The 144,179-nt window shown below is 38.3% G+C and overlaps 1 protein-coding gene, 2 non-coding genes and 1 pseudogene across 3 annotated transcripts; 2 read left to right on the forward strand and 2 right to left on the reverse strand.

Moving 5' to 3' along the window:
- The first annotated feature begins 12,664 nt into the window (after positions 1–12,664).
- LOC127218135 (melanoma inhibitory activity protein 2-like) lies at positions 12,665–103,300 on the forward strand. Its single transcript, XM_051179144.1, is given in 17 exon segments — positions 12,665–12,712; positions 21,415–21,586; positions 50,275–50,472; positions 50,553–50,674; positions 55,100–55,231; positions 56,537–56,562; positions 56,658–56,742; positions 59,526–59,636; positions 60,847–60,918; positions 62,116–62,220; positions 66,383–66,506; positions 69,480–69,589; positions 75,240–75,358; positions 87,373–87,474; positions 88,869–88,929; positions 89,403–89,438; positions 103,232–103,300. Coding segments are annotated over 17 exon segments (1,692 nt in total).
- Positions 53,734–53,855, forward strand: LOC127218139 (small nucleolar RNA SNORA26). Its single transcript, XR_007834155.1, has one exon. It is a non-coding gene; the product is annotated as a small nucleolar RNA SNORA26 (small nucleolar RNA).
- On the reverse strand, positions 72,471–72,599 carry LOC127218138 (small nucleolar RNA SNORA61). Its single transcript, XR_007834154.1, has one exon. It is a non-coding gene; the product is annotated as a small nucleolar RNA SNORA61 (small nucleolar RNA).
- A 4,973-nt stretch (positions 103,301–108,273) lies between the features above and the next one.
- On the reverse strand, positions 108,274–108,607 carry LOC127218136 (60S ribosomal protein L37a-like; annotated as a pseudogene).
- Positions 108,608–144,179: the final 35,572 nt, after the last annotated feature.

The following is a 144,179-nucleotide window of genomic DNA, read 5'->3' on the forward strand; positions in this document are numbered from 1 at the left end:
TCTGTGAGAAAATGGAATAAACTGCTTTTGAGGCACTTACTTTTGTTCTTCAGCAAATAAGTACATTTTGACACCTAGGCACTCCTTCTCCCAGAATCAGCTGGTGACATGGAACTTGGGCTGAAAAATCTGGAGTGTTTCCTGAGTCTCCTATCCATAGCTGTCGTTAGGAACTCAGCACTGCAATTAGAAAACAAAGGGATTCTGTCCCTGGGACGTGCAGTTGGGCTAAGGAGCATGAAGAGAAATCACCATGGGATGCAATGCAGATATACACAATGCAAGCAACACTGTGTTTCATTCAATTGGTTATACCAAAGGGCATAATCTGCTTTATGCAAAATGGGTTCAGAGTATTGAGTTTGTCATTCCATATGCTCTGAAGCCACAGTAGTCAGAATTCAGTGGATGATAGGGTCACACCAATGTGTGATTATAATATGTGTGTGACTAAGGACTGTTTGTCAAATCTAAGACATATTCTCAGTTGTCACAGTGTGTGTGTGTGTGTGTGTGTGTGTGTGTGTGTGTGTGTGTGTTTGTCTGTTTGTGTGTATGTGTGTGTTACAGGGAGCTATGTGGCGAGACCAGGGTCCAGAAGCCTCAGAAAGAACATCTTGCAGGATAAATAATTTCCAATCCCAAACTATAAATAGTGTTAAGACTTAGGTACATTGTTTGTGTCTTCATTTGATAATGGCAGGAGTATCAAGCACTTGGACACAGCAGAAATTTTATATGCTCAGAGGTAAGGAAAGACGTTGAAGGGGGTAAGGACGCAAGAATCCTGTCTGCAGCACCCAATGAAGCCAAAAGAGCTTTTTTTTTTTCCTGGCCACTAGAAGGGATCTAAGGTTTGGTAAAGCATGGCAGTCCACTGCCTGCTTCAGGGAATGCAGGTCTTGGCTGCAGACAATGATCTATGCCTTCACTGGCTCTTTACCAGAAAGGCGGGGTGCACATTTCTGCTTGAGCCCAGTATGTTTCAGCAGGTAAATGTCACACCAAACTCCATTACTCATTAAAACAAGGTATGTGACCCATGGGACTGAGAAGCTCCCACAACACTCTTACCCTAGTGCTGGTTGTGAGTACCAGATTTTAGCCATCCTAGGTCATGAGCACAAAACATTTTTTCTGCATGAAAAGTAGCAGGTAGATTTCTCTGCCTGGGCCCAGCTACAGGAGGTGCCACAGAAAACCTCACTATTCTTGTGTGTGCAAGTGCATACATGTATGATTTCAACAGGATTCCTCCTATTTCTGTTTCCTTAGTTCTGATTTATAAGGTGTGACACTATACTCTGTTTATTAAGCTGTTTTTTACATGAATTATGCATTATACTAATTGAAGTCAGGTTCTCAAGACAAGCAATATATTGATTACCCCTACCTCCGTGTCTACCTCATCCATTCCTATGTGGAACTGTGTCTCTGTCTATTCTGTATTCACCAATATTTCAGAGGCAACAAAATGCATAAAGAATGAGCACATTTGTTGGTATTTGGCAGTACATAAGTCATTTATACTACTAAATACCTGTGAGTAAAAACTTGAAAAAATATTATCTTTGTTCGTATGAAACGTTTTCCTTCTCAATTTCTCTCATTTATCTCCCAGTGTATACACCAGCTTATACTTGAACTCTCAGCCAGGGAGTGAGATTTGTTCACTCTCTACATATGTCCACACCCTGTCAATGCAGCTGTCATCAATCTCCTGCCAAGGATGTGAGACATCTACAGAGGGGGCTTCCACCAAGGCATTTCAGTACCTTTTCTTAGGGAACCATGTAAAACAAAATAATAAGTGTAGAAAAAATGGTCAAAATCTGTTCTTCCTTGATTTATCTACTGTAACATCTGCCTTAGGAACCCATCCCTTCATGGGATGGCCCAAAACCTGTGGCAGCACCCCAAGGTCTACAGTTGTCATTTGTTGCAAGTTGATCAGTAACAAAACTAGAATTCTGGACAGAACTGAGCAAAGACCATCACATTTAGCTTCTTGCTCCTCCCTGTCACATACTTTATAGCTTGGGGAAACTGCTTTTGAAATCAGTTCTATACCCCATAAAATTTTAGTCAAAGTTTCTAAACACAAGGGCAATTTTATCTACACCACTCTATTTCTAAGCATGCTTCTCTCACCCTCCTTTCTAATTTGTTACTCACTGTGTACACAGGTATACTTAAGGGGAACCTTTGTGGTCCTTATTCACCACCATAACTTGTAAACCATAGTGCTTTCAAAGATTCTCAGAGTAGAGCAGAGGTTTACTTCTTAAAATGCACACACATCGACTATATACTTTCTGAAAGCCAGAAAAATCTTGACTAGATCTGGGCGAAAGTTTTCAGTTTCTTTTTCTGTCTCCTCAACCAGAAAGAGAAAAATATACAGTACCAAATTGATAAAAGACTGCATGTCTTTATTTTCAGAGAGTGCACTGGAGATTAGAAGCAGGCAGGAATTTACTTTGGATAACAGTCTTTTCCATGGGCCACAGAAACCTGTTTATCATTCACACAACAGAAAAAAAAAATCTGTTTCTTGTCACTTTCTCCTTAATCGTTTGGATTCTTGATAATGGGAAATGCCATCTACTCCCTTCTTGGCACTATGGATCATGATAGACCCAGACCAAGCTCAGTTTCAGGTCATGCTCTTTCTGTGAAGCCACCTCAGTTGCCCAATTACTGGAGTCAGCCTATCAGTGTTTCCAGTTACATTAGTTACTAACCTCTCAAAGAACTGCTGTTCCAAATATGAATTCCCAGAGATCAACATGCGCTTAGCAAATCCTTATCATCTGGTTGTTTGATTACTCTGCATGGACAGGAAATACCCCCCATATCAGTTGAGAATTCAGAGATGCTTAATTGAAGTTAGCAACAGGTATTTGGAAGCCATTATGCTTTTCTGGATATTCTCAGGACTGTCTACTCACTTTGAGTTTGGAAATAATCCTACAAAAACACACACCCATACATGCATTCACACACACACACACACACACACACACACAATTTATTCAACCTGAACTCCAAAATTATAAACTGGAAAGCTAAAGGGTGCAAGAAAAGCTAGTGAGAGGAGATGAAAGCTAACAAATACAGACTATTACTGATAATTGTTGCATCCTAAATAAGTAAGGTCATCACACTAAACCTAAATATGGGATGTATATAGTTGTCTCTCAGAGCTGTACTCTCAATTCTTTGAGGATAAGACTGAAAACAAAGGTACAAATACACATGCACACACAAACGGTAGTAGCTAATGCAGGGCTGACGCTCTTTGAATGCACAATAGGTAGAGAAACAAATTTTTAGTGACCTTCCAAGTAAGCACTTTCACATCTCTCATAAAGTACCTCAAACATAACATAAGCAAACAGCATGCCTGATGATGTATGCAGACCCCAAGAATTTCAGGGCATTTTTCTATCCTAAGTTTTACCAGCAATCTCAGAATGGTATCAGCCTTGTTGCACCAGACCATACCCTATAGTGTGCATGTTAACAAGCAGTGAAGCACTCCGATGGGAAGAACCACAGCTTCTCTCCTATTTACCTATGTGTTCTGTCCTATGTACAGAGCAAGTGCCAGGAGAGGCTCCATAGCTACACATGAACCCAGTCTCAAAAAACTAAACTAAAAAAAAAAAAACATACTGGTGGTTCATTTTCCTACGTTGGAGTCAGGTCAGGGGGTACTAACAATATGGTTTGTCTAGAATTTAATGAGGCTTTTATGTGTAAATTTTCTATGAATATTTAAATATCCATTTTTCCTCTTCATGGTAGATAGGGAAATTGGTAGCTATGGAGCCTGATTACATCTTCTAAACTCTCTTTGGTCTGAGGTGACCACTGCCACACATCCTGTGCTTCTCTGAGTATATGCTTTATCAAGAAGCTTTCTACTTGATAGAAAAGGTAAGGTTTAAAATACAGGAGCAAGATTATGCTGGAGAACATGTGGAGAAAGGGAAACACTTCTCCAGTGCTGGTGGGAGTGTAAACTTCTATAGCCATTTTGGATATCAGTATGGCAGTTCCTCAGGAAAATAGGAATCAGTTTACCACAGGACCTGGCAATCCCCTTGTTAGGCATACACTCACATCCATGCAACAAAGATAATGTGCTCAACTGTGTTCATGGCAGCATTATTTGTATTAGCAAGAATTTCCTATTATCTTAGCTAAACATTTTTTTATTTGTAACAATAATGTGAAATAGCTCATTCCTAATTAACTTCATTCCATCACTGAATGCACTGGGACTTTGCAGAACATTGAGTTACTCCCACAAGACATTAATATTTTGGAGCTTTTATGATCAATCCATATCCCACATAGTGTTTAATGTCTGTGATCAGATGTTTGAAGTTCTTATTTGCTGATATTTATACTCAGGTCTGCATTTAGTTTAAGGCAACTATTCTTGAAGTCATTCTATATACACCCTTGCACAGTACACACTGCCTGCTCCTTGAAAACAAGGCCTTGCTTTCCTTTTACTAACTGTTTACAACTATCTATATTTAAATGTTGTGTGTGGGCCTGAGTGAGTGTACATATGTGTAATGTGCATAAACTTATTCACACATCTTACACATGCCACGGTGTACAAGTAGAATACAGAGGACAATTTCTTGGAGTTGTTTCTCTCCTTCCATTACGGAGGTCCAGAGGATTGAAAGTGGGCTTCAGTTTGGACAGCCAGTACCTTTACAATCTACTTAATTTACCTGGATCCTAAGAGATTTTGGTTCTTAAATACCCATGGAGATGAATGTGGACATATTTTATTATCATCTATCCTGGCAATATATAGGTATTATCACTGGACTCTTGTTAGTTTGCTTAAAACTGTGAAGAGATATTATTTTTAAAGTTTTTATCATAAATAAGAAAGAAGACTACATTAAACTTGTTTATGCATTGTATATAAGTCACATGTAACCTCATTCGTTTTTATCAATTAAACACAAATTTAATGCAAATAATGTGAGTCACATAAACAGTACTTTCAGGTATATAAAAATATACAAGGAGCCTGTCATGATGATTCTGGTTTTAATATCAGCATTTATGTGGAAGAAGCAAACAAATCTCTTAGTTTAAGGCCAGTCAAGGATACGTAGTGAGTCCCTGTCCTTGTATTTATTTTGTTTTTAATTTCTTTATTATTTTACATATTGATCCCATTTCCCACTCCCTTCTTCCCTTCTTCTCCCTGCCTCCCTCTCTCTCTCCCTCCAACCTCACATGCCATTTGAACCCCTAACTCCACAGGTTGGTGATGCCTTCCAGGAGGAATACATCCTGGTTCCAATGTCAGAGATCCTCAAGACTTCCCAGGCCTACTAACTGAGACACATGTTCAGGGGTTCTAAGTCAGTCAAATGCTGGTTTCCCAGGTGTAGGTCTGGGGGATCCATTAGATCCCCCTTGGTCAGGTCAGCTGTCTCTGTGAAATTCTGTAGACTGTTCTTGTCCTCCCTCTCTGTTTCTGGATTCCAATCTGGCTTAGTGCTTATCTATGGGTGTCTGCTTCTATTTCCATCAGTTACTAGATGAGGGCTCTATGATGGTGAATAATTTACTCATCAGTCTCATTAACAGGGAAGAGATTTAAAGTAGCCTGTTCATTGTTGCTAAAAATGTTAGTTGGGGTCCGGCATGTAGGTTTCTGGACATTTCTGTAGAGTCAGTTTTGTCTTTGATCCTGTAATTCTTTTATGATCTCTCTCTCCCTCTCTCTCCATCTCCCTCCCCCCTCTCTCTCTCTATGTCTTATTTCATCTATTCCTCCCCCAACTCAATATACTTAGTGCCAAGTGCTTTCCTGTCCTCCTTTTCTCTTTCTCCTAGCTCCCACTCCACTCACTGACCCTCCCACTTCCAATATTCTTAGGAGATCATGTTCCTTTCTCCTTTTGTGAGGGACCCTGCATGCATCTCTAAAACTCTGCCTTGTATCCTAGATACTCTGATGGTGTTAATTATAGCCTGATTATCCTTTGATTTATGTCTAAAATCCCTATGTGAGTGAGCACATACCATATTTCACTTTTTGTGACTGGGTTACCTCATTCAGGATTGTTTCTACAAGTTCCATCCATTTGTCTGCGAATTTCAAGATGGTATTTTTTTTTCTGCAGAGGACTATTTCATTGTGTAAATGAGCCACATCTTCTTTATCCATTCTTTACTTGAGGAACATCTAGGTTGCTTCCAGGTTTTTGCTATAACAACTAATGTTGCTATGAACATAGTTGAGCACATGTCTTTTTTGCATGGATGTGGATCATTTGATTATATGCCTAAGAGGGGGATTTCCTGGTCCTGTGGTAAACTGATTCCCATTTTCCTGAGGAACTGCCATACTGATATCCAAATTGGCTATAGAATTTTGCACTCCCACCAGCAGTGGGGGAGTGTTCTCCTTTCTCCACATGCTGTCCAGCATAAACTGTCACTGGTGTTTCTAATTTTAGCCATTCTGGCAGGAGTAAGATGGTATCTCAAAGTTGTTTTGATTTGCATTTCCCTGATAGCTAAGAATGTTGAGCACTTTCTTAAGTTTCTTTCAGCCTTTTTGATTTCCTTTATTGAGAATTCTCTCCTCAATTATGTATCCCATTTTTAATAGAGTTATTTGGAGTTTTGTTGACTATTTCTTTGAGTTCTTTCTATATTTCTGAGGTAAGCCTTCTGTCAGATGTAGGGTTGGTGAATATCCTTTGCCAGTATGTGGGCTTCCATTTGGTCTTGTCAAATGTGTCCTTTGTCTTACAGGATCTTCTTAGTTTGAGGAGGTGCCATTTACTAATTGTCAGTCTGTGCTACTGGTGTTATGTTCAGTAAGCATTCCCCTGTACAATTAGATTCAAGGGTACCTCACACTTTGTCATCTAAGAGCTTCACTGTGATTGGATTAATGTTGAGGTCTTTGATCCATTTAGACTTGTGTTTTGTACATGACACACCATTATCCATTTGAGCCAGCACCATTTGTTGATGTTGCTTTCCACCTTTCATTGTATACTTTTAGTTGGTTTATCAAAAATCAGGTGTTTGTAGGTATGTGAGTTAATATCGGTATTTTTTGTTTGATTCCATTGGTTTACCTGTCTATTTTTTGTGCTAATATTAGGCTGTTTTCAGGAGTATACCTCTGTAGTAGAGCTTAAAGTCGGGGTGTTGATTCCTCCTGAAGTCCCTTTATTGTACAGGGTTATTTTGGCTATCCCGGGTATTTTTTTTCTCCATAAAAAATTGATTATTATCTTTTCATGGTCAGTGAAGAATTGTACTGGCATTTTAATGGGTATTGTATTGAATCTATAGATTGCTTTTGGCACCATTTCCAATTTTACTATGTTTATCCTACCTATGCAAGAACATGGGAGATCTTTCCACTTTCTGGTATCTTCTTTAAATTCTTTCTTTAAAGACACAAAGTTCTTATTATATAGGTCTTTCATTTGTTTGGTAAGCGTTCCCAAGATACTTACTGTTGATTCTGGCTATTGTAAAGGGTAATGTTTTTCTGATTCCTTTCTCAGCCCCTTTATCATCTGAATAAAGTAGGGCTACTGAATTTTCTGAGTTTATCTTGTATCCTGCTAGTTTGCTGAATGTGTTTATCAGCTGTAGGAGTTCCCTGGTGGAGTTTTTTGGGTGGCTTATGCAAACTATCATGTCATCTGCAACTATAGACAGTTTGCCTCTTCCTTTCTAATTTGTGTCCCTTTGATCTCCTTTTGTTGTCTTATTGCTCTACCTAGAACCTCTAGTACAATATTGAAGAAATATGGAGAGAGAGGACAGCCTTGTCTTGTTCCTGATTTTAGAAGACTCACATTAATCTTTTCTCCATTCAGTTTGATGTTGGTTGTTGGTTTATTGTATGTTGCTTTTATTATGTTTAGATATGTTCCTGTTGTCCTTGATCTCTCCAGGATATTTATCATGAATTGGTGTTGAATATTCTCAAAGGCTTTTTTAGCATCTAGGGAGAGGATCATTTAGTTTTTCTTTTTCAGTTTGTTTATATGATGCATCACATTGATAGATTTTCATATATTAATCCATTCCTGCACTTCAGGCATGAAGCCTTCTTGGTCATGCTGGATGATTTCTCTGATGTATTTTTGGATTCAGTTTGCCAGTATATAATTGAGGATTTTTGCATCAATGTTCATGATGGATATTCTTCTCTAGTTTTCTTTCTTAGTTGTGGTTTTGTGTGTTTTGGGTAGCACGGTCATTGCAGCCTTATAAAAAGAGTTTGGTAATGAACTTTCTGCTTCTATTGTGTGGAACAATTTGAGTAGTATTGGTGGTATTGAATTTTTGGTAGACTTCTGCATTGGAGCCATCTGGCCCTTGTTTTTTTTTTTTTTTTTTTTTTTTTTTTTTGGTGGAAAGATTTTGATGACTGCTTCTATTTTGTTAGGTGTTGTAGGTCTCTTTAGGTTTTTTTCTCTGTTCTTGATTTAATTTTGGTGATAGTTATCTAGAAATTTCTCCATTTCCTTTGAATTTTCAAATTTTGGTGGGTACAGGTTTTCAATATATGACCTGAAATTTGTCTGGACTTTTTCTGGGTCCACTGGTATGCCCCCCCCCTGTTTCCTTTCTGATTTTGTTAATTTGCATGTTCTCTCTCTGCATTTTCATTAGTTTGGATAAAGTTTTGTCTATCTTGTTAATTTTCTCAAAAAAAAACAACTCAATGTTGTATTGATTTTTATATTGATTTCCTGGTTTCTACTTTATTTATTTCTGCCCTCAAATTGATTATTGTGTGACATCTGCTCCTTTGGGGTGTGTTTGATTCTTTTGTTTTCTAAAGCTTTTAGATGTGTGGTTAATTTTCTAATGTTACTATTCTCTGTTTTCTTCATATGTGCACTTAGTTCAATGAACTTCTTTCATAGCACTGCTTTCACGGTGTCCCATAGGTAAGGGTATGTTGTGTCATGATTCTCATTTAATTTTATTAAGTCTTTAATTTCTTTCTTTTTTTCTTCTTTTACCCAGGTATGGTGCAATTGCCCATTGTTCAGTTTACATGAGTTTGTGATTTGTGTTGTTGTTGAATTCCAACTTTACTGTAGTATGGTGGTCTGATAAAATACTGGGTAGTATTCACTTTTTTTGCGTGTGTGTGGTATCTGTGGAGGTTTGTTATGTCCCCTAGTATGTGTTCAATTTTAAAGAAAGTTCCATATGGAACAGAGAAGAAAGTATATACATTAGTGTTTGGATGGAATGTTCTATAGATTTCTTTTAAGCCCAATTGAGACATATCTTCTGTAAGTAGTTTTGTTTCCTTGTTAAGTTTCTGTCTTGTGGTGCTGCCTAGTGCTTATGGTGGGGTTTTGAAGTCTCCCTCTATTAGTGTGTGATGTTTCATGTGAGCTTTGCGTTTTGTAGCATTTTCTTTTACGAATGTGGCAGGCTTTGAATTTACGGCATTGGTGTTTAGAATTTAGACTTTTTGGTGATGTAATTCTCCTCTAATGAATATGAAATGACCTTTTTCATCTCTATAGACTGATTTTGTTTTGAGGTCTAACTTGTTAGATATTATGAAAGCTACACCTGCTTGGGTCCATTTGATTGGGGGATCATTTCTCAATCCTTTACCCAGAAGGATGGATTCTGTCTTCATATCCATTCTGTTAACCTGTGTCTTTTTATAGGCAAGTTAAGACCATTAATGTTGAGGGAAAGTATGGACCATTGATTGTTAATTCTTGTTTGATTTAGATTTGTTTTTGACAGTGGTATTTTGAATTTATTTGCCCTGCTTTTCCAATGGTTCTTTTGAAGTGGGATTATATATTGCCTATGTTTTATGTGTGTTGTGTTGAAATTTTCCTTCCAGAACATTATATAAGGCTGGATATCTAGATACATATTGTGAAAACCTGGCTTTTTTACTGAACAATTTGTTTTTTCCATCTATAATTATTGAGGGTTTTTCTGGGTATAGTAGTCTGTGTTGCCATCTGTTATTCTTGAACCAGTAAATACAGGTATATGGCAAAATGCCCAGGTTGGTTTTTCCTCTTTAAAATGTAACTACAGAAAATTTAAAATTCTAGAAATCATGCCCTACTTCATTCCTATCAAACTGTTTTGCCAGTGTTAGACTTTGTGATTTACAACTAATGAGCAGAGTTCCTGGAACAAGGTTCTTTGAGAGCACCGAATTTCCTCACCAGGAAATGGTGAACTCTGCATATCTACCCCATGGTACATTGTGGAACATTGATATACCATATTTGTTAAGCATATCATGTTACCTACAATTCTTCTTCATGGAAATTACCCCTTCAAAGGAGAAATATTGTTTAATTCCTGCTACTGAAATGTGCACTGAATGGTAAGCACTGATATCCTTTGATTCATATACATATGTAGTTTTGATCATATTATCCCAGAAGCGCCATGTCAGACTAATAAGTCCTAGTCATTATTCAAACTAGCAACAACTCTATCCATAGTTCCAAGGCTGAAACATCCACTATCAAATGCAATCCAGCCCTTTTCCCAACAAAACTTGTAGGTAAAATTGTTCCTCCTTCTCATTCTTACTTTGTCTTTTATTTATAACATTGTTTAATCTTCAAAATCAATTATACTAACTTTACAGAAATCCTACAGAAGAAGGTTCTTACTCAAGATGTAGGCAAGTAGTGTATGTGGCCCAGGAGATCTGCTGTGTTTTAAGGTCTACATTTGAACTCTGATCTTTTCCATGTCTGCTTAGAGGTAAGCTCATAATCATTTTGGTCAATGCTCTAACATGATGAAGGAAGTACCTCTCCTATGTAGAATATGGAGTCTTTGAGAGGACATAGGTAAATCACAAACATTTCATTCTTCAAGTGCATTAGGTATAATCAGGATGATCCCAAATAGTCTGAATGAGAACAGGACCAAGGTTAGTTTAAGATACAGGAATATTATTCAATAAGTTTGTTAAGTCTCTGTGCTCTTACCTGTGATCACTACAGCTTTCAAAGCACACATAAGGCTCAGGAAATATTGTGGCATATGTGTCATGAAGATCTGACTGTTTGAGTCAGGGACATTAGACACAGAGAATGGAAGGCAAAAGTCATTTATAAAAACAGAGGTCAAAGACATATTTATGTTGTATGACATCTCTGTACACTAGCCTTTGGATTTTACTTCAAAGCATAAATTGAAAAGGGAGAAGAGACTTGATAAGAATGCCAAATCTTTGAAAATGCAGTATGTTTGGTCAACTCTGAATAACCACAGTGATAGAACTTGTATGGTGACACTTTGGGCCATATTTCATTTGCAAACTAGTCACTATGTCTACAGATGCGAGTGCATGTGTATGAAGGCCATACTTTTTAAAGACAGGTTATCTTACTGAGGACTGTGTGCATCCATTAGGCAAGACCTGCTGGCCAGGGATACCCAGGGATTTCTGACTTCATTTCATCAACACTGAACATGTGTCACCATTCTTGATTTTTTCTTTTTTCATATTGGTGCTGTGGGTTGAACTCAGATCCTCATGCATGTATGACAAGATCTTAACAAATTGAGCTCTCTCATAAGTCCCAAACTGCTGTTGTTAGCAGATTTTTTCGCAGTCAGAAGGAATCTCTTTTTGGGGTGTTGTCTCCCTAAAAGTAGATGTCCTAAGAACAAGGGCTCATTTTTGGAGCAAAGTGCCCTTGCAAATAAGAGAAGGCCTGTCCACATGCCACCTAGACTACCCCCTTGGTAGCTGACTTTGTCCAACTCCTAACAGGGACGATAGAGAAGACTTCATTGGGGGCCCTCTGGCTTGGCGACCTTAGCCAATGGAAAGAGAAAAAGTCAGGAAGTTTCCCATCATGCTGGGGCACTATTATGAGCACATGGCAAAGGCAGACCCATCCCTACAGGGACTCAGGGCATGGCCACGCCCCCTCGCCGCCGGCCACGCCCTCCAGCCTGCTGGCATCCTGCTTCAGATGAGACCAGAGTTGAGGTTTCCTCAGAGGCAGAGCACTTCTACTTCCTGGCCTCATCAGTTGGAGTCAGGGTTCTGAAGCTGTTAAGTGGACCACATGTGCAGTATGGGAGACCAGCGACTGGCAGCGAGCAGGCCTACCTGCCTCAGCTTTTCCTGGTCTCTGCCAACTCTTCCTGCATTGGCTTCCACAGAGGTGCTTGATGGTTTCACCCCCTTCTTCCTTGTCATTGATGCTTTTCTCATCAGTGCCCAGAACCCAAACCGGGGTAGCCCGGGTGGGGGTAGTGCGGTGTCAGAGGCAGAGGCAGCTAGGCTGGATTCCAGGGATGCTGCGGTTCTGCTGCTAGGACTATGCGGACTGGCAGTGTGCCTCTGTGTGCAGGCAGCCTGAGCCTTGTCGCCACCCAGGAATTCACCATGCACATCTTCTCCTTTCTGCTGCTGCCTAATGGGCTGTGGGCCTCAGCCCTGCTGAGAGTGCCTTTTCTACCCCGCTGTGGACCAGCTCCGCATCTGCCTCTGTGTTTTGCCCATGGTGGCTGGAGTTCCTCATGAGCAAGTAGGGTTGGTTCCCTCAGGAGCTGCATGTGGAGTTCGCCTTGGAGAATGACCTGAGCAGAGGCAGCATCTTGGACCATGGCAGTGGTGGAGGAGGCACTGACAATGCCACTGGAGGTGAGGAAGGTGAGGTGATGTATCTTTTTTCTAGCTGGCTGGAAGTGCTGTGCATCTACTTGGAGCTGATCTTATGCTTGCTGCTCATCATCCGGAACCACAGATAGGCTTGCTGGAGACCACGAGGGTGTCTCACTTCCCATGCCTGGGGAAAATTCCATGGGATAAACAAGTAGGTCTCAAAGTGGTTTCTGTAGATGCAGCTGTAGGTTCTGACATGGATATTTCCTGAGACAAGTTATGATTGGGGGACTTGACCTGACATTTATCAGACACCATTCCAGGCTCCTCCCAGGCAGGGTTCATTCATGCATTCTTGGCAGTGAGGTAGAGCAATGCCATAGCTAGGGACCAGCTGATTTATTCTGAAATCAACTAGACCTGCAAAGGTGCTGTATGTGAAGAGCAACTTTGAGTCCAGTAAGAACCATTTCTCACAGTTCTTTTGAGTGGATATATAACATGTATACACAGTAGTAGTATACCACATTTTGTCTCCAATTCTCTTTTTCTCTGTCACCCTTACCATGTAATCTTCTGTGCTATCATACTTGTGAGGCCACATGTGTCTGCCCTTCAGGGTCTGCTAATCACTTATCTGCTCACAACTGTCAGTCATCTGTGATTGTCAGGTTTTCCTTACAGAATAGTGTGTGTGTGTGTGTGTGTGTGTGTGTGTGTGTGTGTGTGTGTGTCTGTCTGTCTGTCTGTCTGTCTGTCTGTCTATCTCATTATAGGGGTGACTGTTTTGTTTGTACTCTAGGGTATTCCTTTTTTACTGGTTAATTTTGGACTGGAGTGTAGTCTTGGTAAGTGTTCATTTCTGGCATACTGGAAGCCCTGATTTAGTCCCCAACAACACTTAAATTGGCAATGGTAGCACACCTGTTCTTTAATACTTGGAAGAGGCAGAAGGATCCAAGTTTAAGGTCACCCTGGCTGTTTATTTAGTCAGACCCTCCAAGGGGAAGACAGCTGGGGAGGTTCTAGATGGTGTGTGTTGATGCCTGGAAAGAGTCAAGCCCATCATTCCTAGGGCTGATTTTGAAAGAGCAGCTTTCTTCATGGGCTCAAACTGCATTATTTTAACACAATATAAAAGACAGGAAAGGTTTAAATTCCAACCCTGTAGCCCTGTCAGTTGTTTTGACCACTCCTCCCCCACAGGACAAGCTGCAGACCTGTGTTTTTCCTTTGCAGGGAAATGTTTCTACAGAACCAGTACAAACAGATAAATCAAGAACTTGAAGTGAGAGTAAAGCACCCAACCCAGATCATTGATATTCTCTTGTAGTTCGATATTTTTTTTTTTTAAGTTTTTGGTAGGGATGGTGTCCTCCACCTAGATCCTAATTGAATACATAGAGATTTATTCTTCTTTATGAACACCTGGACTTAAGTCAGCTTTCATCTAGTCAGCTTTTCTAAATTAATTATCCCATTTCTCTTTAACTACGCTTACCCTCTGGGCCTTTTTCCTTTTCTTATTCTATTGCCTTTCTTTCTTTCTTACTCCTTGGCTGTCCACTGGTATCCTCCTCCTATTCCCTTGTCATATCTTGATCTTCTTTTGGATTCTTCTCCTATTTGTTCTATCTGTATGCCAACTCTGCCTATCCTTTCTACTGCCTAGCTATTGTCCTGTTCAGCTCTTTATTAAACCAATCAGGTGTTTTAGATGGGCAAAGTAACACAGTTTTACAGAGTTAAACAAATGCAACGTAAAAGAGTGAAACACATATAAAATATTCCACACTGTTCTTTTCTAGACACTCTATCCTTATCCTCTAACTCTCCTGGTGTTAAGGTCTGTGGAATCTCCTCATAACTCCTGTTTGAAAACTAATGTTTCACCACACTTAGTCTCTCAGTAAGTACAATTATAAGTTGCCAGAAAACATTTTTGGAAGCATTCTGCTTCATATTTTATGGTAGCCATTTTCCTATGAATAGAGTTGGCCAGAGCCGCCTGTGCATGTTTGTATCAGCCCTGTGGTGGATGCATGCTTATTTGCTTATCTTCTTTGTCTTGAAGTTTGTGACAGCAGTGTCTGAAGATATGACAGCAAGCTTTGATCCTATTGAGCCATCATTATATTCAATGAGATGTGTGTTTGCCCTTGGACTTCTTACCATTTTCTCATTTCTTGGAAAAGTCTACTGATCAGTAAGTAAACACTCATAGTAAATGAATGGTCATTCTAAGTTTTTTGTTTTTGTTTTTTAAATGTATTTCCTTTTATTTGTATGCTGTTTTGCTTGTATGTATGTGTGTTTGTCACGTGTTCCTGGTACACAGATGTGACTACTGGGCCATTGTGGAATGCACTGGTAGGGGAGTTACTGATGATTGTGAGCTATAATGTGGATGATGGAATTTGAATCATGGTCCTCTGCAAGAATAACAAGTGCTCTTAACCACAGAGACACTTCTTTCAAACCATCACTCAGTGTTTATACTGAACAACTCATTGGAGAGAATTGTTGTTTCAGGGAAAGGAGTTAGGTTATAGTGTTCTGGGTTACGCATGGTAATATGTAGTTACTAGAAACTGAATATGGATAGAAATATTGTGTGTAAGAAATTTTTAAAGTATTTCCTTATAGAGATACTATATTTTAGTACTAAAGCCCCACCCTTTCTATTTTCCCTTTTTCTTCTTTCTTTTATTTGTGGGGGATGTCTGTGTTTGTTTTTAACAGTATTAAAAAGCCAGCAGGCATATCACCTCTCAATTCAAAATATATAACACTATAACACTACAACACTCCTTCTACTCTTCTACAGACAAAATTGCTTAATTGCTTATTTCTATGCTTTTTTTTGTGAAGGATTCATAACATGTCCTTTTCTTTCTGAGACTTCAGTTTTTGTTTTTGTTTTAGATGTTTTCCCTTGTACTTCTTACTGACATTTGTTCATGGTTTTCTAGTTCCTTCCAGAATACTTTCTACTGGTGTTGCCCTACCTTATGTTTAATTTATACATATCCCACTGTATCTTGTTTTTTTCATTTTTTCTTCCAATTTTCTGTCTCTGTTTTCTAGGTGGCATGAGTGTTCTTGTTTGCTTCCATTGATTGCTTTACCCTATACCCACAAAGAAGATAAAATAGTCCACTAGCCAGCAGGAGTGAATTTCTTTACAGTTCTGGGAAGGAGTCCATGGAGAATTAGGCAGGCTTAGCTTCTTCTGTGGCCTGTCCCTTGACTTGTTGTTAGTGCTGACTGCTTGTTGTGTCTCACTCAGTCCCAATGCTTTTATTGTAGGGTATCAGTAATGTTAGGTAAGGGCCATCTTAACTACCACATTTATTCTCATTATTTCAAAGGGCTTTGTCTCCAAATAGCACAAATTCTGAGATTTAAGAGACAGGATTTCTCTGTTTAACCCTGGGTGTCCTGGAACTCACACTGTACACCAGGCTGGTCTCAACCTCATATATTTTATCTTCTTTACTTATTTTATTTGTCACAGGATATAAATATCGTATATCCAGTCACCACACATTACTCTCTTGAAAGACTGGGGAAACCATTAATCTTTTCAGCGAATAATAGATGACTCACTTCTTTTGATATGATTTAGTCACTCTTGCTGCTAGAGTTTTCATTCCCAGCAGACTTGGGACAACATTGTTTGTTACAAGGGTAAAGTTGTGCAAAATGTTGCTCAGGCTTGTGGTTGTGGCTTTTTTGTGGAACTGGCTTTGATCAGCATGGTGTTTAGATTGCAAAAGTAAGCTCCAAAAATTCAAGGGAAGTTTACATATGTGGAAATATGTTCTGTTTGTCTTTGTGGTATCTATTTAGATACAATTTGAGATAAAATTTGTATTTTCACTCACAAGTTGCCTTTTTAACTTGACAAGTTGTTAATAGAAGCACAGAGTTTGGAGGTTAAAATAAGTATGATTGAAAAGCTAAGGAGAAGATTGTTATTGAAAATAAGTTTTCTCAAAATTAATTATTTTAGAGAAATATGAAATGGTATATCTGGATCTTAAACCATACAGAAAAAGTCAGAGGAAACAAAAACAGTTACAGTTCATGTTATTAACTTTTTTAGGGATGCAAAATAAGCTTATCAGAATCTATAGATTTATAGAAAGAAATCCTTCATTCTGTAATCCTAAGAATGCATTGAAAAGACCATTCCTTTTTTTGACATAGTTTGCTCCATTAAAGAGACATAGAACACTCACAAATTTGAGCATAGTAGGACACAAGTAAGTTGTGACCATATTTTTTTTTTGTTACCATGGTAGTACGCATTAAATAAAACTACACCTGAGGTTTACATTGTAAATAGTGGCATGGTGTTAAATATTTAATCCCTTTCTATGGACCATTCCCTTTCTACACACTCCACCATGGCTAGTTTTCAGGGAGTAACATGATCTCACTGAATGGAGAGTTTAGGAGAGATGGACATTTAATAATTCTCCTGTTTCAGAGGACAAAATGATTTGTGTTAGCAGATAGATTATGATGTGATGAAGTGCCTCGATACTGTTTCAGATGGAAGGTTTGTAAACATTAAGTTGTGAGCCTGTTTAGTAAGTATAATCAGCATGTTCCTACCGATGATAAAATAGAAAACAAATCATCCCCTTTGATTTATGTTTCAGTACAACGTGGAAGTTCTGTCATCCTCTGTATTCAGTAGCAAGTCTGTGTCTTATGATTTAGTATGCCATTGTAGAATCCAGAAGAAGTTTAGACTCCATATACATTCTTAAATTTTTCTCTATTTGGACATAAAAGTTTTATTGGAATGCAAATATATTAATTCCTTCAGGGGTAGTCTTTGTCATGGTTGCTGATGTGAGACTGAAATATACTTTTTATAGAAGTTGCTGTCAACCGCCAGACCTGCTGTCATTTTAATATTAGAGAAACTAACAAATGTATAAAGTGTTTATGAATTTGTTTAATTATACACAACTGACTTTGACCCAAACTAAAACCTTTTATGTCTGGCTTGTAAAAGTTAGCTTTCTATTTTAGGCAACCTATAAAATATAGAAAGAGATAAATCCAAACTCGAGGATGAAAGATTCCTTATAGAGAAAAAACTAGAAGAAGGGAGAGCTCAGCATTATGAATGTGATGAATTCATGCGTCTTGTGTATTCCCCGAGAATTATGGATCTTACATATTAATATGATATTGATTAAAGTATTACATGTAAGCCAGCCATAGTGGTGCAAACCTGTGTTGATAGCACTTGGGTGGAGGATACAAGAGTTTCAAGCTGTTCTTGTCTGCACAGGGAGGGGACACACTATCTTCAAAAATATAAATAAATGAAATTAATAAATAAAACTAAAAAACAACCAGACAAACAATCAATGTAATCAAAGAAAAATTACACAAAACAAGAAATTAATGTATGTAAAAGTATAATGTAGGCCAGGCGTTGCTTGCAAACACTTTAAATCCCAGCACTAAGGAGGCAGAGGTAGACAGATCTCTGTGAGTTTGAGGCCAGCCTTGTCTATGGAGCAAATTCTAGAACAGGTCCTAAAACAATACATAAACACCCTGTCTTGAACCCTCACCCACAAAAATAATAATGTAAAGTAGAAGACCATGAGAACACAAATTTCTACATCTGATATTATTACCTATGTTTGCTTGTATGTTGCTTTGCTTATTGTTTTCGAGACAAACAGCCCTTGAAACTCACTGTGTAGACCATGTTGGCCTGGAACTCATAGAGGTCCACCCTCCTCTGCCTGGTGTTTGCTGGAATTTAAGGCATGTTCCCCCACTTCTCCTAAAATTTTTACTTTTTAGATATTATGAATATAAGTTGTGTTTGCATATTCCTGTTTTCTTATTATTTCCATTTGTTGAGACAGTCTTAGAATATAGCCCTGTCTCTATAACTGTATAACTGTATAATTGAGTCTCAAACTCCTGACCTTCCTGCCTGTGATTCCTAATCGCTGGGATTACAAGTGTGTTCCCCAATGCTTTTACATGGCAAATTTCCATATTTACTCTACAAATAGCAATATATACATGACTACAATTATCATAGTGAAGGATATATACTTATATATACACATATATAATACACACATATTTATATATTACATACATATATTGATTTAGAATATTTATAAATGTTTTACTCTAAATTCTTGTATAAGAAAACTCTTGATGTGTGTAAGATTATTTAAAATATGAATTAGTAGGTTCATGTTGAACCTGAAAAATGCTATGATAAATTGAATTTGTGTAGAAATACTATTATTACATAATTTGTAAAATCCTTGTAAACATAAGGAAAGAAGTCTGACAAGGCCTCTTTGCTGGCCTCTCACTTTTATTAATAGTACATTAACAATGTACTAACTAATGCATGTTTTCTTGAGCAAAAGGGCCTCATTAAATACTTAATGACTGATACTGTCATTTCAGATGAGTGATATTTCAAAAGCAAAACAATCTCTGGAAAATGAATCAAAAGTCTATCAAATCACAACTAGCTGAAGTAAGTTAAGTTGAATTACTTAAATCTGTCTGTAACTTTTGAAGAACATTTAGGTTTTTATATTATTATTAGGTATATTAGTGAGAGTTTTCTAGAGGAATAGAACTTAGGGGATGGCAGCTATCTATCTATCTATCTATCTATCTAATCTATCTTTCTAAAGGGAATTTATTAGAGTGATTGTCAAGCTGCATTCTGGTTATTCAGGCAATGAAAGTCTAACAACAGAGATTCTAAGAATCCAGTATTTGCTCAGTGTATGAGGCTAGAAGTCTCATCTGATACTCAGTATACACAGCAATCCCAAAGAAGTAGGCTATAATGCCAGTGGGAGTGAGGACAAGCAAGCTTCCTACTTCCATGTCCTTTAGATAATCTGCTGCCATAAGGTGTAGCCCCAAATATAGGCAGATCTCCCCACCTCATAAAGTCCAGATTAAAATTGAGTCTTCCCTTTTGAAATGATTTAATTTAGAAAATTTTCAAACAGCTTCCTTGGGATTTAGTTCATTCAAAATGCCATTAACAACCAAGAATAGCCATCATATTAGGTGAAAAAAATATTACATTTAGATTTGAAATATAGCAGATATTAAATATGCATTTAATTATAACTGAGTAACTTCGAATGAAATTCATTTTCACCTGAATATATTTAAACTAGGACTGTATCTGAGCACTCTTTAAGTTGTGTTAACATGTAATGATAGTAAATATAGTTGCTTCCTGAAGTATGAAGTTTAGCGCAGGAGACAGAGTAAGTAGTGTGGGATCTTTCTGGAAAATCTACTCCTGAACTAGTGAGCATGAAAGAGAGTTGTCACCAGTGTACTGTCTGCATGACAATTCCAGAAAGCCTCAATTCTTGTTCCGGTTTCTTTTCTAAAATCACAAAGTGGGCAGGGAAGCAAGCTAGAGTTTTCTGAAGTGTACATGGCAATAGCAGGTTGCTAAGGGCAACAACCCATTGTTTCAGCTATTTCTCCAGGTTATTCCCTTCCTGGTAGTAAATGAAGCCATGCATAGAAAATAGGCAGTACAGGCAGTGTTTAAGTAAGTCACTAAATAAACCAATATGTCAGTATTTAGTAATTGTTCTTTTCTATTCAGTAGTTAACAAAAATCTCTACATACTACATGGAAGGTTCAATAATTTGCTCAAGTCTTGTTGCAAATGAGTGCTGTATAAAATTAGTGTTGATACTTCCTCTGCTGTTAATAGTGGAATGTTTTGGCCTTAGATTAAATTTCATGTTCTTTATTGGAGACACAAACAGGAGGTTTTCTGTTAACTTGTTATAAACTGTGTATTTCTCTGACTTAAGCCAGTATTTGAAATCATTGAAAAAACAACTTAAGGGAGTAATAAGAGATACCTTGAATGAAAATTCTCAAATTCTGGAAAACCTGCAGCAGTTTTGTAATATACAGATACTCTCTGTTTGATCCGAATATAGCCTCGCAAGATCTGGGCAACACATGACTTTCGTTGTTGTCTTGTAATGTTCTGTGAAATAGTATAAATCACTAGGTGGGTTTGGGTGGTGTACGTAATCCTTGCATTTTGGCAGGCTGAGGCAGTAAAAAGGCAAATTTAAGTCCAGTGTGGGCTATATAAGCAGAACTTTTCTCCAGAAGCACATAGGATGAGTCTATGGCTTACAGGTTAAGAACACAGGCTGCTCTCCTAGAGAACTTGGGTTTGATTCACACAGCACCTGAGTGATGGCTCACAACCATTCTTAACTTCAATTTCAAGGAATCTGAAGCCCAATTCTATCTTTCCAAAGATAGCATTTCATAATAGCAATGGAGCCAGTCCTAGAACTCACTCTATTGACCAGGATGGCCTATAGCTGACAGAGGTCCACCTCTCACTGCCACTGGAGTTCTGGGTTAAAGGCCTGCGGCCCCACCTCCTGTTTTATGTTTATTTTACAAAGTGCCTGTTTTGATATGCCCTAACTGTACTTCTGTTTGAGTATGCAACAGGCAGAGTGTTACTACCATGCTTAAAGATTTCTGTTGAGCTCTATGGAGTACTTAACATGGGGAATAATCAGCTCCTACACTGGTGTGGAAAAATTATCTTATTCCCAGGTTTTCTGGAATGTAATGGACTACTTTCCTCACTGCCTAACACTCCCACAAATAGAACTGTGAATGATGCAGCTTTACTGACTGCTGATTGTCATTTTTTTTTCAGACGGCAACTTTGCCCACCTCTGGTCATTCTGAATGCAAAGCAGCTCACTCTGGCATGACTCCTCCACTGGTTCCAAAGGTTAGAAGCCCTAGAGTCCCTAAAGTACCTGCCGTTCCAGGGAATTCAAGAGGCCAGATCACACCACCTCCTCCTCCAGGAAACATCTGTGGAGGTCCTGGATAGTATGTCCCAACATGGGATTTTGGAGGCCCATAGTTTCCTACAATGTCAGGTAGGCATTGTGTAAAAAGTCCATGTGTGTGTCAATATTTATCTGTGCTTTCCTTCAAGTTTATTTCCTGTTACTGAGATAAACACTTGCAAGTACCATATTGAGAAGGAAAGAGTTGTGCGGGCTAACAGGTTACAGTCCAGCAACAAATGAAGTCAAGGCTTCACCTTGATACACCTTAGAGTATTTTGAAATTGTACTTTGCTGTGATAGGCCAGAAGATCAGTAAATTACCAAGCAGATTTTTTTTGTTGTTGTTGTTGTGGTGGTGGTCTTGTTTTATTCTCCCCAAGGCAGGGTTTCCCTATAGCTTTGAATCCTAGTATGAGTGTTTGGAAAACAGAATTGAGGCCGGAGCTAGTTGGTTAAGATGTGTATGGTACAGGGTTCAACTTCCACTGTCTTCTACCCATATCTTGGAACAGGGGGTAATGTGTACCATCCAATGGACTTTCATTCTGAACTTCCCCCCAGAACCCAGCTTTTCCTGACTCCCATACGCTAAAGTAGAAAAGAGCTCTCTCCAGATGTGATTCCCCCTTTCCAACAACCTGCACCTGAACCTCTAGCCTGCACTGAGACCTCCTGAAACACAAGGAGATTTGGTACTTTCCGCGGCAGTCATTTCTTCTCATTTTCATTTTAGCAGCTGTGGTTCCTTATGTGATTCTGTTATTGTTGAAATAGAATCTTAATTTGATTACTTTTTCAGGATAGTAGTTTGTAAAGACAAATGATTTATATATGGATCTTATGAGTAAATTATTTCTATATATATTATTATGGATAATAGCTTTTTCTTTTATTATCAGCACATCCATAATCTTTGTAGTTTTATTCATGTAATCTTATAATTGTGGATATCTTAAACTGCTGTGTCTATAGACTAGAAATGTGTAAAAAACATCTTGTGGTAGACAAGTGTAAAGTTAACTGTATGTGTAATCAAATACATTTTAATTGAATTAAAGACTTGTTTGCCATTGATTACAATTAAACCTTCCAATGTCCTATAAACTTGGTTCCATAAATTAGTCATTTTACTTTTTGTAAAATAAGGTCTGGAGTTAGTGGTTATCAAGTGTACAGTACAGGATTATCTCCTCCCACTTTACTTCAACTTCTCTTTGAACAGGGAGAAATGTGTATGCACCAAGGGGCTTTCCATCTCATTTTCCTCCAAGAGCTGGGTTCTTTCCCTCACTCTTTAATCCTCAAGAAAATCTATGGGGATATTTTCGAACAAGAGAGTTCATTGGCCCACCATATCCTCCAATGCCAAGTAGGCTATTTTAGAGGTACTTGTATGTGTCAATATTTGCCTGTGCTTTCCATTAGGTTTGGTTCCTGTTCCTGTGCTAAACTCTGGCCACAACTAACTTGAGGGGATGTTTGTATGGCTCAAGTTACAGTTCAGCAACAAAGGAAGTCAAGGATTCTTAAGGAATTTTGAATTTTTACTGCATTTAATAGGTCAGAAAATCAGTGAATTTACCAGAGCATTTTGTTTTTGGTTTTGCTTTTCCCACGTTAGGCTTTCTCTATGGATTTTGAGCCTGTCCTTGAACTCAATCTGTAGACAAGGTCAGTATGCTTACCTGCCAAGTTAGGACAAGCACAGGTGAATCTGATGGTGAAGTTCTCATTGATCCTACGTAGTTAAGACGTGTGCTTTTCAATGTCAAGATTTGTTTTGGAGTCGAAATACTGTGGTGTGAGTGTTTGGATATCAGAATAGAGTCTTGACCTAGAGGATGAAAAAGTGCACAGTATTTGGTTTCAGCATGCACTATCCTTTACCCATGTCTTCAAACAGGGAGAAATGGATATGAAACATGTGGCTTTCTACCTTACCTTCCTCCAAGAGCTGGGTTCTTCCTCCCACCCCCATATCCTCCAGAAAACCTCTACAGAGATCCAAGACATTGTTTTCTACCATGCAATTTAGCTAACCCACCATTTCAACCATTTCCAGGTTGGATATTTTAAAGTTCATGTATGTGTCAACATTTATCTGTGCTTTTCTTCAAGTTTGGTTACTGTTACTGTGAGAATCACTGGCCAGAACCAATGTGAGGAGGAAAGGGTGTATATGGCTCACAAATTACAACATAGCAACAAATGAAGTCAAGCATTCATCTTGACCCAACTTAGGGAAATTTGAATTATAAATATAGTGTGATAGGTCTGAAAATCAGTATATTTTCTACCAGGTTTATTTCTAATTTTTCCCCAATGCTGAGTTTTTCCATATCTTTATAGCTTGTCCTAGAACTCACTCGGTAGACTAGGCTTGTCTGGAATGCATAGAGATCGAATGCATAGCTCTGTTCCAAGTGCTGGGATTAATGGCTTGTGCCACCAATTCCCAGCTTTAATCAGTTTTTAGGTTAAAATTTTGTGTATTTCATTTTGTAGAATTATATAGAGGTCATTATTTAAGGTGGTTACTTATATTTTCGTCTTAAAATTACTGACAAGAGTTTAAGTATGTCTCCTATATAGTAGTTCCCACATGAACATATTTAAAATCTAAGATCATATATAGTTATTTGTTGAATTCCTTGAAATTCCTTCCTATGCTTATATTTTAAAATAAAAGTAATTTATTGATTTTACAGCATACTTTCCCCTTTGCAATCATAAGATTTACACAGTATATCATGTTTGCAATACTGGACAAGAAGCAGCTCGGTTGTCCTAGGTGGAATTACAGGAAATGATTCTTGTAGGATATCAGGTCAGGATCACTGATCTGATCATTAACTTTGAGTATTTTACTACATGGAAGAGCTGTTTTACATTCAGTCTCCAGTGTATTGTTATCTGGGTATCTGCCAAGATAGGACAAACACACCTGAAAGTATTGGTGATGTACTCATATTTCTGTGTAGCTACCATGTCCATTTTTCAATGTCAAGATTTATTTGTGAGATTAAATATTGTGGTGTGATATTTGGATATCAGAATAGATACAGAGCTAGTATTTTATAAAGTGTGCAGTACTGGGGTTCAACTTCCATTTTCCTTTACACATATCTAGGAACATGGGGAAATATGTAGGAACCAAGGGACATTCCATTTTACCCTTCACCAAGAGCAGAGTTTTCAACTCCTCTCACATCCTGAAAATAGAAATGAGTTCCATCTAGACTTGAGTCCCCATGCCAAACAAACTGCACCTGAACATCCATTCTGCCCTGGATCCTCCTGAAACACAAGAAGACCTGGCTGTTTCCTAGGCAGTCATTTCTTCTTATTTTCAGTTTTAGCAACTGCTGTTGCTTATTTGATTCTATTGTTGCTCAAATGGAATCTTAATGGAATTGTAAATTCTGGACAATATTTTGTAAAGAAGCATGATTTAAATATGTATCTTATGAGTAAATTATTTCCATTTTTTTCATTCTGTATGGTATCTTTGCTTTTGATTATAACCTCGTCCATAATTGTTATGCTATTATATGTGTAACCTTATAGTTGTGGATATCTTAAACTCAAAAGGCTATGTCTATAAACCTGTGTTGTGTAGAAACTTCTAGTTGTAGACAAATGTAAAGTTAACTGTAAATTTAATCATATGAATTTTAATTGAATAAATGTTTTCTTTCACATTGAGAGTAATAAAACTAGGCAGTGTCCCATTATCATGGTTGCATAAATTAGGACCTTTTACCAGTACAGATAATTTAGCTGCTACAGAGGGAAGTGTCTGTGGCTGGAGAGATGGTGGCTCAGTTGTTAAGACAGGCTGCTACTCTAGACCAGATTACTTGGGCTTGGTTCCCAGCATCCACATTGCAGTTCACTGCAAGGCATTTCTCTCTCCTGGGAGGCGTGCCTTCCTGTTAACTACTCTCTTTGGGTTGTATCCCATGACTATGTCAATTCTAACATGTTATTTCTGTGTATCACATGCATACATGATGGCTGAGAAGGCCAGTGTATGGCATCAGACCCCCTGGAATTGGTTTTACAGATGGCTGTGAGCTACGGTGTAGTTGATGGAAATTATGCACAGGTCCTATGGAAATAAAGACATAGGAGTTGTGCTTAACCATGGGAACCATCTCTCATATATCAGGCATGTCATATATTGTATGTGCTGATGCTAAATTTTTGTGCCTTAGTAAGGGTTTCTGATATCTGGCTAGAATACAAACTGTACTGTGTTCCATGTCTAAATTCTCATTGCATTTAAGACATTTATTTTTTTTTAAATAACACCAGTCTTTTAATTATGTATATGCTACAATTTTTTTTATTCAAGTTTCTAGTGTCAGTTTTTATTATTATTATTATTTATTTAATTTTATATAACAAAGTCCAATTAAACGAAAACAAACATTTATACACAATATTTGGGAACTTGGGCGTCGTTCTTTCTCAACTACTTCCTGCTGGTAAGGTGCGCTGTCATGGGGGATTTGAAGAAGATTCAAATATCCTGGCTGAAGTCTGTAGTGCTATTTTGTCCAGCTGTTTAGAATGTAGGATCACCTTGTACTCTGTTTCAGGCGGTCTGGCGTGATCAAACCACATTAGTCTGGAAGGGATTACCAACATTTCATTTTCTGTGGAAACAAAAATAGAAATCCTTTTCCCCAGTAACTTGTCCTTCAACTCAAATTTTGGAGTCAAAGCATTTTTTTTTTCATTTAATTTATTATTTTACGTGTCTATCCCAGTTCCCTCTCCCTCCCTCCCGCCCTCCCTCCCCCCATTCTTCCCTCCCTCCTTCCCTCTCTGCCCTCCCTTTTACCCTCTCTGCCCTCTCACATGCACTCTAAACACCCTCCCCTCCCATCCCCCCACCCAATTCCATATGTAGGGGAATGCCATCCAGTTGGGGTCATGTAGATCTGATAGGTCCTGTGAAGTAGGGACTAGGGCTTCTCTCCCGTCTCTAAGGCAATTATCCCTCCATGGGGGATATGTTTATAAGTCCTTTTGTGCACCAGGGATACATCCTGGCTCCACTGTCTGAGGTCTCTTAGACTGCTCAGTCCTTCTGGCTGAGACCTATATTCAGGGGGGCCTGAGTCAGTCCCATGCTGGCTTCCCAGCTATCAGTCTGGTAGCCCATTAGCTCCTCATTGTTCAGGTAAGCTGTCTCTATGTTTCTGCCGCATGGTCTTTTCCTCTCCATCTGCATCTGGGTTCTAGTTAGACTCAGTGTTTATGTATGGGTGTTTGCTCCTATTTTCAACAGGCATTAGTTGAGGGCTCCATGGAGAAGTTAGTTGTTGATCTCACTCTCCTGGAAGGGCATTTATGATAGCCTTGCCATAGAAGCTGAGATTGTTAGTTGGGAGCAGACTTGTAGTTCTCTAGACCTTCCTTTGTATTCAATTTTATCTTCAAACCAATATTGGCTCCCTCTTGTATTTTCTCTCTCTCTGTCTCTGTCTGTCTGTCTCTCTCTCTCTCTTACCTATCTTCTATTCCTAACCAGGCTCAATCTTCCTGGTCGCACATGTTTTCCTTTCCTCCCCCTAATTTTCTCCTACTTCTCTCTCCATTTGCTGCCCCCCCACTTCACCTGAGCTCTGGGGGACTAGTCCTTCCCAGTTCTCTGAGGGACTTTATATGAATCTCTTAGAATACACCTTGTATCCTAGTTTCTCTGGTGATGTGAATTATAGGCTGGAGATCCTTTGCTCTAGGTCAAAAATCCATATATGAGTGAGTACATAATGTGTTTCTCTTTTTGTGACTGGGTTACCTCATTCAGGATGGTTTCTTCAAGTGCCATCCACTTGCCTGCGAATTTCAAGATACCATTATTTTTTTCTGCAGAGTAGTATTCCATTTTGTAGAATACAAACTGTACTCTGTTCCATGTCTAACTTCTCATTGTTTTTAAGACATTTATGTATATCCTCTTTAGCAGTCAAGGATATTAGGCAGGCAAATGTTAATGGATATGTAAAAGTCTACCAGTAAAATAATTTGTGTTCTTGTTCATAATTGTTGCCTCATTTGATCAGTTTTCACTCAGTAGATTCAATCTGTCAGGACCTCTTCAGCTATCACTACCCACCGAAACTGTTAAAGATATATATCTACTGTAGCTATTAAACTGAAATCATGATTTTCACCATGACACAGAGACTCCACAAGAGTTGGTATGGCCATTAACCACTGAACCCATTGCTCCAGCCATATCTTGTGTTATATTTCCAGGTATCCCATCTGACGTGACGTATGTGTTGAAGGTTAGCTTTGGTGGCATAGTAAGGGTTTCTTGTATCTGGCTGTATTACAATCTTTACTCTTCTCCATATTCAACTTCTCATTGCTTTTAGGTCATTTACATAATCTGGTTTAGCAGTGAAGGATATTAGACAGGCAAATGTCCATAGATATGTAATTAGTAGCAATAAAATAATTTGGGTCTTGTTCTTAACTAGTTACTTTATTTACTCCTTTCACATTTATTGATTGAATCTCTCAGGACCTCTTCAACAATCACTCACTATCCATTGAACTGGGAAAGATGTGTATCTACTATAGGTATTAGAGTAAATCATATTAAGAAAGTATAAGTTACAAACATTTAAATTTATTTTTTTCATTCATAGATGTTTTTCGATTTTTTAATTATTTTTATATTACATATCCATCCCAGTTCCCTCTTCCTCCCACCGTCCCATACCCCACGACCATTCTTACCTCCCATCCCCTCCCCAATCTACATGTAGGGTGATGCTTTCCAGGAGGAGTCATCTAAATCATTTTGCATAGAGACTAGGCCTTCTCCCCTCTCTCTACATTAAGGGAATATCCCTCCATGAGGATTGTGCCCCCAAAGTCTTTTGTTCACAAGGGATATATCTTGGTTCCAATGTCCGAGTTCCCTTTGATTGCCCAGGCCTTCTAACTGAGACCCATGTTCAGGGGGTCTGAATCAGTCCAACGCTGGATTTCTAAGTATCAGTGTTGGGGCCCATTAGCTCCTCCTTCTTAGGGTCACCTTTCTCTATGTGTATCCTGGTCCTGTCCTCCCTCTCTGCATCTGGATTGGTGTTTGACTCAGTGTTTAGTTGTGGGCGTTTGACTCTGTTTCCATCAGCTATTATATGAACACTCCATGATGTTGGATAAGTTAGAATTCGATCTCATTATCAGGGAAAGTTATTCATGGTAGCCTTTCCACTGGTGCTCAAATTGTTAGTTGGGGTCATTGTACTACGTCTGGAAATTTCTTTATGTTCAGTTTTCTCTTTGAAACTATAATGGCTCCTGCTTCTCTCTCTCTCTCTCTCTCTCTCTCTCTCTCTCTCTCTCTCTCTCTCCCTGTCACTCTCTCCCTTTCACTCTCTTTTCTCTCATCTATTGCTCTTCAGACTCAATCTTTCTAGTCCCTTTCCCATCTGTGAGGATCCTCATATGAATCTCTTACAATCCTCCTTGTATACTAGTTTCTCTGGCGGTGTGAAGTATAGGCTGATGATCATTTGCTCTATGTCTAAAATCCATGTACGAGCGAGTACATACCATGTTCCTCTTTTGATTAATAGGTTACCTCATTCAGGATGATTTCTTCAAGCTCCATCCACTTGTCTGTGACTCAAGTTCCATCCACTTGCCACTTGCCTGAATCAATAAGTCTAGTCCCTTTCCTATCTGTGAGGGAATCCCTCATATGAATCTCTTAGAATCCTCCTTGTATAGTAATTTCTCTGGCAGTATGAATTATAAGCTGGTGATCATTTTCTCTATGTCTACAATCCATATATTAGCAAGTATAGACCATGTTCCTCTATTTGTGAATGGGTTACCTCATTCAGGATGGTTTCTTCAAGTTCCATCCACTTGACTGGGAATTTCAAGATTCCATGGTTTATTCCTCAGAGTAGGATTTCATTGTGTAAATGTGCCACATAGTCTTTATCCATTCTTCAGTTGAGGGAATCTAGGTTGCTTCCAGATTTTTGCAATTACAAATAAAGCTGCTATGAACTTAGTGGAACAGATGTCTTTGTTGCATGGATGTGTATCATTTGTATATATGCCTAAGAGTTGGATTGTCGGATCCTGTGGTAGACTGATTCCTATTTTCCTGAGGAACTGCCTGTTTTGAGAGTTCTCCATTCATTTCTGTATCACATTTTTAATAGGGTTATTTGGTATTTTGTTGACTAGTTTCTTGAGTTCTTTGTATATTTTGGAGATCAGCCCTGTGTCAGATGTCTTTGTATATTTTCTGCACCTATACATGCAGGATCAGGACAAATGTATCACCACGGCTCTGACCAGTACAAACCAGCTAACATGTCTCTTGGAGTTCTTTCCTTTGGCATCTCCAGACATAGCTCCCTTCATGCAGTATTCGTTACTACTCTTCATATTAGGTATGCAATTTAAGGTAAGCTATGTGAGTTGGAATTCTCATTGAGAAACTAGACTCTGTGTTTTATGTTGTACCTCAGTGAGTATCATCCCAAATGGGTGAATTGAATAGGGGATATAGCAGTAACCACTTGATGCTAGACTGTGAGGAATGAGTTTTCCGAGGGAATGTGTTTAGTGAAGTGCTTGTTCCAAAGTGATCTGTGATCCACTACAGTAAGTCAGTCAGGCCCCCATAAAGACACCAAGTGACCTGAAAAACAAGTATCACATGAGGATAAACTGAGCAGAGACAATATATGATTGAGGTTGGCCACATTTGTTTGAAGGTCACCTTGTACCCAAGGAAAATAAGCTCCTTTTCAAGAAGAGGCATTCTTCTTGTTGATCAGAATGCTGTCTTCATTATTCACAAAGACTTTTTTCTAAAAGTCTCAAGTCATGGAGAAACAACTATATCCTCAACACATCTTCCTGTAAATTTTGCCGTCAGATTTTATATATGCAGTTACCTCAGGCTTCAGGACCCCAAGTACACTATATAGACCTCACCCTCAAATTGGTAGGTGCTACTTTCTCTGTCCAAATGGGAATCATATAGATGTAAGACAAAATGTAGACCCTAGCCTCTAAAGCTAAAGATATTGCAGTCAGCTTTGCAAAGTAATTACTGTCTGGACAAAAACAGCAATTTAATCACTCTCAGGCCCAGTTGATTCAGCTTTTATACCTATAAAACTTCTAGTTTGGATTCTCAAAGAGAAGTACTTAATAGAGAATAGTAAATTCCCCTTGCTTTATAGAAAATCATCTCTCTGTCCACCTCCTTACCTCTCCATGCCGATGTTGAGTTAGCCATTCAAAATTATCAGGGTCAGAACCAAGTTCTGCCCTTCTCTTTGGCCTCTTTCTCACAACCCAGTATAACAATGTCACCAAACTGACATAACCACCTTGGACCATCTTCCACCTTATTTTCTGACTCTCTAGAATATCCAGAAGATTTGACATCCTGGACGTGCTATAAATGAAAGATTCTAACTTTCCACATAACTGGTTAAAATTCACATAATTAATCACTAAGATGACTTCAATGTTTTTTTTTTCTTGTTTCATTCTATTAACCTAAGCACATGAAGGATGATCCACTACAAACAGAAAACAGATTATGTCATACCTCTGCAGTCTACTCACAGAGCCCCAAACTACTGAAAGCAAAGGAAACATTATATTGTCCTATCACGGTAACATGACATAAATTTGCAAAGCCTCTAGTCCTCTCGTGGGCTCATTCAAATCCATTCTGAGATCTGTCCTGTTCCTATCTACTCATAGCAGGTTGTACCTGATGTTCCTGATGCTCAGAAGGACAGAAGCCTAGTCTTCTCTAGACACACCTACTTGCTCACTAGTTCTGCCTAGTTCTTCAACTTTTTGTTATGCACCAGCATTTCTGTGTGAACCCTTATTACCCACTTGTCTGCATGTTTATTACCCATTCACATGGGAATCTCTTCTTCCTTTCTGTCATTTTCTCTAGAGTACTAATCATCATCTAAAACATTGCATGTTTGACTTATTAAATTATTACTTGACTCTGCACCTACATATAAATTCCCTCCTTATATTCGCACAACGTTTGAAGCTGTCAAAAAGCTATTTGGTAATTAGAATATTTTTGAATGGGATGTTCAATGTTTTATCCATCATCTGTTTGCTACTTAGTTTTACATTGCAAATGTTTGACATATATAAATTTAAAGAAGGAAAGATTTACTTTGTTTCATTTTCAAAAGTTTCAGTTTGTAGTCACTTAATGCCCTTTCTATGAGTTTACAATGAGACAGAAAATCATGGCATAGAGGAAACAGCAAGGTAGAACTTACTTCCTGGTGGCCAAGTAGAGAGAGCCAAGTAGGTCCTGGGGTAGTGTGAATATTTCCAAACCATGTTCCCAGTAACTGAATTCCCCAGCAAAACCTCACCTTCAATTTCCAGCATCTCCTCAAAAAGTATTATCAGCTGTGGTGGATTTCAAGACACAAGCCTGTGGGAGACTATGTACACATATGTAAATGTAGTGTCTGATTCTGTTGCTGAGCATTAATGCTTTTTAAAACCCTCCAGCAAAGGCCTTGGTGAGGTGCAGCCTGCTGTATCTACAGGGTTAAGGTCTTCTGTTTAGGAGAATCAGAACTCTACTTACTGCTCTTTTCTTGGAGGACTCATGTTTCAGTGTATTTGCTGAGATTCACTTCTCTGAAGGAAATTCCAAACTCCTGATGTGGGGATGGAATATGTTCTTGGCAGGGTAATATGGGAATTACCACGGCATAGGTTTGTCAGTGAAATGAGTAAAAGGAGGGGGGCGAAGGTAAGACTGAAGTTCATGTCTGAGGAGGTATCCATGGAATGCTCCAATGTCCTCTTTATTCACTTAATTCAGTAGAAGTGTAAGACCCTCAGAATAAGGAGTCTTCCAGGTTCGGTCGATACCCCAAGAACTCAATGTCCAGTCCAGTTGCTGCAAAACGCAAGAGGCTTTAATGAACAGGAAACGTTTGCGCAAACGGGCTCCTCCAGCCCTTATTTACCTTATTTACCACCTGTTGACTCACAGGAAAGGAGGGGCAGTGTGAATTCTTCTTATCTCAGGGCCTTGTGAGAGGAAGCTAGCAAATTCCAAGGAACAGATATTGGTTTTTAGGTTAGTCCATCATTAACATTACTTTTTAGGTCTTTCAGAAGCATAACCCAGGGATGGCATCTGGCAAGAGGCAAGAGGAATCTCTTCAACTTCCTCACGGAAAACTGATGACCGGGTTTCTACATAGACAGAGAAAAAGACATGGAAGCCCTAAGTTTTCTCTTCCAAAAGAGAAGATGTAGGCTACGAGGCACACAAACATTCCTTCAAGACTCTTTACTTGACTTCTCTTCTTCCCACCACAACAGATGACAACTCTCATTGTCTCTTTAATACTCACTGTTTTATTTCCTGAGCCTGGCACCCAGTAGGGATGCAGTAATGATTGCAGAACAAATGCACAATTAAACACTGAACATGAGCATAAAAGCAGAGATGAAATCAAACTTACTTAAAGACAAACTGTCCCCAGATGAGTTCAAAGTGGCTTTGAAACGAGGAGAAAACAAAAGTTACAGTATAATTTGAGAAGAGCAACAGACAGGAGCCAAGGAACATACCTGTTCAGAGTTTGGTTTTGAGCAAAAACCTGTACCCATGAAAGCTTGTTCAAGAAGTACAAAGATGGATTCTGGCAAGCTAAGAAATAAAAGAAGGAGAGACACACACGTTTTCTGTTTTCTTAGTTCTGTCAAATGATCTCTTCCTTAGTGTCATTACTGATTCATATAAATATGATTTCATCTTGATAAAGGAGCATCCCAGAGATTACTATTTGATCCTCATGCTTTCTAAGTATTTTGTTCAATTAGTAGAGAACTATCAAGCCCCCAGAATGACCAAGGAATGAATAGGGTAGAGAAGGAATTTACTCTCTATCATGAGAGGAAAGAGAAACCAATAGGTATATCCCAAGATCAATGAGTATACTGTGGTCTAAGCTCCTGGAATGCTATTTCTCCCTCCAGAAATAGGCAGAGAATTTTTCAACAGGAAAGACAAAGTATTACTCAAATAAGAATAGAACTAAAAATTAAATTAAAAGTAGGAGGCTTACTACCAAATTTCTCTACCAATGAATTTGGACAGCGTGTGGAAGAAATTGAAAAAGCAGAGATCAAGAAGACCTCTAGGAAAGTGATATTAAAATAGTCTACAGTCTGTTTAATATGATATATCTTTCATGTATACACCCTCAAATGCACATATCAGGCTCATGACTTGACCTTAGACAGCTTCATATATTGTGAAAGTAATGACCACTGGCTCAAATAACATTTAAGAAGAGGGTCTTGTGAAATGGCTCAATGGTTAAGAGAATTTGATCCATAACGAAGATGATTAATAATCCTCAGCACCAACTTAAAAAGCCAGGCATAAATGCATATACTTCAGCATTGAGAAGCAGAGAGATAGATACGGTGAGCTCTGGCCACATATCCTTAAAAAAGGCAGTCTTCATATTCAAAAAAAGATTCCCTTTTTCAAGACAATAAAGTAGAATATTGTAGAAATCAATTGATGTCCTGTTGTGAACTCCATGTGTGTATGAACAGGTGTGTCTATCTGTACCCTCATGTGCATGTACCTCACACATTTACGAATATAATAAAAACCTAACCAGAGTAGAAGAAGTAGAATATTGTAGAAATCAATTGATGTCCTGTTGTGAACTCCATGTGTGTATGAACAGGGGTGTCTATCTGTACACTCATGTACATGTACCTCACACATTTACGAATATAATAAATACCTAAACAGACTAGAAGAGAAAGCTACAAATCCAGCTTTACACACATGCTTAAAATATTAATGCATAGTACTACTGACAGCAAAACAAAGAAAATGGTTCAAACTATCCAAAACCCATAGTCTTTTTTACTACATCCCAGATGTTCTCAGCAATAAAGGCATCATTTGTTAAAAAAAGAAGAAGACAAGGAGGGAGAGGAGGAAGAGGAGGAGTTGAAGAATGAAGAGGAAACAGCAGCTGCACATCTCTACATATATATGCATATATATATATGCATATATATATATATACAACATTTGGGAACTGGAATGGAAGGGATCAAGTTGGAATGAAAAAAAATGACAAGGGAGAGATACGAAAGGAAATAGTAAAATCAACGACCATTTGAAGGGCAGTATAGACGCACAAAACAGAAGAAACATTGTAAAATATATGAAGCCAAAGAATGGCTATATATTCTCAACAAATAAAGCCTCCATTACCATGAATGTGTTACATCTAACTGTGCTGTTGGCCCCACGGGTAGCCACACACTACCCAGACTGTTGTCAAGACTATAGGTTGCTCTTCCCAACATGACAGCTGGACCCTACTGAACATTTACACATAGAGCTACTGCCAGCATAGAGCCTTCACCTCAATGAGCAAATGACTTTGGTGTATGAAAGTACTGAAAATATTCTGCAAACTACCCAATGAGGAATATAGACATCAACCCGGCTACAAACCATTTGATCAATAATGGTGTCCTGCCTTCAAACAATGAAAGTACAATGGTGGCAGAAAATTTGTGGGGGTAGCTAATCTAAACTATATCTGATTTGACTTAAGGTCCTCCTCACAAGGTGGAACCCATATGCGGTACTGCTTGAGTAACCAGGAATCTGAGACTAGGCAGCCCAGAGACTGTGGGTAAAAGCAAACACTACCGTTCTCCTGAAAGAACATGAGAAAATGACTCCTGGGGACAATTCGTTCTACTCATTGATCAGCGACTTTCTCAACTATCATCAGAGAAATTTTTTCATGAAGAATATGGGAACAAACAGAAACTCAAATGTGCAGAGAGTGTGAGATCTTGTAACACTTAGCGCTGAATATGATATCACCATCAAATCCCAGGGCTCAGGGAACCATGCAGAAAAAGAGGGTCACATAATGTCAGAGCCAGAGCAGAGAGAGGGAGAACACCAATGATTCAAGGCCTCTAAATCAAGACAATGGACTCATATGTGAACCACAGAGACTATGGCAGTAATCACACAGACTGCACAGTGTCTGATTGATAGAATTGAGCTAAAAATTAAAATAGACACCTGCCCTATCCCATCCCATCACTAATCCAGCCACCAGCTCCAATTGATGAACACTTGTAACTGAAGGTTTGGTGTTCTTCAAGGGAATTCCACTACAGAAACTATGCTTAAGTGTAGTCTTCATGCCCAGCACTAGTTGACCAAGAAAAAACAAACTCAATGAAGGATTTTCTCATAATGTTGTATCAGGGCTGTTATTTATTTGTTTTCTATTTTTATACTTTTTCTATTTGTTATGGTTTCCCTTTTGTATGAAATCCCTGAATGTGTGAACAATTGAGTCTATGCACCTTTGTCACCTGAGCATTTTCTTGTGCTCTCTTCCTTACATTTGATTTTATTGTCCTCTTCAAATGTGACAGTTTCTATTTTATCTTGTGCTATTTTAAATTTAATTATTATCCCTCAGAAGACTGTTTTCTTTCTAAGAGAGATGATAAGGTGGTGGATCTTGATGAAAGTGTAGATGGCAAGGAATTGGTAGGAGCACAAGGAGGGGAAACCAAAACCAGAATATAGTATATGTGAAAAAAAAAATCATCATAATTTATCAATAAGAGGAAAAATTAATATTTCAAAATATACATAGAAAAAGCATATCAGCATTTGATCATCTGCACTCATAAAGCCATTTTGCAGATCAGTATGGTGGTTCCTCAAAAAAGGGGTATTAGTTAACCACATGACCCACAAATCCCCCTCTTAGGCATATAGCCAAATGATCTGCATCCATGCAACAAAGACATGTGGTCAACTAAATCATAGCAGCATTATTTGTAATAGCAAGAACCTGGAAGCAACCTAGATTCCCCTCAACTGAAAAATGGATAAAGAAGTTGTGGCACATCTACACAATGGAATACAACTCTGCAAAACAAAAACAAAAACAAAAACAAAATGGAATCTTGAAATTTGCATGCAATGGATGGCACTGAAAGAAACCATCCTGAATGAGTTAACCTAGACATAAAAATAAGAACTTGGTATGTACTTGTTCATATATGGTTTTTAGACCCAGAACAAAGGATCAGCAGCCTATAATTCACACCAACAGAGTAACGGGGATACAAGGAGTATTCTAAGAGATTCATATAAGGGGGAAGGGACAAGTCCCCAGAGCACATGGGAAGTGGGGGGGCAGTGAATGGAGAGAGATGTAGGAGAAAGAGAAGGGGAGGAGAGGAAAGCATGTGCGACTAGGAAGATTGAGTAAGGGTAGGAATTGAAGACAGAAGAGAGAAAGAGAGAGAGACAGAGAGACCCACACACAGAGAGAGATAGAGAGAGATAGAGAAAAAACATAAAGGAGGGAGCCATTATTAGTTGAAGAGAAAACTGAAACTAAGTAAAGGTCTAGGGATCTATAAAAATGACCCCCAACAAACAATTTGAGCAACTGTGGAAAGGCAACCATAAATGGCCTTCCCAGATAGTGAGACCAACATCTAACTTATCCACCATCATGGACCCATCAGAAACAGAAGCAAACACCCATAACTAAACACTGAGTTGTGCTAGAATCCAGATGCAGAGGGAGAGGACAAGAACAGGTTGCAGAAACACATAGAACTGCTGACCTGAACAAGGAGGATCTAATGGGCTCCCAGACTGATAGCTGGGAATCTAGCATGGGACTGACTCAGGTCCCCCTGAATATGGGTCTCAGCCAGAAGGATTGAGCAGTCTAAGGGACCTCAGTCAGTGGAACCAGGGTGTATTCCTAGTGCACAAATACACCTTGTGGACACATCCCCCATGGATGGAGACGGACTGAACCTAGAGACAGGAGAGAACTCCTAGTCCCTACCTCAAATGACTTGACAGATCTACAGGACCGCACCTGGATGGCATTGCACTACCTGTGGAACTGGGGTGGTGGAATGGGATGGGAGGTTGGTCAAGGTGCATGTGAAGGGGCAGAGAGGGTAAGAGGGAGGAAGGGCAGGAAGAAGAGTGGGAGGGAGGGAGAGGGAACTGGGATCGACATGTTAAATAAAAAATAATTGAAAAAATATCATAATTATTTCCTGATTATGAAGTCTCCTAAACTTGGTTTTCCTATGAACATGCATTCGGTCTCTTCAGTGTCTAAAGTAAAGCAATATTTAATTTTGCTTAATTACTTTGAAATTAGAGCTGACTTTCATTGTTGTGATTTCTTATTGACACTATCATTAAGCTCATATCCAGACTATCACTCAATGGTGTGTGCTTGCCTGCCACATAGAAGGCTCTAAAGTCAATCCCAATGTCAACATTAAAAGCAAACTAACACTGGCTGAGGAAATGGCTCAATGAGTTAAACTGCTTGACTTGCAAACCTGGTCATCTGAGTTCAAACCCTGCTATTGAAAGTGGAGGGAGAGAATTGACCTCAAAATTTTTACTGATGCCTGCATGCATGCTACGGTATGTCCATGAATATATATGTGTATACACACACAAACACACACACACACACACACACACCCACACACACACACACACTGATAATAAGGGAAACACCTTTAAAAAATCATCATGGTTGTCTTGTTAATTCCTATCTTTCAATATACAGAACATGGCCCAGAGCTCTGCAATGTCGGTTGCAAATGTGATGTCAGTGTCTAGGACACTTACTCTCTCTAGGTTGGCAGGAAGAGTCTGGTCAGAAACCACTTCATCAGTCCATAAATCCCAGAGTAGAGTTTGTTGGGTATTCAGGACACTTCAGACTAGACTGGAAAGAATATAGAGAAAAAAGTAGAGTGTCGTACCCAACCTCAACCAGCAAAGAATATGCAATTCAGGGGAGATCTTGTAGCAGTTTAATCAGGATCCTTGAACAAGCTTCTTCTTGTAACCCCTGGGAAATGCCATGTGCACCCTGTAGATAGGCTGCTCTTATATGGAAGCAAGCAAGCTGAACAGGCTTAGCCAAATAAGGACTTGGTTACCACAGAGAGAGCTCACTATCAGAAAAGTGGAAGGCTGAAACCAGTGCCATCTTTAAGGCCTCACACTTTGCAGCTCTCTGCAGTAGAGAAAGAGGGAGGGAGGAGAAGGAAATACAGGGGGAAGAATATGGGTTAAAGAGAGGGGGAGGGATGGGGGAAAGAGAGGAGAGACTTGGTAAAATAGGAAAAGGGAAAATAGCCATGTGGATTCATTGCTTAAATATTAAAAACCATGCTGAGAAAGAAAAATTATCCAATTTTACAAACTTTTTAAATAAATAAATGAATTTTCTTTAAGGATTTATTGACATAACTTTGCCGCATTAAGTTTTTTTTTTTTTTTTCTGGGAATAAAAATGTATTTAAATCAATGCAGGTATAAAATCCTAGTAGTGATGTAATTATTAAATGTAAATTCTATGATGACTTTTGAAAAGACTTTATTATTATTAGGGAAATTATACAGGTCCAGTGAAGAAAATGAGTATATGAAAGCAAACCAACCCAAAACAAAACAAAACAACAAGCTAGTACCTCATTTTTTATAAGTAGAATCGTTTCTTTTATTCACTATATTTAGGTGCCATTAAATATCACTACATGTCTTGGTGACTATATAACCTGGAGAAACTGCAGAACCCAGAAAAAAAAAATGGACATGAGTGTGGAAAGCAAGGGAGGGAAATAGCAAGGCACAGCCACATAGGATTAAACCGTGGTCAGAGTAAAGCATAATACCTCACAGGTCATAGGGGAAAAATTGAAAGTTGGGTCAGGAGAATGGAAGGCAGTAAAGGAGAACAGTAACCATCCAACCATCAACCCCACTTTACAGCAGTTATTATGTAAATCTGTTGTTGGGATTGCTAGAGGAGGAGCTGGCAAGATAGCTCAGAATAAAGTATTTCCTGTACTATCAGGAGGACCAGAGTTTGGACAATAATAAACAACACGAAAGGAAGGAAATAGACCCTATGCAAACACTCATCCCACAACATCCAACAGAAGCAGAGTACCTGGCATAGGCACTTGCCACAGTGGATAAATGACAAAGGGTCTACATAATTAAAAAGATAATAATGAAGACATTACCCTCATTGTAATGGACAGAACAGTATTCCTGTAGTGACTGTTAGTAATTCTAAGCACATGTGGCAGGAGCTTTAATTTTAATTAGCAACAATCCAATTGAATCCAAGATTACTATATATGGCACACATATAAGGGAGCAGAAATAATCACAATTTACAAGTTCCTTCTCAAGTGGTTGATGGAGGTCACTATGAGTTAGAAACTCACCTTGATGAAGCTATGACACTCTGCGTATTCATGGGAACTAATGGCATTTCCTCAAAGCTCTCTAGCTGACTTGGGTATACTGAATATTCGGTAGCCCTGTAAAAATAACCTAGAATACCTGAGTTAGTGTAGTGATATGAGTTTGAGGACACTTCTGATTTATCTTCAAAAGTCAAAAATCCCAAGCCAGGAAATGAAGGAAAGTGGTGTGTCAGTCATAATGTCAAGTTTCTGGACTTTGACAGCTCATACACAGGCAGTTGAGGAGGCTGGTTTGGGCAGGAAAGGCTGCCCACTTCTCATTTAGAAATGATGATTTTCAGTAGTCTCTAGGCTACTGCAGTAATGATAGCAGGGACAAATGTATTATCCTTCACTGAGCGTCAGAGATTGGGGGAGAGTTTGCTAACATATTAAACACCTTAGAATCATTCCATCAGTTGTAGTTAGCCATAGTACACAAAGCCTGAACTAATACCTTCCATGTTCCTTCTCCCTGCAGTCCTTCTACATTTCTGTGTTCCTGTAAGTTCAGAGGAGAACTCTCTAACCATATAAACACAGCTTAATGAACCAACAAGCCATGAGTGTGTGCCCTATTGTGCATGTGAGTGTTTGACTGTTGAAAGTACAGTACAATGTCATGTATCATCTTTAAGAATGTCTTCCATGTCTTTTGAGTCAATGTCTCTTTGGCTTGAAGCTCATCAATTGGGCTAGGCTAACTGACCAGTGAACCCCAAACCTCTGCCTTTATTACAGGAGTACACAAGTATGCCTGGTATTTTTAGCATGGTTCCAGAGATCAAATCACATCCTCCTGCTTAAAAGCCAAGTACATCATAGGCAGAACAGTTCTCCCCAGCAAGGAAGACACTGATTTCTAAATATATTAATTAATTTATTGTGTGTATATTTGTATACATTATAGTGTATATGTGGTAGTGGGAGGGTAACTTGTGCAAATTTCTCATCTCATACTACAATGTAATTCTCAGGGATCAAACTAAGGTTTTTAGGACTAAGCAGCAAAGACTTTAAATGCTAGAACTATTTGATTGTCCCAAGAAACCATTTTTCTTCCTTCTCCTCTGCCTTCTTCCTTCTCTGCTTTGTAAGTTAATTACATTTAGGCATCACTAGCTTTTCAACGTTTAAATCTCCCTGGGCCTTAAATTTCTCACCTGTAAAATAAAATTACTCCATTATTACAGCAAAGTAACTGTATTTATAGTCTGTAAGCTTTCTCTCACTACTAAGGAAATATTTACTTGTGAAAAATAGGTTCCTTACCAATTTGAACCTATATCTCTAAAGGAAAAATCACACTGACACTGCAAGTGTGGATAAAAATATGTGGTCAGTTTTACAATGGAGTATTACTCAGCTATTAGAAAAAAAAATGACACCAGGACATTTTCTTGCAATGGGATGAAACTACAAAAAAAAAAAAAAATCCTAAATAAGGCAACCCAGACCCAGAAGACTAACATGATATGTACCCACTCATACTGGATATTAGTTTTTAAATAAAGGATAACCATGTACAATCCACAGACCAAGTATAGTTAGATAAAGGGCAGGGAAGGCACAAGGATAACCCTGGGAAGATGAAGTAGAATAGATTTTGTGGGTGGATTGGGAGCAAGTTAAGAAAGAGACAGAAGGAAATAGTACAAGGAGCAGAAGTGGAATAGGTGAGTGTTTGGGGATTAGGAGACAATGTGGAAACTTTCATGAGCATGAGCCTTGTGCACACTCCTTGGAATGGATTATATGGAGCCTGTACTGGCTATGTTCTGTAGTCAGACTAGGCTCCCAGTAACAGTTCTGAGACACCAACCTAGTAAAACAAAACAAAACACTAACACTAACAACAACAAGAACAACAACAAAAAAGAAAAACCCTGAATACCCACAACCTGTCTTGCCTGTAACATGCACTGGGGTAGTGGTGGGCGGTCCAGAGCTTGTAGGAGTACTGATGATTGTTCTAACTTCAGACCCGAGCCACTAGAGGGAGCACTTACCCAATCCTGCCGGAATGGCCAGATCCAGATGCTGGAAGCTCAAGAAGGAAATATGGACTAAAGGAGGTGGTGGGAGGGAGGGAGGGAGGGCGGGAGGAATAAGTCAGTGAAATTACTCCTAGTGATATTCTGCTACACACATAGATTGAGGCCTAGTCTAATCATCATCAGACAGGCTTCCTCCAGCCCCTGACGGGAGCAGCTAAATATGAGGCAGAGCTCAGGACCCCAGTCCCCTCAAGGAGAAGAGTTGGAGAAAGGATTGTAGGAGCCAGAGGGATGAAGGACACCAAGAGAACACAGCATATAGAATGAACTATTAGGAATCAGGGGCTCAGAACAGAGCCTAAAGTAACCACAGAGCCTACAATGGTCTGTGCTAGGCCCTAGCAATATATGCTGTATTTGTTTACGCTGGGGTTTTTGTTGAACTATACAAATTTGGAGTAAGGTGTCACTTACTCGTGAAACCGACTTGTTGCTACAGGGTTACCTTGTTATTTCTTGATGTGAGTGTTTATGCGTGGTATAATTGCATCTTGTTATGCTGTGTTCAGTTGATATTACTGGGAGATCTGTTTTTTTCTGAGGGAAACAGAGGCAGTAGATCTATGGGAGTGATAAGCAATAGAGGACTGGGGGAAGGAGAGAGGTAGAGTCTGTGGGTGGGATATAATGTATGAGAGAAGAATAAAGAAAAAGAAAAATGTTTTGACACATAGAAATGTCATTTAAGTTCTGGCTGGTTGTTCTGGCAGTGTTCTGGTTCTGTGTAAAACCACATGAGCAGGAACTGTATCATGCAGCCATAGGGTGGTGGCACCTGAAGAGGCTTGTGAGAACCAGCTAGGGAGTCCTCTGATATGAATTCCAAAACATGTGTTCCTCACAACCACACTGGAAAATTTACCTTCTTTGACTCAATCTCCTGACTCACAAAACAGGGGGAACTAAGTGATAGACATGACACACAATTGAGAGAAGTATTAAATGAGGAAGGCGAACAATAGTGGCCAGCAGAATGTGTGCCACAAGATATGGGACAAAGATGAGTATTTAAATATCAATCCACACAGTCTAAAGAGCAGCTGGCCTTCAGTCTAGCCATGGCTAATTAGGTGGTCTCTTTGGCAGAGTGGCTAGAATTTTGGGTATATCAGTTAGATGATGACACACTTATAGTACACCCTCTCCAGTGTGTGAATATTCTGGTGCTTTATGGTAACATGAGTAGGTATGCTCCTTCTACCTACATGGAGAGCAACAGAAGTGGCAAGACCCATATTTATTTCTCCTTGCTATTAAAAAGGAACATTAGGAGGTTTGGTAAATGGCTTAGTGTAAGAGCTATACATATAATACATATGAGAACCCGAGTTTAATTTTTAAGAATTTAATAAAAATCTGATGAGACACTATACATCATGAGGCACAGACTGAACATTTCCTGAGGCTCAATATCTCCTTGTTCTAACTGAAATCAGTCACATCCAAGATCAATGTGAAATGTTCTTAAAAATAACATATAAAGTGGCTGAGGAAGATCTTTAAAGTGAACTTCAGCCCTCCCCTGACACATGTACATACTCCTGTACACACACATGAATACACCACATTTTAGGGACAGCTTATATGTTCCTGGGGCTAAAGAGAAGCCAGAGGCCAATATCAGTGATCTGAGGTATCGACCCCATCATTGCATAGTGTCACTGTATGAGACACACCCTCCACATGCAGGAATAGCTATTTATCATTTCACCTGGTGTTTGTATAACAGAATTTGGGAATACATCTCTCAGATGGACTCCTTGTAAAATTATGTACTAGTGGAATCTCTAGTCACCAGAAGCTGGGATTGGGCTTAAAAATCTGCATGCTAATAGAAAGACTCTGTTCCTCAAACCTGGGTGACTCCAGAGGCTGTACAAGTATCAAAATAGCAGCTGCCCTTTCCAGAGTCCACGAGAGATGTGGAAGTCATTATGTCTACATGTAGCAGAGCAGGCCTCAGAAGAGCACGGTACCATTTCTTCACTCTTTCTCTACAGCCACACGGGTGCTGTGTGGAAAGGGTATGGACAGTACATTCTAAACGGTTTACTGATATCCATTTGCTAATAACCTCCCACATCTGTAATTACAGAATACAATGAACTCTGCTGGTATAAATGATAAGTAGGTGCACAGCATCCATCTGATAGAATGACAAAAATGGGGGGGGGGGAGAATGTGGACACAATCAGATGGAAATGTCCAGAGGAGATTAACTTTCAATTTGGTCTGCAATACAAGTAGGAAGCAGAATTCTCAAACACCTAAATGGAAAAAAATAGAAGAGGTGTCCATATATATAAACAGACTGCCAAGCATGTGCACACACTATGCACACCTGACTGTATGTGTTTTGGTGAAATAAATATAGCCTGAAATCTTTCTAATATTTATGATTACTCTATGCACTCATATGTACCACCATGTGCATATGAATGCTAAAGGTGAACTTGTGAAGTCAGTTTTCATTCCCTGTTTAGATGTGCCTATTCCTGTGAAGTTAGCTATAGCCCAGGTAGGTTCAACGGTTGGAATTGAAGGAGGTTCATATGGAAAGAGCAGAAGGTTGCAAAGTATGTATAGCTTACTAAAGAGAATGGGGAAATACCATAGAGTGGAAAAATAAAAGAGTTTTTAATACCAGATTGATCCAATCTCAGATGTATTTTAGGAATGCATGATATATGGAGGTTGGAGTAGAGGAGGCAACTTCAGAGCAATAGAAGGATCATAAGGGTTTATTATCCGGGGGTAATATACTAAAAATTCAAGTTCCGGTGCTCATTCTAGATTCATTAGGTCTGGAGCTTGGTTCAAGAGTCTGGAGTTTTCTGTCAGCATTTTCAGGTCATTTTAAACTCCACTGATTATAACTGAAGTAACGTTAAAAACAAACGACATCCCAACATCAACACTTCTCCATGTTTCCTTGGCTAGTTTTCTCATGTAGCTCCCAATTAGCTCATTGCCAAGAAACAGTCATAGACATCTCTGAACAACAGTGATCACTGACAGCTGACAGTTTCCTGAGAGTACAAGGATAGAAGATCTTTCTCGACATAAGTAAAGACCTGGCTATTTTGAGAGAGCCAAACATGGGAGTTGTTTCCACATCTCTTGTAACATTTGAAACTTAGAAATTCTGTTTCCATATACATAGCCAAAGTTGTGGTGATGTACTTAAAAACCAACATCAGCTGCAGTGCTGAATTCTAGGACTCCCATCTCGCAACATCAGCATCTCTGAAAGAAACTTTTCAGAAAGTGAAAGCTGGTCTATATGGGTAGTAACACATCAAGGGAAACATATTTAGTATGTGATCATAACCTAACTAACATACTTGCCTTATTCCACTTAAAAAGCCACAGAAACATACTTACAAATCACCTCTGTTTATACAAGTTACTGTGGAAGGACAGAAGCTCAGTGAGGCAGAGGAACATGATCCCAGCCAGATCTACCTGCAGGAGAAGAACCCAATCCCATCTTTGCAGTACCTTCCTTTCATCATATCACATCTCAGAAGCAGCTTCTGTTTAGATCCGTGGAACGTAAGGAGGCTGTCCACTGGAGCACTACTTGCACACTCTTCAGAATGTCACACTCTGAAATGAAGCTCATCTCAGCATCAAGCGTTCTTATTTGTGAACTGGGCTGTTGTAGCGATTTAGTTTCCTGAAATATTACTGCCTTAACAACTATTAGATTTTTCAGTGCACTGAGGGAAAAATTACATTAGATCCGACATCGTGTGAAATTAATAATGTTTGAATTTCAGTAATTGATATAGATTCAATATATACTTATATATGTATACTTAAAACTGAGCTGTAAACAGAGAGAGCAGTGTGGGAAGAGTTTAAAAGTTAAACAATACAGCAACACAAACAATGCTGTCTAAAAGGACATGTACTCAGCTCAGTTAGTAGAGTACTTACCTAACATGCAGGAAGCTCTAGGAATAATGCACACCCACCACCACGCCTACCAGATATAAATAGTGGTTCATTCCTGCAATACCAGAATTGGCGAAGTAGAGGCAGGAAGGCCCCAAGTTCCCGGAAGTCTTGAGTCATACAATAAGTATGTGGCCAGCCTAGGCTACAAGAGACCCTGTCACACAAATACCCAAAGAAAGAAATCCACTGATTACAGTGTACCTTACCTACCAATGGGTAATGGACTGTTGAACTAGATTCAGCATGCTTTCAACCAACACTCAGTTGGTCTTTGGGATTCTGCTCTAAGGGAGGAATGACAGTTTCTTGACACCTAAGAGTATTTCAGGAGATGATGGCTCATCTAGAGTGGTATGGTGCTTCTAAGATATAGTTCTAGTTCTAATTCAGGCACATAGTCTTTGGTCAGTCTACATCAGAACTTTCTTTAATCACAAGATTGGAGACACCTGACATGGCATGTGATCTATGGACAAGAGTGTAGCCAACAGAGAAAATGCACTAGATAAATTACCTTCAGCAATGTGAACTTTATCTTGTACCCATGTTTAATTTTCTAAATTATAGTGCCAACAGAACAAAGAGATTGTGTATCTATATGCCTGTGATTATGTCTAATACTGATATGTAACTCACTTTTAAAATTATACTTACCTCTTAATATGAATAAAAATAATTACCTTTACCTGAAGGGAGAAAAGTAGGGGTAGGGGTGGGTACTTTCTCAGGTTCTTGGAGAGCATCAGAAGGGCAGAGACTGCATCTTCTGAAGAAGGACCATTTCAGGGGTTCCTTACTATTATCTGTATAAGGTGTTCACTAATGAAACACCTGTTTATCATTTATCTTGGGTCTAATGAACTCATTAATACCCCACATTCACATGGAGGTAGATAAAATAAGTTATTCCAATGGTTTGAAATTAAAATCCTATTGAAGAGTATAGTTATTGAATTAGTAGGAAAACTAACTCCTTATGACTGGACAGATCATTTCAAAAAGAAGCTGAGAACTGATCTCTGTTAGATTACAGCACACTCACTTAGCCCTGACAGGGAGGTGGGGGAAGTAAACACTGCAAAGTCACAGCACAGAAGTACACAAGTGATTTTGTCATTATAGATTTAATCACAAGAAAGCAACTTTTCTGTCCTGGGGTCATCTGCTGAATGTTATTCTCATCCAACTTCTCATAATCAGTGTCAGAAAACGGCCTCTGACTTAAGAGACGATGATGCATTCACACTTCGAACTCACTGTGATCAGCCCAGTTATACCACTTGATTCCTAAGAAATATCCCTTCTTGACTCGGAATTAATAGCAGTGGTGTGTGTGTGTGTGTGTGTGTATGTGTGTGTGTGTGTGTGTGCGTGTGTGTGTGTGTGTGTGTGTTGTCCCTCAACTCACTTGGAAGAACCACAAATTAAAGTGCAGCCATATATGTGAACACCAGACACATGAGTGGTTAAGGGGAAAAAAACCCTAGATGCCACTTGGTTAATTTCTGGTTGTTTTAAATTTGTTTTCTTTCACAACACATGGAAAGCAAATCTCTCTCATGTGGCAGTCTGAATTTCTTCATCTCACTGACAAAATGACCCTCCTCAGTGGTCAATCTCGAAAAGAGTATAACTTCATTCTACTCATGCAAGACATGCAATTAACATTAATGAAAAAACTCCAAATATTTTGATCCTGACATTGAGGCTTTTCTCCAAACTAGTTAGAATATGGTTATATTGACATCCACCCTCCATTACAGGCCCTTACTATTTATATTATGTTTGGTAAGTAATCCAGATATTGAGTATAGCTAAGTGTCTATGTAGGGAATTTACCATCCCAGAGAGTGCAAAAAGGAAAAGAATAACATCCCTAGATAGTACAGTAATAAAACATAGCTGTGAGTGTAGCTCATGTTAAAACACACATGGTTCTTGATCCTTTCTGTAGCGTGCACACAGACAAACACACACACACACACACACACACACACACACACACGGCAAAACAGACAAGTAAAATAGGAAAAAATAATTCTATTGTACCTTCATTTCACTTAAATTTGTTCATTTGACTGATCAAGTAAAAAAAATAATAAATCAAATTCTTATGAGCTGATGATTCTTTAGGCCTTGAGATAGCCTTGTGTGTAAAGATGCTTGCTGTCAAAGGTAAAGACCTAAGTTAAGTCTTCTAGATTTACACAAATCAAAATGAGGAGAGAACAATTCAAATCCTAATTTGGCCTCTGATCTTATGTTTACAATGGCAAGGGTTCACCTGCCCACACAGACACTGAAAAATAAATAATTAATAGTGTAGAAAGATTTCACTTAATTCTTCAAGACAATATCTGTCTAAACATTTGCTGTGCTCACAAGATTTGTATATCAATGAAAGAATTGCAAAGGTGGAGTGTTCCTGGGACTCAGGAGACCATCTAAAAAGAAGAGGATATTCTTGTGTTTATGTGAACATTGAGGTCACATTTGAGAAGTGTGAAGCAATTTGCAAATATCGTACCCACCTCTAAACAATAATCCTGAAGAACACACCAAGGAAATAACAGAATTATGAAGAGTTTTGAAGAATTATTGGAGCTGGATTTTAAAAGTCATATGTGATTCAATGTTTATCTCTTGATGTTTGTGAAAACTGATTCAAATAAGATGTTCAAGTGAACACTGAGAAGTGAAAACAATAAAGAAGTTAGTAGTGCAATTCTTGGGATGGAGTAACAGATTGGAGATGGGAATTCAAAGCTGAAAATATGGAGGTCAACAGAGCTTGTATTTTAACGTAAATGAATACTCCCTCGGGGTAATACCAAAAACTACTAATAAAGAATAACTTTTTGTGGTATATATCATCATGTCTCCATCTCCAAACTAAAGGATTATAACAGCTATTGAAAATCTATTAAGAACCAGTCAGAAGTGTCGCAGGCTTTTAATACCAGCCTTTGAGGCTGAGGTATGCGGATCTCTATGAGTCCAAGTCCTGCCTGGTGTATAAGAACAGGTTCCCAGGCAGCATCTGAAAAACCTGTTCCAAGAAACAAAAAAAAATTCTACTAAGAAAACTATGAAAACGAGTCATCAAGAATGCAACCAGATCCAAATTATAAAGGATCTCAGTCTGTTCTTCACTACCTTGCCAATATGCCATGTTAACATTTTCTGCTTAGTGTATTTGAACAGTGTCACTGCTGGCCTACAGCACACATGCACTGGAGTTTCAGGCTTATTCTGCATGTAAGAAAGTTTAGTTGGGGCCAAAACCCCACACCAGTCAGCTCTGCCCTAAAACCACACGGCCCAAAGTGATAAACTGAATTTGGGCAGGTACAGGTGGTACCTAGTTTTGCAACTTGGTGTGGTTCAGTGCGTACAGCAAACACAGGTAGCTCCCAGAACTTCCTTGAGGGCAATTAATACTAATCAGTTGATTCTTCTGTTTAATCACCCTGAAGGTTACAACTGGGGAAATGAACTGACACATCAGCTCTAACTTTCAATTTAGGGAAAAACAAACCAAATTTCTGTTGCTTAAAAACTTTAGATGGCCTGTTTTGTTTGTTTGTTTGTTTTTGTTTTCTTTTCCAACATACTTTGCCAAGTTCCTACATAGTTTTCTTGGAGGAAATTCAAAGCAGTCATTATATGGAAGCACATGGAGCAATGAAATGAGACCTGACCCTGAAAAATAAAATGACATTTCAGAGCAGTGACTCTCAGGTCCTACATTTGAGATACACAAAAGCATCAGCTTATTTCATGAGGCCTACAAATAGGATGCTAAATAGGGCAGTGCTGAGCAGAATGTCTTCAGGAATTAGCGCGCGCGCGCACACACACACACACACACACACACACACACACACACACACACACACCTCTGCTATTAATTCCGAGTCAAGAAGGGATATTTCTTAGGAGTCAAGTGGTATAACACGGCTGATCACAGTGAGTTCGAAGTGTGAATGCGTCATCGTCTCTTAAGTCAGAGGCCGTTTTCTGACACTGATTATGACGGAGGATGATGTCTCTGCATAGGAGAGTTTCCCCCTAGCTACTACAGTGTGGCTTTTGGACTGGATAGGATAGGACAGAGTGTGATAGTAGCTGTTACTTGGAGGCTGAGCTTTCACTCTGGGGCTGTGCCCCAGCCCTGGGAGTGTAGGGCTGTAGCCCCAAACTCGGTGCTTCAGCTTTTAGTGTTCCATAGGACAGTGTTTTTTTGTTTTTGTTTTTGTTTTTGTTTTTTTCACTTTATAGGACAGAGTGCGATAGTAGCTGGGGATAGGGGGCTGAGCTTTCACTCCGGGGCTATGCCCCAGGCCTCGGAGTGTAAGTCTGCAGCCCCACACTGGGTGCTTCAGCTTCTCTTGCTCCAGCTCTCCAGGACTCTGGTGCTGGAGGTCAGAGTGCCAGTGTTGACGCGTCAACTGAGATATGGAAGTGGAGAGGACAGTGGTGCCAGCCGGACCCAGAACCCTTCCCTTTCCCAGTGCCCCCCTGACTGTGCTCTGCTCTGCTGCTGTCCATCTGTCCAGCTGCAAGGCCCCCCATTGTGGGCACAGGGATGGCGGTGACTCGTACTGCCACCGTGGAGTGTCCATGGAGGATTTTTGAGCTGCTGCCAGTTCTAATTATCTTCATGTTCTGTGAATTTAAAGTAAGTAGTGCCATGCTCATGGTTCATTTGCCTATGAATAAAAATGCTCTATGGAGGTTCTAAATGAAATAAGGAATTTGGTCATTTTCATCATGTTGGCTGTTTGGGGAGAAAATACACAAAATTAATCCACAGTTGAAGTCTATTGCCTATAGAAGTACACATGCAAAACAAGGGAAGGGAGTAATTATTTTTCCTTGGGTTGCTGGGAAAGTCTTGAGACTGAGCAAATAAGTTTTAGTAGATGAGGTGTGAAAACAGCATGCACAGGAGCTCACAGCATAAGTGAGCCAAGGGCCTGATGTGAAATGATGCTTACTGTAGACCAGTGGGTCTCAAGGATTGCTTTGGGGTGTGAGATCCAGCATAGGCTCATCAGTGGTGAGACCCACAGAAAAAAAAATGTATAGATATTCCTGATAGTATGAGAATCAAATGTCAGGGGAAAAAAAAACACAGGAAGGAGAATTGATAGGGGTAAGAATAGAGACGTTGGTCCTAAATGGGGCAAGAAGAAATAAGAGCTAAAATGAGTGTGACTTTCTTGATTAGCTGTAGAGATGGGTGGGATGTGTGGAGAATCTAGAATAATCCCAAGTTCCTGGCTGTGTCTGTTAAGTTACTGAGATGAGGCTTATGGGAAGAGAAGCATATTGTAGATGAGAGATGATTTCAGATCACACACATCTTCCTCAGAATCCACAATTAGGGCCTAGGGAGATGGCTCAGTTCGGAAAGGAAAGTGCTTTCCATGATCTGGAGTTGGAGCCCTTAAGGCAATGTAAATGCTGGGTGGAGGTGTGAATAGAAGAATCCCAGGTTCACTGGTAATCAGTTTATCAGAGAATGTGTGAGCTCTAGATTGAGTGAGAGACTCTGCCTTAGAAAAATTGAGGTAGAAAAGGAAGACATTACCACAGCAGCCTCTGGCTTTTCACATAAAATACACAGGCATCTAGCAGTTACCAACACTTATTTTTGATAAGCTTGTGGGTGAGGAACATGGAGGGATTTTGCAGACTTGGCTGGATTTTCTGTGGTTCAGTGGGCTGTGTGGATGTGTGTTGTATTTTGTAAGGGAACAGTTCTCTCCCCTTCAGGATGGTGTTAGCTGTGAGTCTTCTATTGGTGCTGTTTGTCAGATTGAGAAAAGTAGTCCTAGTTTGCAGTCTCCTGATGATTAGAAGGTAGATTTTCTTACATATTTTATTACTATCTGTTGAGATCTTCTTTTTCTTCATTTCTTTTACTGTGGATTATGACATTGGTTTTTTTAACTGAACATTACATTCCTTTCTGTGTACATATGTTGTGTGTGTGTGTGGGGGGGGTGGGTGTGTATGTAAATGCAAAACCCCAAGAGTCGGTTTTATCCTTCTTCCACATTGGTGATGGGGGTCAAACACAGGCCCTAAGGATTGGTGGCAAAGTTTTTACCTTCTGAGCTATCTTCCAGGCCCAATAATATTAAAATTTTTATTTAGATGTATTTATTATATATATAGTGTGTTCTTTATCCTTATATCCCTGCAGGCCAGAAGAGGGCACCTGATTGCAGATGGTTGTGAGCTACCATGTGGATGCTAGGAACTGAACTCAGAACCTCTTGACAACTAGCTAAGGTTTTTAACCATTGTGAGATCTCTCCAGCCCTTGCGCCCACATATTTTTTTTACAAAGTCTTTTATGACTATAAATTTTCCTGTTACACACTGAATTAGTTGTTTTGTGTAAGTTTTGTGTTGCATTTTATTATTTAAATAAAAAAAACCTTTTGTGTTCATGGATGTTTTGCTCTTGCATGTATGTCCATGCATCACATGTTTGCTGTGCTTAAAGATGCCTTAAAGGGTGACATATTTCCCTGGAAATGGAGTCATAGATAGTGGTGAGCCACCAAGTGGATCCTGGGAATCAAACATGGGTCATTTATCTACAAGAATGACAAATGCTCTTAACTGCTGAGCTCTCTCTCCAGCCCTTCCTGGTTTTTTTTTTTTTTTTTTTTTTTTTTTTTTTTTGATAACTAATTTTAACCTGTTGTAATCAGAGAATATGCTTCTCGACATGGGACGTTTTTAATTGAATTTTTACTATTTTAAACTATTTGTATGTGTGTGTATGTGCTTGTAGCTTCAGCTGCCCAAGGAAGCAGCAAGAGGGCATCAGATCTCACAGAGCTGGAGTCATGGGCAGGCACTAAGGGATTTCTTGACATGGATTCTGGGAACTGAAGTCTGCTCCTCTGCAAGAGCAGCAAATGTTTTCAGCTGCTGAGCCATTTCTCTGGGCTTGGCCCTGTGATTTGATTATTTAAAGGATCAAAACAAAAAACAAACAAAGAAAATATTGAGGTGTGTTTTAGCTTAGTGCCTGGAATTTTTCTGAAGAATCTTCCATGTACATTTGAGAGTGAATGTATTTTCTGCTATTATTGCATAGTATTTTGCTAGTATGATAGTCTAACTTATTTGTAGTGATTTTACCTCGTTCTCTTTTCATGCTGACTCACTGAAAGTGAGATCTAAAAATATCTAACTACTGTTGATGAACGGTTTGTTTTATCCTTACTTCAACAGATTAACTTCATTTTGTGGTTCTCTTGCATAAAATCCTACATCTTAAAGACTGAGCTAGCCTTTTCCATCACATCTTTGTTTCTAGTAACAGTTTTAGTCTTAGCCTTTTTTATCTGCTATCAGAGGAGTCAATCTACTTGTTTATGATCAGTTAGTATTGGGGCCTGGTGATAAAGACTAGAATAACCCACTGAGGGAACATGGATTCAGGAAGAGGCAATATATGCAATTAACTGCAGGCATTACTCTGTGAGGTGTGGAAGAATATTTTAGAGGGTATGTGGAGGGCTTGGTTATACATTCATAGTCTTTGGAGGGAGATAATGGAAATATTTGCCATGCCTGAATATCTTTTCTTGTGATCCTAGAGGCAAATCTTTGTTATCATTGCCTTGCAACATGATATCACACTTTTGTGTATGTGGCTCAGGTGAGAACGAGAGAGACATTTCCAGGATAAAATATTTTTAACCCTTTTCTGAGCCCTTGTAAGTTCAGTCCTGTAACTTAAGGATCTAAAACACAAGGTTAAAGGAACTCTCCATGAAACCCAGAGCAGAGGCTGTGCACCTACACTTTGGATCCTTTCTGGAGTCACAGATGTAAAAAGGAAAATAAAGATACAGGGAATAAAGAAAGAGGATACTATTGCATGTATTTTTTTTTGGTATTAGTTAATAAGCTGTAGATAGCAGTTTGTAAAAGGTCCTTGTCATGTACTAGCATAAAACAGGTTTTATAGATAGTAATTATCTAAGGATTTGTTGTTCATTTTGTCAGACCCCAAGGAGAAGACAGCTGTGGAGTTTCTAGATGGTGTATGTTGATGCCTGGAACGAGTCAAGCCCATCATTTCTATGGTTCTTTTTGAAAGAGCCATTTTATTTTTGGGCTCAAACTGCATTAATTTAACTCAAGAGACAGGAAGGAAGGGTTTAAATCCCAACTCTGAAGCTCTGTCAGTTTCTTCTCACTCTCCCTTCCTCAGAGGACAAGCTGCGGATCAGTGTTTTTCCTCTGCAGGAAATGTTATTTAAAATCCAGTGCATAGGGATAAATCATGAACCTGAACTCAGGGAAAAGAACCCAACCCAGATCATTGATACTTTTTTTAAACTGGATTTTAAAAATCTTTGGTAGGGATGGTGTCCCTCACCAATCTCCTAAATAAATACATGTAGATTTATTCTTACTTACGAATGGCTGGCCTTAGCTCAGCTTTTTTCTAGCCAGCTTTTCTAAATTAAATTATCCCATTTCTCTTTATGTGTTGCTTCTGAGCTCTTTTCCCTTTATTTGTTCTATATGCCTTGCTTTCCTTCTTACTCTGTGACTGGTGCCCTTGGTGTCCTCCTCCTCTTGTCCCTGGATCTTCTCTAGGTCTCTCCTCCTATTTTTTCTCTCTGCATGCCAGCCAGCCCTGCCTATTTTTTCCTGCCTAGCTATTGGTCTGTTCAGCTCTTCATTAGGCCAATCAGGTGTTTTAGACAGGCAAAGTAATACAGCTTTACAGAGTTAAATAAATGCAACATAAAAGAATGAAACACATATAAAATATTCCACAATGTTCTTTTCTTGATACTATATCCGTATCCTTTAACTGTCCTGGAGTTATGCTCTGTGGAATCTCCCCATAACTTCTGTGTGAAAACTACTGTTTCACCACACTTAGCCCCTCAATAAGAACAATTGTAATTTACTAGAAAACATGTTTGGAGGCATTCTGCTTTGTATTTTATGGTAGCCCATTCAATATGAATAGAGTTGGCCACAGCCACCTGTGCCTGTCTTTGTACCAGTACTGTTGAAGAAGCATGCTTATACGTTTATTTTCTTTGTCTCAAAGGTTGTGGCAGCAGTGCCTGAAGATATGACAACAAGCTTTGATCCTAGTGAGCCATCATTAGAATCGCTGATATGTGTGGTTGCCATTGCACTGCTTACCATTTTCTTATTTCTTTGGAGAGGATAGCGATCAGTAAGTTACCACTTATAGTAAATGAATGGTCATTCTAGGTTTTTTACTTTTGTTTTTTAAGTTTATTTCCTTTTATGTGCATGACTGTTTTGCTTGTATGTATGTGTGTGTGTTATGTGTTCCTGGTCTACAGAAGTGATTAGTGGGCCATTGTTGGATGTCCTGGAGCTGGAATTACTGATGATTGTGTGCTATAATGTCGATGATGGCATTGAATCTTGGTCCTCTACAAGACTAACAAATGCTCTGAGCCATTTCTCTGTAACCTTCATTTTGTGTTTAGACTGAACAACTAATTGGAGAAACTTGTTATTTCAGGGAAATGAGTTAGGTCTTAATGTTCTCCGTTATGCTAACAGGTGGTTTTTAAAAACTGAACAGGGATTAAGAGAAATATTTTTATGTAAGTATATTTTAAAAGATTTTATTGTAGGGATACTACACACTAGTACTAAAGCCCCAACTTTCTTTCTTTCCCTTTTCTTCTTTAAATTTGGGGTGTCTGTGCTGTTTTTAACAATATTGAAAAGTTTGCAGGTATATCTACTTCCCAACTAAGAGTAAAAATCGCTACTTTCATGGCTCTCCTGGATCATATATTGCTTTTTCCTATGCTAACTGTTTTTAAGGAGGGAGTCATAACATAGCGTTTTCTTTCTGAGACTTCTTTTTAGATGTTGGCCTTTGTGCTTCTGACTGACTTCATTTCTAATATCTTCATCGTTTTTTCTTCCTTGCCTTCTGCTTACATATATCCCACTGTTTTTTGTCATTTTTTTCCTTCCAGTTTTCTGTCTCTGTTTTCTAGGTGGCATGAGTGTTCTTGTTTGCGTCCCTTGATCACTTTACCCTATCCCCACTGTTCTCAAGGGTGTATTTATCCCTTCCTCATCGAAAGCTGAAGTATGAAGAAGAAAAAGACTAATGAGTTTTTTAGTCAGTCAAGGTCTATGGTCCAATGATATTTCATATATTTTTATTTTGATTATTAACCGTAGGAGATTTAATAATGGTGGCTCCTTAAAATACTTTGTTTTAGAGCCAATATATGCCTGGGAAACATGGGGTTAAGTGGAATTATACAGTTTTCTTTAGAATGAGACTGTTTCAGAGACACACATGATACCACACAATGGGAGACCTTCCTATATAGCATTGTTTTCATTTGAAATAAAAGGCTTTCGGGTAATTTATTTACCATAAGGCCATAAGAAATTTGGAGTCTTAAAGCTGGAAGTAGAAGTCAGATAGATTTGTTTGAAGATATATTTGTTTTAATGTAATTTTGTTAAATTTTTGTTTCAGATTCAGAGCCGACTTTATTTGAGTAAGTAGTCTTTTTTGATTTTAGATCTTGTGATTGTATCTAATTTAAAGTGTTTTCACACTTTAGCACTAATAATCTTTCCTTTGATTTCTCAGTAAGAGAGAATAGACTGGCTGTGGAACTTGCAATGGACATCAAAAAGAAATGTGATCTAACTGACAAAGTGTGCCTTGCTCAAGAGGAGGTAAGATGTGATTGAAAATACCACCCATTACAGTGTGCTGCTTAATTGTTCTCCATGGGTTATTGCCTGCCATCAGAGCTTTGTTTCAGACCAGAGCTCTGTTGCTGCTCAACTTCATCACTTAGCCATTCTCTTTGCAGCCACCCTGGTGATGTGTAGTGTTTACCTTCCCTGACTATTTAGTCAGAGCACCTTGATTTCCTTATTGCTCATTTAGATATTGTAAAATTGCCTTTTACGTCTTATCCACCTTAAAAGATGACTTTATTTTTATTGTGTTGTCTATTTGTATCTATATGTGTAGGCGTGTCCCAAGAAGGCATTTGTGTAGTTATCATAGGATCATAGGACATGGAGGAGTCACTTTCCTCTTTTTACTACGTGGGTCCCTGGGATTGAACTCAGGTTATCAGTCTTGGCAGCAAGCTCCTTAACTACTTACTGAGCCATCTCACTTGCGCATTTCCATCCTTTTAAATGCACTCATAATCTTTCTCAGTTTATGCCATATAGATTAGGGCCTTTGCTTTTACTATTTTATGTCATATATAAGAGTTTTTTCAGATATATGGATTGTAAATCTCTTCTACTCTGTGGCTTACATTTCTGTTTTGTTTGGTGTCTTAGAAGGTAGAGGATTTGAATTACAATTTAATGTAGTGTAATGTTTCATGAGATTTTTTTGCTTATCAAGGATGTAAAGGTACTTTTACTTGTTATCATGTAGAGACTTTATTTACTGTTTTCATTTGGACATGCTAGGGCTACTGTGACAAAATACCTTTAGCAGCAGAAGTGAATTTCCTTACAGTTCTTGAAACGAGTCCATGGAGATATAGCCAGGCTTTGCTTCCTCTGTGACCTGTCCCTTGACTTTAGATAGTACTGTCTGCTTGTTGTGTCTTTCTCTGTCCTAGTGTTCTCCTCATAGGATATCAGTCATATTATGTTGCGGTCATCTTAAATCCCTCATTTTAACCTAGCTGTATTCAAAGGCTTTGTCTCTAAATAACACAAATTCTGAGGTGCTGAGATAAAAGAGACAGGGTTTCTCTGTGCATCACTGGCTGTCCTGAAACTCACTCTGTAGACCAGGGTGGTCTGAAACTCACAGATTTTATCTTCCTTACTTGCCTTATTTATCACATGATATAAATGTCTGATAGCCAGTTACCACATATTGTTCTACTGACAGACTGGAGAAGCCATTAATCCATTCAGGGGATAGTAGAAGACTCACTTCTTTAGATACTCTTTAGTCACACTTGCTATTATGGTTTTCAGCCCCAGCAGATGTGGGGAAACTTTGCTAGTCACAACGGAAACGTTCTGCCTTATGTTGCCTAGGCTGATGGTTGTAGCTTGTTTGTAGACCTGGCTTTCCTCGGCACAGTGTTTAGATTGCAAAACTAAGCTCACAAAATCCAAGGGTACTTTACATGGTGGATATAAATTCTGTTTCCTTCTTTGGTGTCCATTTAGATACAAGTTGAGAAAAAATTAAGATTTTTTCCTCACGTGTTCCCTTATTTCATTCAGTATGAAGGCTTAGAGTCATCCTTAATGGAGGCCAACTTTGACAAGGCATCAACAGAAATACAGAGATTGAAGGTAAAAACAAAAGTATGATATAAAAGCTAGGGAAAAGATTCTTATTAGAAATATCTTGTCTCCTCAAAAATAATTATGTCAGAAATATGAAATTGTGTATCTGGATCTTACAATGTACAGAAAAAGTTAGTGGAAACAGAATATTTGTAGGTAGCATAAAATATTTTAAAACATAACAGTTTCAACTCTTGTCATTAACTTGTTTTGAGGGATACAAAATCAGTTTATCAGAAGCTATAGATTTATAGAAAGAAAGAAATTCTGCATTCTGTACTCCGGTGAAAGGATTGGAAAGACAATTCCTACTTTTGACATAGTTTGCTTCTGGAAAGAAACATAGAACTCTCACAAATTTAAGCATAGTAGCAGATAAGTAAATTGTAACTATATTATTTTTTCTTACCATGGTAGTACACATTTACTAAAATTAGACCAGAGGTTTAAATTGTAAAGACTGGCATGGTGATAAATATTTAATCCCTTTCTGTGCATCAACCCTTGTCTACACACTCCATCACAGCCAGTTTTCAGTCCATAACCATGATTTCACAGAATGGAGAGTTTAGGAGAGTTGGACAGTTAACTCTCCTGATTCAGAGGACACAATGGCTCGTCTTAACAGACAGAGTATGATGTGATGAAGTGCCTCAAAACTCTTTGCAAGTGGAACAGTTATTAAAACTGAGTTGTGAGCCTTTATAGTGAATAGAAATAGCCTGCTCCTACCAATGATAAAACAGAAAAAAAAAAAAAAAACTTTGTCCCTTTGATTATGAGTTCAGTCCAGAATGGCAGTTCTGTCATCCTCTGTCCTGAGTAGCAAGTCTATGTTTATGATGTAGAATGCCCTTGTAGAATCCGCAGGGAGTTTAGACTCCAAATAAACTCATTAATTTTTCTTTATTTTTACATAAAAGTTTTTTTGGAATACAACTGTTTTAATTCCTTCAGGGGGTATTCATTGTTTTCCATGGTTGACTGGTGGGCACCTAAAATACTTACACTTTCTTTTTGATAGAAGTTGCTGGCAACTGCTAAATCTGCTGTTATTTTAATATTTGAGAAATGAAAAAATGTGTAAAGTGTTTATTAATTTGAGTATACTCATCTGATTTTTACCCTAACTAAAATTTCTTATGTTTGGCTTGTTTAAAGTTAGCTTTCTATTTTAGGCAACTTATAAAAATCTAGAAAGAGATAAATCTAAACTTGAAGAAGAAATATTACTTATAGAGAAGAAACTAGAAGAAGAGAGAGCTAAACGTTATGAAGAAGAGGAATTGGTGAGTCTTATATATTCCAAGAGAATTATGAATCTTAAATAAATTAAATATTGATTAAAATATTATATGTGAGCCAACCATAGAGGCACAATCTTATAATACCAGCACTTGGGAGGAAGAAACAACAGTTCCAAGCCCTGAACAGGGAGAGGATATACTATCTTCAAAAATGAAAAGAAACTCATGTATGTAAAAAATGAATGCAGGCTGGACATTCTTGACAAATGCCTTTAATCTTAGCACTCTGGAGGCAGAGGCAGGCAGATCTCTGGGAGTTTGAGGCCAGCCTACTCTACTGAACGAGTTCCAGGAAGGTTCCAAAGTGGCACAGAAAAACCCTGTCTTGAAAAGACAAAAGAAAAACAATGATGTGGAATAATATGAGAACAAAAATTTTCACATCTGATCTGATCTTTTCACCTCTTTTGTTTATTTGTTGTTATGTTTTGCTTTTTCAAGACAGGATTTCTCCGTATAATAGCTCTGGCTGTTGTGAAACACACTATGCAGACCAGGCTGGCCTGGAATTCACAAAGATCCACCTCCCTCGGCCTCCTGTTTTCTGGGATTAAAGGCATGTGCCAACACCTCCCATCAAACTTTTACTTTTTAGATGTTATGATGAGTGACTTGTGCACATTCCTGTTTTCTTATTGTTTATATTTATTGACATACTCTTAGAATATAGTCCTGTATGTATAAGTGAGGCTGGCCTCAAACTCATGACCTTCCTGCCTGTGCCTCTTAAGAGCTGGGATTACAAGTGTGCACCCCCACACTTGGCTAGCTTGTTATTTAAATGGAAAATTTCAATATTTACATTGCAAGTAACCATAAACAATATAACTTGAATATTCATAGTGAAAAATATATAACATATATATATATATATATATATATATATATCTTTTATTTTACTTTAAATTCTGGATTAAGCAAAATCTTGATGTGTGTGAGATTATTTAACACATGAATTAGTGGGTTCACCTTAAACCTGAAAAGTTCTATGATGTATTGCATTTGTAAGGACATCATGTGATTACATAATTTGTAAAATCCTTGTGAGCACTTGGAATGCAATCTGACAAGGCCTCCTCATCTGGCCTCTCCCTTTTATTAACAGTAAATTAATAATGTACCTAACTAATGCATGTTGTCTTGGAGCAAAATGGACTTATTAAATTCTTACTGACTGATACTGTCTTTTCAGATGAGTGGCCTTTCAAAATTGATGCAGTCTCTAGCAGATGAATCACAGTCTGTCAAATCACAGCTAGCTGAAGTAAGTTAAGTTGAAATAAATTGGTCTGTCATTTCTGATGACCATTTATGTTTCATATTATTATTGGGTATATTTGTCAGAGTTTTTTAGAGGAACAGAATTTAGAAGATGTATATATATATATATATATATATATATATATATATATATATATATCGGGTATTTATTAAAGCGTTTCCAGGCTGTGATCCACTCAGTCCAGCAATGTCAGTCTACCAACAGAGATTCCAAGAATCCAGCACTTTCTCAGTCCATGAGGCTGGATGTCTCACCTGATACTCAGTATACACTGGAATACCAAAGAAGTAGGCTGTAATGCCAGTGAGGGTGAGGACCAGCAAGCTTCCTCCTTCCAATGTCCTTTAGATAGAAACAGTACTCACAGCTTCCTTGGGTTTTAGTTAATTCCAGTTATTGTTGATAACCAAACATAGCCATCACATTAGGTAATAAAATATTGTTAGTATTTGAAATGTAGCCAAGCTTAAATAGGCATTTGTTTTAATGTGTTACTTTGATTGAAATTCATTTTCCTCTGGATATATTTAACCTAGGAATGTATCTGAGCACTCTTGAAGTTGTGTAACATGTATCGATAATAAAAAGATTTGCTTCCTGCCATGTAAAGTTTAGGTCAGGAGACAAAGAGTAAGGACTGTGGTGTCTTTCTCTAATATCTACTCCTGCACTAGTGAGCATGAGGACTGTCCTCATGAGACCTCCAGAAAGCCTTCAATTCTGGTTAGAGTTTCTTTTTTAAAATCACAAAGTGGGCAGGCAAGCAAGCAAATTTTTCTGAACTGTACATGGCAGTAGAAGGTTGCTAAGGGTGACAACCCATTCTTTCAGCTATTTCTCCATGTTATTCCCTTCCTGGTAGCAAGTGAAGCCATGTTTGGCAAATAGGCAGTACAAGCAGTGTTTTAAGTAAGCCGCTAAATAAACCAGTAATTCTGTAACTAATAATTGTTCTTTTCTATTTCAGTAGTTAACAAAATTGTCTGCATTGTACATGGAAGGTTCAATAATTTGTTCAAAGTCATATGGCAAATGAGTGTATCAAAGTAGTGTTGATACTGTCTCTGCTGTAAATAGTGGAATGTTTTGGCCTTTGCTTACATTTTATGTTCTCCAGAAAAGACATAATCAGGGGGCTTTCTTTTAAATTGTTTTAAACGGTGTATTTCTATTACTTAGGCCAAAACCACACTAAGAATATTTGAAATAAATAAAGAACGACTTAAAGGAGTAATAACAGATACCTTTAATTAAAATTCTCAACTTCAGGAAAGCGTGCATCAGGTTTGTAGACTACAGATATTCTTTTAGATATGAATATAGCCTTTGATGTTCTGGGCACCTCACGAATGAACCATGTGTGGAATTGTGTAGTGAATGAGTAAAGTTATGAGAGCAAGAAGTCTCCCCTGCAGACTCCCATAGAGGATTTAAAAGTGTGTTCTTCCATCTGTCTTCTCCCATGATAGAAGGCAGTCAGAATTTTTACTCTCACAGGAGACATCGGCTAACAGGATTCCTCACAATAAAGACTGCAGTAAGAGTTAACAGATTACCAATTGGGGTCCTAGAGGAGGGAGGAGTTCTTGGGTAATATAAAGTGACAACTTACCTTTTATCCTCACCCTCCTCTCTCCTACACACTAACACACACGTGCTCTCGCTGCTGTTGTCATAAATCTGTTTATCTTCCCAGGTCCCAGGCCCCTTCCCCTCTGTATCTTTCCTTCCTTCCTTTCCCTCCCTTGCTTTCTCTCTTTTCCTTCCTTTATATAGTGTGCACATTGAGATGGGTGTGTGTGTGGGGGTGTGGTGTGAGAGTTTGACTGTGCACAGGTGTGACATGGTGTTGGTCCTTACCTTTACTTTGTTACAGTCATACTGTTCCTTTCCTCTTGTGGAAACGCTTTTACTATCTTCCCAACTTACTAGTGAGACATTTTCTTCTTACAGTATTATGGATCTCTAAATAGTAGTCTGTCTGACTTGACTATATATCCTGAGTTGCCCGACGTTTTATTTTACTACTTGGCTTCCTGTAATGGATATTTGTAATCTATCTCAATGGAAATGTCAATCACTCAACTGCCTTGGATAATTTGTTCATTTACAATTCTATTATTGTTATTATTGTTATTTATTTTTTGAGAGTGTCTTGTATTGTAATTCAGGGTGACCTGGAACTTACTGAGCTACTCAGTCTCCTAATTGCTAGGTTCATAGGTATGTGTGTGCCTACTGTCAGATTTTTCCTCTTCTATTTTTTATTTTAATTATGTGCATGTGTGTAACTTGATTCTAGATATGTGCACACAAGTGCAGGTACCTTTGGAGGTCACAAGCATCAGATCCCCAACATAGTCTGTAAGGGGAACCAAATCCATGTCTCCTGAAATAACCATAAATATTCTTGGACTCCTCCTTCATTTTCTTCTGGGGGCCATTTTTCTTGGAATCTTAGATTCTCCTAGTTCAATAAGAATGTGTAATGAGTGGCAGTGGTGGCACATACCTATTTATCCCAGCACTGTGAACAGAAGCAGGTGGATTTCTGTGACTTTGAGCCCAGCCAAGTCTACAGAATGAGATCCTGGATAGCCAGAGAAACCATATCTCCAAGAAGGAAATAAGGGAGGAAGGAAGAAAGGAAGGAAGGAAGGAAGGAAAGAGAAAGAGCAAAGGAAGAAAAAGAAAAATGTGTTCTATAGATCTACTGGGCATTTTTGTCCTGATACCACAGTTCACTCAACAGCCAAGGATTCTTGTTTCCTTATCTAAAATGTTCTGTTTCCTGTTTCAAAAGAGAACATTCATTAACTTGTTTATCTTTCAGATAATAAGGTACAGTAGGTATTTTAAAAGGAGATTGCATAGCTGTAAAGGTCTTATTTTTCATTTTTAAAAAGATTTTATTTTGAAATTAATTATTATTTTTTAATTTTGTGCATGTGTTATTTGTGTGCATTTGTGTTCATGATTAAGGTGCTCTCAAAGGCCAGGGAAGGATGTTGAATCTCCTGTACTTTGAGTTATAAGTGACTGTGATGAGCCAGATATAGGTGCTGGGAACTGAACTCAGGACCCCTTGGAGAACAGTGCATAGTATTAACCACTGAGAAATTGCTCTAACTCGTTGTTCTCTTTCATGTTTCTGATATATAGATACTTATTTGCACTTCTTGGTGTTTTGATTCTGTTTTGTTGTTGTTAGTGTGACAGGGTTTCTCTGTGTAATAGTCTTGGCTGTTCTGGAACTCACTATAATCTCATGCAGGCTCACACCAGGATATCTTTCTGCTGTGCTGCATTTTTTTTTTTAAATAAAATTTTGATATTGCTGCATTGTCTTCCCTTTCCATGTTTGGTTTTGAAACTTGAATGCTGTGTTGATTATTGGACCTTCTTTGCTTTCTGCCCTTTTTTTCTCCTCAAACATTATCTTTCTGTTGTCTTTAGCTCTCTGAGATTGTGTGATGATGTGTCACATAGGGTTTCTTTAATATGTTGGATTCTTACATTCTGGAAACTCTTGAAATTGTGGGTTACTAGAACTATTTATTGTGATAATTTAAATTTTGTTTTTTTTTTCATTTTTATTTAAATTTGAAACATAGTTGTCAATCCCAGTTCTCTCATGTTCCCATTCACGCCTATAACCCCCACCAAAACCCTCCCTATCCCCTTTCTGCTTCCCATGGAGTGTGAGGCCTTCCATAACCATATAGCAATCCAAGAAATACTGGAGAGACTAACTTTAAAGCCCTTCCATCATAATGTTATTGACGACTACCTGATTTGTTGAGTGTGTTTGTGGGTGTGTGTGTGTGTGTTCATTTGTGCACGTGGATACAAGTGTGTAACTGTGTGTAGTGACTAGAGGCCTTAACAGTGTCAGGAATGGTCCACCTCATTTTTTTAGAAGGAATAATCTCTCTTAAGTAATTCTGTCTATCCTCCAGCTCCCTATGCCGAATAGGATGACTTTGATCTCACAGAATTCCACCTGACTCTGATTCCTGGGCACTGAGGTGAAAGGTGTGCATTGCTGTGCTGGACAACATTTCATCTCATTGAGCTGGTTGGCCTTAAATCCAATTAGAAAGTGGTTGCTTACTTTAATAACACTTATGCTACTGTGGTACCATAAGCCACATCTTGCTGCTGGGTTGTTATTTCAGCTTGTGTGCTTCACAGGTAGGTGACATTGATGAATATGTTTTGTACTGCTGTATGCATAACACCTTACAGCACTATTGAAGCTTGCAAGTAGGGATGAAACATTCAGCTATATGTATGCATAAAAGAAAAAATGAGATGAGTTGCAGAAAATGTGATGTGTATATGCATGTTTGAGAGAAGACGAGTACAGGGAGGTAATAGGAGAGATATCAGGAGCATGTGTGTGCTTCTGTGTGTTGGTATGTGTGTATATGTTCAGGCATTCATAGGGACAAGAGGAGGACATTAGATCTTTAGAATTACAGGCACCTGTGAGCTATTCAGTGCAGGTGCAGGGAACTGAGTGTGGGTCCTCTGCAAGAGCAATATGTACTTTTAACTACTCTACTGTCTCTCCAGTTCCTTAATTCTTCCCTTTTGGTTTCCATTCCTCCATCTACTACTACTGCTTTCAATCATGAGCCTCTCTGGATTGTGTCAGGGCATCTTAGTTTATGTTTTTCTAACTGGCTTATGTTTCTTCTATTGTCTGTGGATTGTTTGGTCTCACATGTGTTCCTTCTGTTTGTCCATTTTCTTTTGGGGTTGATGCCTTTTCCTTTCACATCTTTGTTCTATCATCTCAGATTTTAGAAAACATGGTGGTGAGGACTCCTGTGTTGATTGTCCTTACTATAATAAAAGCTGAGTCATCCTCACTTCAAAGTCCTACCATGTATACCAGGCTAAACTGGAACTCACAGTGAAGTTCAGGCTCAGATTATCTGCAGAATATATATATATATATGGACATTGGTGGCACATACCTTAAATTCCAGCACCTGGGAGGCAGAGGAAGGTGTATCTCTGCTGTGAGTTCCAGGCCAGCCTTTTCTACAGAGTTGGTTCTAGGACAGGCTCCAAAGCAATACAGAGAAACTCTATTGGGAAAACAAAACAAACAAACAAACAAAGTAATGAGATGTAACACAGTATATAGGGTACAAAGATAGAAATAATTGACTAGATTTTTCATACAAGTATGTGTCAAAATCATGTACTTGATGAAAATTTTCCTTGGAAAACTGTTGAAGAATATTTCTAATTGTATAGTCTTCTGCTTTGAAAGTTCTTTATAAAAAGGAACCACATCTGAGTCCCTATTTAAGTAGCAGCCCTATCTTTTTTAATATCATTAATGACACATTTAGTATCTTTTAATGATATTGAAAAAATTCATCTAAAAATTGTGCTGTCTTTCACATCCTTGTTATTGTTTTGCTATCAGTATTTAGAAGAAGCTAAAATCATGAAAGAACAAATAAATCAACTCAATAAACAGAAAATAGCAATCAAAGTATCTAACGTACAGGCAGAGCAACTCCTAAAAGTTAAGGAAAATCAGATCAAGATAATGGCTTGTTGGATTTAGTCATTAGTTGGTCACAATTTTATACTTAATTGTAACATCAAATAATTTTAACAGCTTTTATTTGCTATTGTGTCTTTTTGTTACATTTCAAATGCTTCTAGAACATACATAGATTTGTAATACATATGGTAACACTCCATGTCTTTGTTCTCCAGTATCTTAGCCTGGAGTTCATGAATAAAGAAATAAAATAATGATTTTTACCTTTTTGTTGTTTTATATAACCAAGTCCATTTAAATGAAAACAAACATTAGACAATATTTGGGAATTTGGGCATCGTTTTTCCAAACTACTTCCTGCAGGTAAGGGGCTCTTTCAAGGTAATTCCAAGAAGATGCAGAAATCCTGGCTGTAGTTTTAAAGGCTGGTTTGTCAAGCTGTTTTGAATGTAGGATCACCTGATACTCTGTTTCAGGCAGTGTGGCTTGATCAAACCACATTAGTCTGGAAGGAATCTACATCTTTTCACTTTCTGTGGAAACAAAAATAGAAATCCTTTTCCCCAGTAACTTGTCCTTGAACTTAAATTTTGGAGTCAAAGCATTTTTTTATTTAATTTATTATTTTATATATCCATCCCAGTTCCCTCTCCCTCTCTCATTCCCTCCCTTCATTCCACCCTCTCTCCCTCCCTACTTTCATTCCTCCCTCCTTCCCTCCCTTTTATACTCTCTGCCCTCTCACATGCACTCTAAACACCCTCCCCTCCCATCCCCCCACCCCAATTCCATATGTAGGGGAATGCCATCCAGTTGGGGTCATGTAGATCTGACAGGACCTGTGAAGTAGGGACTAGGGCTTCTCTCCTGTCTCTAGGTAAAGGCAGCTATCCCTCCATGGCAGATGTGTTAGCAAGGTCCTTTTGTGCACCAGGGATACGTCCTGGCTCCACTGTCTGAGTTCCCTTAGACTGCTCAGTCCCTTGGCTGAGAGGCATATTCAGTGAGGCCTGAGTCAGTCCCATGCTGGCTTCCCAGCTATCAATCTGGTGGCCCATTAGCTCCTTCCTGTTCAGGTATGTTGTCTCTATGTGTTTCTGTAGCCTGGTCTTGTCCTCTCCATCTTCATCCGGATTCTACTTCGACTCAGTGTTTATGTATGGGTGTTTGCTGTTTGCTCCTGTTTCCATCAGGCACAAGTTTAGGACTCCATGGATAAGTTAGATGTTGATCTCACTCTCCAGGAAGGGATTTATGGTAGCCTTTCCATGGGATCTGAGATTGTTAGTTGGCAGCAGTCTTGTAGGTCTCTAGACCTTTCTTTGCATTCAAGTTTATCTTCAAACAATTATTGGCTCCATATTTTATGTTCTCTCTCTCTCTCTCTCTCTCTCTCTCTCTCTCTCTCTCTCTCTCTCTCTCTCTCTCTCTCTCTGTCTCCTCTTCTATTCCTAACCGGGCTCAAACTTCCTGGTCCTACATATTTTCCTTTCCTCCCCCTCCTTTTCTCCTACTTTTCTCCCCATTTGCTGCCCCCCCACTTCCCCTGAGCTCTGGGGGACCTGTCCCTTCCCAGTTCTGTGAGGGACTTCATATGCATGTGTTAGAATACACCTTGTATCCTACTTTGTCTGGTGATGTGAATTATAGGCTGGTGATCATTTGATCTAGGTCTAAAATCCATATATGAGTGAGTACACACTGTGTTCCTCTTTTTGTGACTGGGTTACCTCATTCAGGATGGTTTCTTCAAGTGCCATCCACCTGCCTGCATGCTTCCCACAGAGGCCAGAAGAGACCACTGGATGTCCTGGAGCTGGAGTTACAAGTGGCTGTGAACCATCTGATATGGGTGCTGGGAAAAGAGCTTAGATGCTTTAGCAGAGTAACGAGTCCCGAACTGCTCAGCTATCTCTCCAGTCCAACTGTAAATTAGTAAAAAAAAATATATAAAGAATGTCAAAAGAAAGTATTTTAGGGAGTGGGGAGATAGTTTAATGGGTTAGTGCACTTGGTCTCCAGGCATAAGGACTTGAATTTGAATTCTAAGCACCCACATAAGAAGAGCATGGCTGCGCATGCCTGAGAGCCACACACAGGGGACAGAGACAGTGGAGATTAGAGCCTGTTGAGCTGCCATGCTTTTGAGATAGTAGAGTTCTGATTCCATGAGAGGTCTTGTCTCCAGGCAGTAAGCTAGACTATGATGGAAGAAGACACTTGCATCTTCTTACAGCATGCTCTTGCAGCTGTATGTGCACATGCATACTCATGTGTGTATGATACACACAAAAGAAAATATTTTGTTGCTTTGTAGTTAACAAGAATGAACCATTATAAAACACTGTATTTGATTTTGTTTTCTCTTCTTTCTTTTCCGTATTCTCTTCATCCTTCCTTCATTCCTTCCTTCCCTCACTACCTCCCCTTCCTCCATTCCTCCCTTCCATAATATCAATAATATTTTTTTTTGCATATAGAGTTTCAAGAGGTATTTTTTTATTACCAGAACTCACTTTATTATATCAGGCTGGCTCCCATCTCACATATATCTGCCTGCCTATTCCTTCTGAGTAGTGGGGTAAAAGATGTACCATGTTCAGCAAGTGAGTTTTTCAGGATTACTAGTCCCTAAATGTGGACTTAGAAAATAAAACCAACTATTTACATATCTCAATTGCAGACAGATACTTAGGACACAAAAGAATTTATTTATGGGGATTGATTTAAAAAAATTATAATATTTAAAAAGTTACTTGTGCATGTATGTGTCAGGTATGTGCATTCAATGATGTGGGTATGGAGTTCAGAAGACAAATTTTGGGAGACAGTTTTCCTACCATGTGGGTTCTGGGGATTAAACTCAGATTATCAGTCTAAGTGGCAGATGCTTTTACCTGCCAAGCCATCTCATTGGCTCAGGATTGAATTTCAGATAAGTTCTAAATTGTAAAGCTATTATCATGAGTCATTACCTTCTCTTTTTGTTTTCTCTTTTTACTCAATATCCAGTCTCTGATGGAGAGCCTGCTAAGGATGAAAGACTGGAATCCTGTGCTTGGGGAAGATGAAACTGATGATGGTAATCTGGATGTAGAAGTGAACAATGACTTAGAGAATAGCGTGCACTGACTTGTGGTAACTGGCTCCTTGTTTCCTCTTCATTCCACATGTGTATCGAGCTCCTCATATACTTAGACTTGGCACATTTTGTCTATCTTCATGAAGTACCACGCAATCTTTCCACCTTATTTAGCTAGTCTTTTGTGTAAATCTTTCTTTTCCTCTTCAGAGTTGTAGACTTCTCTTTTGTTCTTCTCTATAGCCTATATTTCTTCATTATAACAACACTGCTCTTAAGTTCCAAAACAAAAGGGGAACTATAGTAAGGTATAGTAAGGTATATTTGTATTTTTCATTTTTATTTTATAATAGAAGAAACATAAATTCTAATTATGTTTAATAGTCCTTAACTTGGAGCCATGGTTCATTAATAATTTTAGTGTTGAAGCCACGAGTGACTAATTAACCTGGAGGCTGTAATGTCATAAGAATCTAAGCATAGTTAAGTCCATGGACACTGTTTATGTAAATATTCTGTTCCTGTTGGGTCTCTGTAGTGCACTGTCTATCTTCCTGAGTGTAGGTCACTCTACCTTGTGTAAATTATTTTATTTTAATTACTCTTTTTACTGAGACAATCCCCTTGTCTTAGCTGTGAAATGTTGGAATTAGAGTAAAGAGCAAGTAAGTTCAGCCTCAAATTGTTTAATTTTGGCCGGAAGAGGGGTTGCAAGACTAGATGAAGAACTAATGCATTAATTTGGATGTGTTCACTAAGTATGGTGTTATTTTTCACTGTAGGTAATTTGCTTTGAGGAAGCTAATATATGCTACTGAGGTTTGTATTAGTTCGTAAAAACTAGATGAGAAGGAGCAGGACCTACAGCAGAGATGAAATCTGTGTGTCCTTATGTAACTAATTTAAAGATTGCTTTTTTTTTGTATAAGATTATGTGATAAATGATTAGAATTTTCTTTTTCTGTTGATGTATTAATTTTCTGTGCATTGGTGGTTTGCCAGCATGCTTGTCTTTTTGAGGGTTTGAGATTCCCTGGAACTGGAGCTACAGACAGTCGTGAGCTGCCATGTGGGTATAGAGACTTAAATCCGGGTCCACTGGAAGAGCAGCCACTGCACTATCTCTCCAGCCCCTAGGATTTCCTTATCAATTTCTTTTTTTATATCAACTTTAGAAATTCTTATAATTAGAGTATTTAGAAATGTTCAAATTGTACACTCATTCCTTCCATTAAAGATATCTTCAGAAATATTATTGTTTTGTTTCATCATTCACCTTGTTCATTCTTTTCTTCTGGTTCCAATGGTTCCACATACTCTTTTGAGAAATAAATAATAGCTGTGTTTTGTTCTGGTTTATTCCCTCTGTCTGTTCTTAGTTAATCTGTGTAAAAAGTCCTGATTGTATAGGGTGAAGGCTGCTTTAGCAGCTGCACTGGTGTCTTTATGTTGTCCATGATAACATCATCACAGGGAAAATAACTGCAGAACAGTAGTATGGGGTATATTGGGGATGTGTGGGTTTTTTTTTTTTTTTTTGTGTGTGTGTCTAATTGATAATTGCTTTTCTTCTTCTTTTCCTTCTTTAAAGTTAGGTGCTTTGTTAAAATTCCTAGAAGGACACAGAAACCAAATTTATACTCATTTATCTGAAATAGATGCAACAAATGATGATCTTACAGGTAAGGGTTCTTGACGAGCATGTCTCCTTAAAGAGAATTAATTACTTCTGAGTTTTACAGTCAGTGGTAAACGTACTCCATTTTCTCTTATATTTATGTAAATTATTAAAAGCATGTAAAAATGTGGAGTATGGTGCATCTTTGTTAGGGTTTCTATTGCTATGTAGAGACACCTTGACCATGGCAACTCTTATAAGGAAGACATTCATTGGATCTGGCTTATAGTTCAGAGTTCTAGGGCCTGCAGATGATCAGTATACCATAAAGTAGTATTCCATAGTAATTGCACTGCAGAAGGTCACACAGGCAGACATGGTGCTGGGGAAAGAGCCAGAAGTTCTATATCTAGATCTGTAGGCAGCAGGAAGGAAGAGTTCCACTGGGTCAGACTTGAGCATCTGAAACCTCAAAGCTCACCCTCAGTGACAACTTCCTCCTAGAAAGCAATACTTCCTAATAGTGTCACATCCTCTGAGCCTAGGGTGACATTTTCACTCAAGCCACCACAAGGAGTACAATGTTGAATATAGATTTAGATGTTAAAAAGTTTTAAATTTAATTTTTTCCTTACATTTTTAAAATTGAGAAAGTGACCTTCAGGACTTGAGCTTGTAATGTCTACTACTTTAATATATTCATATAATTTATTAGCATACACAGTAGTGACTTTAGACCTATAAAATATATATTTTTTAGGGAAAGCATTAAAAAATTTGCTGATTTTGTTCACATTGAAAAATAGTTTTTTCCAGTTGTGTTTGTGCTGTAAAAAGTATATCACATATCACTTTGTTAATGAAATAAATTCATATGTTTATATCTGAAGAGAATGGATGGACATATTCAAATGTCTGTGCTGGTTAACTCAGAATGGGAACACAGGCATTTTTTTTTTATTTCTCCTCATCTATATTTTCTTTTCAAAACAGGCTTTATTGATCCTGTTACAATTGCAAAAATGATGCAACATAAGACAAAAGCTTCTGCTTGTGGAGCTTCATTTCCACCTGCCTGATGCTCTTCCTGCCTGTTTCTACCTCTACACCTATGATCACAGGCAAGGCCCCTTCACTGATTACACAGCTGAACATAACCATACCAGAAATCAACAACAACAAAATAATCCTCTCAATGAGTACAAGAAACGTCAATATGTAGTCAACCATTACCACGGCTTCCCAGAACTTCACATTTCTTCCTTTTCATTCTTAACTTATTCTGTATTCCAAACGATAGCCAGAACCATTTGAATCTGGACCTATGCACTATACCAGACTTCATCATTGGAAGGCCAGCTTCAGTGTACTTTATCTTCTTTATAACCTTCAAGACCAGGGTTGAGATCTGATGAGAAAAAGACCAAAAGTGTCTCAAAGGCCTTTAATTCTTTGAATGAGAAAAGTGCTTAAAAAAGATTGAACCATTGGATTAAATTGCTCTACTCATTGATTATAGTAATTGTATTGTTATTAGACCTGAAAAAAAAAAACTGGTCTAATTAAAAAAAAAAAAATGCTGCTATCTGAGATGAATGGTATTAACAACGTGGAAGATACAGAGAGGAATAGGCACTCTGTTCTCAAGGTAGCTTTATGGAGGCATACATTAACTTACATGTATCTTAGTAGGAAGTACCAGTGTAGCAAGCAATTAGTTCACCAGTTATTCCATTGTTTACTCCTTCTCTTGGCCAGTCTTAATCCCCTCCCCCCCACCGAGTAATACTGGAAACTCTTGTGTGTGTAGAGCGTTCCTCCAAATCCACCTTTTCTTTTTCCATGGTGTTTTTTAAAAATTATTTAAAGAGTTTTTATTTATTTACTTTATTGGGATTTTGCTCATATATATGTCTGTGTGAGAGTATCAGATCCCCTGGAACTGGAGTTACAGACAGTTTTGAGCTGCCCTGTGGGTGATCGGAATTGAGCCAAGGTTCTCTGGAAGAGCATTCATTGCTCTTAACTGCTGAGCCATGTCTCCAGCCCCAACATTCTTTCCTTAATGCGTCATAAAATTTTTCAATAATTTTACCATATGGAAGCATTTTTCTCTAACAATCTCTCATCTCCCATAGTATCTGGCCTTTTTGGTAATAATTTATAGTGTTCTTCCTTTAAATGTATGTTTATATGTAACCCCAGGTTTCTTGAAGTCTTCACATTTCTACCTCAGCTTCTCACATGTCTGCTTTATATAGGCTTAAAATTCCTGCACCTGGCCTGTACAGTGCCCTATTATAGTGTGTGGGTTCAGTGCTTAAAAGCCACTTCTTCTGAGCCTGATGGTATGAATTCAGTCTCCAGTGGAAGGAGAGAACAGACCCCTGCTAGTTGTCCTCTGACCATTGCCCACCCGGGAATGCAGGCTCAGGTGAACACACACACACACACACACACACACACACACACATACACATTTTTTTAATTGAGCTATTCTTTTGCCCAGACCCCTTCCCTCTGAGCCCGCCCCTGCCTTCCACGTCTCCCAAACACTTAGTTTTAAAAGTTTTAAAATGAGATAAAGTAAGACCCTAGAAAAAAGAGCTTGAGTGTATAATGGTAAAATAATTTGTATTGTTTTGTAAGACTTCTTTGCATTAGTATGATTCAATTATATTACAGCTTATATTGATCATTGATTTCTTGATAAGTGACTTGTTAGATTTGGCAGACAGCATGGATGGGCATTTTTTTTCTGGTATAGCTTTACAATTTTTGCAGAAGTCACCTATGCATGATTTCCTGTACATGTTCACTTTGCTATTACTGTATTGACACAAACTTTTCTTTTGGTCCATATGTTTATTTAGCTTGCATTTTAGAATAATAACATCCCATTGCATATAGTTACTAAACTTTTCCTTGTTATGATTTTGAAACTGCCCTTTTGAAGTATAGTGCATTTTTTCTTGTATTCGACTGGTTCACATATGTTTCGGGAATGATACCTTAGAGCAGGTCAGAGTTGAGGATCTCATTTCAATATTAGAGCTGTGTAGAGTTGTAGTAATCATAATGATAGAAAAGTGAGATATGTAAAAATAATGGTATGCTAGTTCATACCATTCACAATCACTTATAATTGATAATCCATTTTGTGTGTGTCTGTATTCATATGTATATAGAGGACAAAAGTAGATATTCAGGCTTTCCTTCAATAGCTTTCCCCCTTATTCATTGAGAAAGCTCTCATTAAACCTGGATTGTGCTGCTCAGTGAGCCCTAGGGATCTTGTTTTTTCCCTTTCCAGCACTCACACAGGTCTTATATGGGTGCTCATGACCCAAACTTTGGTCCTCATGTTTGTTTAGCCAGTACCTAACTGACTGAGCTATCTCCTCAATTTTGTAGGTGATTCAGTAGTATAGCAGTTGAAATAATGGAAAAGTCATTATTCTTTCCAGTATTCATTTTGTTTGAGACTTGGTCTCTCAGGAAAGTGGAAAAGAGCACTTATTATCAGCTAGTTTGAATGACAGCACATGAACAATTTTGAATGAAAAAAAGCTGATTTATTATGGTACTAGTAACTTTACTGTTGTCTATAGCAATTGTCTATAGCTGTATGTCCCTGGGCATGTCCAATCTTGTCAATTATCTTTTTTTCTTTAAGATTTATTTATTCATTATGTATACAGTGTTCTGACTGGATGCACACCTACAAGCCAGATGAGGGCACCAGACACCATTACAGATTGTATGAGCCACCATGTAGTAGCTGAGATCTGAACTAAGGAACTTTGGAAAAACAAACACCCCCCTTAACATCTCTAGCCACTAAAAATTTAAGACAGATTTTTAATTGTATATTGTCTGAGTGATTCCATATACATTAAAAAACCCTAGGCATGTGACTAAGGATTTTTGTTATCAAGACAGGTTTCTCTGTGTATCTTTATAAAGTAGGTGGGTTTTGAAGTCACAGTGATCTGGCCAATTTTATGTATCTTTAATAAGATTTTAATATGTTTTTAATTTTATGAAATTCCTTTAATTTTGTTTGTCTCAAGTCTGAACAAGTGTCTCTGCAGTCAGGTAATACACAACTTGAAATCGAGAAACAGAAGCTTCAAAGGAAAATCACAGTGATGAGGGAGCTGTACCAAGACAATGAAAGGATGCTTCACAGGTGAGAGGTGTTTGGTAACTCCAGTGAATTGCAAGTGAAATGTCCTTAAATGCATGTTATGTATTAGAGGCTTTACACATTGATTATTGGATGTTATCAATTACATAGAATCATTCATGTTGTTTCTTTCTTTTTTTTTTTAATTTGGTGTTTGTGTTTTCAAGGCAGGATTTGTCTGTGTAGCTTTGCTGCCTATCCTAGAACTCACTCTGTAGACTAGGCTGGTCTTGAACTAAGAGACATCCACCTGCCTTTGCTTCCTGACTGCTAGTTTTAAAGGAGTGCCCTACATTACCTGGCTACATCATTCACATTTAAGAATGTTATTTTGTCTTGAACGTTTTTCTTCATGAACAAAATGTAAATATGTTGGAATTCCCAAGCTACCTTTCTCAGTATCTAGTAACATTTATCAGATTATTGCCTTAAACTCATGCTGACATACAGGGTCCGGGAATCTGAGTAGTGTCTTTGGATGGAACTTCCTGGTGTATATAAAACTGGGACTCCTTTCTTCTGTGCATGTTAGTCTTGCTTAATATTCCTTGTTGTAGTTACTAAATGGCAGTATCATTGTCTTTGTGAACAGGGCAGCTGCTAGTCAACCTTCAGTGCCCCTTTTGTGTCCCATATTTGTTTGTCTTATCATCAAATTCTGTCAAATTTCTTAACCTTTAATCTGATGGCTTTTTATCATCTACCAATACTCTGGTTAAAGCCATCATTAGCAGTAGTTGGTTCATTACAGTAGCCCTATGAATATCTTATACCTCAACTTCCTACACTGTCTTTTCTCTGTAAACTCAGAATAACTCCTAAAACATAAATTGTGCATACTGTCTTTCCTGGACCTCAACCCCAAATGCTTTTAAACAGACTTAAAACAAGATTCTCAGAGCCAAGCTTACCATACCCAACTTGTGAGAAGCTATAGACTATACTATGTCTCTTTTCTTTGTTGCTATCTATTGCCATTGGATTTCTTCATTTTTGGTGTGCCCAGCACATCTGTATGGTAAGGTCTTTCATCTTTCAAACTTTTTCTTTTCTTCTTATTTTTTTCACTATGTGGTGTTCTATGTGCTTGCATTTTCGAATCTTTGTTTCATTCAGATGTGGGTCCCACTGTCATCTTAAAGAATGCTTTCTTGGTACCCTAACTGAACCAATATCTCTTATTTTGTCCCGTTATTTCTCATCACATCTTTTTTGTTCTCTAAACATCATGTGCTCCACTTCTCATTAATTTAAACCCTGTAAGAAGTATGGTACTTTTATTTATATTCCCAGCGCCAAAACTGAAAGGAAAGTAGTGGGTTTCCAATCAATATTTGTGCTCAATCAATTCTTCAATGACCATGAAAGGATAATAATCAACTTTTACAGAAAAAGAAAAAAAAAAAAAAACAGGATAGCCAAAACAATCCTGTACAATAAAGAAACTTGAGGAGGCATCACCATCCTCAACTTTAAGCTCTACAACAGACCTATAGTCCAGAAAACAGCCTGGTATTGGCACAAAAATAGACAAGGTCACCAATGAAATTAAATTAAATATTCTGACATTAACCTACACAGCTATAAACACCTGATTTAGGACAAAACAGCTAAAATTATACAATGGGGCGAGGACAACATCTTCAATAACTGGTGCTGGGACAATTGGATAAGGGTATGTAGAAGACTGTACATAGACCCATGTCTATCGCCATATACAAAACTCAAGTCCAAATGGATCAACATAAATCCATCCACACTGAAACTCATAGAACCTCATAGAAGAGAAAGTGGGAGTACCTTTGAACAAACTGGTACAGAAGACTGCTTCCTGAACATAACTCTAGTAGCACAGACACTGAGATGTACAATTAATAAATGGGACCTCCCCACTGAGAAGCTTCTATAAGGCAAAGGACACAGTTGACAAGACCAAACGGCAGCCCACAGACTGGGAAAATATCTTCACCAAACCTATATCTGACAGAGGGCTGATCTCCAAAATATAGAAACTCAAGAAACTAGTCAACAAAACACCAAATAACCCTATTAAAAATGGGATTCAGAACTTAACAGAGAATTCTCAATAGAGGAAATTCAAAAGGCTGGAGGGCCCTAAAGAAAGTACTTACAATCCTTAGCTATCAGGAAAATGCAAATCAAAGGAACTACGAGATACCATCTTACTGCTGCCAGATTGGCTAAAATTAGAAACACCAAGAACAACTTATGCTGGACAGGATGTGCAGAAAGGGGAGCACTCCTCCACTGTTGTTGAGAGTGCAAAGTTGTACAGTTATTTTGGAGATCATTAAGGCGGTTCATCAGGAAAATGGGAATCAGTCTACCACAGGCCCCGGCAATCGCCATCTTAGGCATATACCCAAATGATCCACATCCATGCAACAAAGACTTCTGTTCTACTATGTTCATGGCAGCATGGTTTTTAATAGCAAGAATCTGGAAGCAACCAAGATGCCCTTCAACTGAAGAATGGATAAAGAAGATGTGGCACATTTACACAATGGAATACTACTCTGCCGGAAAAGAAAATAATAGAATCTTGAAATTTGCAGACAAGTGAATGGACCTTGTAGAAACCCTGAATGAGGTAACCCAGTCACAAAAAGAATACAATTGCATGTACTCAATCATATATGTATTTTAGACAGAGCAAAGTATCACCAGCCTGTAATTAAGACTGCCAAAGAAATTAAGATGCAAGGAGGATTCTAAGAGATTCATATAAGTTCCCTCACAGAAGGGAAAGTGACAAGATTTCCTGAGCATATGGGGAGTAGTGGGGCAGTGAGTGGAGAGGGAGCTAGGAGGAAGAGAAGGGGAGGAGAGGAAAGCATGTGGGCCTAGGAAGATTGAGTCAACGGGAGGAATAGATGAGAAGAGAGAGAGAGAGAGAGGGAGAGAGAGGTGGGGGGAACATAATAGATGGAGCAATTATATGTTTGAAGAGAAAAATGAACCTAGAGAAATGTCCAGAGACCTTCAAGATTCACTGCAAGTAACAATTTGAGCAACAGTGGAAGGGCTACCATAAATGCCCTTCCTTGATTGAGGACTGTCTTATCTACCATCATAGAGCTCTCATCTAGCAGCAGAGGGAAACAGAAGCAAACACCCACAAGTAACCACTGAGCAAAACAGGAATGCAGATGCAAAGCAAGAGGACAAGACCAGGCTACAAATACACATTGAGACAGCTGACCTGAAAAAGGAGGAGCTACTGGGCCCCAAGACTGAGAGCTGGGATTCCAGCATTGGACTGACTCAGACTCCCTAAACATGGGTCTCTGCCAGAAGGCCTGGGAAGTCTAAGGGACCTCTGACAGTGGAAACAGGATATGTACCTGGTGCACAAAAGGACTTTGGGTGCACATCCCCAACGGAGGGATACTCCCTTAACCTAGAGACAGGAGAGAAGGCCTAGTCCCTACTCCAAATGATGGGACAGATTTAGATGACCCCTTCTGGAAGACATCACCCTACATGTGGAGTAGGGTGGGAGAGGAGTGTGATGGTGGGGGGGCTTGAGAGTATGAAGGAAGGGAAACAGGAAGGGAGGGAGGGAGAACAGGGATTAATATGTAAAATGAAAAGAAATAAATAAAATTGTGCTCAGTGTATTTAAATATTGATAGCAATATGAGACATTGCCCTGACATGCCCAGAGGCAGAGAAAAGACCCTTGAGATACCAATCTTGCAATTGCTTATTTCCTAATAAGAATTATAGTTTAGAGTTTTCATTATAAAACCAAGCACACTTTGACTTTTATTGCCCTTTGGAAGTCCCTTGTGTGTCCTATTCCTTCATAACTTAAGTATGCATGTATTTATGTATGTGTGTATGTGATGTAAAGTCCATTGATAATTTGTTTGTAACCTTAAAGCCTGTTTTTCCCCCAGAGATTTGCTGGCCTTTCATGGGTAGACTGAGAATGATGAAGATTCTGAGAGGCCCAGTGTGAGAACTCCTGGTTGAGGGCTAACACAGCAACTTCTTTCAGTTCTCATTCTGTAAACAATTGTCTTCTCTGACTACCTCATCTTTATAGAATTGTTTATTTGGTGATGTTTATTTGGTGAGGTACCTGTTCACAGAGAATCCAAGCATGTGCTTGAGTGCTGTCATGTGTTCTTGATGGTAAGAAGGCCATAATATACTTTGTGGAGAAAATGCCATGTATAAGATTAACCTTGTTTTGTCTTAACTTACAGTGCTGTTGGTTGGGAATTTACTTTAGGAAATCTACAACTTATGTTAACTAAGATGTGTATTATTTTGTTCGAGACTGTTTCATGTAGTCCATGCTGGCTTGACCCTGATTACAGTCACTGTGTCTCTTAACTCCTGATCTTTCTGCTGTCACTTCCCAAGTGCTTGGCACACGTGTTTTCCACCATTGTAGATTGTATTTAGTTTTAAAAATGATTTATTTGCTGGGCATGGATGGTGCACACATATAACCCCAGCACTCAGGAGGCAGAGGCTGCTGAATCTCTGTGAGTTCGAGGCCAGCCTTGTCTACAAAGCTACATAGAGAAACCCCATCTTATCAAACAAAGCAAAACAAAGAAACAAAACAGTGATTTGCTCTTTTAAATTATGTATAATTTGTGTGTACCTGTAAACATAAGTGTTGGTGCATGTAGAAGTCAGAAATGTTGGCTCTCCCTGGAATTGTAGATAACATGCTGTTATGAGTCACTGGATATGGGTCTTGGGAATTGAGCTCAGGTCCTCTGCAAGAGCAGGATGTACTCTTCTTAATGGCTGAACTATTGCTCCTGCCCATGGAGATTTTTTTTCATTTTATGTGTATGTGAGAGTTCCTGTATGTATATCTGTATACAATGCCTGTGCCTGGTGCTCTCTAAGGCCCGAAGAATGCGTTGGATCCCTTGAAACTGAGTTACAAATGCTTGTGAGCTGCCATGTGGGTACTGATTACTGAACTTTTGTCCTCTGCCAGAGCAGTTTGTGCACTCTTAGGTGTGAGCCATCTCTCCAGTCCCATGGCTAGTTTTAAATAAAATACACAGGATTCAAAGTTGTGTATTCTTTACATGATATGTTTCATGAAAAGAGATCAACAGAGAAGTATTCCTATATTACCCCAGGAACTAGTGACCCCATTATTTGCTAATTTGCCAGTTAATGGTTAATGAGTTAATGAAGTTAATGTGTAATGCTTAAAAATTCAAAGTTGCAACACATTTTCTGTCCATTTTCAAAGCAGTGGTGAAAATATGCATTGTGTTCTGTTTGTATGTGTTCACACTGTGATTTCATGTATTACTTTCTGTTGCTGTCCTGATCACACTGGTCATAATGCAACGTCTAGGCACAACTGAAATTGAGGCCATAGAGGAGGACTGTTTACTGCCTTACTTTCCATGGATTGATCAGCATCCTTATATAACCCAGGGGTAGCACCACTTCCATTGGTTGGAGTCTCTCCTACATCAATTAGTCATGGAGAACTGCCCATAGGCTTGCCTCAAGCATGTCCTTGGAAGTTATTTTCTCAGTTGAGAATCTGTTTTGCCAAGTTTCTGTAGTTTGTGAGAAGTTTACAAAAAGCCCAATGAGTATGTCTAATATTAATAGTATTATATTATATATTCTGCTCTGAATCAACTCACAGCTCAAGCTGAATTATGCCTCAAGCTGTTCTTCAGGGTAGGACATAGAAACTTTGTAAAACTGTATAAATATCAGAATAAGTTCTTGCCTCTACAGGATATAATTTTGGTTATCTTATTTTATACATTGCCTTTTTACATTCATGTTGTTTTCTTGTTTTTTTTTTTTTTTCATGACTGATACATTATCTTCAGCTCTTTAAGTTTAATATTGGGAAGAAGTGAAATATTTGAATCTAGGAGTTTGGTATACTGTTTTATACATGTGATTTCTCTTTGAAGTTCTATCAGTAGAGTTTAAATTTCAACATTTAGGCTGTATTAGTTACTTTTCTGTTGCTGGGATAAAATACAATGGCAGAAACAAAACAAACAAAAACCCCTAAATACCAAACTATTCAGGTCAAGGCAACTAGTAGATGGGAGAACTTGTTTTGGTGCACAATTCCAAAGGGAGAGCCCATGATAGTGAGGGGAGCATGGGAGCATATTCTTAGAGCAGGAAGAGGAGAAATCATAACCCCCTTAAAGTTGAAGAAGACGGATAAAACTAGAAGCAGGAAGAAACCATATGCTCCCAAAGCCTGCTTTCAGTGACAATCATGTGTCATATAATAACATGTTGGTACAAAATGAACCACAAATAAGACAATGCCACCCATTGATTCTTTGCCAACTTTGTTTGTTTAAGTATACTCTGATGTCCACACAGTGATGAAATGCCTTGTTGCTTCATTTCTCTGAGACTTATTTTTACATGCTATATGATTGCTTTCTCTGTACCTTGTTTTCATTTTTATGAAATGGAAATTATAGTTTTGTATGGCTGTTGAATAGTTTAATTCCCCACGGAAAAGTCTAGTAACAGTTCTGGCACACAGTAACTGTTCAATGAGTTACCTGTTACTCGTTAGTAAAAGAAAAAATGAGTGCAAGATTAGTGCTGGTGCTGTAATTATTTATTGTCTTGTTACTTTTTTACTTTTTAAAAGTTTAAATTAGAAACAATATTATTTTAGATATAAATCCCAGTTGCCTCTCTCTCCCATCTTCCCAAGACCCCATCACATCCTTCTTTTGCTACATAGAAAGGGTGAGGCCTTCAATGGTGGATCATCAAAGTCTGTCACATCATTTGGGACAAGGCCTAGGTCGTCCCCTGTGTGTCTAGGCTAAAAGACTATCCCTCTGTGGGGATTGGGTTCACTCTCTTAATATTTTTGACTACCAATTAATAATATTGGGTCTACAAACCTTTACTTCAAGCACTCAAGAAGCAAACACAGGTGGATCTATGTGAATTAGAGGCCAATCTGGTTTACAGTGTGATTTTCAGGTCTACGTTATGAGACACTCTCATAAAAACCAAACAAAACAACACAAGCCATAGTTATAGTTATTGGCCCTCTTACTAACAAACATAATGACTTACTATAATAAAACTTGATCCTAGTTCCTACTCCCTCCTTCCCTAATAGCTGCTCTCACCTTCAATTCCCATCCCCCCCAACTCTACAGGGAGGGTGACATCCAAGAGGGGAAATCAAATTCTGTCAAATCATTTGGAGTAGTATCTAGAACTTCCCTCCTGCTTCTAGGCTAAAGGAGTATTCCTCCACGGGGAATGTGCTCCCAAATCCTTTTATGCACCACGGACACATCCTGGTATATCTGTCAGAGGTCCCTTAGACTCCCCAGGCCTTCTAACTGACGTCCAAGTTCAGAGATATAATTCAGTACAGTGCTGGTTTCCCAGCTATCAGTCTGGGGGCCATGAGCTCACCCTTGTTCGGGTTAGTTGTATCTGTTGGTTTCAGTAGCCTGGACTTGACCAATTTTCTTATCACTCATCCCTCTTTGCAACTGGATTCCAAGAGTTCAGCTCAGTGTTTAGCTGTGGGTTTCTGCTTCTATTTCCATCAGCTACTAGATGGGGGCTTAATGATGGCATATAGTTATCTATCTCATTATCAGGGAAGGGTATTTAAGGTAGCCTTTCTACGATTGCTCAGATTGATAATTGGGGTTATCCTTGTAGGTCTCTGAACATTTCTCTAGAGTCCATTTTCTCTTCAAACTTATAATGGCTCCCTCTATTATTTTATCTTAATTTTTCTCTCTCATGTATTAGTCTCCCAATTTAATCTTCCTGGACCCACATGTGCTCTGTTCCTCCCCTTCTCTTTCTACTGACACTCCACTCACTAACCCCACCCACTCGCAATATGCTCAGGAGATCCTGTCCTTTCCCCTTTTATGAGGGACCTTGTATTATTGTCTTTGGTTCCTCCTTGTATACTAGTTTCTCTCACGGTGAGAATTATATGCTGGCGATCCTTTGCTCTATGTCTCAAATCCATATATAAGTGAGTACATACCATGTTCCTCTTTTTATGAGGGGTTTACCTCAATCAGGATGGTTTCTTCAAGTTCCATCCATGTACCTACAATTTCAAGATTCCATTGTTTTTTTTTTTTTTTCAGCAGAGTAGTAATTCATTGTGTAAATGTACAACATCTTTATCAATTTTCAGATGAGGGGCTTCTAGATTGCTTCCAGATTCCTGCAATTTCAAATAATGCTGCTATTTACACAGATGATCAGATGTCTCTGTTACATGGATGTGTATATGCCCAAGGGTGGAATTGCCAGGGCTTGTGGTGAACTGATTTCGATTTTCTTGAGGAACCACAATACTGATCTCCAAAATGGCTGTACAAATTTGCACTCCTGCCGGCAGTGAAGGAGTGTTACCCTTTCCCCACATTCTTTCCACCATAAGCTGCCATTGGTGTTTCTAAGTTTAGTCATTCTGACAAGAATAATATGGTAACTCAGTTGTTTTGATTTGCATTTCCCTGATGGCTAAGACTGTTAAGCACTTTCTTAAGTCTCTTTCAGCCATTTTGGATTCCTCTATTGAGAATTCTCTCTTCATTTGTTGTGTTGGTAACTAGTTTCTTGAGTTATTTGTCTACTGTAGAGATCATCCTTCTGTCAGATGTGGGGTTGGTGAAGATCTTTTCCCAGTCTGTGCACTGACATTTGGTCTTGCTGACTCTGTACTTTGCCTTACAGAAGCTTCTCAATTTGAGGAGGTCCCATTTATGAATTTCCAATCTCAGTGACTGTGCTACTGGTGTTATATTCAGGAAGCTGTCTCCTGTACCAATTTGTTCAAGAGTACCTCCCACTTTCTCTTCTAAGTGTGGATGGTTTTATGTTGAGGTCTTTGATTTATTAGATGTTTCTGTGAATTCTTCCTTTGCCACATCATTGTCTGTAATTTTTTTTTTTACTTAATCTTGTATCCTGCTAATTTGCTGAATGTGTTTTCCAGCCATAGGAGTTCCCTGGTAGAGTTTATTGGACCACTTATGGAAACTATCATATCATATGCAAATATTGACATTTTGACTTCTTCCTTTCAAATTTGTATCCCTTTGTTTTCCCTTTGTTTTCTTATTGCTTTAGCTAGAACTTCAAGTACATTATTGAAGAGATATGTAGAGAGAGGGCAGCCTTGTCATGTTCCTCATTTTAGAGGAATTGCCTTAAGCTTCTCTCCTTTCAGTATGATGTTGGCTGTTGGTTTACTATATATTGCTTTTATAATATTTAGGTATGTTTTTGGTTTCCATGATCTCTCCAAGGGTGTTCAATTTTTTCAAAGGCCTTTTCAGCATCTTAGTGGGATTATAATGTGGTTATTCCTTCTCGGTTTGTTTTTGTTGTGGGGCTCATTGATAGATTTTTGTATGTTGAACCATCCCTGCGTCCCTGGGATGAAGCCTGTTTTCTCATGTTGGATGAGTTCTCTGATGTGAATTTGGATTCAATTTACCAGTATTTAATATAGTATATTTGGATCAATGTTCATGAGTGATGTTGGTCTGTAGTTCTCCTTCTTATTTGTGCATTTGTGTGACTTGTGTAACAAGCCCCATAAAAAGAGTTTGGTAATATGTGAGGTTTATGTGAGCTTTCAGTTTTATTAGTGTTTCTTTTATATATGTGGGTGCCTTTGTATATGGAGCATAGATGTTCAGAATTGAGACATTGTACTGATGGACTTCTCTTATGATATGTATGAAATGGCCATCTTTTGGTTGATTTTGGTTTGAAGTCTAACTTGGTAGATATTAGGACAACTGCACCTTCTTGCTTCCTGGGCCCAAATGATTGGAAGTTCTTTCCCCAACCCTTTTTCTCTAGGTTAGTATCTGTCTTTGAAGCTTAGATGTGTTTCTTGTTACACCAAAAGGGTAGATTCTGTCTTCAGATCTATTAGACTGTGTCTTTTTATATGCAAGTTTAGACCATTAATGTTGGTGGAAAGTAAGGACCATTCATTCATTAATTATTAATTCTTATTTGTTTTAGATTTCTTTTTGTTGTTGTTGGCAGTGGTATTGTTGTGTATATTTCCTATGCTATTATTTTTGGGTTCTGGTGAAGGAGTATTATCTATTGGCTAGTTGTTTGTTATTGTAGTTAATGTCCTTGGGTTGGAGTTTTCCTTCAAGAACATTCTGCATGGATGGATTTATGGATATGTATTGTGAAAATCTGGCTTTGTCATTAAATATCTTGTTTTCTCCATCTATAGTGATTGAGAGTTTTGTTGGGTATGGTAGCCTTGGCTGGAATCTGTGAACTCTTAGTACTTGTAGAACAGCTCTCCAGGACATTCTGGCCTTGATAGTTACCATGTAGAATTCAGGTGCAATTTTGATATTTTGATTGATATTTTTATTGCCATTATAAATTACCTGGTCTTTGTTCTTCTTGTCCTTAATATTATTTATTTATTCTGTATGTTAGATGTTTTGATTATGATGAGTCAATGGGAGTTTGTTTTTTGTTGTTGCTGTTGTTGTTGTTGATTTGTTTTTTTTCCTGTCTATTTGTTTTGGGTATGCATCTTGTATTTTCATAAGCACATTTTCTTCAAATGGAAAAGTTCTCTTCAGATTGGGAAAGTTTTCTTCAATGATTTTTTTGAATATATTTTCTGCACCTTTGAGCTGGGTTTCTTCACCTTCTTGGCCTATTATTCTTAGGTTTGGCCTTTTCACACTATCCTAAGTTTCTACTATGTTTTGTTGGATTTAACATTTTCTTTGGTCAATGAATCTATTTCCTGTAGTTTATCTTCAACTCCTGAGATTCTGTCTTCAGTCTCTTATATTCTATTGGTTATTCTTGTGTCTGCAGTTCCTGATCATTTACACAGGTTTTCTGTTTTAAGCATTCCCTCAATTAGTGATTTCTTTATTGTCTCTATATCAGTTTTCAGGTCTTGAATAGTTTGAATTGCTTCCTTCATCTGTTTTATTGTTTTTTCATTGCTTTCTTTACTTTCTTTAAGAGATTTTTTTTTATTTCATTCATATATTCTGTGGTCTTTTTCTCTATTTCTTCCAATTTATTGTTTGTTTTTTTTTCCTTCCATTTTTTTAAAATTTATTTTATATAACAAAGTCCATTTAAATGAAAAAAAAATTATAGACAATATTTGGGAATTTGGGCTTTGTTCTTTCCAAACTACTTCCTGCTGGTAACGGGGGCTCTCATGGGGGATTCGAAGAAGACTCAGAGATCCTGGCCGTAGTCTGTAAGGCTGCTTTGTCCAGCTGTTTTGAATGTAGGATCACCTCGTACTCTGTTTCAGGCGGTCTGGCTTGATCAAACCACTTTAGTCTGGATTTCTTCCATTTCTTTAAGGGATTTTTTTTTCTCATAGCATCTTTGAGGGCCTGTGTTATTTTTAAGAATTTTTTTTTATGTCATTCTCTTCTTCATCTGTTTTGATATGTTTAGTTCTTTTTGGTGTGGAGTCCCTAGATTCTTGTTGTATCATACCCTTCTTTCTATTGTTGGGTGTTTTCTTCTATTGCTGTCTTCCCTTCGCTTATTCCAGTGTGTGAAGCTGGAGTTTCTGTCTCTCTTTACCCTGCTGTCCTGGTGAATGTAGGTGGGTCAGGAGTTCAATGTCTGCAACCCTGGATAATCCAAGTTATCTTGGAGATTTCTCCCCTGGCAGAGGGCAGTTGGTGGGGTTCAAAGATTAGGACAGTTTAGCATCAAGGTGTTCCTGAGTGGATAGGTGGTTCCAGTGGGTTCAGAGCAGAGCCAGAAAGTTCCACAGAAGTGGAGGGTTTGTTGGAACTACACTTTGGCCCAGTGCCAAATTTCATATCAGAGACACACAATTTTTTTTTCTTTTTTCTTTTTTTGAACATGGCCTTTGCTGTGTTGTATGACAATTGCTTTGTGTGATACACCATTTTTGATTCTAGTTGATTATATTGATGACCTACATTAAAAGGAATGACAAACTCTTTTTTAAGGAAAATAACAGTGGAGGAAAATTGTAGATTGAAGAAAGAGGAAGAACTTTTCAAAATGAACAAGAGAACCAGCCATGTGAACAAGGAACTAGAGACCTATAGGTAAGACATCCTCTTTCTTATTTTGATGCTTGGCATCAGGAAGCAGTAAAATAAAATGGCTTTATTGTTTTGTTTGATCTCAGACAAGGTCTCTGTATCCCTGACACATCGGGAACTCTTTCTGGAGGCAGACTTGCCTTGAACTCAAAGATCTGCCTGCCTCTGCCTACCAAGAGCTAGGACTAAAGGCTTGTGTGCCCTAACACCACTACTCAGTGAATTGGCACATTTTTGTTTCATTACTTTGTATTTGAACTTCATGGAATTTTGTTGATATTCAGAAAATATAAAAAGGAAAATTTTCTTTTTGGGGATTTTGATATATAAGTATAAGCATATTTTATGTAAACATGAAGAAGTTTATAAATAGGTATGGATGTTTTGTGTGTTGGCACTGGGAGGTGGAAAAGAATGGTCACAAGATCAAGACCAATATTGGCTAAATAGTGAGTATGAAACTAGCTTGGACTGCATGCGACCCTGTCTTCAAGAAGGACATGATGAGCAGGTAATTCAAACTCATTCATGAAGATTTTTTCAGCTGGGGAAGAATATACACAGTACTAGCATTCAGCAAGTTTGCCATGAAATGAACAAGCCACTCATAGAATTTTAGTAAATGATTAGCTAGTCTTTGGTTCAGTCCTCAGTGGACCTGAGGAAACACTAGAATGTCTGTTAGATGCTCACCACAGCAACTGTCATAGGACACTTCTATCAACTTTAGGAAGAGTAAGTTTGGGCTTTGTCTAAAAGGACAAATTACTTTTTTGTTTCATAAACACAGTAAGTTACTTATACTTTTACCTCTTATGAGTTCCTCTCCTGAGCTGGGCATTGGAATCAGAGGCAGGTGGATCTCTGTCAGCTCAAGTCCAGCCTGGTATACAGAGCCAGTTCTAGGATTGTTAGGGCTACAGAGAAACCCTGTCTTGAAGTTAAAAACAAACAAAACAAAGCAAACAAAAAAGATTTCCTTTCCTGTGAATCTGTTAATTTTATAGGATCTGAGTTAATCTTTCATGGTTTTGAGTCCTGAAAACGAAATCCAGATGATCAGGTATGCTTGCCTGTGCCTGAGACTTTTGTACTTAGGATGGGGGCATGGTAAGATTGTAATTGAGCCCGTGAACAGGCTGCTTGAGACCTTCTGTACTGTGTAAATTTTTGTGACATTGTGTTAGTCATATCCAAGTAGTAGTACTCACATAGTTTAATTGACATTAGACCTATGGGAGGAGAAGATGGTCTTTAATACCTGACAGTATCTCTCAAAATAGGAGTCTTGTGGTTATAATTAAATAAGGAAGAACACTCAGTAGTATCCTTGTAGCCACGTGTTGTTATTCTTTGTTATATGTCAGCACAATGGAGTAACTATTTGTTCCATGTAGACAGCGTGCCAAGGATATCGAAGAAGAATTGGAGAGAACAATTTTCTCCTATCAAGGGCAGGTATGTGTGTCAAGTGACAGCTGTATATGCAGTTAGAGCACTCTGACTGGATAGAACTGATGCAGGACTGTAGCTTTCATCACTCCCGATGTGTTTTGTGAAACTGAAATATACACAGAGAGCCAACGATACTGAAATATAAAACTTCTGCAACTTCCATTTCTTTTGGAATGAGTATTATATAGCAAAGCAATGTGTCACCATCACAGTCCCATGTTGGGATTGTTATCTGTTCCTTGGAAACTCTAGTAGTTGATCATCTTCTGCAGTTTGTTGTCATTAAAAACACTTATGTTCAGGTTTGTTAAAAATTTCAGGAGAGAAAATCATCTGTATATGTGAAATCATGCTTTCAAAATGGTTATAGTGCTTCAGAGATGCCTAGGCAGTGGGAATTATGGTTTGGACCAAGAATTTTAGTGGTGGTAATGAATTTTTTTTATTTACGAATAATTTTAATAATTGTTTTTTAGGTTCTTGCTCATGAACAAAGGGCACATGACTATTGGGTAAGTTTTTAAGTCCCGTAACATATACTATTCATTTTATATTAGGTAAATGTATAGACGGTATTTAAAAATAATCACTTTCTATGAATTTTATTAATTTCACCAGTATTGAAATTATATTACAGGACAGACTATAGCAAGCACTGAGAATTAATCTTTTATTTTGTGCTTTACTTGTACATTTCCCACTGAATATAATTAGTTTAAAAATCACAAAGTCTTGAGAAGGAGTTTTGGGGGTTAGAGAGAGAGCTCAGTATTTCATCTCAGCACTTGCTGCTCTTCCAGAAGACCTGAGCTGTGTTTGGTCCTGAGCAAGTCAGATGGCTCACATTTGCCTGTCATTCTACTTCTGTCCTCTTAAGACACCTCCACTCACACTCGTGTGTGCATGGACACACACATAACATGTGCACACATCTTCATATTTATGTGTTATACAGTGAGCACCTTGTACGTCCAGGTATATCAGAGTCAGGAGAAACACGTATGTACATAAAACTAAGCAAAATTTTAAAAGAGTTAAGTGAATTGTAACATTTTACTAGCTCAGGGTATTGTACTGAATTCCTTTTTGTTTAAAATTGATTTTATGATTACAATTGGAAAATAATTACACACAGAGAAACATCCTTTTTGGAGCAAGGGTTTGAGGCAAGGTTTCTTTGTGTATTGATGGCAATCCTGGAATTATGTCTGTAGACCAAGGTGGCCTTAGTGATGCACCTGCCTCTACCTCCTTTGTACTGGGATTAAAGTTGTGCACCACCATTGCCTAGCTAAAAGAAAAAATTGATAGTAGTAAAATATATTTAAGCTATATTTACAGTGGATGTTAAGTGCATTCATTGGCTAAAGTCAATTCTCATCTATATTGCAAAGTTATTGACAGTAGAGTCCCTTTAATTTGAAGTGTGTTAGTGTTTGCTACTTATAAATGATAAGCTTACATTTTGAATTGATCTATCTATTGTATTCTATATTCTGTATCTGATCTGTAGAGTCAACAGATTGGCTGGGAAGCAGGTAGAATAACATATGTGTGGCTTTTGTTAATGATTATTTGAGAGTATTGCAGGTTCTTGGTATTTATTATAACTAAGCTGGGCAAGGTGCTGCACACTACCAACAAATGCACAGATACAAATAATAACTGCTGCAATTGTGTTTGTGAATCGTCTCATATTTGATAGTTGTGCGATATGTATAGATTATATTTAGCTATTAAAAAATGACCTGTAATGGCATTCTGTGAAACTGTTTTAGACATTTGTATTTTCCAGTATTATGGACCTAAGGACCATCCATTTCCATTGACTTTGCTCTAAGGTAGTCTGCTAGCCTCTTATGATTGGATGTTTTCATCATCAAATGATTTTAGGCACTGATATTGCATTTAAACAGCAACATTAATTGACAAGTACCAATGAAACTCCAGCTTTACATTTATGCATGTGGCTGGCATAAAACTCATTCCCTTTTTGAATAATTCCCGAAAGTAAAAATGATTTATATTGACTACAATAAGTGCCAATTCTCTTTTATTTATTTAATATTTATTTATTTTCTTATTTTACATATGAATCCCAGTTCCTGCTCCATCCCTTCCTGCTCCCTTTCTTCTACCCTTCCATGCCCAACCACCACCCTCAACTAACTTCTCCCCACTGCACATGTAGGGTGATGAGTTCCTAAATGGGTCATCTAAATCTGTCCAATCATTTGGAGTAGGAACTAGGCCCTCCCTCTTGCCTCTAGGTGCAAGGAGTATCCCTCAATAGGGAACATGCTCCAAAAGTCCTATTATGGACCAGGGATATATCCTGGTACCACAGTCAGAGGTCCCTTAGTCTGGCCAGGCCTTCTGAGACCCATGTTTAGGGGGTCTGAGTTGTACAAATGCTGGATTCATAGCTATCAGTCTGTGACCCATTAGCTCCTCCTTGTTTAGGTCAGTTGTCTCTATATGTTTATATAGCCTGGTTTTGTCCTCCATCTCTGCATCTGGATTCCAGTATGGCACAGTGTTTAGCTGTGTGTATCTGTTTCTATTTCTATCAGCTTCAAGATGAGGGCTAAATGATTGTACATAAGTTAGTCATCAATCTCCTTATCAGGGAAGGGCATTCATAGTAGCCTAGCAAATGTTGCTCAAATTGTAAAATGGGATGAGACTTGTAGGTCTCTGTACATTTCTCTATAATCATTTTTTATAGAATCCTATAATGGCTCCCTCTTTTATGGTATTTCTCTCTCTGTGTGTTTTTCACATCTATTCCTTCCCTAACTCAATCTTTCTAGTCTCATGTGCTTTACTCTCCTGCCCTTCTCTTTCTCCTAGTCCACTCTGCACTCACTGCCCCACCACTCTGAATATTCTCAGGAGATCTTGCACCCCCCCGTGAGAGATCACGTATGAATCTCTTAGAAATGTCTTGTATCCTAGTCTCATCACTGGCACTGTAAATTATAAGCCAGTGATCCTCTGCTCTATGTCTAATATCCATATAAGTGAATATGTACCATGTCCCTCTTTTTGTTACTGGGTTACCTCATTCAGGATGGTTTCTTCAAGTTCCATCCACTTGCCTGCAAAGTTCAATATTCCATTGTTTCTTTCTGGCAGAGTAGTAATACATTGTGTAAATGTGCCACATACTCATTGTCTATTCTTCTGTTGAGGGGCATCTAGGTTGCTTCTAGATTCTTGCAATTACAAATAATGCTGCTATGAATATAGTAAACAGATATCTTTTTTGCATGGATGTGGATCATTTGGGTATATGCCTAAGTATGGGATTGCTGGGTCCTGTGATAAACTGATTCCCATTTTTCCTTAAAATCATCATAATGATCTTTAAAATGGCTGTACTTTTTGCACTCCTGCCAGCAGTATAGGAGTTATCCTGTTTCTCCATATCCTCTCCAGCATAAGTTGTCATGGTGTTCCTAATTTTAGTATTTCTGGTAAGATGGTATCTCAAAATTGTTTTGATTTGCATTTCCTTGGTAGCTAAGGATTTTGAGAACTTTCTTAAGAGTCTTGAATCCTTTTTGATTTCCATAATTGAGATTTCTCTCTTCAGTTCTGTGCGCCATTTTTAATAGGGTTATTTGGTGTTTGCTGACTAGTTTCTTGAGTTCTTTGTATATTTTGGAGGTCGACCCTCTTTCAGATGTATGATCGGTGAAGATCTTTTCCAAGTCTGTAGGCTGTCTTTCCATTTTCTGGTATCTTCTTTAATTTCTTTCTTTAGAGCCACAAATTTCTTATTATATAGATCTTTTACTTGTTTGGTAAGCATTACACCAAGATACTTTATGTTGCTTGTGGCTATCGTAAAGGGTGATGTTTCTCTGATTTCTTTCTCTACCTCTTTGTCGTCTGAATAAAGTAGGGCTACTGATTTTTTTGAGTTTATCTTTTAACCTGCTAGTTTGCTGAAGGTGTTTATCCTCTCCACTTTGTTTGATGTTGGCTGTTGGTTTACTGTATATTGCTTTTATTCATTTAGGTATGTTCCTGTTATCCCTGATCTCTCCAAGACCTCTATCACGAAAGGTATTGGATTTTCTCAAAGGCTTTTTCAGCATCCAGTGAGATGATTACATTGTTTTTCTTTTTCAGTTTGTTTATATGGTAGATCACATTGATAGATTTTCATAAGTTGACCTGTCCCTGTAACCCAGGGATGAAGCCTATTTAGTCATGTTAGATGATTTCTCTGATGTGCTCTTGGGTTCGATTTTCCAGTACTTTATTGAGTATTTTTGCATCAATATTCATGAGGGATATTGGTCTGTAGTTCTCTTTTTTGTTGTGTCTTCTTTTGGCTTAGTTACCAAGGTAATTGTGGCCTTGCAAAAAGAGCTTGGTAATGGACATTCTACTTCTATTCTGTGAAACAATTTGTGGAGTTATGTTATTAGCTTTAGTTGGAATTTATGGTAGACTTCAGCACTGAAGCCATCTGGCCCTGGACTTTTTTGGTTGGGAGGCTTCCAATGACTGCCTCTATTTCAGTAGGGATTATAGGTATTTTTAAGGTGCTCATCTGTTCTTGATTTAATTTTAGTTAGTGATAGTTATTGAGAAATTTGTCCATTTACTTTGAGTTTTTAAATTTTATGGAGCATAGGGTTTCAAAGTATGACCTGAAAATTGTCTGGATTTCCCCAGTGTCGGTTGTTATGTCTCCTTCCTTGTTTCTGATTTTGTTATTTTGTGTATTCTCTCTCTGCTTTTGTGTTAATTTGGATAAAGATTTGTCTATCTTGTTCATTTCCTCAAAAAGTGAACTCTTTATTGCATTGATTTTTGTATTGTTTTCCAGGAATCTCCTTTATTGATATTAGCCCTCAAATTATTTCCTTGCTACTATACCTCTGGGGTGAGTTTGCTTCTTTTTGTTCTAGGGCTTTCAGTTTTGCTGTTAATTATCTAATATGACTATTCTCAGTTTTCTTCATATGGGCACTTAGCTAAATGAACTTCCCTCATAGCACTCTTTCAAGGTGTCCGATAATTTCGCATATGTTGTGTCCTCATTCTTGTTGAATTCTAGTAGAAACATATTTACAGAGTGACATCTCCCATCACCTTCAAAGTTTGATTATTGGGAAGTATATGGTCACAAATTTCCATATGTATGGTGTCAGGCACATTTGAATCGTACTCTGAGTCAAACAGGGCAATCATTTTCATTTTCAGGCAATTGGGTATGCATACCCACTTCGAGATACATCTTGAGAGTTGTGTTATTTACCCAGGTAAAATTTTTCTAGAGATTTTAGCCTGCCTTCCACATTGCACATATAAAAATAAGCACCATTCCACTCAAACTTATGACCTTCATATTTTAAAAATCAGAACTGTTTTTGGGATGAACAGGTGACTCAGCTTTTAAAAGCACATATTGCTTTTGCAGAGGGCCTGAGTTCAGTTCCTAGCACACATATTGACTAGCTCAAGGTCCATGTAAACTTCATCTTTAGAGGATCCAATGCCTCTGGCTTCATTGGCCACTGTACCTTGCATGGACATGACCCCCATGTTGATAGAAAGGTAGAAAGAAAGAATAAGAGGAAGAAAGAAAGAAACACACACACACACACACACACACACATACACGCCAATTTAAAAAGAAAACCTTGAAAATATCAGAACTCTTTACATAGGTGTAAAGTTGAGGGAATTCAAGGTATGAATATTTATATATGCACCTTATCCTGTTATTTTAATAAACATCTAATTTGTTGGAAAGCTTCAAAAACACCATGCTCTGTTGAAATCTGTGTAGTGTTCAGGGCACATATTAGACATAAGCTGGCAGACAGTAGGATAACACGATGAAAGCTGTTGAATGTGATTCTGACTTATGGTTCAGCTAATTGGATCTGCATTTAAGACTGCTGTTATTATCATTGTCACTATTATTTTTATTATTATTATTATTATTATTTTCTTTTGGATGTTGATCCCAGTTCCCTCCATCTCCCTCCCTTCCTACCTCTTACACTCTATCCTCTTTCACATGTACCCTGACCACCCTCCCATCCCATCCCCCACCCCAATTCCACATGTAGGGCAATGTCATCCTGGTGGGGTCATGTAAATCTGTCAAGTCATTTGAAGTAGGGACTAGGACTTCTTTCCTGTCTCTAGGATAAGGGAGTGCCCTCTATGGGAATATGGGTCTCAGCTAGAAAGACTGCACAGTCTAAGGGACCTCAGGCAGTGGAACCAGGATGTATTCCTGTGCACAAATTGACCTTGTACATACAACTGCTGTTTTAATTATTCCAGAGCACTCCCCATATGGTCCCTATATACTGTGCTGACCTTCACTGAAAGGAGCTATTCTCTCTCCTCCAACTGTGTTGGAGGGTCTCTTGAGAACCTCACCTTTCCTTCCAGGGGGAGGAGGAGGAAGCATAGTATTTAAACATTTTCATTACTGTAAAATCTCCCTTATGTTATCTTTTCATCTCATTTTACCTTTAAAAATATTCTGTGAGTAGACATTTGTGAAGTATAGGCATTGCTTCTACTTATATTTCTAGAGAAAATTTTTTGGATAAATAACACAAATGCTTGTAATTATAGACTTACTTATTTTTTTTAACCGGGTAAATAATGTTAGCCCAGATATGGTAGCACATCCCTTTAATTCTAGCAATTGGGATGCAGAAGCAGGAGGATCTCTGTGAGTGTGAGGCCAGCCTCATCTACAGAGTGAGTTCCAGGCCATTCTGAGAATTGCTTAGTAAGACTCTACCTCAAAAACAACCAAACAGCAAAATCCTTTGTAGCTCCTTGTTCTGATCTGTATTCTGCTTCCACACAGTTTAAGGCAATTGTCCACCTGAACTATGGAAATTCAGGAATCCAGAGTGCTCTAACTGACACTTTGGGTGTATGTAGAACTCAAAACTTTGTGAATTTTGAAGCATTTCATAGAGCAGATTTTAAATTTTTGATGTTTAACATGTAAGGTCTATAGACACACATTCCCTCTCTCTCTCTCTCTCTCTCTCTCTCTCTCGATATATATATATATATATATATATATATATATATATGTTCTTCATCCTGTTTGACTCTGCCACGCTTTAGTCCTAAATGAATACAGAGATGGTATATTAGGTATACAACAGTTGGCTGGTGGTTGGGCTTCTTATTGGCTATCTCTGTCTTAATTATTAACCCATTTCTATAATCATGTATTTCCACCTTGTTTTGGCTTATGGGTGAATTCTCCATCCTGTTACTTCTTTGGTGCACAAAATCATGACACCTCTGCCTGTGTTTCATAGCATTCTCATCTCGTAGCCCTGCCTATATTTTCTAGCTAGCCAATCAATCAATCATTATTTTATTCATCAACCAATGAGACAAAATATATACAGAAGGACTTCACAGATCATATAAAATTGCAAACACAGTGCCAGGCACTTCCAATAAGGAATAATCAACCTACACTGGATAAAGAGGAGTTATACTACGTAAAACCTTTAAAGAATATATAAGATAGAGCAGTGTAACCAGCTTTATTTCTTGAAGAAGCAAGATCAGAATGTATAAATATAATTTTTGTGGGGCATTTTTGTGAGTGCTTAAAGAAAGCAAGGAAAACAAAGAAAAAATATCAAAGAGTTGAAGGAACAGTTCAAGACATGAAAACTGAAATAGAGACAATAAAGACAACACAATCTGAAGGAATGCTGGAAACAAAAACAAAAACAAAAAAAAAAAAACTGGGCAAATGATCAGGAACTACAGACTCAAGAAAAACCAACAGAATACGAGAGAGTCTCAGGGGCTGAAGATAAACTAGAGAAAATATATACATCGATCAAAGAAAATCATAAGTCCAATAAATCCTTAACAAAAAACATCCAGGAAATGTGGGACACTGGGTAAAGCAAAAGCTAAGAATAATAGGTGTAGAAGGAGGTGAAGAAGCCCTGGTGAAAGGTGTGGAAATCATGTTAAACAAAATCGTTGAAGAAAAATTTCCCAATCTGAGTAAGGATAAGCATAAGAAGCAAACCCAACACCAAATAGACTGGACTAAAGAATAAAGACCCTAAAACACATAGCAATCAATGATCCTAACATACGGAAAAAAAGAAAGAAAATTAAGAGCAGCAGGAGAAAATTTTCAGATAACATATATAGGTAGACTGATCAAAATTACACTTAAATTCTCCATGGAAATTCTCAAGATCAGAACGTCCTGGGTAGATGTTCTACAAGTATGAGAGTCCACAGATGCCTGACAAGGCTACTATACCCAGGAAAACTCTCAATCATTATAGACAGAGGTAACAACATATTTAATGACAGAGCTGGATTTTCACAATGAATATCTAAAAATCCAGCCCCATAGAAATTTCTGGAAGGAAAACTCCAACCCAAGGTAGTTAACTATGCTCACAAAGACATAAGTAATAGATAATCCCAATTCACCAAAACCAAGGTTAAAGCATGGATAATATATTCACAATACCACCACTTACAAAAAATCTAAAACAAACAAGCATTTACAATCAGTGGTCCTTACTATCCCTAAACATTAATGGTCTTAACTCACCTATGAAAATTCACAGGATAAAAGAATGGATACAAAGACAGAATTGATGGTTTTGCTGCATACAAAAAAACACATCTAAGTTTCAAAGACAGACATTCCCTCAGGGTAAAGGGTTGGGAGATCTTCCAATGAAGTGGACCCAAGAAGCCAGCAGGTATAGCTATCCTAATATCTAACATGTTAGACATCACACCAAAATCAATCAAATGAGATAAAAACAGTCATTTCATATTCATCATAGGAGAAATCCATCAGGACAAATTCTCAATTCTGTACATCTATGCCCAAAATACAAAGGCGCCCACATTCGTAAAAGAAACTCTACTAAATCTTGAAGCTCATGTAAAACCTCATCCACTCCTAGTGGGACACTTCAGCACTCCACTCATACTACTAGACAGGACCACCATACAAAAACTTGACAAAGAAACAAGAACTAACAGAAGCTATGTCTACATTGGGTTTAAGAGACATCTACAGAATATTACAACCAAACACAAATAATATACCTTCTTCTCAAGTCCATATTGAACCATCCCTAAAATCAACCACATACTAGGCCACATTAAAAAAAAAAACCTCACCAGATTAAAACAAAGAAATTGTAATATACCTATGTATCTTATCAGTCCACCATGCTTTAAAGCTAGAATTCAACCACAACACAAATCTCGAAGAAACCCTACAAATTCATGGAAACTGAACAATGTCCAATTGGACCATTCCTGGTCAAGAAGATATAAAGAAAGACATGGATGACTTCTTAGAATTCAATGACAATGAGGACACAACATACACGAACTTATGTTAAACATTGAAAAGATTTCTACAAAGAATGGAAGTTCATTTCATAAGAGCCCATTTGAAGAAAACTGAGGATAGTCACATTAGAGAATTAATAGCACAGCTAACAGACTTAGAACAAAAAGAAACACACTCACCCCAGAGTAGATGCCAGGGAATAATCAATTCGAGAGAACAAATCAATAGATACAAGGAAAATGATACAAAACATCAATGCAACAAAGAGTTGGTTTTTATTTTTTTAAGAAACTCAACCAGATAGACAAACTTTTATCCAAACTAACCCAAAAAACACAGAGAGAACACACAAAATAACAAAGTCAACAACAAAAAGATGGGCATAATAACAGATACTGAGGAAGTCAAGACAATTTTCAGGTTGTACTTTAAAATCCTGTAAAACCTGTACGCCACAAAATTTGAAAATTCATTGGAAATGGAGAAATTTCTGGATAATTATCACTTACCAAAAGGAAATCAAGAACAGATAAGCAACTTAAACTTACCTATACCCTCAGTGAAATTTAGGCTGTCAACGAAAGCCTCCCAACAAAATAAGACCGAGGGCCTGTTGGCATTTGTGCAGAATTCTACCAGCAAATCAAAAAGGAACTAATACCAATACTCCTCAAATTGTTTCACACAATAGAGACAAAATGTTCATTACCAAACATTTTTTTCAAGGCCACAATTACCTTGGTAACATAGACACACAAAGACACAACTAAGACAGAAAAGGATAGACCAATATCCCTCATGAACATAGATGCAAAAATACTCAATAAAATACTGGCAAATCAAATCCAATAACACATCAGAGAAATTATCCAACATGACCAAGTAGGCTTTATCCCTGTGTTGCAGGGATAGGTGAACATACAAAAGTCGATTGATGTAATTCACCATATAAACAACCTGAAAAAAAAAAAAAAAACAGCGTTTACTGAAAAAGCCTTTTTCACATTCCAATACCCTTACATGATAAAGGGCTTGGAGAGATCAAGGATAACAGGAACATACCTAAACATGATAAAAGCATATATATTAAATCAACATCCAACATCAAACTGAATGGATAGAACCTTAATGCAATTCCTGTAAAACCAGGGACAAGGCTACCCTCTCTCTCCATGTTGCTTCAATATTGTACTTGAAGTTCCAGCTAAAGGAATAAGACAAAAAATGAGATCAAGGGGATAGAAATTGGAAAGGAATAAGCCAAACTTTCACTATTTGAAAATATATGACAGTATACATTTGCGACCCAAATGTTTCTATCAGGGAACTCCTACAGCTAATAAACACCTTCAGCAAACTACCACTATAAAAGATCAACTCAAAAACAAATCTGTTGCCCTATTATATACAGAGGACAATGGGACTGACATAGAAAACAGAGAAACATCACCCTTTACCATAACCATAAATAACATAAAGTATCTTGGGGTAATGCTTAACTAACAAGTGAAAGACCTATATATCAAAAACTGTTTATTTAAACCAAGAAATTAAAGAAGATACCACAAAATGAAAAGATCTCCCATGCTCTTGGATAGGTAGGATAAGCATAGTAAAAATGGAAATCTTACTAAAAGCAATCTACAGATTGAATGCAATCCCCATCAATATCCGCACAATTCTTCACCGACCATGAAAGGATAATAATCAAATTTATATAGAAAAACAAAACACCCAGGATAGCCAAACCACCCTGTACAACAAAGGAACTTTAGGAGGCATCACCATCCCTGACTTTAATCCCTGACTAGAGCTATATTCGTGAAAACAGCCTAGTATTGGCAGAAAAATATACAAGTAGATCAAAGTAATCAAATCAAAAATCCTTATATTAACCCACACATCTATGAACACATGTTTTTTGACAAAACAGCTAAAAGAATACAATGGGAGCAGGAAAGCATCTTCAACAAATGGTGCTGGAACAACTGGATGATAGTGTGTAGAAGACTGCAGATAGACCCATATCTATAGCCTTGCACAAAACTCAAATACAAATGGATCAAGGACATCAACATAAATCCAGCCACACTGAATATCTTCGAAGAGAAAGTGGTAGGTACCCTTGAAGAAACTGGTACAGTAGATTCATTCCTGAACATAACTCCGGTAGCACAGACACTGAGATCAACAATTAATAAATGGGACTTCCTCAAGCTGAGAAGCTTCTGTAAGGCAAAGGACACAGTTGACAAGACCAAAAGGCAGCCCACACTGTGGGGAAAGATCTTCACCAACCTTACATCTGACATAGGGCTCATCTCCAAAATATACAAATAACTCAAGAAACTAGTCACCCTAACACCAAATAACTCTATTAAAAATGGAGTATAGAACTGAAGAGAGAATTCTCAATAGAGGAAATAAAAAGCCTGCAAGACACTTAAGTAAGTGTTTCACATCCTTAGCTATTAGTGACATGCAAATCAAAACAACTCTGAGATACCATCTTTCTCCTGCAAGAATGGCTAAAATCAGGAACACTAATGAGAACTTATGCTGTAGAGGATGTGGAAAAAGGGGAATACTCCTACATTGCTGTTGGGATTGCAAACTTGTACAGCCATTTTGGAGATCTTCATCGCAGTTCCTCAGTAAAATGGGAATTGGTCTACCACAGGACCTAGCAATATTATTCTTATTCATATACCCAAATGATCCACATCCATGCAACAAAAAATGTGTTTAACTATGTTTATAGCAGCATTATTTGTAATAGCAAGAACCTGGAAGCATCCTAAATGCTCCTCCAATGAAGAATGGATGAAGAAGATGTGGGACATTTACACAATGGAATACTGCTCTGTGGCAAAAAATAACAATGGAATCTTGAAAATCACAGGCAAATGGATGGAACTTGAAGGAAACCTCCTGAATGAGGTAACCTAGTGAACAAAATAAGAACATGGTATGTATTCACTGATTGATATATATATATATATATATATATATATACATATATATATATATATATATATATATATATATATGACATAGACCAAAGGATCACCAGCCTATATTTCATAATGCCAGAGAAACTATAATACAAAGAGGATTCTAAGAGATTCATACAAGTTCCCTCATAGAAGGGGAAAAGAACTAGATCTTCTTAGCGTATTGGGAGCTTGGGGGGGTGTGAGTGGAGAGGAGGCCAGAATAAAGGGTAGGGGAGGAAAGAAAATCACATGGGACTAGGAAGATTTAGCCTGGGGAGGGTAAGACAAGAGAAAAGAAAGAAAGAGAGTGAGACAGCATGAGAGAGAGAGAGCATAAATGAAACATGTATTTGAAGTGGCTCACTTATAGTTTCAGAGATTCAGTCCATTTTCATCATGGCATATGGAATGCTGGCATACAGGTAGTTGTGGGTCTGTAGAAAGAGCTGAGAATCCTACATTCTGTAGGCAATAGGAAGTCTACTGAAATTCTGGGTGGTAATATGAGCATAGGAAACCATTAAGCTTGCCCACACAGTGTCACCCTCCCTCCAAATGACCATACCAACCACAAATCCAAGAAAGACAACCCTCCTATCAGTGGCACTCCCTTTGAAAGTATGTGGGCCAGCTACATTTAAACTGTCACTCACTAGCACTAGAAGTTTATAATAATATCATTGCAAAATTCATTTTTTTCAATTCTAGGAACCCCCCAAAGTCTATAACAGTGTCTCAACAATGTTATAAAGTTCAATGCTGCTTCTGAGAATCCTTCAATCTCTTATTTGTAATCACCCATGAAAATTAAAATCAAAAAGCAGATCATATGCTTCTAACATATAATGGCACAGGGTATATATCAACATTCAAATAAAGAGAAGAGTGAGGAAATACTGGGCCAAGGAAGACCAAGAAACTAATGGGCAAACTCCAAACTTTCCATCTCCATGTGATGTCAAAATCCTCTTTAGATCTCCAACTCTATTCAGCTTTGTTGGCTGCAAGCCAATTCTTTCTATTGGGCTGGATGCACTCCCTGTTAGCAACTCTCCTCGGCAGATATTCCATGACTCTGTCATCTCTACCATCACATTTCTGTGTACCACATGCATGACTGATGCTGGAAAAGGTCAGAACAAGGCATAAGATCCCCTAGAAGTGCAGTTACAGATGGCTGTGAGCTGCTGTGTAGTTGCTGGGAATTAAGCACAGGTCCTATGGAAGAGCCAACTGGACCCTTAACATTGAACCCATCTCTCTAGCCCTTTCTTGTGAAAATTTTTAAGCATGCCAACTAATGTATGTATTGAAGGTTAGATTTGTTCCTTGGTAAGGGTTTCCTATATCTGGCCATGATAAAAATTTACTCTCTTTCATAGCTATCATCTCATTCTTCTTAATCCATTTACATATAACCTGTTTTGCTGTAAGGGCTATTATGCAGGCAAATGTCAATGGATTTGTTAAAGCCTACCAGTAAAATAATTTGGGTACTTCTTAATTGTTATGTGATTTAATCATTTCATATTCAGTAGATTGTATTTGTCAGGACCTCTCCAATTATCACTCACTACACACAGAAGCTGGGAAAGATGTGTGTCTACTGTAGGTATTTAATGAAATAATATTAAGAAAGAATAAAATTCAGAAATTTAAATATTCATGTGTATTTCTTGAGTTATATATAAGTGTACTTTTCTCAAAAAGTATATGATGTGAACTTAGGGAAAGTTTGGTACATATAGAAAACAGGTAGTGGATGCTGCATCCTGAGTTGCCTGAAGGGCAAGTTTGCCTAAGAGCCAGCTGGAAAGGTCAGCAGCACACTGGAAAAAGATGTCAGTTCTGGTGAAATTTCCATAGGTGTCAGGCTATTTGGGGGATCCTAAAGTGGAGTACTATTGTATTCCTGTTGAATTCTTCCCTGTCCTTGCAGGAGAGTGGAAAATGTGAATGGTATTTGGATCTGGAAATGGTTTGGAAATTAGTGAAAACTGGAAATTAGTGAGAACTAATGAAGTTTTCCTGATTTAATTTTTCTGTCTAGATAGGCCAGTATTCTCCAAGTTGGAATCCAAGAAGAGTGCCACCAAACAAGACTCTGTGGTAAGAATGGGAAATTGAATTCTACCCATGGATCCGTAACTAGCTTCTTGGTTTTATTAGAATAATGCTAGAACAACCTTGTGATATCAAAATATTAATACAATATACTTTTAATTTGTGTTAACATTTTCATCCTTGTGTTGTAATGTTCTGGAAATAGTATAAATCACTAGCTAAGTTTTGATTTTTTTTTAACTGCAATCCCAGCATTTGGGCATGGTGAGGCAGGAGGAAGGTAATTTCAAGGCCACTGTGCTCTATCTAAGAAGAACTTGTCTCAATAAACTACATAGGCAGAGGAAATGGCTTATAAGTTAAGAGTACTGGCTGCTCTCCATGAGAACCTCACTTTCATTCCTAGCACTTAGTGATGGATCACAACCCTTCTTCACTCCAGTTTCAAGTGATCTGTATCCAAGTCTATCCTTCCAGAACACTGAGTGTTTGTAGTATGCATGCAGACATATGTTCATGGAAAACACCCATTCCTGGGTGGGACTAAAAGAAAGAGACCATATATGTCTTATTTCAATAAGTACAACTTTTAAATGGACATCAAAGTTTCTGTACATTCTGTGCACTATTTCATATTTTCTACCTTCTAATCTTATTTGAATCTTAAAAAATATTTTAGATTTATAAATATAGCATTAATTTGGATCAAGTAGAAATTATAAACACCTTAACCATTTTCTTTTTTTTATTAATTTTATATAACCAAGTCCATTTAAATGAAAACAAATATTTATAGACAGTATTTGCGAATTTGGGTGTCGTTCTTTCCAAACTGCTTCCTGCTGGTAAGGGGTGCTGTTATGGGGGATTCTAAGAAGATGCAGAAATCCTGGCTGTAGTCTACATGGATGCTTTGTGCAGCTGCTTTGAATGTAGGATCACCTGGTACTCTGTTTTCAGGCGGTATGGCTTGATCAAACCACATTAGTCTGGAAGAAATCCACAGCTTTTCATTTTCTGTGGAAACAAAAATAGAAATCCTTCTCCCCAGTAATTTGTCCTTGAACTTAAATTTTGGAGTCAAAGCATTTTTTTATTTAATTAATTTTTTACATGTCTATTGCAGTTCCCACTCCGTCCCTCCCTTCCTCCCCGCCTTACATCCAACCTCCCTTCATTTTACCCTCTCTGCCCTCTCACTTGCACCCTAACCACCCTCCCCTCCCATTCCCCACCCCAATTCCATATGTAGGGGAATGCCATCCAGTTGGTGTCATGTACATCTAACAGGTCATGTGAAGTAGGGACTAGGGCTTCTCTCCTGTCTCTAGATTAAGACAGTTATTCCTCCATGGGGGATGTTTTAGCAAGGTCCTTTGGTGCAGCAGTGATACATCCTGGCTCCACTGTCTGAGGTCTCTTAGACTGCTCAGTCTTTCTGGCTGAGACCCATATTCAGGTGGGCCTGAGTCAGTCCCATGTTGGCTTCCCAGCTATAGTCTGGTGGTCTGTTAGCTCCTCCTTGTTCAGGTAAGCTGCCTCTTCCACCTGTGTTTCTGTCGCCTGGTCTTGTCCTCTCCATCTGCATTTGGGTTCTAGTTTGACTCAGTGTTTATGTATGGGTATTTGCTCCTGTTTCCAACAAGTATTCCATGAGGGTTCCATGGATAAGTTGTTGAACTCACTCTCAGTAAAGGACATTTATGGTAGCCTTTCCATGGATGCTCAAATTGTTAGTTGGTGGCAGTCTTGTAGTTCTCTAGACCTTTCTCTGTTCAATTTTATCTTCAAACCAATATTGGCTCGCTCTCTCTCTCTCTCTCTCTCTCTCTCTCTCTCTCTCTCTCCTGTCTTCTATTCTTAACTGGGCTTTATCTTCCTGGTCGCACGTGTTTTCCTTTCCTCCCCCTCCTTTTCTCCTACTTCTCTCTCCATTCACTGCCCCCGTTCCTGCCACTTCCCCTGTGCTCTGGGAGACCAAACAGCATCTTAACCATTTTCATTTCCTGTGTGTTTGATAAATGTGTAAGGTTATTTTTTTTTCTTTTTCTTAAATATAGGGTTTCAAAGTAGCAATGGTTCCAGTCATGGAAGTCACTCTATTCACAAGGCTAGCCTTGAACTGACAGAGATACACCTCCCTCTACCACCTGAGTTCTGGGATTCAATCCCTCTACCTCAACTTCCTGGTGTATATCTAGTTTAAAAAGTATCTGTTTTGATCTTCATGAACTATAATTTTGTTTGAGAGTGTGCTAGGTGTGTTACTACCATGCTTAAAGATTTCTGTTGAGTTCGTAAAATTACTTAGGACAGAAAACAAGGACATCCTCAACCCATGTGGTAGACTGAGCCTGTTACCATTCTTGCTTCAACATCATGGAATGCTTTCTTCTTTGCCTGCCACTCCCAGGAAAGGAGCTGTGAATCAAGGACTACACAGACTAATGATTGTGACTCTGTTACAGAAGGCAACATTTCCAAACTCTGGCCCTGCTGAATGCAAAGTGGATGTCCATGGCTTGACTCCTCCACTGGTGGCCAATGTTTCAGGCCCTAGAGATCATGGATGCCCTGCCATTCCACAGAATCCAAGAGGCTAGAATACACCACCACCTCATCCAGATGCTCGAAAGTATGTCCCATAAAAGGGATTTGCAGGCCCAAGGTTTCCTCCAAAGACAGGTAGGCTTTTTAAAAGGCCCTTATATGAATAAATATGTATCTGTGTGTTCCTTCAAGTCTGGTTCCTGTCACTATGAGAAACACTGGCCAGAAGCAACTTGAGGGAGAAAGGGTTGTCATGGCTCACAGGTAACAGTCCAGCAGCAAAGAAGTCAAGGTTTCACCTTGAACTAACTACCTTAGGGAATTTTGAATTTTAAATGTACTGTGATAGTTCAGAAGATCAGCAAATTTGCAAGCACTTTTTTTTCTCCTCAAGGCAGGGTTTTTCTATAGCTTTTGAGCCTGTCCTGGAATTCAATCTGTAGACCAGGCTAAGCTTGAACTCACAGAGATCCACCCATCTCTGCTTTCCAATTCTTGGATTAAATGCCTGTGCCACCAATATCTAGCTAAAACCGGTTTCAGGTCAAAATTATGCATATATCATTTTATAGAAATGTGTACTGAGGCTAATATTTACATTAATTACTGATATTTTGTCTTAAGATTACTGGCTAAAGTGTTTAAAAGTATTTCTTCTAGGTTGTTCTTCCCACATTATCATATTTAAAATCTAAGATCATATTAATTATTTGCTGAATTCATTGAAATTTCTTCTTACACTTACATTTTAAAATAAAAGTTATTGCTTTTACAGCATACTTTCCCCTTTGGAATCAGAAGTTTCTACACAATAAATCATGTTTTAAAGTAATAGAGAAGAACCAGCTTAGTTACCCCTTCCTGTTCTCTTCCCTCATATCTATTCTTAACCTTCCAAGAGTATGACATGTATTTTCTTTTGGAAGTTTTGTAGTTGTCCTTGTCATTACAGAAAATTTATTTAGGATATCATGCCAGGATCACTGATTTCAATGTTACTCTTGAAAGTTTTACTTCATTGAAATATGTTCTACAATATGTCTTGAGTGTATTCCTGAAATTGTTTGTGTTGTTCTTATGAATCCCGTGTAGGTAAGAAGTCCACTTTAAATATCAATATTATTTGTAAGATCAAATATTGTGGTGTGAGGTTTGTATACCAGTATGGGCTGTATTTTGTGGTTTACCGTGTGTGCCATACAGGATTTCAACCTCCACTGTCCTTTACTCATCTCTTGCAACAGGGTAGCAACTTCTGGGTTCTTCCCCTACCCTCTTTTGAGAAGTAGAAATGAACTCTCTCCATACTTGATTCTGCCTTCCAAACAATCTGCATCAGAACTTCCACAAACACAGGAGACCTGACCATTTCTATGGCGGTCATTTCTTCTCATTTTCAGTTCAAGATCACTTTTGTTACTTATGTGATTATATTGTTGCTCAAACTGCAGCTTAATGGAAACATATTGTCAGGATAGTAGTTTGTAGAAAAGATGATTTAAATAAGAATCTTATGAGTAAATCATTTCCACTTCATTTTATTCTGCATAGTGTATTTTACTTTGATTATGTCATCCATAATTGTGGAAGTTTTATACAGGTAATCTCATAATTGATGTATCTTAAACTCAAAAAGTTTTTTTCATTATTCCAGAAATGTGTTCACCATGATTGTAGGCTAAAGTAAAGGTAACTGTGTATTTAATCAAATGAATTTTAATTGATTTAAAGCATTGTTTGTCTTTGGTATTACTGAAACCAGCCAGTTTCCCATAAACCTTTTCCACTAAATTAGTCTTTTCACCTGTGCAAAAAATTAGTCCTTCAAAAGAGAATTTTGTGGGGCTGGACTGATGGTGACTCATTAGTTAAGACTGGAATCTAGTGCAGATAAGAGGACATGGTCTTGGTTCCTAACATCCGCATGGCAGTTCCAATCCCAGGGAATCCAATGGCCTCTTTGCCTACAATTTCACAATGTATGTATGTGGTGCTTACCATTACATTAAGTTCACAGATATTCATGAAGTATACCAACATGAATATAGTGTACAAGGCATTCATTGTTGCAAAAGGCATACATGTAGTGCACTAAGCATGCATGTAGAGCACAGGCATGCATGCAATGCTATGTACAATATGCTTGCCCATGTTATACAGCATACAAGGTATGTACCAGCATGTATGTAATGCTCTATACATGTATGTAGTTCATGGTTGTGAGTATATAGTCCAGAGGCATGCAAGTACACAAAATACTTGCATACATAAATTACAGAAAGAAAACTAAAAATAAAACAACATAAAATAACATAAAATATTTTCCTTTTTTTTAACGTAAATTAACCCATTTATTTGAGGCAGGGGTTCTCAAGCAATAGCATTTCTACTGGTCTTTCAGTTCCTTCAGTCTTCTGATGGCAGACTTCACTGTGACTGCAGAAGTAGTGTTGTATGTCCGGGCCCCACCTGCCACTGAATTCATGCAGGAACTACAGTGCCAGATGCCAACTGCTCATCTCATAATCTTGGTCTTGCCACAGAAGGAGCAAGTGTACTTGGCGTGCTGGCTGATTTCAATTTTCTTCACCATTTTCCGGAGGGAGGCACCATAGCGGGTCCCGTATTTCCCGATGATCCCGACCATCTTGACGCGTTTAGCCATGTAGCTGGAACCTAAGCCCAAGCCCGGAGAGCACATTTTTCTTTTTTCTTTTTCATTATTTCTTTCCTTTCTTTCTTTCTATTTATTTATTTAATTATTTATTTTGAGACATAGGACAGGGTTTTTCTTTGGCTTTGGAGGCTGGTCCTGGAACTAGTTCTTGTTCATGAAGCTGGTCTCAAACTCATTTAATCTGCCTGCCTCTGACTCCCAAGTGCATGGATTAGAGTCATGCACCACCATTGCCTAGCCAATATTTGTGGATTTTCTGATTTGAGTATCTTACAAAGTAGGCACCCTACTACTTTTAGTTAAATATAAATGACCCAAAATAAAGCAATACATTTTAAAACCATAAATATGTTTTATACTTGAAAGAAAGACAGGATATTGTCTAATTGTCTAATGAATTTCAGGATTTTCTTTTGTCCACTGACTAGTTTTAAGGTTCAAAACCAATGGGTGTGTGTGTGTGTGTGTGTGTGTGTGTGTGTGTGTGTGTGTTTGAGAGACAGATATACAGAGAGAGAGAGCATGCACAAGCAGGCACAGGCACACCCAATTCCATGCTGGATGTATGATGATTAGTTAATAGCTGTAAGATAATTTTTTTCTACAGTAGGTTATTTAGAGAGCTCAGGCTCTGAGGCTGACACAGTGAGTAATTCCCCTATATCCTGGCAGTTCTACTGACTGGTTTCTTATATAATTTCTTGATGGGAGATGCCATTATGTATATATGTTTCTCATACTGGTTAACAATAAAGCACTGTTGGCCAATAGGAAAGGAAGATAGGAGGGACTAGGAGACAAGGAGAAAAGAGGAAGTAGTAAGGAGGAGCCAAGATGGAGAGTTGGTAGAAAGCAGTATGCCAGCCGGCTCCCCGGTAAGAGAAATACATAGATCAGCAGAAATAGGTTAATAATTAAGATAGAGCTAGCCGATAAGACACAAGAAACCGGGCCAACAGAATTATATCTAATATAGAGTCTCAGTGTATTAATTAGGGCTTGTACGGCTGCAGGACAAGACCAGCAGCGGCATGTGAAAAAAAACCGTACTCCTTACAATTTCTGGTTCTCTCATTTTGACTATCTAGTTATTGATTTGTTTGTTTCTTAGAGACAGGGTTTTTGTGTGTGTAGCTTTGCTTGTCCAGGAACTTTGCTGTGTTGACCAGGATTGTCTTGAATTTGGAGCCATTCCTGTTTCTTGCCATGGAGTGCTGGAATTAAGGGTAGGAATCTCCACATATTTCGTTTTATTCTTAATGTGTGAAATGTTGCTTGTTTTCTGTGGGTTGGGTTGAGAGAGCTGACACCATGTGACTTTCCTGAGGCACCTCTTTCTGAGGTAGAGAGTTGAAGTGTCTTCAGACTGGTGTTCATGTTCTTGGTCTTGCATACTGATAGGAAAGGAGGGTGAGACCTAACTAATGAATTTCCCATCAGTGGGTTGAATCAGTGATTTTTCTCTGTTCAGTTGGATTTTGCTTAGGTGTCAAGGGACAGCATAAGAACTCATTCTCTTGCACAGAGCTGTGATAGTGACTAGAATGGTTCCCTAGTGTCATTGGGAACACTCAGTGGTCAGGAGGTTTTTCTGCTCCAGACAGAAAGCAAAGCTTTGTACTGAACACACTGTTTCCCCCTGTTCTGTTTCTACATTTTTACAATATGTATTTCTACCTCATCATTCCCATTTTATTCTTGACTGAGCAGATTTAAAAGAACTTACGACTGGTATTTATTTACAATAAAGTTTTATATTGAAACTTTTGTAATCTTGACATCATTATATCTCTGTTTCAACCTGCTTTGATTCTTTCTCTTCCTGGACCAGTATTTTACTGTCTGTTAGCTATTTCTATTCCCAAAATGCTATTAATTTTACCGTGCATGAAATCATGCATAATGGTTCTATATATGACCTAAAATTACAATTCAAGAAATCGAACTCATGATTTAAGGGCTAATTCTGGCCTGAAGTAATCACATACTAAATTTCAGTCCCTTTCTCTGTGAATCCTAGAGACCCAGTTTTATGCTATGTCATAATTTTCACTTAGCATCAAGACAAGAGCCTGAAAACACATTTAGATTCCCTTACACTTTGGGTAATTGAAGTAATAATGGGAAGGGTTAAGCTCAAGAAATTGAATCAAGCATTTCTTTTCACCAATACAAATGTATAATGATAGGTTACATGAGTAACATTCTCTGCTTCATCTGCCTTTAAAAACAAAACAGAAAAGCAATATATAATCCTTAGAAAGGTAGGCAATGGTAGATACAATGGAAAATATCTGTTCAGAAGTGATGTTAACAACTCTTCAGAGGATGCTGCCATGTGGCTTTTGTCCTTCAACTGCCTTTTAAAATATAGATTCTTGTACTGACAGCATATTGTATATTTATATAGATCCATGAACATATTTTTTAAATATTTTTTTTCATTTCACATAGAAACAACAAATTCTTCTAACTCTCCTTCTGCACAATGACGCACTTCCATCAATAAGGCCATAGCTCCTAATAGTGCCACTCCCTTTGGGAGCCATTATTTCCCAAACCACCAGAGTTGGCCTCTCACACAGATTGTGAGACATTTCCTCCACCTCTTTTTGTAGGCAGGACTACTTGCAAGGTTAAGGTTTTGTTGCTGATTTGGTCTCTCAGTCAATCCATATGAAGCCTCACCTGATTATAGAAAATGGCCACTACAGGATCCGGATCCCTTAATTGTGGTCAGCCTTGTAGTTTCTAGGGAGTTTCTATAGCACTAGATTTCTTGTTCATCCCTGACATTTTCCCATACAATCTACAAATTGCTTAGGGTCCAGCTGGAAAGGTCATCAGCACATGACAAAAGAATGTCTGTTCTGTCTCCATCTGCTTTGAGAATCCTAATGAGGAACACTATTGTATTTGTGTCAATTTATTCTCTGCCCTGGCAAGGGGAGTAGAACATGTCACTGCCATTTGGATCTGAAAATGGTCTAGGAGTAAAATAAAACTCAAGTTTTCCTGGTTTAATTTTCCTGTCTAGATAGGCCAGTATCCTCTACTTTGGAATCTGGGAATAGTGCCACCAAACATAACCCTGGGGTAAGTATTGGACATTGAAATCTAACCATGGATCCACAAGGAGTTTCTTGGTTTGATTAGAACAAGACAGAGCTCTTCTACTGTATGATATTACCATATTTATGAAATATGCCTGTACTTAGCATTAACCCTTTCATTGTTGGCTTATAACCTGGGAAATTGTATATATCACAGGCCAGGTATTGATGGTCCATGTAATCCTAGCATTTTGGCAGGAGGATGGTAATTTGAAAACCAGTTTGTGTTGTATAAGCAGATATTGTCTCAAAAAAATACATAGACTGGAGAAATGGCTTACAGTTTAAGATCCCTGCCAACTATCCTAGAGGATCTGGGTTTGTTTCCAAGCACCTGAGTGATGGCTCCCAATACTTAACTCCTGTTTCTAGAGATCTGAAGCCCTAGTCTATACTTCCAGAACACTGGATGTGTGAGTATGCAGACATACATGCTGGCAATATACCAATTCATGTGAAATTTAAAGGAAAAATAAAGTAAGGTACCTAATATTTAAAAAAGTTCAACATTTAGATGAATTTCAAAATTTCTTTACATGCTGTACATTATTTCAGATATTTCTTCCTTGAAAACTTATTTGAATCTTAAAGTTTATTTTAGTTTTCAAATATAGCATTAATTTTGGCCATTTTGAAAAATCAACATCTTTACCATTTTCTTTTTATTGGTGTTTTTGTAAAAGTTTCTTTTATTTTTATGTTTTCCCACCTGGAGATAGGGTTTTCCAGAAGCTACGGAGCATGTCCTTGAACTAAGAACTCACTCTTTTCACCAGACTGGCCTTGAACTGGCAGAGATACACCTACCTTTGATTTTCTGAGTTCTGTTATTTAAAACATGTGCTACCACCCCATGATACATTTCTATGTTTAGAGTGTCTGTTTTGAAGTGCTTGAAGTGTACTTGCATTTTAGGATGAGCTAAATAAAGTGTTACTACCTATCATGCTTAAAGATTTCTCTTGAGTTATTTAAAATACTTAGGATAACAAATAAGGGGATCCTACACTTCTGTGGAAAACTGCCTGTTCTCATGCTTTCTGGAGTTGCATGTACTGCTTTCTTTTATGCCTTTCCCTTCCAGTAAAGGAGCTGTGAATCAAGCAATTTCACTGACTGTTGATTGCCACTCTGTTACAGAAATCAACTTTGCCCAATTCCGGCTATGCTGAATGCAACACTTCTGGACAAGACTTGAATGTTCCACTGGTTCCTGAGGCCAGATGCCCCAGAGGCCCTGCCATCTTAGCGGATCTGGGTTGCCATGTTCTGCCTCCAGGAAACATCTATGGAGATACTCCACAGTATGATCCACCAAGGGAATTCCCAGGCCCCCCATTCCCTCCTATGGCTGGTAGGCTTTTTTTAAAGGACCATGTATGTTCATCAGTGTTTATCAGTGCTTCCTTTCAAGTTCAGTTCCTGTTAGTATAAGAAACACTGGCCGGAACTAACCTGAGGAGGAAAGGTTTTATATGGCTCACAGGTCACTATTCAGCAAGAAAGGAAGTCAAGACCTTACCTTAATCCACCCTAGGTAATTAGAATTTAATATGTTCAGTGACAGATCAGATATTCAATAAATTTACAAGCACATTTTCCTTGTTTTATTCCTCCAGGCAAGGTTTCTCTATAGCTTTGGAGACTTTCCTGAAAATCAGTGTGCAGACTAGACTAGCCTTGAAATCACAAGTATCCACCTGTCTCTGCTTCCTAAATGTTAGGATTACAGTCTTGAGGCACAAATGACCTGCTACAAGCAGTTTCACCTTAAAATATTTGTATTTTATTTGACAGAAATGTTTTAAGGCCATGATAGTAATTACTGATAGTTTTTTTTCTTAAGATATCTGACTAAAATATTTTAAATCATTTCTCCTGAGTAGTAGTTCCTACAAGATCACATTTAAAATCTAAGATCATAGTTATTAGTTGTTGAAATATTTTTCTACCATTACATTTTAAAAGAAATGTAATGTACTGCTTTTACATCATAATTTCTCCTTTGGAAACATGAGTTTCTACACAGTTAATTATGTTTTTATGTAATAGATAAGAACCAGCTTAGTTGTCCTAGGTATCCATCTCTCTCTCTCTCTCTCTCTCTCTCTCTCTCTCTCTCTCTCTCTCTCTCTCTCTGTCCTCACCTCTGCTCTTAAGCTTCTATTGGAATGGCATGAACTTTGTTTGGGAAGTTATGAGTTAGTCAGTGGCATTATAGGAAATGTTTCTATTAGGATATAAGGCCAAGATCACTAATATGCATGTTAAGTTTCAAAGTTTTACTCCTTGGAAAGCTGTTTTACAGTAAGTGTGGATTGTATTGAGATCTTTTTATCTGTCAAGTTAGGACAAACAAACCCGAAAGTGTTGTTAATATTATTATTCCTAAGTAGATAAGAAGTCCAATTTTGAATGTCAAGTTTTATATGTGAGAACAAATATTGTGAGGTGAGTGTTTGGATAACAGAGTAGGGACTGGAGTTAGTGTTTTAATAAGTGTGCAGTACAGGATTTCTTCTACCACTGTCTTTTCCCATCTCTTTGAGCAGGGAGAAATGTGTATGAACCAAGGTGCTTTCCACCTTATCTTCACCCAAGAGTTGGGTTGTTTCCCCACTCCCATATCCTCTAGAAAACATCTATGGTGATCAATGTGGATATTTTCCTGCAAGAATCTTCCCTGGTCCACCATTTACCCCAATGCCATGTAAGCTTTTTTAATAGTTCTTTTTTATGTCAATGTTTATCTGTGTTTTCCTTCAAGTTTGCTTCTAGTTACTGTGTTAAAACTATCCTTAACCAAATTGAGGTTGTAAGTAAGGGTTTATATGGTTCACAGGTTATATCCCAGCCACAAGGGAAGTCAAGGCTTCACCTTGATCCACTTTAGGGAATTTTGAATTTTAATTGTTTTTTGAAAGTTCAGAAAATCAGCAATTTTACCAGAGAGTTGGTGTTTTTGTTTGTTTGTTTGTTTTGTTTTCCTCAATTCAAGGATTTGTTATCACTTTGGAGCCTGTGTTGGAACTCTATCTGCATACTAGTTTAGTCTATTTACCTTCCAAATTAGTACAAACACAGCTGAAACTGATGGTGATGTTATTATTTTTCCTACTTAGGTGATAAGTATTTATTTGAGAATTGAAATATGTTGGTGTTAGTGTGTGGATATCAGGATATGGGCTAGACTTAGTGGTTGAACAAGTGTGTAGTATGTGGTTTCAACTTGCATTGTCCTTTACCCATCTCTTCCAACAGGGAGAAATGCATACGAACCATGGGGATTTATACCTTGCCTTCCTACAAGAGCTGGGTTCTTCCCCCCACCACCGTATCCTCCAGAAAATCTCTATGGAGATCCAAGACATTGCATGCCACCATGGGATTTTGCTAACCCACCTTTTCATCCATTTCCAGGTAGGGTATACAAAAGTCCTCGTATGACTCAATATTTATCAGCTTTTGTTCAAGTTTGGTTACTATTACTGTGAGAAACACAGGCCAGAACAATCTTCAGGAGAATAGTGTTTATATAGCTCACATGTTACAGTCCAGCAAAAAAGAGTTCAAGGCTTCACCTTGATCCACCTTAGGGAATTTTGAATTTTACTCTAGTATGACAGATCGGAAAATCAGTAGTATCTCCACCAGATTTAACTTTTAGATTTTTTTTCCAATGCAGAGTTTCTCTATAACTTTGGTGCCTTTCCTTGAACTCTCTCTGTATGCTAGGCTTATATTAAACTCATAGTGATCCACATGTTTCTGCATGCAAGTTACAGGGATTAAAGTCCTGTGCTACCAGTGCCCCGCTTCAAGCAGTATTTAGGTTCAAATTATGTGTATTTCATTTTATACAAATGTATAAGTGTAAGGAGTAAAGTTTTTCTTCCTGCTGCTGATCTGTGCTGCCACCGCGCCAGCCCCAATTAACACACAGAGACTCTGTATTTGATATAATGCTATTGGCCCGGTTCTAGTTTCTTATCAGCTAGCTCTGTCTTAAGTATCAACCCATTTCTGCTGAGCTATGTATTTTCACGTGGTCTAACCGAGAGCAGAGGAACGGCGGTTATGTTCTTTCTCCACTCTCCATCTTGACTCCTCCTTTATCTTTTCTCCTTGTCTCCTAGTCCCTCCTATCTTCCTTTCCTATTGGCCAACAGTGCTTTATTCATTAACCAGTATGAGAAACATATTTACAGAATCGTAACTCCCATCATATAAAGGCTATTGCTTAAAGTAATTACTTATATTTTAGTCTTAAGTTTACTGACAAAGGTGTTTTAAAGTATTTTCCTAAGTACTAGTTCCAACATGATCATATTTAATATTTAAGGTCCTATTATTTGTTGAATTCCTGAAATTCCATTCTACACTTACATTTTAAATTAAAAGCAGATTGTTTATTTTACAGTATAATATCCCTTAAGGCATCACACATTTCTAAACAGTAAATCATGTTTTCAAGTAGCAAACAAGATGCAGCTCAGTTGTCCTAGGTGTCTGTCCCCTACACTATCTTCTAATTTTAAGTTTCTAAGAGAATGAAATGAGTTTTGTTCGGGATGTTTTAAGTTGATCCTGGTCATTACTAGAAATGTTTCTTGTGGGCTATTCCATCAGGTTTACTAATGTAAATGTTATGTTAGAAAGTTTTACTGCATTGAAACAGTGTTTTACAAGATCTCTCAAGTGTACTGAGGTCTGGCATAGCTGTTAGTACAAATACACCTGAAATTGTTGATGTCCTTTCTTATTAATCCTGTGTAGCTAAGAAGTCCATTTTTCAATGTCAGATAAATATTGTGATGTGAATGTTGGGATATCAGAAATGGGCTTGGAGCTATTGGTTTTGAAAGTGTGCCCTGCAGGGTCTCAATTTCCACTGAACTTTACCCATCTTTTGGAACTTGAGAAATGTGTAGGAAATGAAGGGCTTTCCATCTTACCTTTTCCAAGAGCCGAGATTTCTCTGACTCCACACCATGAAAGTAGAAATAAGCTCCATCAATACTCAATTTCCCCTTCCCAACAACCTGCAGCTGAGCCTGCAGCCTGCACAGGGACTTCCGGAAACACAAGGAGATCTGGGACTTTCCAAGGCAATCATTTCTTCTCATTTAAATTTTAGTCAACTGCTGTTCCTTATGTGATTCTGCTGTTGGTCAGTTGGAAGCTTAACACAATTAGAATTTCAAAATAGTATTTTGTAAAGAAGGATTCCATTCTGGACAGAATCTTTTACTTTGATTATTTCCTCTTATATAATCATGGTAGTTGTGAATGTGTCTGTGTCTTTAGACCTGGAATGTGTAGACACATCTGGTTGGAGACAAATGTAAAGGTAACTGTAGCTATAATCATTCAAATTTAAATTGAAGTCTTATTTGGCATTGTTATTAAAACCAGCCAGTGTCCCATAATCATGGTTCCATAAATGAGAACTTTTGCTGGAAGGTCTTTTGCTGGAGAAAAGTGGATCAGTGGTTAAGACTTCAGAACATAGGACTTGAGCTTTTTTCCCAGCAACCACAAAGAGCTTCATTGCAAGGCACTTCTCCTTCCTGGGCTGATTTCATTCCCTTTTAGCAGCTCTTCTTGGCAGATACACATTGACTCTGGCATTTCTGAAATCTTATTTATTTCTGTTTATCTCATGCATGCCTGATGCCTGATAAGTTCAGAGCAGGGCACCTGAGCCTCTGGTAATAGAGTTCAAGACTTTTGTGAATTGCAGTGTGCTAGCTGGGATATATGCACAGTCCTATGGAAGAGCTACGGGGACCCTTATTCCTGAAGCCATCTTTCCTGCCCTTTATTGTTATGTCATATTTCAGGCATGTAATCTAATGTATGTTTTTAAGGTTATTTTTGTCCCTTATTAAGGGTTCCCTGTGTCTGTACATAATAGAAATTTTATTGTGTTTCATACCAATCATCTCATTGTTTTTAGTCCATTTACATTTATCATATTTACCAGTAAAGTACATTAGGCAGGTAAATGTCAATGGATATGTAAAAGAATACCAGAAATATAATTTGGTAAATTGTTCTTAATGCATGATCTTATTTAATCATTAAGCATTTAGTAGATTGAATCTGTAAGGACCTATTTAACTATCTCTCATTGCCCAATGAAGGTGAGAAAGTTGTGTATCTACTGTAGGTACTAAACTAACTAACATTAAGAAAGAATGAAATTCAGAACTTTAAATATTTATTTTGTGTTTGTTGAATTATTTATTAGGGAAATTTTTACATAATATTATAGTCTATATTCTGAGGGCAAGGTTGGCACAGGTAGAAGGATGGAACTGGGTGGTGCATCCTGAGTTGTTTCCTTAGGCTGACAGGGCTGAATAGGTCAACATCACCCTCCCAAAGGATATCTGTGCTGTTTAAATTTCTCCTAGTCTGAGGCTGCTTTTGGAACCCTAAAGAAGAATATTATTGTATTTAGGTCATGTTGTTCTCTGTCCCAGCAAGGGGATTGGAATATATCAGGGTCATTGGCATCTGTTAATGGTCTGGGAATAAAGTTAATACGCATTGATTTTTTGGGGGTGTTAATTTTTGTCTAGATGGGCCAGTACCTTCCACTTTGGAATCCAGAAAGCGTGCCACCAAACATGATACTGGGGTAATTATTGGAAATTGAATTCTATCTGTGGATCTACAACTAGTTTCTTGGTTTTATTAAAACAAGGCTTGAACTCTTCTACTTTGTTATATTAATAAAATGCACTTGCACTTAGCATTAACACATTCATTATTGGTTTGTAACCTTCTGTGAAATAGTATGGATCACAACGCAGGTTTTGATGGCCCATGTAATCCTATCATTTTGGCAGGCTGAGGCCAAGCATGGCAATTTGAAAGCCAATGTGGACTATATGACTATATCAACTAGCATTTGCCTCAAAAAAAAATATAAGCTTTAGAAATGATATACACTTTAAGAACACTGGTGGATCTCCTACATTACCTGGATTTGATTCCTAACACCTGAGTGATGGCTCACCACCCTTCTTAACTCAATTTCAAGAGATCTGAAATCGTATTCTATCCTTCCAGAATATTGAATATATAGAGCATGCAGATATGCATGAAGAAAAAAAAAACATTTTCCAGTGAGATGAAAAATTATTAAAATAAACAAACAAAAAGAAAGAACCTGATATCTCCCAATTTACCATGAACTTCCAAGCTTTTTTATGTACTATACACTATTTCCTTCCTAAAATCTTAATAACTATGTATTTTCTTTACAAATATAGCATTGATTTTGATCATTTTGATAATATTGATTTCTCAACATTTTTCTTATCTTTTTGTGTTTGATAAAGGTGTCTATTTTTTTTTTTTCCTAGTTAGGGTTTCCCATTAGCTATGTTGCAAGTCTGGGAACTCGCTGTATTTAAAAAGGCTAGATTAGTAATGGTACTGACAGAGATACAACCCCCCCCACTACTGAATTTCTTGGATTAAAGGCATGTGCCCTCTCTTCCTGATGTATTTATGTCTTAAAAATGTCATTTTTTGATGTAGCTGAACTGTGTTTTTGTTTTAGGGTGAACTAGGTAGATTGTTACTAATATGCTTAAAGATTTCTTAAAATAATTAGGATATCAAATAAGCTGATCCTACGCACATGTGGAAAACTCAGACTGTTCCTAGACTTGCTGGAATGTCATGGACTTCCTTTTCTTTGACTGACACTCCCAGTAAAGGAGCTGTGTCAAGCCACTTCACTTACTGCTGATGTGGATTATGATTCTGTTACAGAAGGAAACATTGCCCACCACTAGAACTCCTGCAAACAATGCAGCTGGTCATGGCTTGACTCCTCCACCTGTTCCCGGGCTTCGAGGCCCTAGATGCTCTAGAGGTCCCAGAGGCCGTGCCTCTCAATATGATCGAAGAGTCCAGATCCCACCACCTCCTCCTCCAGGAAACATCTGTAGAGGTTCTGGACAGTATGTACCACAAAAGAAATTTGCAGGCCCACAGTTTCCTCCAATGTCAGGTAGGCTTATCTAAAAGTCTCTGTATGTGTCCATTTTTATCTATTCTTTCCTTCAAGTTTGATTCCTGTTACTGTGAGAAACAGGCCAGAACCAGCTTAAGGAGGAAAAAATTGCATGGGATCACGGGTTACATTTCAGCTGCAAAGGATTTCATGGCTTCAAATTGACCCATCTTTTGGAATGTTGAATTTGAACTGTGTTATGATAAGCCAGAAGATCAGTAAAATTACAAGCTGTTTTTTGTTTATTTGGTTGTTTTTGTTATTGTTTTTATCCTCCATATTTCAGGGTTTCTCTAGCTTTGGAGCCTGTCCTGGAACATTCTCTGTAGATGAGGCTTCCCTTGAGTAATGGAGATCCACCTGTCTCTGCTTCCCATGTACTGGGATTAAACTCAAGTTTCAAACATACCCAGAAGCAAATAGTATTAGGATTAGAACTCTGTGTTTCATTTGATAGTAATGAATTGAGGCCATTGTTTCAAATAATTATTAAATATGGACTTAAGATTTTGGACTAAAGTGTTTCACAGTATTACTTCATATTATGCCCTTCAAGAACAGTGAATGAAAACAGTATGGAGATATACATGCAGTCAAACATGCCATCTATGTGAAATGCAAAATAAAATGCTAACTAAAACAACAGAAAGAAAAAAAAAACTTATATCTTCCACTTCAATTTTACAACTTTTAGATGACCTTCAAATCTTGTTTGCTTGCAATGCTCCATTTCAGATTTCTATCCTGAAAATCTTAGTGGAATCTTAATATGTATCTATTTTACTTTTCAAATACAGCCTTGAGTTTATTGTGAAAATGTCCTCATCTCAACAGTTTTCCTGTTTATGTGTGTCTGATAAAATGCATCTTTAATTTTCCATTCCAGATAGGATTTTCCATTAGAGATGATTCCAGTCTTCAATCCCACTGTATTGACAATGTGGCCACATACTGACAGAACTATACCACTATCTGAACGGTAGTTCATGTATTCAAGGCCATTGGCTCTACCTGCCTCCTGGTGCATATCTATTTCATAAAGTGTCTGTCTATCTAGATCAGCATGAACTTTGTTTTTGTTTGAGGGTAAGCTAGAGAGAGTGTCACTGCCATGTTTAATGATTTATGCTGAACTAATAAACCTAGTTAGGATAGCGAATAGGTGGTACCTACACACAAGTGGAAAACTGGGGCTGTTACATGGCTTGCTGGAATGTCATGGAATGATTTCTTCTTTGCCTGACACTCCCAGTAAAGGAGTAGTGAATCAAGCCACCTCACTGACATCATATTGTCACTCTGTTACAGGAGACACATTTGTCCAACTCTGGCTATGGTGCACATGATTCAGCTGGCCATGACTTGACTCCTCCACTTGTTCCTGAGCTTAGAGGACCTGAGGGCCCTGCCTTTGCAGTGGATCCAAGAGGCCAGATCCCAACAACCCCTCCTCCAGGAAACATCTGTGGAGGTCCTGGATAGTATGTCCCACCAGGGGACTTTGTGGGCCCACCATTTCCTCCAATGACAGGTAGGTTTTGTTTTAAAAGTCTGTATGTTTCAATGTTGATCTGTGCTTAACTTAAAGTTTGTTTCTTGATTCTGTTAGAAACAGTGGCCAGAACCAACTCGTTAGGGAAAGGCTCGTGAGGGATCTCAGGTACGGTCCAACAGTCTATAATGTCAAGGCCTCACCTTGATACACATGGAATTTTAAAAATGAATTGTGTTCTGCCAGGCCAGAAGAACAGTAAATTTCCAAGTTGTTTTTGTTTTTATTGTCTGTTTTTCTTTTTTTTCTCTCCTCCTCACATGGTGAGCTTGTCCTGGAATTTTCTGTTCATCAGTCCTCCCTAACATCTAGATATCCACATATATTTGATTCCCAGGTGTGGAGAGTAATTCCTGTGCCACACATGACCATCTGCACACCGTTTTCAGATTAAATTTCTGTGTCTTCATTGGCAGATATATCATGAACGTGGCAATGCTTCCACCTTCTTTCTGTGTATCTTATTCATGTGTGAGGCATGTGAAGGACAGAAGGAGCCATCAGAGACCACACCATTCTTGCTGTGTCAGATATAGGCATGTAAGCTAATGTGTGTATGTGTGTAAGGTTAGTTTTGATGCCATAGTAATGATTTCCTATACCCTTCACCTTTATTTTGTCTGGACCTTTATTTTGTCCAATATTTTTGGCTTGTAATCCAATGTATGTGTTGAAGATTGGCTTTGATGCGAGAGGAAGGGTTTCTTGTATTTGGTCGTAATACAAACTTACTCTTCCATAGCTTCCATCATTCTTCTTAAGGCATTTACACAGATCCTGTTTACCACACAAGGACATTAGGCAGGCAAATATCAATGGATATGTAAAAGACTACCCGTAAAACAATTTGTGTTCTTGTTCTTAATTAATTATCTAATTTAATATTTTTGTATACAGTCGATTGATTCCTTCAGGATGTCTTCAGCTATCACTAACTATTCACTAATGTAGGGAATGATGTTTATCTACTATAGATATTAAAGTAACTAATATTAAGAAATAATAAAATTCAGAAATTTCAATTTTCATTGTGTAATTTTTGCATTATCTATAAGGGTACCTATAAACTGAAAGTATATGATATGTACTGAGGGAAAGGTTGGCACACCTTGAAAACAGGAAGTGCATGCTGTATCCGAATTTGTTCCTTTAGGGTGACAGGTCAAGTTTTCCAAGTGTCATTTTTGTGCATCAGCCACATACTACAAAAGTATGTCCGTAATTTTGAATTTTGTCTAAGTCTGGGGCCGCTTATTGTCGACCTGTTCTGTGTCCCAGCAAGGGGAGTGGAACAAGTCACTGTCATTTGATCTGGAAATGATCTGGGAATAATGTGGGAACTCATGAGTTTCACTGGTTTCATTTTTCGGTCTAGATGCACCAGTAACTTCCACATTGGAATCTGGTAGGAGTGCCACCAAACATGACCCTGTGGTAGTATTAGAAATTGTATTCTACCTATAGATCAACAACTGGTTTCTTATTTTATTAGAACAAGGCTAGAGTTGTTTCATATGTGATATTAATTAAATATACTTTCAATTATCTGTAACACTTTCATTGTTGGCTTGTAACTTTCTGTGAAATTTTACAGAATACAAGCCAGAGTTTGATGGTCCATGCGTTCCTTGCAATTCGCTGGCTGATCAAGGAGGAGGGGCATGGGTTTAACTCCCCGCTCCTGTGTGGTTGATGACCATCCTTCTTAATTCCTGTTCATGGGATATGATGCCCTATCATATATTTCCAGAATATTGAATGGATACAATATGTTGAAATACATGCAGGCAAATTCCCATGTCTCTGAAATAAAAAATATCCTAAAATAAACAAACAAGAGAAATAAACCAGATATCTCACACTTCAAGTAGTACACTTTTAGATGGATTCCAAGCTTGTTTCCTTTCAGTACCCTCTTTCAGATTTTCTTTCTTGAAATCTTTTTGGGATCCTATTATGTATGTATTTTACCTATTATATATGTATTTATCCTGCACATTGTATTCTGGAAAGAATGCCATCAAACAACATCCTAGCCTAAGTACTGAACATTGAATTCTACCCGTGGATGCACAACTAGTTTCTTGTTTATTTTAGAGCAAGGCTTGAGTTAAATATACTTGCACTTAGCATTAACTTTCTTTGTTTGTCTGTAACCTTATGTGAAATTGTTTAGCTCACTAGCCTTTGTTTGATGGTACATGTGATCCCAGCAGTTTCCAGAGTGAGGCAGTAGGATGGGAATATATAAGCCAGTTCAACTTTTACAAGAACTTCAAAGCTTGTTTACTTGCTTTACACTATTTCATATTTTCTTCCTTGGAATCTTATTTGAATATTAATATGTATGTATTTTACTTTTCAAATGACTTTTTCATTTTATAAATGTCCACATATCAATCATTTTCCTGCATGTGTGTGTGTGTGTATGTGTGTGTTCGATTAAAAAGTGTCTATGTTTTCTTTTCTATTGTTTCTTTTTACTAGAGATAGTGTTCCCATTAGATATGGTGCCAGTCATGGACATCACTGAATTTGTTGAATTCCTCAAATTCTTTCCAGCCTTTACAATTGAAAATAACAGTCATTTGTTGTTTATACAGCATAATTTTCTCTTTTGCTTCACATGTTCCTATAAGGTAAATCAAGTGTTCAAGTACTAGACTAGAACCAGATCAGTTGTCCCAAGTGTCTGTACTTTGCCATGGCAACTACTCTTAACCTTCTATGAGAATGATATGAGAATTTTGGAGGAAATTTATTTCATTGGCAACACAGGAAATGTATCTTGTAGGATATCAGGTCAGGATCATAATGGGAATGGTAAGTCTGTGAGATTTACTCCATTGAAAATCTATTTTACAGTAAGTCTCCAATGTATTGAGATCTTGCATAGCTGCCAAGATAGGGAAAATATACCTGAAATTGCTGGAGACATTCTTTCTTATTAGTCCTATGTAGCTAAGAAGGTTTTTTTTTTTTTTTCAATGTCAAGATTTATTTCTTAGATCAAGTAATGTCTGAGTGATGGGATATCAGTACAAGTGCTGAAGATTTCGGTTTTGTATTTGGGCTTTGAACTTAAACTGTACTTTACCCATCTCTTGGAACATGAGAAATGTGATTGAACCCAGGGACTTTCCATCTTACCTCACCGCAAGATCCGAGTTTTTTCCAACTCCCACATTATGAGGCAGGAGTATGGTACATTCAAAGCCAGTGTAGCCAATATACATAGATTGTGAATCAAAAAACTACTGAGCTGGAGAAATGGCTAACAGGTTAATAGCACTGGCTTCTCTCCCATAGGAGCTGGGTTTGAATCCCAGCACATGATTTCATGCAGACAATCATTCTTACCTCCAATTCAAGGGACCTGAAAACCTATCATATCATTCTTTCACAATGAGTTTATAGGGCTGGAGAGATGGCTCAGCCATTAAAGGCTAGGCTCACAACCAAAAATTTAAAAATGAATTTGTCGAGTATGCAGATGTACATACAAGCAAGACACCCATTTGTTTGGCATTAAAAATATACAAAAAAAAAAACAAGAGAAAGAAACTTGATATCTCCTACTTAAAAAAGTACAACTTTTAGAAGAACTTCAAAGCTTGTATATGTGCTGTCTACTATTTCAGATTTTTGTCCTTGAATCTTATTTGAATCTAAACATGTATTTCATTTTTCAAATATAAAATTAATTTGGATCATTTTGAAATCACCAACATGTTAAACATTTTCCTATGTTTGCTAAAAGTTCTATGTTTTGGGGGGTTTTGTTGTTGTTGTTTTTTACTAGACATAGGATTTCCCAGTAGATCTTGAGTTAGTCCTGGAACTCACTCTATTGACCAGGCACCCTCATTCTGACAGATATCCACCTTTCTCTAATAGACAAGTTCTGAGATTTATGGCCTATGCCACCATATCCTGCTGCAAATCTGGTTTTAAAAGTGTCTATTTTGATCTGCTTTTACTGTACTTGTGTTTGAGGTGGAGCTAGGTAGAGTATTAGTTCCATCCAAAAAGCTTTCTGTTGAGATAGTAACTTCTGACTGTGAATAAGTGGCTCTCACACTCATGTGGAAAACTCAGCCTGTTCCCAGGCTTTCATGAATTCCTACACTCACAGGAAAGGAGCTATGAATCAAGAAGCTTCACTGACTGTTGATTGTGACTCTATTACAGAAGGCACCTTTGCCCAACTCTAGCATTCCTGAATGCAATGCGGTTGCTCATGATTTGATTCCTCCATTGGATCCTTTGGTCAGAAGCCCCAGAGGGCCTGCCTTTACAGGGAATCCAAGGGGCCCAATCCAGCCTCCACCTCCTCCTGGAAACATCTGGGGAGATTCCGGACAGTATGTCACACCCAGGGACTTTGCAGGCCCACCTTTTTCTCTTGTTCCAGGTAGGCATTTTTAAAGTTCCTGCATGTGTCATTGTTTGTCTGTTCTTTTCTTCAAGTTTGGTTTCTGTTACTGGGAGAAATACTGGCCAGAACCAACTTGAGGGGTAAATGGTTGTTATGGTTCAAAGATACATTCCATCAACAAAGTAAATCAAGGTTTCACCTTGATCCACCTCAGGGAACATTGAATTTGAACTGTGCTGTGATAGGCCAGAAGATCAGTAAATGTACAGGCTGTTTGTGGGGTATTTTTGTTTGATTGTTTTATTCTCCCCAAGAAAAAGTTTTTGTATATGTTGGAAGCCTGCCCTGGAACTCACTCAGAAGAACAGACTACCAGTGAACTCACAGAAATCCACATCTCTCTGCTTCCCAAGTGTTGGGATTAAATGCCTGTATCAACAATGCCCAGCTGCAAGTAGTTTTTAGATTTCAGTTATGTGTGTTTCCTTTCATAGGAATGCATTGGGGCCATTATTTGAATAATTAGTTATATGTTTTCTAAAAGTTATTTAAAAGTAGTTTCAAGTATTACTCCTGAATAGCAGTTCACACATGATTATATTTTATTTTTGTAAAGAGGGAGACCCATGTTCAGGCAGTCTGATTCAGTCCCATGATGGATTCCCAGCTATCAATCTGAGGGCCCATTAGCTCCTCCTTGTTCAGGTCAGCTGTCTCTGTGTGTTTCTGAAGTCTGGTCTTGTCCTCCCTCTCTGCATTAGATTACAGTTCAGCTTAGGGTTTTATTGTGGGTGTCTGCTTCTGTTTCCATCAGCTACTAGATGAGAGCTCCATGATGGAGGATAAGTTAGTCGTTGACCTCCTTATCATGAAATGGCATTATGGCCTTTCCATTGATGCTCAAATTGTTAGTTGAGGTCAGTCTTGTAGGTCACTGGATATTTCTCTAGAGTCAGTTTTCTCTTCAAACCTTTAATGGCTCCCTCTTTTATGGTTATCTCTCTCTTTCTGTCTCTCTCTCTCTCTGTCTCTTTCTCTCTCCTCTCATCTATTGCTCCTCTGACTCAATCTTCCAAAACCCACATGCTTTCCTCTCCTCCCCTTCTCTTTCTCCTAGCTCCCTCTACACTCAGTTGTTCCCCCACTTCCAAAATGCTCAGAGATGTTGTCCCTTTCCCCTTCACTGAGGGACCTTAAGTGAATCTCTTATAATACTCCTTGTATCCTAGTTTCTCTGGAGGTGTGTATTATAGGTTGGTGATTCTTTACTGTATGTCTTAATTCCAAATATGAGTGAGTTCATATCATGTTCCTCTTTTTGTGACTGGGTTACCTCATTCAGGACGGTTTCTCCAAGTTCCATTCACTTGCCTGTAAATTTCAAGATTCCATTTTTTTATCTGTAAAGTAGTATTCCATTGTGTAAATGTGCCACATCTTCTCTAACCATTCTTCAGTTGAGGGGAATCTAGATTGCTTCCAGGTTCTTGCTATTACAGATAATGCTGCTATGAACATAGTTGAGCACATGTCTTTGTTGCATGGATGTGAATCATTTGGGTATATGCCTAAGAGTCACATTGCCGGACCTGTGGTAGACTGATCCCCATTTTCCTGAGGAACCACCATACTGATCTTCAAAATGGCTGTACAAGTGTGCACTCCCACCAGCAGTGGATGAGTGTTCCCCTTCCTCCACATCCTCTCCAAAATAATTATTTTTGAAGTTCTTGAAATTTTTTTATACAGTTAAATTTTTAAATAAAAATAATTTTTGGTTTTACATTGTAATGTCCCTTTTGGTTTTCAAGTTTCTACACAGTAAATCATGATTTCAAAATAGACAAGTACCATCTCAAGTGTCATAGGTTTATATTCTTTTCCCTGGCACTTAATTTTAAGCTTCTTGGAGAGTATATGAGTTTATTTGGGGATATTTTAAGATGGACATTGGCATTACATTAACTTCCAATGTCCTTTACCCATATCTTGGAACAGGAAGAAATGTGTATGAACCCCGGGACTTTCCATATGACCTTTCCCTAAGAACCCAGCTTTCCCCATCTCCCACATCATAAAAGTAGAAATGAGCTCCGTCCAAAATTTATGCCCCTTCCCATAAACTTGCACCTAATCCTCCAGCCTGCACCAGGACCTCCTGAAACAGAAGAGGACCTGGCATTTCGCATGGTAGTCATTGCTTCTCATTTGCAGTATGAGCAACTGCTTTTCCTATAGTGATTCTATTGTTTCCCAAAGAAAGTCTAAATGTGATTATAATGCCTGTAACGAATTTTGTAAAGAATTATTATTTAAATATGTATCTTATGAGTAACTCATTTCCATTTTATTTCATTTTGGGCAGGTTTTTTTTTTTTTTTTACTTTGATTAATCCCATACATAGGCACTGTAGTTTTATGAATGCAATCATATAGTTGTGGATATTTTCAACTCAAAAGGCTGTGTCTTTAGTCCAGGAATGCGTAGAAACATCTGGTTGTAGACAAATGTAATTTGTAATGATAGGTTTACTCAAATAAATTTTGAATGAATTGAAGTCTTGTTTTGCAATAATAATAATAATAAAACTAGTGAGTATCCAATAAACATTGTTTGATACATTAGTAATTTTACTTCTCCCAATAATTCAGTGGTTCAAGAGGGAAGGGTCTTTGACTGGAGAGATGGTGGCTCAGTGGTTAAGACTAGCTGCTAATCCAAACAGGAGAATTCAGGTTTGGTTCCCACAATCCACATTGCAGTTCACTATAAGTCATTTCTCTCCCTTGGCCTGGTCGCATTCCCCGTTAGCACGTTTCCTTGGTAGGTATCCCATTAATCTGTCATCTCTACCATCTGATTTCTGTGTATGATATGTGTGTGTGATGCCACAGAATGCCATAACAGGGCATCAGTGCCCTAGGAAGTGGAGTTACAGATGGTGGTGTGCTGCTGTGTAATGGCTGGCTATTAAGCATACGTCCTAATGAAGAGCAGCCCATAAAATTACCCTGTAAAACCATTTCTCTATCCTTTTCTTGTTGTGTCATATTTCATGTATGTCATCTAATGTGTGTGTTAAGGTTAGTTTTGTTGCCATTTGAAGGGTTTCCTTCAAGGGTTGTAATACAAACTTTACACTTTTCAATGGCAAACTTCTCAACTTTATTTATTTATTTATTTACTTCTCAAATTTTTTTAAACCATTTATTTATATCCAGTGTAGTAGTGAAAGATATTAGCCAGGAAAATGTTCTTTATTAGTTACCTTATTTAATCATTTTTCATTTAGTAGAATGAATCTCCCAGGACCTCTTTAATTATCACTTACTACCCTCTGAAGGTGGGAAAGATGTGTATCTACTGTAGGTATGACAGAAAATCACATTAAGAAAGTATAAAATCAAGCATTTAAATTTTCATTGTGTACCTGTTACCTATAGGGGTACTTTTTACCAAAAATATATGTTATATACTGAGGAAAGGGATAGCACACATAGAGAGAAGAAGCAGATGCTTCATCCTGAGTTCTTCGCTTAGGCTACCTCAGTAAGATTACCTAAGAGCCTGTTGGAAAGGTCATCAGCACACTGCAAAAGAGTTTTTTTTTCCGATTGAAATTTCCAAGGTTCTCATGGTACTTTGGGGATCCTAATGAGGAATATTATTGTATTTGTGTCCAGTTTTTCTCTGTATTGGCCAGGGGGAGTGGAACATGTCAGGGTCACTTAGATCTGGAAACTCATGAAGTTCTCCTGGTTTAATTTTCCTGTCTAGATGGGCCAGCATCCTCCACGTTGGAATACAAGAAGAATGCCACTAAAACAGATCCTGGGGTAAGTTCTGGAAACTGAATTCTACCCAAGAATCCACAACTAGTTTGTCTGTTTTAGTAGAACAAGGTGAGAGCTCTTCTACTTTGTGATATTATGATATTAATATAATATACATTTACTTAGAGTTAACATTTTCATTGTTGGCTTGTAACCTTCTGTGAAATAGTACAGATCACAAGACAGGTTTAGATGGTCCAGGTAATCCATGCATTTTGTCAAGCTACATCAGAAAGAGGGTAAATTAAAAGCCAGTGTTGGCTATATAAGCAGATCTTGTCTCAAAAATCCACATAGGCTTGCTAAATGGCTTACAGGTTGAGAGCCCTGGCTGCTCTCCTAAAGAACTTGGGTTTAATTCCCAGCACCTTCTTACCTCCTGTTTCAAGGGATCTGAAGGTTTATTGTATCCTTCCAGAAAACTGAATGTATATAGTATGAAGATGTACATGCAGGAAAACATCCATTCCTGTTAATGAAAAAAAAAAATTAAGATTAAAAAAACAGAGAAAGAAGCCCAATATGTCGCCCTAAAAGAAACTTTTACATGAAATTCAAAGCTTGTTTAAGTGCTGTACACGATTTCAGATTTTCTCCCTTGAAATCTTATTTAAATATTTTTTAGTTGTATTTATTATTTTATCTTGTTGTAGATACTGATCCCTGTTCCCTCTCTCTCACATGACCCCTGGTACCCTTCCCATCCTATTCTAGTAACCCTCCACTGGGAGGGTGATGCCTTCCAGGTCGGATCATCTAAATCTGTCAAATTATTTGATGTAGGGACTAGGCCCTCCCTCCTGGCTCTAGGCTAAGAGAATATCCTTCCATGGAGAATGTGCACCCAAAGTCCTTTTCTGCACCAGGGATACATCCTGGTTCCACTGTCAGAGGCCCCTTAGACTTACCAGGCCTTCTACCTGAGACCCACATTCTGGAGGTCTAAGTCGGTCCAATGCTGATTACCCAGTTATCAGTTTTGGGTACATGAGTTTCCCCTTGTTCAGGTAGGCTGCCTCTGTGAGTTTCTGTAGCCTGACCTTCACCCCTTTTCTCAACATCCCTCCCTCTCTGAACTGCATTCCAGGAGTTTGGCTCAGTGTTTAGCTGTGGGTGCTGCTTCTGTTTCCATCAGCTACTAGATGAGGGTTCTATGATGGCATATATGTAAATTATCAATCTCATTATCAAGGAAAGGCATTTATGGTAGCCTTTCCACTATTTCTCACATTGTGAGTTGAGGTCATTCTTATAGATCTCTTGGCATTTCCCTAGTGCCAGATTTCTCTTAAAACCTGTTATGGCGCCCTCTATTAAAATGTCTCCTTTCTTGCTCCCCCCTATTCTTTCCCTAACCCAATCTTCCTGTTCCATCATGCCTACCTCTCTCATCATTTTCTCCCTAACTCCAACCACCCACAATTCTCCCAATTTACTAGGGAGATCTTGCCCATTTCTCCTTCTCCACAGCAACATGTATGTCTCTCTGAGGGTCCACTTTGTTTCCTAGCTTCTCTGGCATTGTGGATTGTCGGCTGGTCATCCTTTGCTCTGTCTAAAAGCCATATATGAGTGAGTACATACCATGTTTATCATTTTGTGACAGGGTTACCTCATTCAGGATGGTTTCATCTAGTTCCTTCCATTTGCCTGCAAATTTTCAGATTATGTTGTTTCTTCCCTCTGAATAGTATTTCATTCTTTAAATGTACTGCATTTTCTCCATCCATTTTTCAGGTGAGCATATAATGCTTCAATGAACATAGTTGAACAGATATCCTTGTTGTATAAGTGTGCATATATTGGGTATATGCCTAAGAGTGGAATTACTGAAACTCGTGGTGAACACCCCAAAGCAGATAAAGCACAAATGATAGAGGCCCTCAAAGACTATGTGAGGAAATCACTTAAAAAATGGATTAAAAAACAAAAAAAAAAAAAACTGGAAGAAATGAACAAATGCCTTAAAGAAAGTACATAAAGCCAAGAAAAAAGTGAACAGGTAAAGGAAACTGTTCAAGACATGAAAACTGAAATAGAGACAATAAAGAAAACACAAACTGAAGGAATGTTGGAAATAGAAAAACTGGGCAAACATTATGGAACTACAGACACAAGCATAAACAACAAAATAAAAGAGATGGAAGAAAGAATCTCAAGCACTGAAAATAAAGTAGAGGAAATAGATTTATCAATCAATGAAAATCATAAATCCATTAAATATTTAACACAAAACATCCAGAAAAATTGGGACAACATGTAAATGCCAAACCTAACAATAATAGGCATAGAGGAAGGTGAAGCAGCTGAGCTCAAATTTGCAGAAATCATATTCACAAAATCACTGAGGAAAATCTAGCCTAATCTGAAGAATGATATGCCCATGAGAGTACAAGAAGCATACTGAACACCAAATAGTCAGGACCAAAGAAAACAAACCCCTTGACACATAAAAATCACAACACCAAACATACAGATAAAGAAAGAAAATTAAGAACAGGGAAGGAAAAAGACAGGTAATATTTAAAGGTAGACTTTTCAAAATTACAACTGATTTCACCATGGAAACACTCAAGGCCAGAAGGTCCTGGAGAGATGTTCTACAAGTACTAAGAGTCCATGGATGCCCTGTCAGACTGCCATAACCAGCAAAACTCTCAATCGATATTTACAGAGAAAACAATATATTTAATGACAGAGCCAGATTTTGAAAATATGTATCTACATATCTAGCATTACAGAAAGTTCTGGAGAGAAAACTTGAACCCAAGGAAGTTAACTACACTTACAAAGACATAGGCAATAGATAATCTCACTGTACCAGAACCCAAGTTTAAATATATTCACAATACCACCGCCAAAAACAATTCTAAAACAAACAAGCATTAACAATCAATGGTCCTTACTTTCCCAAAACATTAATGGTTTTACCTCGCCAATGAAAACACACAGGCTAACACACACAATACAAATACACATACAACAACACACACACACACACATACAATAAAAACAACTAAGTTTCAAAGATATATATTACCATAGGGTAAAGGACTGGGAAAAGATCTTCCAATCAAATGGACCCAAGAAGCATGTAGCTATCCTAATATCTAACACATTAGAGTTCAAACCAAAATTAATCGAAAGAGAATAAGACGGTCATTTCATGTTCATCATAGGAGTAATCCATCAGCAAAAAGTGTCCATTCTGAACTTTTATGCCCCAAATACAATGGCACACAAATTTGTAAAACTTATTATAACTCAAAACTCATATAAAAATTGAAGCACTTATAGTGGGAGATGTCGATACACTACTCTCACCGCTAGACAGCAACACCAGTCAGAAACTGAACAAAGAAACAAAAAAATCTAATAAAAGTCATATCTCAATTGGGATTAACAGACATCTATAGAACATTCCATCCAAACACAAAAGAATTTACCCTCTTCTCTGATTTCTCTGCTCCACAAGTAAACTTCTCTAAAATCAACCACATACTAGGTGACATAACAAATTTCAACAGGTTAAAAAAAATGGGACTAGTTCCCTATATCTTATCAGACCACCATGCTTTAAATTTGGAATTCAACAACAACACAAATCTCAGAAACCCGACAAACTCATTGAAACTGAACAATGCACAATTGCACCGCACCTGAAATTCACATAGAATGAGGACACAACATATTAGTACTTAGGGGATTTTATTGCACTAAGTGCCCCTGTGAAGAAAGTGGAGGAAAATCACATTAGAGAATTAACAGCACAAATAAAAGCCTTAAAACAAAAAGATGCAAAATCACCCTGAAGGAGTAGAAGCCAGGAAATAATCAATTTGAGGGCTGAAATCAATAAAGTAGAAAGCAGGGAAACAATACAAACAAATCAATGCAATAAAGAGTAGGTTTTTCTAGGAAATCAACACGATATACAAAACTATATTCAAACTATTGAAAAAGCAGAGAGATAACATGCAAAGTAACAAAATCAGAAACAAAAAAGGACATATAACAAAGGACACAGACACTATTCCCGACACTATTCAGATCATACTTTGAAAACCTGTACTCCACAAAATTTGAATTCAAAGGAAATGGAAAATTTTCTGGATAACTGTTACTTACCAAAATTAAATCAAAAACAGACAAACAACTTAAATAAATCTATAACCTCTAATGAAATAGAAGCAGTCTTCTAAAGCCTTCCAACCAAGCAAAGGTCAGGGCCAGTCAGCTTCTGTGCTGAATACAACTAGAAATTCAAGGCAGAGCTAATACTAATACTACTCAAATTGTTCCACACGAAAGAAAGAGAAGGTTCAATACCAAACTCTTTTTATGAGGCCACAATCACCTTGATACCCAAACCTCACAAAGACAAAACTAAGAGAGAAAACCACAGACCAATATCTTTGATGAACATCGATGCAAAAATACCCAATAAAATACTGGCTAACTGAATCCTAGTATACATCAGAGAAATCATTCACTACGACAAAGTAGTCTTCATCCCTGGGTGCCAGGGATGGTTTAACATATGAAAAACTATCAATGTGATTTACTATATAACAAAACTGAAAAAGAAAAACCACATGGTCATATCCCTAGATGCTGAAAAAGCCTTTGACAAATTTCAACACCCTTTCATGAAAAATGTCTTGGAGAAATCAGGGATAATAGGAACATTCCTAAACATGATAAGAGCAATAAACAGCAAACCAACTGCCAACATCAAACTGAACGGAGAGAAACTTAAGGTGATTCCACTAAAATGAGGAACAAGACAAGGCTGCACACTCTCTCCATATCTCTTCAATATTGTACTTGAAGTTCTACCTAATGCTATAAGATAACAAAAGGAGACCAAGGCAGTGCAAATTAGAAAGGAAGTACTCACAATTTCTATGTTGGCAAATGATATGATAGTTTACATAACCGACCCAAAAACCTCTACCAGGTAACTCCTACAGCTGATAAACACCTTCAGCATACTAGCAGGATACAAGATAAACTCAAAAAAAAATCAATAGCCCTACTTTTTTCAGATGACAAATAGGCTGAGAAAGTCATCAGAAAAATATTATACTTTACATTAGCCACAAAGAACATAAAGTAACTTGAGGTAATGCTTACCAAAAAAGTGAAAGACCTATATAATAAGAACTTTGTGTCTTTAAAGAAATTAAAGCACATACCAGAAAATGGAAAGATACCCCATGCTCTTGGATAGGTAACATAAATATAGTGGCAATCTTGCCAAATCAATCTATAGATAAAATGCAATCCCCATTAAAATCCCAGCTCAAGTCTTCACTGACCTTGAAAGGATAATAATCAACTTTATATGGAAAACAAAATGCTCAGCATAGCAAAAATGACACTGTAAAATAAAAAAAAAAATCTCAGGAGGCGTCACTATCCCTGACTTTAAGCTCTAGTACAGAGCTATATATAATTCTGAAAACATCCTGGTATTGGCACAAAAATGGACAAGTAGACCAATGGAATCAAATCCAATATCCTGATATTAACCCCATACTTACAAACTCCTGATTTTTGACAACACCACTAAAAGTATACAATGGGAGTAGGAAAGCATCTTCAACAAATGGTGCTGCCACAACTGGATGATGGTGTGTAGAAGACTGTAGATAGACCCATGTCTGTCACCATGCACAGAAATCAAGTCCAAATGGATCAAAGACCAAAATGGAAATCCAGCTACACTGAACAGCTTAGAAGAGAAAATGGGCAGTATCCTTGAACAAACTCATATGGGACCACTTCCTGAACATAACTCCAATAGTATAGACACTGAGATCCACAATTAATACAGTGGTCCTCCTCAAACATAGAAGTTTCTAGAAGACAAAGGACTCATGTGACAAGACCAAATAGCAGCCGGCAGACTGAGAAAAGATTTTCACCAATTCTATATCTGAGAGAGGGCTGATGTTCAAAATATACAAAAATATACAAAGAACTCAAGAAACTAGTCAACAAAACACCACATAACCCTATTGTACTCCACAACTAGTTTTCTTGTGTGACTGAAACACAGAACTATAACACAATTCACACCAGATTTCAACACTGAAGTTCATCTCTATGAAATACTTAATCATCTTCTGACCAAAGCAGAAAATCTACGTGAAAGTCTACAGTGCAGACACTGAGTCCCTTTGGTCCACTGTCCTATTTTGTGACCTGAGATTGCCTGTTATAGGGCGGCAGTAGTTCCCTCACTAATATAGGTTACCTAGAAGCCAAATAGTCTGATATCAGAGAGGGCACTCTCGAAATTGAGTACTTTTCCTCCACTTCTATCAAATGGAACACAAACTCCACTGCTGCTTCCTATTATGCCAAGAGGTTGCTGAAATGTGATGTGATTTCTGCAGGGCCACATACAGAGTTACTCCATGGCCTCAAGTGTTGCCCCTGTTGCTGTTTCTGCTTTCTGCCTTTACATGTCTTTAGTCTACACATCGACCTGTAGCATCTAGCAGCAAAGGCCTGTCCTACTGGTCTTTCCATAGTGCTTCTTCCACCTGCCCTCATGCTGGCAAGTACTTGACAGGGTTCCAAGGCTATTCAGCTATGTCCTGTTTTCTTTTCATTTCCCAATGCAGGCTGTAGTTTAGTTCCCATAGCCTACTGGCTCAGGGCTCACTGCTCAAAGCTTAATGACTTCTGCAACTAACATCTGGGGCTTAGCTCTTTTCCTAGCTCAGGTCCACCTTACAGACTGGGGAGGCTTTGAAAATTTGTGCCCTGGCTCAGCTGCCTCTCCTGATGAGGAGGTTCTACTTGGGAACAAAGTTCGTCATCTCAGGAAAGCTCCAGGTCATTGGGTCAGAAGTAGCATAGAGCCCAGTGACCTCCCTGTAGTGCACAGGACCAGTTTCTATATATGATAAAAAGTGCTTTCAGTCTACTAGAAAATCAGAGTGTCTCTGTGTATGAAAATGGTGAGCAAGAAGAACAGCGTATGGGGGCAGGAGGGAGAGACAGAGAGAGAGAGAGAATGAATGTGTGTATTCACAAGTGCACATGACCAGCAAGGTGGAGAAAGATAAATTTATGAAAACATGTCGAGGTAAATATTTAAGAAAACTGAAAAATAATGAAAATACTCAACATTCTTAAATGTTTAAACAATGGAATATTCAAATCAAAATAACAATTATTTGATGTTTCAACATGATACACTCCCATGTTTATTTCTAGCTAGATGCCATGCCACTGCCACATTATTCATTTTCTATTTATACTGTTTTATGAAAGTGGCCTCCTCTTACATGCAAAGGAAGGCAGTGGCATTGTTTATGTGCATCACTGAGGTGTTAGTGTATAAAGCTAAAAGGCCAGTGCTGTTATGTAGCTATTGCCTCAGAATCATAATTTTCCTCCTTGCCTTAGAAAGCAAAAGCAACTTAGGAGACTCAGAGGGCTTAGAACCTGGTATTCAGAAGGTGCTTCCCCAGGGTTATGAATAACTGTGGAGGGACGATTCTTCAGTGGAGCTGCCTATCAGCTGAGTAGGGAGAGCTGAAGATGCAGGTCTGGTGAGCCATCTCTTGCCTGTGCTCAGTTAGGCTTTTAGTCATGGTCCCCAGAAGTAACCCTAGTAAACTTGCTTATTCACTGAAAAGGGCTTGAGTCAATCTATATCTAGATGTTTTCTGGAGTGGACAGATATATTTGTGTTCCCCAGAAAAGGATACATGATGTTTGCCCAGGGGAAATACCAGACAATGTATATAACAGACAACAAGATGTAATAAATATTAGTGGTCACAGCTGTAACCTAACATGCTTAGCACAACAACTTAATGAGCTAAGAATAGGCATTTGTTAAGTTGGTAAGAAGGGTGTGGGGCATAGAGGACACATGACTTTCCTAAGGTCACAAATCTACTGGCAGAACTGTGAGAAGTTGGGCTCAGGGCCCTCTGACTGCATATTTATTATTAATACGTGCAATTTAACTAATTCTCAGTGGATGGCAACTCTGATGCTATAGTCAACGAAGACCAAAAGGTTTGGAGAGCTGAGAGCACTTTAACATCCCACATGGAGATGCTTGGAGTTTGCCCTGCTGGTTTTAGGTCTTTCTTCTTGTGAGGAAACACTATATTCCTTTTCTCTTTGGAAATGCTAATGTGTACTCAGTATGTTGGAGGTATGTGATTGCCTTTTTGCTTTTGCTTTTACATGGGCTTACAATTAACAGGTTGCATTGCAGCTCAGAAGAGGCTTTGAACTTGCAAACAATATGAGATTGTAAGACTATGTGAATTTTTGAAGTTGAATTAAATATATTCTTCATTGTTGTATGGCTATAATCTTATAGGGTCCAGGGATTGGAATGTGCTGGTTTAAATAAGAATGGCCCCCATAGGTCCATATATATGAATGAATAGTCATCAGGGAGCGGGACCCTTTGGTGAAGATTAGAGGGATTAGGAGGTGTGGACTTTTTGGAGTGAGTTTATCACTGGCATAGTGCTTTCAGAAGTAGCTATCTCAGCATGTTGATCAAAATGTAGCTCACAGACATTGTTCAACACCATGTATGCTAGTTAACATGCTCTCCACTACAATGATAGTAGACTAAACTTCTAAATCTACAAGCCACCCTCCAATGTGCCCCGAAGTTCGGGGTCTAGTTATTCGTGGGTCAAGGTGGGCTACAACCTGAAAATAATGAAAGAAGGAACGAGACCAAGCAATGCTTGTCAAGGTCTAACTTTATTAGGCACAAAGAGGGTTTTTATAGCAAAGCAGGGAGGAAATGGGGAGGGGTAGCTGTGCTGACTCTGGGGCTCTGGTATTTTCCCAAGCCAAAAATATCAGACCCTAAATGTCTGCTTATCTCAGTTCCTGGTGTCTTCTTTCATCTCATTTCCTGTGTTGAATGGAACAGACTGCTTTTTCAGCAGTTTTCTGTTTTACCAAGATAAGGCTCAATTAGAGTTTTAAGGTATAAGTAATTCTGCAAGAAGATGTGACTCAAGGCCGGCTCCCAACACCAATGAATGCTTTATCTTATAAAAGTTACTTCGGTCATGGTATCTCTTCACAGCAAAATATCAGTGACTAAGACATCTGCCAAGTACAGAAACTGGTGACAGTTCATAACTCTTTTCCTAATGGGGCTTATACTGTAGAGAGAGGAAGAGACCATAAAATGGATGGATATGAAAATTAAACTGTGACAGGAAGACAGGGCTGGGTGTGGGAACATTAAGTGTCATGTCAAAGTGGGGGCATCAATGACATTTGTACAATGAGAAGATCAAGGGGAAGAACAAACCACATGGGTGGGATTTGGCTTCTCAGATAGGCTCTGTGGCTAGAGTATATGTGGAAACCAGCACGGAACCTGCAAGTGTCAGAATTGGGCCAGTGAAGAATCATAGACGATTTGTGGTCAGAGCTTGCAGAACGCAGTGAAAATACAGAATTTTATTCTGCAGGAGATGGTGCAATGACATGAGACTTGCCACCACCCACCAGCATCTTTACCAGTGAAGATGGCAACTCTTCCTTCTTTCCCTCCACTTTGCCACAACACTACTTCTCTTGGTAATGTAAAAAGTAAAATTTGAGAGTGCAGAATCCCTATTTTTTAAAGGAATTTCACAATGATAAATTTAGATGCACATTTTTTAGTGGGCCAGGTGGAGTACGATAGCTCAGAGCCACTAAATCTATGAATGACATAACCTTGTCCTGATAATCACGCTGCCTGTTCAGGGTTCCCAATCTAGCTGTATTCATACGAAACAAAACCTGAGACTCAAAGTGAAATATCTAGTGTCCTCTCTCTGTCTCAGGTGGAAAGTACAAGAGAGGGGGACTTTTGACAATGTGCTTAGGGCAGGAAGGGTGTTTAGCAGAGGAGACAGGGGAAGAAGAAGAAATCAGGAGAAGAGGTGGGACAGGGGGAGTACCAGGGGAAGAGTAAAAGAAGTAAAGGAGAAAACAAAAAAGAGGAGGGGACTTGAGACCTTGTGTGGGTGTCTAACCTTCTAACATTGTGACTTGATGTTGTCATCTACAAATATATTGGGCTGTGTTCAGAGCAATCCATGGGCTGTGGGCTGGTTATGCCTGCAAGATGAACAAAGCCAAGGCCTTATCTTTTCTCACCTCTGGTGCTTTTATAGTGTTGAGAGACCCAGAATAAATCTTGCCACCTGCAACTACCCTTCGTTACCTGCAAGAGATAATGCACCTTTCAGCTATTTTAAGACCACATCTTAGATTGAGGTATGAATGTTACTTAATGCCTCTTTGACCTTCAGCTCTCAGTGACAAGCAGGGCTCCACTTGTCTCCCTGGTGCACCTCTTTGAGGGACATCCTGGGATAGGAATGTAACACTCAGAAGCTCACAGGTGAATGAGAAACCTATAGGCTGGAGACCAGACAGGAGGAGCTGCTAGGGCAAGGGGCAGTGAGAGCTGTAGCCACAATGCCTCCTTGGGTCAGGATTAGGATAGGGGCACTGTGTGATGGATTTGGGGAAATGGAAAGAGATGTATGTAGAAAGGGAGAGTCATATGGAAATGGCAGGGGTATCTCATCCAAGGGATGTGAGGTCAAAACACAGTGTTTTTCATTTTCAAGGCCCAACACCACTGTCAATGTTGTAAAAAGGAAAAAAGAAATTAGACTTCCTTTCATCTGTTACTTTTGCTAGCTGCAGAGTGGACACTGCGTTTTTCTGGAACCACTGTCACTCTGTGCCTCTTCAAGCATCCACTGCATCTAATTTTCACAATTGGAGGGCTGTAAAGACTATGGTCTTTTCGTCCTCCGCCAGTCTTGTCCCTCTGCTGCCCAAGCCCCAATTAACACACCGAGACTCTGTGTTTGATATTATGCTGTGGGCCAGTTACTAGTTTCTTATCGGCTAGCTCTGTCTTACTTATTAACCCATTTCTATGTATTTTCACGTGGTCTTACCAGCAAGTAGCGGCTAGCGGTTCTATTCTCTCCAGATTCTCCATCTTGACTCCTCCTTCCTACTTCCTATTTCCTCCTTGTCTCCTAGTCCCTACTATCTTCCTTTTCTATTGGCCAACAGTGCTTTATTCATTAACCAGTATGAGAAACATATATACAGAATGACATCTCCCATCAGAGGGCAGCCCTGCAACCCCAAGAGAGACTCCACCACTTCCTACCATTGGGTCCTCTGGAAATGTAGCCAAGCTTATGTGTGTGTGTGTGTGGGGGGTGCTCCCTTTCTGTTCCTCTTCCAGCTGTGGCTGACTACTGGGCCCTCTGGAAAGTTATCAGAGTGAGCACTCAGGGACCTAAGTACTGAGAAGGAAATGATGATGTTCAGTAGGGAGGATCAAGCATTTGTAAGCACTGACATTGAGCAGAGAACCTGACATACTGACAGTGTGCAATAGCAACACTTAGGGAGGAACGTCCCAGGAAAAGAGAACAGGAGAAATAAAGTACACTGTATTCCATAATTATTTTTCATTGTCAAATAAATGGAACATAAAATTACCATTTTACGTGTACAGTTTAGTGGCATTAGGTATTCATGTTGGTATACCATCACCATTATGCCTCTCTCTAGATGTTTGTGTGTGGATGGGGAGATATGGGTGCACAGGTGTATAGAGGCTAGCTCATGGATGGAAATGGATGTGGAGGCCAGAGGACAAATTCAGATGTTCTTAGTGAAGTATCTTCCACTTCTTGTTTGAGACAGAGTTTATCACTGGCCTTAGATTTTGTCAATAGATAAGCTAGCCAGCTAGCAAGTTTCCAGGGATCTACCTGTCCTGACTCATATACCATAGTAGCTAAAATGAGAAGCTCACATCACCAGGCCTGGCTTCTTATATGGGTCTGGGATAGAAAACATGTCTTTATACTCATGGAGCAATCATTTTGCTGATTCAGCAACTTCCCAAGCCCTTCTCTTCACAACATTTTGTAATTTTAACAAAGATTTTGTATCCATTATTCATAATCTATCTTTCTTCCCCCTTGTGGAGGTTTCAATAAGAATGGCCCCCAGGCCTCATATATTTGAATGGTTAGTCACCAGAGAACAGCACTATTTCAAAGGATTAGGAGGTGTGGACTTGTTGGAGTAGATGTGGCCTAGTTGGGATGGGCTTCAGGTTTCCAAAAGCCCAAGGCTGGCCCAGTGGCTTCCTTTGTCTGCTGCCTGCAGACACTGATACAGGTTTCTCCACTACTTCTCAAAAGTATGTCTGGCTTTGTGGTCCTGCTTCTGTCATGATGTAAATGAACTAACCCTCTGAAACTATAAGCAAGTCCCAATTAAATGCTTTTATAAAAATAAGAGTTGCTTGGTCATGGTATCTCTTCACAGTAATAGAACACTGATAAGACACCCACTTCAGCCCTCAGCAACATTATTCTGCTGTGTGTCTCTGAACTTTCATAACTGAAGTCATATGTGTTTGTTCTTTGTGTCTGGATTTTTAACTTAGGATTTGCAGGGTTATTTTATGTTGTAGCATATATTAGAATTTCCAACTTTTTTTAAGAGCTCAATGAAATTCCATGCAATGGATACACCACAATTTTTCATTCATTCAAATATCTAATGATGGATATTTAAATTGGTTCCAGCCCTAGCCTATTATGAAGTATACTGATGTAACCATGGGCCTATATCTGTTCCAACCTTTTTCTTCCAACTGTTTTGTGTACGTACCAAGAAAAGAAATTGCTCCATTAAGTAGAAACTCTTGTGTTTAATTTTTTGGTATGTTTGTAAGTGTACATATTCATATGTATGAGGATATATGCATGTGTACAAGTATGAAAATGCATGTTAAGATCAGAGAACAACTTTGGACTTGTTCCTTAGGAGCTCTCTCTCTCTGGTTTTTGAGAGTTAGTCTTTTACTGGTCTGGGTTTTGACAGTTTGTCTACACTGGATATTCAGTAAGCCCCAGGGATTTCCTGTCTACTTTTGCCATTGGGATTTAAAAACACATGCCAACACACCCATCTTTTAAATGTGGTTTTTGGGTCAAATCAGGTGTTCATGCTTGCTCAGTAAGCATTATACTGAATGGGCCATTACCTATGCTGTATTCTACTGTTAAGATTAAGCTTGAGGGGACCATGTGTGTGTGGGGGGGAACCAAGGTGGATTCCATTGCAGACAAGGGTGATTGAAGCAGGGACAAACATGCCAGGCAGACACAGCTTAAGTGAGAAGTTTTATTGGAAAGGGGAGGGGAAAGGAAAGAGAACACAGGTAAAAAAGACAGAGAGAGGAGTGAAGAGCAGAGGAAGATAGGAAAAGCCCTGTCTTTCTCAGGGGAATGGTGGGGAAGAGTTGGAAAAGCACATTAGGTGGGGGTGGGTCCTGTTGTTTAAAGGGGTCCTTTGCACCTGCATGCAGACTACACAGTAATGGAACCCTGGGCTAATCTGGGTACTGTCTGACTGAATTCTGCCAGGTGGTTGAGGCAGACCAACATAATGCCTGATTTCTTACAGCTACTATGTTTTCCTGTGTTGTTCTCCATTCCCATCAGCATTGCCCAAGGGTTCCAGTGTCTCTGACTTCTCCAAAGTAGCTCTTGTTATTTCTGTTTCTGATGTTGAGGGATAGCAAGAAGGCTAGTGGGACTACTCAGAGTAAGAAAGGAACATGGAGCCAACACACAGCACCACATTTCAGAGTACATGGTCCAGAAAGTTCTATTTGGGAAGTGCCTTAGGCCACTGGAAGGGCTCTACCAATTTGGAATAAGAATGACAGCTTTTGAAGAAATCTGAGCCACAGAATGTCAGGGTCTGATGTTGTTATGTAACAGTTTCCTCAGAGATTCAATCCTGTAGGAACACTCCTTAAACAGGAAGGTAAGCAACTCAAAAGGCTTCAGGAAGTCCCTGAAACAGACTAGCTTCACTAGGGACTGCCCTACAAAAGTAAGCATTACTGGCTGAGTATACCTCTGAAATGAGATGGACAGAGCAGCAAAGAGGACACTGAGTCCAGCCCCGCTGCCTTTTAGAAGCAGAAAACAGCCAAGCTAACTGGAAGAGGTTTAGTGAACGGAGGCACCGGAAAGTACACTGTCATGCTTGTTAAGCTGCCTGCAGGCTGTGCAGTGTGGAACAGGGTCCCAGCTCTTCTGAGCTGTCACCCATGGTGGGGCGGTCTTTGTGTCATTAATGCAAGTTACCATTCACCCATACTTTTCTAAGTAACCACAATAAAACTCATGGTTCACCAAGTTGGTCGTAGTTTCCATAATTTGGTCTTTCATAGGTTCTCTATTTGGGATGAGATGTGTGTGTTACATCTTCCCTGGAAAAGTTTTGTCACACAACAGCTATTTTTCACACCAGAAGTCTCAGTGGCTGCTGTGAACATGGTTATGACTGGTGGCATGTACAAATGGCCAGCCCACTCCTGGATTTTGATTCTGCGGTTACATCCAGCAGTCGTTCTGTGAATGCAATCCACAGAGAGCTACACCAGAACTCTTTGACTTTGAAGAATCTCTTCATAGCCTCATCAGGTCCCATACCCTATGTCTTCCAACCCTGAGTGAGTGAAGTACAAACAGGATAAAAAAAGAGAGAGAAAGAAAGAAACCCAAAACAACAACAAAAAAATCCCAAAATAACAACAACAAAAATGAGGGCAC

This window comes from Phodopus roborovskii, unplaced genomic scaffold (genome assembly GCF_943737965.1).
Source record: "Phodopus roborovskii unplaced genomic scaffold, PHOROB, whole genome shotgun sequence".
Lineage (NCBI taxonomy): Eukaryota > Metazoa > Chordata > Mammalia > Rodentia > Cricetidae > Phodopus > Phodopus roborovskii.